General features: G+C 38.8%; 8 protein-coding genes across 13 annotated transcripts in view; 5 read left to right on the top strand and 3 right to left on the bottom strand.

The window, feature by feature from the left end:
• Positions 1-703: 703 nt before the first annotated feature.
• Positions 704-17,435, bottom strand: zgc:110045 (uncharacterized protein LOC664755 homolog). 3 transcript variants are annotated; one of them, XM_057848509.1, is made up of 15 exons: positions 17,375-17,435; positions 16,864-17,198; positions 15,687-15,720; positions 12,556-12,664; positions 12,447-12,470; positions 12,336-12,368; positions 12,133-12,249; positions 11,921-12,052; positions 11,398-11,526; positions 8,689-8,778; positions 7,932-7,970; positions 7,452-7,527; positions 4,805-4,857; positions 2,149-2,318; positions 704-1,853 (listed from the first exon to the last, which is right to left on the bottom strand). In XM_057848509.1, exons 4-15 carry the CDS (start codon positions 12,631-12,633, stop codon positions 1,493-1,495), a joined length of 1,302 nt encoding a protein of 433 aa, XP_057704492.1. In that variant the 5' UTR covers positions 12,634-12,664; positions 15,687-15,720; positions 16,864-17,198; positions 17,375-17,435; the 3' UTR covers positions 704-1,492. The 3 variants fall into 3 exon arrangements, with proteins under 3 accessions (XP_057704492.1, XP_057704491.1, XP_057704494.1); XM_057848508.1 differs by having other exon boundaries at positions 16,864-17,399; XM_057848511.1 differs by lacking the exons at positions 704-1,853; positions 7,452-7,527 and having other exon boundaries at positions 2,158-2,318; positions 16,864-17,391.
• Positions 15,644-33,094, top strand: mocos (molybdenum cofactor sulfurase). Of its 2 annotated transcripts, none has more exons than XM_057848506.1 (15): positions 15,644-15,780; positions 23,001-23,090; positions 23,179-23,245; positions 23,361-24,005; positions 24,113-24,189; positions 24,257-24,456; positions 24,561-24,677; positions 27,647-28,000; positions 28,094-28,256; positions 28,385-28,472; positions 30,773-30,900; positions 31,251-31,347; positions 31,506-31,635; positions 31,728-31,832; positions 31,942-33,094. In XM_057848506.1, the coding sequence occupies exons 1-15, from the start codon at positions 15,645-15,647 to the stop codon at positions 32,044-32,046; spliced, it is 2,502 nt and encodes an 833-aa protein (XP_057704489.1). In that variant the 5' UTR covers position 15,644; the 3' UTR covers positions 32,047-33,094. The 2 variants fall into 2 exon arrangements, with proteins under 2 accessions (XP_057704489.1, XP_057704490.1); XM_057848507.1 differs by lacking the exon at positions 15,644-15,780 and adding an exon at positions 21,995-22,944.
• A 3,981-nt stretch (positions 33,095-37,075) lies between these two features.
• On the top strand, positions 37,076-44,483 carry si:ch211-117n7.7 (Monoacylglycerol lipase ABHD12-like). Its single transcript, XM_057848558.1, has 13 exons — positions 37,076-37,227; positions 40,974-41,086; positions 41,163-41,268; positions 41,340-41,459; positions 41,579-41,609; positions 41,694-41,739; positions 42,049-42,178; positions 42,530-42,567; positions 42,646-42,725; positions 42,841-42,923; positions 43,038-43,113; positions 43,214-43,335; positions 43,446-44,483. Exons 1-13 carry the CDS (start codon positions 37,151-37,153, stop codon positions 43,465-43,467), a joined length of 1,044 nt encoding a protein of 347 aa, XP_057704541.1. The 5' UTR covers positions 37,076-37,150; the 3' UTR covers positions 43,468-44,483.
• A 3,194-nt stretch (positions 44,484-47,677) lies between these two features.
• tm9sf3 (transmembrane 9 superfamily member 3) lies at positions 47,678-64,815 on the top strand. Of its 2 annotated transcripts, XM_057847952.1 has the most exons (17): positions 47,678-47,898; positions 51,633-51,828; positions 52,772-52,894; positions 53,653-53,813; positions 53,931-54,008; positions 54,227-54,358; positions 54,441-54,607; positions 54,824-54,918; positions 55,015-55,145; positions 58,888-59,027; positions 59,226-59,294; positions 59,371-59,517; positions 59,587-59,670; positions 59,744-59,820; positions 59,899-60,626; positions 60,950-64,579; positions 64,749-64,815. In XM_057847952.1, exons 1-15 carry the CDS (start codon positions 47,806-47,808, stop codon positions 59,964-59,966), a joined length of 1,761 nt encoding a protein of 586 aa, XP_057703935.1. In that variant the 5' UTR covers positions 47,678-47,805; the 3' UTR covers positions 59,967-60,626; positions 60,950-64,579; positions 64,749-64,815. The 2 variants fall into 2 exon arrangements, with proteins under 2 accessions (XP_057703935.1, XP_057703934.1); XM_057847951.1 differs by having other exon boundaries at positions 59,899-64,579.
• Positions 61,414-64,252, bottom strand: prdx3 (peroxiredoxin 3). Its single transcript, XM_057847954.1, has 7 exons — positions 64,131-64,252; positions 63,307-63,397; positions 63,050-63,191; positions 62,222-62,357; positions 61,916-62,019; positions 61,640-61,805; positions 61,414-61,553 (listed from the first exon to the last, which is right to left on the bottom strand). Exons 1-7 carry the CDS (start codon positions 64,164-64,166, stop codon positions 61,503-61,505), a joined length of 726 nt encoding a protein of 241 aa, XP_057703937.1. The 5' UTR covers positions 64,167-64,252; the 3' UTR covers positions 61,414-61,502.
• A 9,029-nt stretch (positions 64,816-73,844) lies between the features above and the next one.
• On the bottom strand, positions 73,845-90,201 carry dennd10 (DENN domain containing 10). Its single transcript, XM_057847953.1, has 11 exons — positions 90,136-90,201; positions 88,876-88,938; positions 88,654-88,708; positions 85,531-85,727; positions 85,371-85,450; positions 85,147-85,295; positions 84,949-85,060; positions 84,745-84,845; positions 74,882-74,989; positions 74,712-74,806; positions 73,845-74,637 (listed from the first exon to the last, which is right to left on the bottom strand). Exons 3-11 carry the CDS (start codon positions 88,697-88,699, stop codon positions 74,470-74,472), a joined length of 1,056 nt encoding a protein of 351 aa, XP_057703936.1. The 5' UTR covers positions 88,700-88,708; positions 88,876-88,938; positions 90,136-90,201; the 3' UTR covers positions 73,845-74,469.
• Positions 90,202-90,273: 72 nt separating this feature from the next.
• eif3s10 (eukaryotic translation initiation factor 3, subunit 10 (theta)) lies at positions 90,274-106,856 on the top strand. Its single transcript, XM_057847950.1, has 22 exons — positions 90,274-90,425; positions 90,751-90,941; positions 91,188-91,324; positions 92,065-92,228; positions 94,324-94,523; positions 94,634-94,842; positions 94,932-95,103; positions 97,127-97,231; positions 97,315-97,413; positions 97,497-97,613; positions 97,725-97,910; positions 98,063-98,410; positions 98,503-98,607; positions 98,683-98,796; positions 99,039-99,161; positions 102,895-103,048; positions 103,181-103,362; positions 103,428-103,507; positions 103,575-104,272; positions 104,522-104,648; positions 104,727-104,911; positions 105,923-106,856. The coding sequence occupies exons 1-22, from the start codon at positions 90,377-90,379 to the stop codon at positions 106,102-106,104; spliced, it is 3,927 nt and encodes a 1,308-aa protein (XP_057703933.1). The 5' UTR covers positions 90,274-90,376; the 3' UTR covers positions 106,105-106,856.
• Positions 106,857-108,022: 1,166 nt separating this feature from the next.
• emx2 (empty spiracles homeobox 2) overlaps positions 108,023-111,591 on the top strand; it is a 7,748-nt gene continuing 4,179 nt past the window's right edge. Inside the window, exons 1-3 of one of the 2 annotated variants that reach the window (XM_057847491.1) lie at positions 108,023-108,748; positions 109,360-109,544; positions 110,895-111,591. The exon at positions 110,895-111,591 is cut by the window's right edge and continues 4,179 nt beyond it. In XM_057847491.1, coding sequence (XP_057703474.1) covers positions 108,355-108,748; positions 109,360-109,544; positions 110,895-111,062 — 747 coding nt within the window. In that variant the 5' untranslated portion in view covers positions 108,023-108,354 and the 3' untranslated portion in view covers positions 111,063-111,591. The remainder of the gene's footprint in view (positions 108,749-109,359; positions 109,545-110,894) is intronic. The other variant, XM_057847492.1, reaches the window with a different exon arrangement.

Below are 111,591 nucleotides of genomic sequence, written 5' to 3'. Positions count from 1 at the left end.
TGAAAACAAAGTATATTGGTTAAAAGAAGTCTTATTTCTAAAGACACTTTGTTTCCAGAAAATGTGGAATTTATTGCACCTGTGTAAATGTTATTGTATTGTTGAGAGACATAAGTACTCCCTTTAAAATGGTTAATGTTTTTGCACTTTCTTGCAAAAAAGAAATAAATAAAAAAGCAGCTTAAGGGCAGTTTTTTGTTGTATGGGCGTGTTTCCATCGTTCTTGTTGACTCATTAGGTTATTTTAAATAAATAATGGACATAAATTTGTTTGGCTACTGTATTAAGTAGTAATGTACGATGCATCGATAATCATGATAACCGTGATCATCGCCAGTAGCGCGATCATCGTTTAATAATTGGATCGTAGCACCCTGAATCGTAATCGAATCAAATCGTGGGGTGCCTAAGATGGCACACCCCTAATGTTTACTATCACCTTTTAGCCTCAAAATACTGTACAGATATGCTTGGTCAGTGCTTGTCCTAAACAACACAAAAACAGTTTTATTTCTCCATAGTTTCAACTGTATATACAGTACGTATTTGACATTGATCTGGACATTTAAACAGTATTAGTTAAATCCTAAAATGCCAATTTCACATGAATAAAAACTCAGTTACTAAAGAGAGTCATTTGCATTCAATACAGTAAAATAACACCATTCTGTATTCTCTGATAGATGAAAATCAAACAACCACGTGAAAGCCATAAAAAGTCACATTTATTCCAAATCCGTATCATAAACTTCAAGCATGACAACATTGAAATGTTTCAGTAATGCAAATAATTTATGGGGGAAAAAAGAAGATATAACAATAACTGTTGCATCAGTTTCTGACGTAAATGTTTAATCGGTTGTGATAGAGAATGGACAAAAACAAGCAGAAACAATAAATGAGTTGTTTGGACCAGGCCTGCTCAACGGGATTACTGTGCAGAGTGAAATCCACTAGAATCCAGTGTGGCTTTAGAATAATCCCATCAGAGCTGCAACAGTGCCACGCTACTACAGAACACCCAAGCCTGTTAGCCCTGATGAGAGCCTATAGTGAGGGAATGTAGAAATATGACAGAGAAATGAAACAATCCTTGTTAATTATACTAAACACAACCACTCCTATTGTACATAACCAAACCATTTTCCAGCCTGCTGCCTACAGAAATTAATTCTCTATCAAAAAGAGGTCTAGGTACAAAGTAAGTAAACATTGCATATTAAGAAACAAATCTCTTGGAGAAGTCTTCATATAAAGCTCTGTGACACGAAACCATAAGAAAATGTTTTTTTCTTAGCTTCAAAGCAAGCCTGAGTTTGCATATGCATATTATACAAATTATACTGAGTTAATTTGCACCTCTTCTCTAGGTAGGCTGTCCTGATTAATGGAAAGCAAGTGCTTTACTCGTAAACCCTGCATAATACTTGTGTCCACTGATGACACATTCGCCATCGTTTTGTAAACAGCTGTCCAAATAGGAATAGAGTACTCAATATGGAGCAAATTTTTGTCGCTCAGACTTTTTGACGCTAGAGGTTGGTATTTTTGCAGTGTAAGGGGCTAAACTCTGTGTTAGGCTGCTAGCGGCCGCTGGGTGGACAGCCAGAACGGGAAGCGTTTTCATGCCAAGCAGGCTGGAAACAGGGACGGCGTAGTGGGGATTTTGAATGGCCTGCAAGGTGGAGGGAGAGTGGACATTAATGTTGGTGGGGGCTGGGGTGGTGGCCGCCAGAACGGCTAGAGAGGTAGCAGCATTGGAGGCGGTAGAAGCAGACTGAGGGTAGCTCATGTTGAGGTCAACTGCGGTCGCAGCGGAAGCAGCCTGCATGGTGTATTTAGCCATCTCTAAGCTGCACGACGTGAGGTTAAGAGAAGACAATGGGACGTGAATGGACAAAAAGAGGGCAAGACAAAAAGAAGGGGAGAGAAAGGAGAAAACAAGAGTCAGAGTAGCAATGTGTTAAAAAGCAGAGACAATCTGGATTTTGTTTTTAATCATTCAACAGACTGAAGCAGTTAGCTGCAACAAATCCAACCACACCTTGACCACAATTATTCTGAAATCTCACAACCGCCCGGTTGGCTGTCATGTCAGAGTGCAGTCTGCTGCCCTGCTTTAAATGGCAGCTGTGTATTATGTCTTACCTGGCAGTGATGAGGTACTGGGCCACGCTAATGCTTGCCGGTGAGCCCGTGATTGTGACTTGGCGCATGGCTGAGCCATCAGTGGCACTGGCAATTTTGATGTGAGCTCCCGAGACCTGGCGAATTTCATTGATCTTGCTGCCTTGTCTTCCAATTATGCAGCCAATAAACTAGAAGAGCAGCAGATTGAGAAAATGTAAATAGCAAAGGAACTATCCCCTCTTTTTGCAGAAATATCACTAGGGGAGCAAGAAAATAAGAAAAAAGCACTTCAGTGAATTCTTAAGAGAACTGGATTCCCAGTTGTAAATTCAAGCAGCAAGAAGATGTTTTATCTCACGTTTACTGTAGGGCTGTCAAACGATTAAAATTTTTAATCGAGTTAATCACAGCTTAAAAATTAATTAATCGTAATTAATCGCAATTCAAACCATCTATAAAATAAGCCATATTTTTCTGTAAATAATTGTTGAAATGGAAAGATAAGACACAAGATGGATATACACATTCAACATACTGTACATAAATACTGTATTTGTTTATTATAACAATAACTCAACAAGATGGCATTAAAATTAACATTCTGTTAAAACGATCCATGTATAGAAAGACTTGTAGTTCTTCAAAGATAAATGTTAGTACACGTTATATAAATTTTATATTAAAACCCCTCAATGTTTTCATTTTAATAAAATATGTAAAATTTTCAATCAAAAAAATAAACTAGTAGCTCGCCATTGTTGATGTCAATAATTACACAATGCTCATTGTGCTGAAACTCATAAAATCAGTCGCACCCAAGCGCCAGCAGAGGGCGACAAAACACCAAAAAACACAAGTAACAAGTGGACATGACACTGTGCTGTCATTTTACTCTGTTTGAGCGGGGCAAGTGCGTTAATTGCGTCAAATATTTCAACGTGATTAATTTAAAAAATTAATTACCGCCCGTTACCGCGATAATTTTGACAGCCCTAGTTTATTGATAATGAAAAATTTGAGAGATTTTGCCAAAACAACGTTAAGCGATAGCCTGAGACATTTGATAATTGGACCAAATTATCTTTCACTCTTTCAGTGCCATTGTAAACATCCAAACCAAGGGCGTAGGTTTGGTCTCAACATTGGTAGGGACGATATAACTGCATAACCTGCATGTAAATCTTTTGCTGGGGACAGGACCAAACAGATTGGGTGAACACGGATCAGGGCTACAATTTTCTCAAATGGGGACAGGACCAAACAGATTCGGTGAACACGGATCAGGGCTACAATTCTCTCAAATAGGTACTGTACCTAATTAATTGATAGGCTAAATGATCAATTCAAAATAAATCTGTATTGACTCATACCAACTTTCATCTGTCTTGGTTCATGTGGTATACCGTTCAATTCAAACCTTTGTTTTCAAAAACTACAAAAGAAACATTTTGAAAACTTCCAGAATAAAAGTCTGCATTTAACTTGACCTATACATTTAACTACATGTTAGCCTACATTGTGCTTCACAAGAGTAATACTGTTCATTGCTTTAATTGGTTGTCTCTTTCATCATCTTTTCTTTTATTTTCATCTATGAAGTGCATCAGTGGGTTGAGCAATGATGGAAAATATCTAAATTGGGATTAATACATTTTTTTTTTTTTTACTTCAATTATGATTGATGTATGATTATCTGAAAAATCTGCACATAAAAATATTTTTAATGTGGAAAATGCTCACAGTTTTCTGGTTTTGTAGTTTTCAGCAGAGTTCACTACATTTCTCACAGTTTAATTAACGTTCACAGTAGAAAAATCATTCAGGAGGACTGTTCTCTCTAAGCAGCTTCCTACTCGAGTTTTGCAGGTTCACACAGTTAAATGTTAAGCTAACTCTGCTGCAGGTCGAACTTTCAGTAGCAAAATTAGTCTTGTGTTCCTCACCTCGACAACCTTGACGTCTTTTTACGTTACTTACAGTGGCTGCTGCTGGCCTAAAAAAACAACAACTTCTAATCGTTGTCATGTAATTCTTTCGGGGCTAAGGGGCTGTGTGAGTGTGCGTGTGTGTAATCAGCCAATCAAACATGCGTTTGAGGAAAAAAATGGACCAGCACATTCAGCAAGTGAAAAGGGTTAAATGTAAGTCTGAACATAATGAAAATATTTCATTTAATAACGGTAGGGTCATTTCTATCCTTACAACATATGGAAAGACAATCTAAATTACCTATTTAACTGAAGTAATTATATAATGTAAATAAGGTTGCTTAAAAAATGGTGGGGACAATTTGAGCGTCCTGAAAAGTTGGTAGTGTCATGTCGCTACCATCCCTATGCAAACCTTCACCCTTGATCCAAAACCATTTGGCTCTTTTCATTCTTCCTAATTCGTTCACCTGCTTCCAACCCTCCCGGTTCAAATTGATTGGACGTCTATCGCCGTCAATGGCAGCCAATGAATTAAACATACAAATTAGCAGTAACATTACACAAGAAAGTATGAGAATATAATTGAATGAAATCAATAGAGGATACGGGTCTTGCATCAAATTAATGGTGCCTATGCATTACTAGTCAAAGCTTGCCTCCAAAACAGTGTTAATGAAGTCGCAGCATTCAGATTATTGAGGTGGATTTTTGCACTGGCACAACACAAACAATGAGACACTCACATCATTAGGTATTGCCAGCTCCTGTGAACTTGTGGGGGCAGACGCATCCAATCCTGTAAAGTAGGACACAAAACGCTAACAACTGCATGGCACTAATGGCTTCCACTATTATCATACAAGTTGACCCACTTTTTGTAGTTGTTACTTTTGATGACGTGGGTATAGCAAAAAGAACATTTCTAGGCACGCCATATTAACTATACATTACATACTGTACACATTCAAAACACATTCTAGCCACAGACTCCACACTGCTACAATTCTAATGTTTGTACAGTGGTATGAAAAAGTATCTAAACCTTTTGGAGTTTCTCACATTCCTGCATAAAATCACCATCAAATGTGATCTGTTCTTTGTCAAAATCACACAGATCAAAATACAGTGTCTGCTTTAACTAAAACCACCCAAACATTCAAAGGTTTTCATATTTTAATGAGGATAGCATGCAAAAATGACATAAGGGGGAAAAATAAGTAAATGAACCCTCTGCCTAAGGAGACTGAAAGAGCGATGGAAACCAGATTTTACCAAACATTTTAAGTCAGGTGTGTGCCGAATCACTGATGAGTTGTTTAAAGCTGCTCTGCCCACTTTAAAACACACACCTGATAACAAATGTATTGATGAGAAGCATTGTCTGAAGTGCATCATGGCTTGGTCAAAATTGTTGTCTGAAGACCTTCCATCAAGGATTGTTGATTTGTATAAAGCTGGGAAAGGATACAAAACCATCTCTAAAAGTCTGGATGTTCATCAATCGACACTCAGAGAAGTTGTCTACAAATGAAGAGAGTTTGGTACTGTTGCTTCTCTCCCAAGGAGTGGCGGTCCACCGAAGATGACGCCAAGAGTTCAGCACAGAATACTCAGAGAGGTAAAAAAGAAGCCTAGAGTGTCTTACAGAAATCACTGCCACAGTCCAACATCTCTGTGCACACATCATCTATATGTAAAACTATGGCCAAAAATGGTGCTCATGAGCGGACTACACGGAGGAAGGCACTTCTGTCTATAAAAAACATTGTTGCTCGTTTAATGTTCGCAAAAAGGCACTTGGACACTCCACAGAAGTTTTGGCAAAATATTTTGAGGACTGATGAAATCAAAATTGAATTGTTTGGGAGTAACACACAGCGACATGTGTGAAGGAAAAATGGAACAGGTCACCAACATCAACACCTCATACCCACCTTGAAGCATGGGGGAGGGAGCATCATGATTTGGGGCTGTTTTGCTGCTTCAGGGCCTGGATAAGTCAATCATTAATGGAACAATGAATTCAAAAGTTTATCAGGATGTTTTGCAGGAAAACCTGAGGCCGTCTGTCAGACAGACAGTTGAAGCTAAAAAGAGGATGGACGCTACAACAACACAATGATCCAAAACACAGAAGTAAATCAATTTCAGAATGGTTTCAGAAGAACAAAATACTCGTTCTGGAGTGGCCAAGTCAAAGTCCAGACTTGAACCCCATTGAAATGCTTTGGCATGACCTAAAGATAGCGATTCATGCCAGACATCCCAGGAATCTGACTGAGCTACGACTGTAGAGAAGAATGGGCCAAGATTAGTCCTGATCGATGTGCCAGACTGATCTGGAGTTACAGGAAGTGTCTGGTTGAAGTTATTGCTGACAAGGGGGGGGCACAAAATATTAAATGTGATGGTTCACTTTCTTATATTTCCCCTTCTGTCATTGTTTGATTCATTAAAATATGAAAACCTATAAATATTAGGGTTGTTTTAGTTAAAGCAGACACTGTTTTTACATCTGTGTGATTTTGACAAAGATCAGATCATCATATCACATTTGATGGGGATTTTATGCAGAAATGTGAGAAATTCCAAAAGGTTCAGATACTTTTTCATACCACTGTATGTATACTGTGTGACTTATTTTACATCAGTCCTCCCTATGTGGTGTTGTTCAGTTAGTTGTAGCAGATTGCATGAAAATGTGCGTTGATAATGTCAAGGATAGTCTGGGCCAAGTTAATGTTAGATTTCTGGGGAGATGTTGCTGGATGGGAGGGATGGGGTTAGACAGTGAAAATTGGGCAAATGGATTGGCACTTTCAGAGGATTCAGGAAATAGTGATAAAATATGCAATATTCACAAAGTTGTAAATATTACTGTCATTTTCACATTTCCCTTTTTGATAACTTGTTTAAACTGTATGACAAATGTATTTTGATATGCTTCATTGAATGTGTAAATTTTTCACTTGTTGGGCAGACATCTTACCAAGACGTGTGGAACGAATCTATCATTTTACATTTGTGGGAAGAATATTAAGATTAATGACCTTGGACCTCCTAATGTTTCCTTTTGAATAGTGGAAACAATTAAAACTGCAAAAGAAAGGCCAACTCCCAAATACACCTTTGGATTTTCCCAGTACTTTAGTTAATACTATAGACACACTAATCCACTTTGTGGGTTTCATATTTTGTTTGTATCTCCACTTATGCTTAGTAAGATGGGGCCAAGAATAATTGACCTGACAGAGAGAATGACCTCTGATAGACTAGAGGCATCCCTGATAAGCTACTCTCTGATGTGACAGGGCTGTTTCATGTTGTGATTGGAAGAGGAGTGACGACAGAGGGATAGATGGTATTCCCCGGGGAGCCGTGGGTACGTACCAGGGAAGGTAGGGTTGCTCTGCCCAAGGGAAGGGAGGGGAATATGCTGCATAGCCAACTGGTGAAGCTTGGTCAACTGCAGGGTAGGAAGGAAGTTAGAGCTAACCAATCAAACTGGATTATTTCAGAGGAGTTGACAACTACATTACAAAGACAATCTGAAGTTTCACAAACATCACAGATGTTGTCAGTGACAAGATTCATTTCCTTCAGAAAGCATGCTGGATTCTCATAGAAGTAGTCTGAAAATACAGTTACATCTCTGCCTATAAAACTACAACTTCATCATGAAAGGACTAACTATAAACTTTGATTTCCATCAGAACATGCTGCTAATTCATGTTAGTGTTAGTAATGTTGACAAAAAGACAAATTTAATTGATGCTGAGATGGGTTAAGAGAGGGCTTCGTTGGGATTGGTAGGAATGGGCAGAGTTGGACAGAAATGGGAAGAGTCAGTCTTTAAATGAACACACTTACATCTTGAGCAAAAGCATATTGCCCTGGCAGTGCAAATGCCTGGATGGAATAAGAGAAGAGGTGTGATGATGCCGTCATTTGACATATAAATTCTCATATGAGCATAAAGAGTAAACTCAGGAATTGAGTGCTTCACTGAAAATCCATTCCCTCACTTTTTCCACAGTCAATCGCTGTAATGGGTTTAATGGAATTTCATCTAAATGTCATCGGATGTTTTTACCCCATTTTGACCATGCCAGAAATTCAATAACAGATGTCTGATAAATCAGGGCAGTCTGTGCCAAATTCAGGGAAGTGGCAAGCCAGTTAATGGAAAACATCGTATTATGTCAATATATCGTCACACAGCAGGGTCTTCGTGATGTAAATGGATATCAGTTATATCTCCCATTGGCTACGCTGTTGAATGTATGTTATTACCTTATGTTAATGCTTATGTGTATATTATATAAAGGTGCTATTGCTGTTAAATCACTCTTTATTTTTATAGTGTCATAATAACCACTCAACCCCAGAGACCCCTTTAAACAACCTATAATAAACTTCATTTGAGACCAAAAAAAGGGGTCCAGAACAGTTTTTTATGAGGTCAACAGAGTATGGTATAAATCTGAATGACTCACATAATGATGGAAAACAATATCAAGGTAACTGTTTGTTATTATAAATGTGTTTGATGAAACCCTGTACACCTAAAAAAGTGATTCATTTGTTTTTGCAAAACGGCAAAGGTTACTTATAGATGGTAACTTACTTGTGCAGAGTGCTGTTGTGCTAATACTGCATGGGCTCCAGCAGGTATAACCTTTGGACGGTAGGGAATAGTTGCTCCTTTTGGAGGGGACTAGCGACAAAGTCAGGGAAATCAAAGAAACAGAACATTTCAGAAATAGAACTCTAACTGCTAGATTTTACATCACTTATATCCCTTGCTGAATCTTTTAATAGCCGGCTAATCATTTGAGAAGGTTACATGGACCTTGCATGACACAGTTGAAATAAACTCTTAATTTACAAGACTTTTGATTTTTTAAAAGCATGAGGGTAATTGTGCCCTTGCCGTGGGGTTAGTAAGTGAGATAAATTAATTATCTCAACCCCCTTACTCATAAAATACAAATTATGCGGTGACACGTAGTAAAAAAGGTATTGTGAAAATGCTTCATGATATTATGTGATAATAGCCAAGCTAATTGGTAGCTGCTTCATGAATGCAAAGGTGTATTTATTTAAAGCTTATGAGGTAGCTGATTAATTCAGAATTTTTACTGAAAACATCACTTGAAAAATAATGGCTTCATGTTTGAAAAGTTGTCATCATCAGGGGAAATGAACACACAGTAAAATATAAATTTATTACTATCACTATCGGTACATAGATTACATATCGTATGAGTACCACCAGTGGTACGCGGGCTCTGTCTAGTGGTGCGCGAAATTACGTAAATGCTCAACAGTGCGTTTATCAAGTACCGTACTATTCTGTTGTTTTTACCTTAAACTGCAAAAGATTCACAGTGAATGTTTTAGATTGTTTTCGCTTGTAAAATTTATAACTTTTTTGTGTAATGCTTAAGGGGATACACAGATAGAAAGACTTGTAGTTCTTAAACGATGAACATTATTATGAGTTCAAATAATTTGATATTAAAACCCCTCTTGATGTTTTCGTTTTTATACAATTTGTAAAATGAGTTTAAGTAGTAGTTCGCCATTGTTGTTGACGTCGCAGGGCGGTGACATCACATGGTTACGCTTCTGACTTTAGCAACATAAACATGTCATCTGTTCAACCCTTTCAAATTTGAACCCGAGAGGAACATTAATGAGCATGACAACTCTGTCGATATTTCACAAACGAGCAGCAAAAGGAAAATGAACAGGAAGGATGGGATGAGTCGAGACGAGAGAAGGGGAAAAAAACTGTGTTCTGCCAAAATGTGCTACACCAGGAAAATGTACCGCAAGAGGAGAATTTGACACCCAAACGTGCGCTTTCAGCTTGTTTGTCTATATGCATACGACAGAACATACTAAAGATGCCTTAAGAAAAGACTTCAACGTAGTAATATTAAATAAAAGTGGTTTAAATATGGTACCTGACTAATGTGGTCAACAGATCAACAATCTGCTTTAAAGCTACCACAAGAAAACACAATGCTTAAAAGTATGAGAGGGAAACATATGCAACAAGTATTTTAAGGCAATGAAAAGGCAATAAAAGGCTCAAAAAACACAAATAGAAAGTACTCGCCGCTTTTAACTGATGTGCGCGTGTGTTGGACGACTCGCCGCGTAAAAAGAATTGCAGTAACCCCGCAGTGTTCGTCTAGTGACAGTGAGAAACAACGTCATCACTCGGAGCGTCCATTCCACACATAAAACCATGGCGCCCTCTAGGTCAAAACATATACTAAATATTATAGATTTTTAAATCAATGGCAATATTTTACACCCAGAAGTGCACTTTCAGCTTGTTTTGTCTATATGCATACGGACAGAACATACTAAAGTTGCCTTAAGAAAATACTTCAACATAGTAATATCAAATAAAAGTGGTTTAAATATGCTACCAGACTAATGTGGTCAACAGATGAAAAATCTGCTTTAAAGCTTCCACAAGAAAACACAATGCTTAAAAGTATGAGAGGGAAACACATGCAAGAAGTATTTTGAGGCACTGAAACGGTAATAAAAGGCTCTATAAAAACACAAATAGAAAGCACTCGCCGCTTTTAACTGATGTGCGCGTGTGTTGGACGACTCGCCGCGTAAAAAAATGCATTAAGAATTGCAGTAACCCCGCAGTGTTCGTCTAGTGACAGTGACAAACCACGTCATCACCCCGAGCGTCCATTTAGCGCATAAAACCATGGCGCCCTCTGTAGGTCAAAACATGTACTAAATATTATAGATTTTTAAATCAATGGCAATATTTTATGTGTTTCTAATAACCTATTTTAGTGAAAGAGAACAATTGTGGCTTATTAGAGCCTATAAGTATTTAAGTCATAGGTTCCCTATAACAACATTGCCATTTTTTCCCAAAATTGATTGAAAAAAATAAGTAAAACATCCTTTTTTTCTAAATACTAAGAATTTTAACTCACTGATTGCCATTGACGGTGCTAGACGTTAAATCCATTTTGAATACAAAGTTTGGCAGCAATCATTCGCTGTCAGCCTCTCCCAATAGATTGGAATGGATGGATTGGAGGTCTAGCGTCGTCAATGATGGCCCTGATGGTGGTACTTGAAGAGCCAAGTATTCTTTAAGGTGTTTGAGAACCACTGGCATAATGATAGGGATACTGCTGGTGATTGCGTAGGTCATTGTTAATAACATACAGTTCAGTTCAACTAAGCAAAATTAAAAGTTTTTTTCCACGGCACAGAACAAATCAATTTAACATGGACTTGTGCCTAAACTAATGATCATGAAGAGCTGTTTGACAGTACTTACCTCCAGCATAATGGAGCAGATGTGTCTTACACACTGAGTGATAGCCTGTGGAGTGCCAGAGATTGTGACAGCTCTCTCGGTGGAATCCGGCAGCATGTCTCCAGCCACCTGAACTTGGGCGCCTGTGGTCTTGATAGCCCCAGACAACACAGCAAAATGGCTATTTATTGCCAGAAAGAGCACTCCATCACCCAAAATTGAAATGCAGTCTCAAGCACCTGCAGCTTTAAACTGATAAAATTCAGACAGGCAAAAAACAGCTGCAAGCCAAATAGAAATAACATATGCATGTGAATAACCTCTGGTTAAAATGCATAGTTCTGTACGAGCTTAGTGCCTCAGATATTCATGTGGAGATAATTGTACGGGATGTATGGAAAGGAAACTAATGGAGGCTTGACTGAAGTGTTTGATATTTGTCGACACATGATGCCTTAACATCAGGTAAGAGGTAGTCTCTTCTCATTTGTATGCAGACAAACAACTTCCTTATAGAAAATTGAAGAAAGACAAGACCTCCTACCTCTCGGATCTCTTTGATCTTAGATCCTCCTTTTCCAATTAACGAGCCACACTGGCTCCCTGGGAAAACCAAGCGAAGTGTCACAGGCGGATTGCTTGTCACATTGCTGTTTGTCATTGCCGCCGTTATATCCTGAGGGAAAGATCAACAATGTATTGTTGATGTTAGCTCAAACTTTAATCTGTAAATATAGGGATGTTGGCAATTCTGACCTCTTCAAACTTTTGTGCAATCATGGAGAAAGCTCTGAAGATTCCATCTGTAGGCCCTGTTATGGTTACAATCCTCTCGGGAGATGATCCTTCTGATATGTTGATGCGAGCGCCACTCTGGGAAAATAAAAATATCCAATCTAATTCATATGCTGTTCCAAACCTGTGAGAACACGCCAAGTTACACTCTGTTTTCATCTTACCTCCTCTCTCATTTTCTTCACCGTTTCCCCTTTCTGGAACAAAACATACACGTATTACTTGTAGTGCAAGTGTGAGTCAGACAATGGGGATTGATTTTAAAATTAATTTACCTTTCCAATTATGCTGCCAACTTCCTGCAATGAATAGAAATCTTAAATAACGGCAAAAACATGGAATAATATAATGAATGATTTCCTCTACTACACATTAGTCAATTACCTTTCCGTGCATCAGCAACCTCAGTGTCAGTGTAACATTCAGGCTCCCGTCTGAGGCCATTTCTTCCCTCTCAGACATGCTCTGTTTTCACAACTTTTATCTAAATACTCTGTAAACAAATTAAATCAGTTTAGACAAGTGATATATTCCAGGTGTTTAATTACATCTATAAAATGGATGGATGATGCAGAAATTGTGGACATCACTTCCTGCTAAACTTTCAGTCTGCCACTTTTACGTCTTCGGAGAAAGCCTTGAGACAAAAAAAAAATCTCCTAAAATGAATGTAATTATGTAAACGCAAACACTTTCGTAACAAAATCCTCGGCTGCATTATCCTAGTATGAATCTCAAGCAGAAATAAAAACTGATTAATATCTGTGAAGATGTTCAGAAGCTCATCAGGGGATTGAGTGTGGACCAGTGAGGTTTTTCTCCTGATCATGTAGTTGTGAGTGCAGGGAAGATAAGCCTATCACGAGGTGCAATCTTCACATGGGACCGAGTCTTTGGTTCCGGCTTAACACAAGATGTGTGACTCTCTTGGATATGATAAGACACAAAGGATGCTACTGTGGAAGCCGACAATCAAGTGATATGTGTGTGATGGTCTCCAATGTACTGACACACAATTTCAGCTCAGAAGACACTGAATCCAATCTTTGTTGTCTATGCAGAACAAATGAAGATCGTGTGGAGCCATTTTATTTCGGACGAGTCTTCTTAGCACACAGTGAGACAGAGGACTTTTTTTCACCCAACAAATGGATTAAGTTATTTTGGTACCAGGATAGTTTTACCATTAACTGGTCTCGGAATTTTCTAATCTCTCCTTCAGTTCCAGTGGAACTTTTTGTGCAAAATGTATCTCCTTGGTAGCAGTACTTCAACAAGCAGGAATTTAGTATATGGCGGAAAACACTCGGGTGATTTGAAGTTCCGCTCTGAGACCCCCAATTTGGCCAAATTTCAAAATTGTCCGATATGCATGTGTGATACATCATTTGAAAGCTTAAAATCTCAATTTTCTGGGGGAAGAAAACATCTGAACAGGTGGGCATTTAAAAAAAAAGAAATAATTTTTTTTAAATAGCAAAACCCTATCTGGAGGTGAGAGCAGGCGAGAGCAGAATTACAGACGCCATGACTTTAACGAGATATTATCGCGCACTTACCTTGTTTGGATCCAAAAACTCCATGTAGCATGTATCACTGAGTGTCAAGACACAGCTGGATTTTTGGGGGATTTTACGGGTGCAACATGGTAAAATAACAAGGGTCGAGATGCAGAAATCGCAGACGTCAAGGAGTGGTCTAGATTTTCTTTTTCATATATTTACCCTTTTAAACATTTTTTTTTTTCTTTGTTTGGATCGATTATTTATCATCTAACATATTGGCGAAAATGTGACAGTAACAAAAAATACAATTAAGCGATAGTTATAAAGCAGATATCCGTGACTTTTTTACAGACACCATTTTTTTCATTGTCACATAATTTGTTTAAAAGTTTAAAATATGCGAGTGAATAATTTTTTAAAGTCTTTTTTTTTTTAAACGAAATATTAGACATTAATTAATGATTCTAAGCTAAAAATGAATGAAATGAAGTATAAATAGGGTTGTTCTGATCATGTTTTTTTGCTCCCGATCCGATCCCGATCGTTTTAGTGTGAGTATCTGCCGATCCCGATTTTTCCCGATCCGATTGCTTTTTTTTTGCTCCCGATTCAATTCCAATCATTCCCGATCATATACATTTTGGCAATGCATTAAGAAAAAAATGAATAAAACTCGGACGAATATATACATTCAACATACAGTACATAAGTACTGTATTTGTTTGGAATGACAATAAATCCTCAAGATGGCATTGACATTATTAACATTCTGTGAGAGGGATCCACGGATAGAAAGACTTGTGACTTTGTATATTGTGACTAAATATTGCCATCTAGTGTATTTGTTGAGCTTTCAGTAAATGATACTGTAGCCATGCCCAAATGCATGATGGGAAGTGCAACCATGACTGTGCGTAGTGCTACCAATTGATATATCTTCTCTGCGTCGGGAACTTACATAGGGTGTTAAGAAAAAGATCAATTACTACTTTGCTTCCCCACATTGCTTCCCACGATATTTCTAATCGCAGGGAGAGGGATTGTAAGGTTTTAGCCAATTAAAAAAAGGCTCCAAAGGCTGCCAATATTCACGCTACTCATTTTACGCTGCCTTTTAGCTCTTTGTATAGGTAAAACGGCACCATTACAGATTGAGCACGACAATGCGTGAGTGGGTCGTGCAGCACATGCATTAATTGCGTTAAATTAACGTGATACATTTTTTAAAAAATTAATTTCCACCATTATTGGGATACATTTGATTACCCTACCTTAAGCCTAAACTAAAGACTCTGGATGAGTGTAACATATTATGTCTGTAACGTTAAATACAATTAGAAAACAATTTAATGAAAACATATATATATATATATATACAGTATATTTAAAAAAGGCATGTCCGATATTTTTTTGCCGATTCCGATACTTTGAAAATGACGTGATCGGACCTGATCGGTCGGCATCATCTCTAATAAATTAATTACCTTCGTTTTATGGCTGGGTTGAAAGAAAAGCGGTTGCGCGACGTCTGTAAACTGGGGTTTCCAGGGTAACACGGACAAATTAAAAATAGTTCGGGGGCTTAATGAGCCATGAATCTGCTATGGCAGCATATAGACATATTGTTTTATCAAACACAACAGTTGTTTTGGCACAACATACAGCAGTTTCTTTTAAAGAACAGTGCAAGAGCAGAAACTGCTTTTTCAGTCTCGTCTGTGTTTTCCGCCATATACATTTAAGTGCAATATTTGTGAGGCAGAGCATCCTGTTGCGTGAACCCTCATTTAAATTTTGCTGTCTCAAGCAAATGTAGCATAGATTAATTCCTTAATACCTCTGAGAGGTAAAAAGAGGAAGCGGGAAGGGCAACATGCCATTGGTGCATGCCCATGAGCTGTTATTTGTTAATCCAGATTCATCTGATCCTACCGCAGGATTTTGTATACACAATTACATTTGTAATACATGACCATTGACCTGCCTGTAGATCCTTGTTTGGATACTTACAATGACTGCAAAACTGTTTCCTGCCATTCCAAACCTGAATGGAAACAAAAAAAGAGAGGTGTTTATCTTAACGTAAAGAAAAGTTTATATTTGGGTGAGTATTTCAGTCAAAGGACTCTACCTTTGCTTGTTTACTTTCAAAGTCAACATGTTAGCAGATTCATTCATGTGATATAATGCTGTCTGAAAACTTTCATTCATCTCTTAAAGGAAATTTCAAATCTAGAACTACTTCAAGCATCAAAATCGGTGCAGGAATGAATAGGAAGCGTTTATTGTATTACAGTGCTGATTGCATTGCTGTTTTGGTTTATATCACGTCATGTACTCTTTAAAGTGCTTTCGTACACTTGTGAGAGCCCTGTATAAATCAACTATACCTAATCTTGGTGCTATATCATAATCAAACAAAATGATGGTTTGATAATGAATCATTGTGGGGTTTTTAAGTAATCTGCATGCTAATCCAATTAATACCTTTGAGGTTGTTTTGCTGCAAACAATGAAGCTTTTTTCCTTCTTTCTATATTACTATAACTTTACAGTGACAGCATCAAATAAACAGCAACATCTCTTTTCTAATCCTATAGGCCAGGATTTGTTTAGTTAATGCTAAGACCCTTTTGACCTATTTCTGTCACCTCTAGTATGTCAGCACCTACTCAAGACTTCCGAACAAAACACTGGTACACAATGGCAGCTACAGAGTATAACATCATAATAAACACAAAACAACCACTTTAACATTTAGGCAAGTGAAAACCTAAATGAATTGCTTGTGATTGCTTAAAAAGGTAATGAGGATGTAATTTTAATCTTCATTTTCATTGTATTAAATAAAGATCTTTTTGGTGCAACATGTAAAAAAAAATCTTACCACAAGTAGATGTTCTAATAACGTATGGAGATGTATTCAACTGGTTTATAAAGGCATTGGTGAAATTCAGTTGAAGTAACAAAACCAAAGACAAACAACCAGTTTAAACCAATTCAGCCCGCTAATGGAAATCAGGAGTTGCATATAAGTATAAAGATGCTCATTCTTTCATTGCTAACGTTACAGTTGTCTTCAACTCTCCTGGCTGTCTAAAGAAGACGGTGAACACCCAACCTCTTCTAATTGCAATGTCTGGATAGAGGCCTTATGCAAAAAGGAAAATTAGAAAAATGTACTGACCTTAATTGCTCACCACTGACTTCTCTCCTTTATATCAAGCAGCTCCAAACGGAATAACCTCTTAGTTTGTTGTCCGCGTTCAATGTTTACTTCCTTTGTTGTCAGTTATCCGAAGAGAGGACAGATGGCTCTCTGTGCCCTTAGACCGGCTGGAGCGGAGGCTGGCTTTGCTATTAGTCTCTCAGCTTAGCCCAAGATAAGCCCCTACACAGGGCAAGTGAACCCACATCTCTTGCCTAATTCTCCCTGTCCCTGCCACCAAAGAGGCGTTCCTCCACACGAAGATCCACAGGCTGAGGCCTAAGGGCAGGGCAAAGGGTTTCTTCTACTGGCCACTGTCCAGCCAAAGATAGCGTTGGTTGCAGTTAGGACCACCACAAAAAAAGTGTAAGCATTTTAATTATTATTATTTTTTTTTTAATATTTATAAAATAGTGCTACCAAAAAACCAACAACAACAGGGATACACACAGATACAATTGCTGCTTTGGAATAAATATTCAAGGATTACCATAAAATCTTGTAGGAAATTGGTTCGTTGTACTTGGTGCTCGACTAATTGAAGGCTTGAAAGGACAATGTAGTGTTGAAGGTATTTAGTGATGTTAAGCACAATGTCCTCGTGGGGCGCTTCCCCCCGCTCTCTTCCTTGCCCTCCCCCACACCAAGCCCTTCTGCCCTGGAAATGAGGCCATACTAGATACAATACAGCCCTTCTGCACAAAAAATGTATTCAGCTGAGCTTCAAAATTGTGAGGGAAGTGAATCAGTGGAGCATAAGTGGCATATTTAATTACTATTCACTGTGTTGCACGGAAACAATGATAGCTGCTGTGAGCCTCATAGCTGTCTTTTCGACATCTGAGCACTTCTCAGTTAACAGTTCAATACTACTCCCCAGTAGTTCTTCTGTGAAGAAAACCGTTTAATTTAGTTATGAGAAGAAAGGCGTGTGTGAGGCTGCTGTCTTGTTAAGTGACTTAATCTAAAAAAAAAAAGGTCAATAAAAGTTCATTCTTTAATTCCATAACGATTCATATCGCTATCATTTGAAGATGATGAAACATTTCAATTCCAAATAACTCGTGACTAATCCCACCTCATGTGTTGATGGTTCTATTGAGTTTGGGATTATTTGTAATAAGATTACTGCGGAGGGATTACTTAAAATGTGTTGGTATAGCTAGTTCCAATTAGATATAAAGACCTATGCTACATACCCTAAACAAATGCTAACTCACCTCACTCAGTTGAGGTAAAAATAATAATAATAATAATATATATTTTGTAAATTTTATTTTAGGAGTGTCAACCGTTGCATTTACCATTATTTCGCGATAATCAACTTTACATTTGTTTATTTTAATTTTTGTTCAAGCTCAAAATATCCTCTTTGATATACATAGCAGTACATACAGTGTTTTTCCTATTTTCACTCTTTACAGCAACCGAGGTGTGTCAGAAATGTGCACTGTATTTCATATCCAAACGAGAGGAGCCACCTGAGAGAGCAGACTCCGGCCTAAGCAGCCAAATTCAAAGCAGTGACATATTTGGTAGAGTTGGCACTCCCTTCCCCTCGTGCACCAAATGGCATAACTCTTTCTCATCTCATCATATCACCTGCCGTGGAAAGTTGAGTTAAATAGGCTAATCCGCTATCAAGTTATTGCAAAATTCCTTTTCTGACCTCTCTGACCTAATTCCCTCCAAATTTAATCAACTCTTCCATGTCATATTACAAACATCTTGCAAGGTTGATAATAATGATTATCCTCATTCTTGAGTTATATCTTGTACATGACCATCCAGACATACCTAACCGAATACATAACCACAGCCTTCCATAAATTTCACCGATTGGTGGACGTAAATATAACTACATTTTTTTCATTTTAGGTATCCCTGCTGGATTCTATCATTTGTTTCCCAGTCTTCTCTGCCATACCTTAATGTTCTCTTGGAAGACTTTTTCCAGGCTCCCCTACAATGTAATAAAAATCCCGTATGTTTTACGGAAAAAACCTGGCAGCTGTGGTTGCCAGAGAAATTCCGTAAAAAATACAGTTGAATTGTTAATACCATTACAGGAAAATCTGTATATTTTACAGTTAAAATCTGTAAAAAATAAATAAATAAATAAATAAAAAATCAAAAAACACTTTTAACCAGTATATCCAACAGCTATTTGCTGCAAAATCAGCATGAACGTGCGGCTTTTAAAACAAAATTGATAAATAAATAAATTAAATTAAATTAAAAAAAAAAAAAAGATATTTGCTCAGTTTCAAAATATCATTGCTTTGCTAAATTTATGTATCAAGCGATGTGTTGGAGAATATCACACAATTTTACTTCATTCATACTGCGCTGTGCTTTCCACACTGTTCGACCCCAAGGATTGCCGCACTTGAATGAGACGGAGCACATCATATAACATGGACAGCCACCACTCACAGTCGTGGTTGCCTCAACTTCCCATCATGCATTTCTGTCATAGAATATATATATATATATATATATATATATATATATATATATATATATATATATATATATATACAGTGCCTTGCAAAAGTATTTGGCCCCCTTGAATCTTGCAACCTTTCGCCACATTTCAGGCTTCAAACATAAAGATATGAAATTTAATTTTTTTGTCAAGAATCAACAACAAGTGGGACACAATCGTGAAGTGGAACAACATTTATTAGATAATTTAAACTTTTTTAACAAATAAAAAACTGAAAAGTGGGGCGTGCAATATTATTCGGCCCCTTTACTTTCAGTGCAGCAAACTCACTCCAGAAGTTCAGTGAGGATCTCTGAATGATCCAATGTTGTCCTAAATGACCGATGATGATAAATAGAATCCACCTGTGTGTAATCAAGTCTCCGTATAAATGCACCTGCTCTGTGATAGTCTCAGGGTTCTGTTTAAAGTGCAGAGAGCATTATGAAAACCAAGGAACACACCAGGCAGGTCCGAGATACTGTTGTGGAGAAGTTTAAAGCCGGATTTGGATACAAAAAGATTTCCCAAGCTTTAAACATCTCAAGGAGCACTGTGCAAGCCATCATATTGAAATGGAAGGAGCATCAGACCACTGCAAATCTACCAAGACCCGGCCGTCCTTCCAAACTTTCTTCTCAAACAAGGAGAAAACTGATCAGAGATGCAGCCAAGAGGCCCATGATCGCTCTGGATGAACTGCAGAGATCTACAGCTGAGGTGGGAGAATCTGTCCATAGGACAACAATCAGTCGTACACTGCACAAATCTGGCCTTTATGGAAGAGTGGCAAAAAGAAAGCCATTTCTCAAAGATATCCATAAAAAGTCTCGTTTAAAGTTTGCCACAAGCCACCTGGGAGACACACCAAACATGTGGAAGAAGGTGCTCTGGTCAGATGAAACCAAAATTGAACTTTTTGGCCACAATGCAAAATGATATGTTTGGCGTAAAAGCAACACAGCTCATCACCCTGAACACACCATCCCCAGTGTCAAACATGGTGGTGGCAACATCATGGTTTGGGCCTGCTTTTCTTAAGCAGGGACAGGGAAGATGGTTAAAATTGACGGGATGATGGATGCAGCCAAATACAGGAACATTCTGGAAGAAAACCTGTTGGTATCTGCACAAGACCTGAGACTGGGACGGAGATTTATCTTCCAACAGGACAATGATCCAAAACATAAAGCCAAATCTACAATGGAATGGTTCAAAAATAAACGTATCCAGGTGTTAGAATGGCCAAGTCAAAGTCCAAACCTGAATCCAATCTAGAATCTGTGGAAAGAGCTGAAGACTGCTGTTCACAGACACTCTCCATCCAACCTCACTGAGCTCGAGCTGTTTTGCAAGGAAGAATGGGCAAGAATGTCAGTCTCTCGATGTGCAAAACTGATAGAAACGTACCCCAAGCGACTTGCAGCTGTAATTGGAGCAAAAGGTGGCGCTACAAAGTATTAACGCAAGGGGGCCGAATAATATTGCACGCCCCACTTTTCAGTTTTTTATTTGTTAAAAAAGTTTAAATTATCCAATAAATGTTGTTCCACTTCACGAATGTGTCCCACTTGTTGTTGATTCTTGACAAAAAAATTAAATTTCATATCTTTATGTTTGAAGCCTGAAATGTGGCGAAAGGTTGCAAGATTCAAGGGGGCCGAATACTTTTGCAAGGCACTGTATATATATATATATATATATATATATATATATATATATATATATATATATATATATATAATAAAAGTTATTATATATATTATAGTAACCATTAGATGCTCAAAGCATTCCCCAATAGCAGGCGACTGTGAGCCGGATCCGGCCTCAGCTCGCCAGATCCGCATAGCAATCACACCCGCTTAATGTCAGTCCGCCAGATGTGGCCCGGATTAGCACTATGACAATCCAAATGATAGGTTACGCACTGTTCCGGGGCAGACCTGACATGCTCAAACTCCCACTTAATGTCAGTGTGCCATATGCGGCCCGGATCAGCACTATGACAGTTTTGCCTTAATTGTCACCTTGATTGCACAGATGGGTGAGCCTGGGACCTGGCGCCGCTGATCAGCGGCTTACCTTAAACCGGTCCTTGGCCACACATCATTGCCAGATCAACAACTCACCTACAGGCATGTGACTTTCAGTGAACAAAGAATCATGTAATCCTGATACTGAGCACATTTTTGTGTTTTCCCCCCCTTGATCCTGTACTGCTTGCCTGGCAAAACGCCTGCCTGCCCGTTCACCTGTTCTATCACCAAACTGCCCACCGGATTCTTCGGACACTATCTAACACTCCCTCTCGTCGTCAATGAATTAGGTCTCCAGTTACCCCAGAACCTTAACAAATACAATATGTTGTTTACAGTCTAAAAATGATCTTTAATATTGAGTTGCTTCTTCCACTTAAAATATTTTGTGAAAAAACAATGTTATATTGTTATGTTGTTATATGTTGCTTTAATATGTTAGCATTAATAAATGGCATGAAAAAGAAGCGTCATTATTGCATATAATAGACAAATTTAATTTGCAATATAAACACATTACAGTATAATACATTGAACAAAATGGACTCCAAATTTAATACTGAAAACGGTTTTGATACATATCTGGCCCAGTTTGGGTAACAGATGTCGTGTCTGCTACTTTGGACCGGTTCTGGCCCAAAACTGGTTACTGGTCAGGCAAGTGACTCCTTACTGAGTTTGGGCCATTGTTCAAAAAGACACTGGGGCGGATCCGTTTTACGAAGTTGGGCTCCAGTTATATTTTGCTATATGGGTTGTTAGCAGGTGCGTTGTCAGGGTAACACAGTCACTAGTCCTACTACAGTATTTGCTTGCAAAGGAGCATAACAAATAAATATAACATTGAAACATGTTTTAATTTCAAGAAAAAAGGGGTAATTAATCCAAAGAATATTACAGGACTCTTCATGTTGAACTTTGTCACTGCATGCCGGGCCAGATTGAAGACATGAGTGTGCCATGTGGCCCACAGGCCATATTTTATTAACCCCTGTTCTAAGGTGTTTGTTAGAGCTTGTACATTTGCCAAATTTTTCCATCTGCTGGAAAGGAAATGGACCTCAGAAAAAATTATCTGTGCCAAAAGGAGGGCGTGTCTGTACAATTATTTTCTAACTTTTTACTGTGTCGTCTGAGGAGTGGTCTGCAGTCACTAGAGAAAATATTGCATTTGGGAGAGTAGTTGTTTACTTGTTATAGTTGTGTTGTATGTCTAATTTAAATAGCAATTAGTTAAAGTTAAGATTATGACAAAGCGAGACTTACTACCGTGGTCTTGTGTTTATGTGCGAGTGATTCACTGAACTGTGAAACTGAGCGCATGGTCAGCGGACTTTGAGCGTGGAAATCAATCAATAACCGCCTTCCTTCTGGCTGTGGTCAGTGTCTGCGTCAAATGCAGACACTTCGCCTTATCTCGCTCGATGGACTTCTACAAACTTAACTCTTTAGAATCATTTGAGGAGGTTTGGGGTCGTTATGGTTACGGAGAAAACCTAGAGGACGTGCTTGAGGCGGAGTTCACGCGGATTAAAGGTAATAATTGTGGCCTGCCGGGAAAGTAGGTTTACAGTTCTTGTTATTGTACACAGGAACTGTATATCTGGATCATGCAGCAACTACTTTATACCCGGAATCACTGGTTAGAAGCTACTGTCTGGATATTTCAAGAAACGTATATGGTATGTAAAGCACCATTTGTTTTTATTTGTCAAATAATTTAATTCTATGACGCTGTAAAATTTATGTATAGCATCATCTTCCTAATAGGAAACCCTCACAGCCACAACCCAAGTAGCAGGTTGACACATGAGACCGTGGAGAGGGTCAGATACAGGTGAGTTCTAATCATGCCCTTAGACTCATTTCAAATGAGCCCATGTGCCCTCTTTAAAACTACATTGCATGAAATGAGTTTTTCTTTTTTTAACAAAAAGATCATTTTCTTCCAGGATATTGCAGCATTTCAACACTACCCCTGAGGAGTACGCTGTGATTTTCACTTCTGGCTGTACGGCTGCTATCAAATTAGCGGCAGAGGTCTTCCCCTGGAGGTCACAGACGGAAAGCGAAGAAGGCAGTCACTTTTGCTACTTCACTGACAACCATACATCTGTTGTTGGCATAAGAGGACTAACATCTAACTGGGGAGTAGTTACACTGCCCGTCTTCCCTGAGGAAGTGGAAAATAGGGCAAAAGATAAGGCTCAGGGTGAAGATACGGTTTGTCAGACGCCACATCTGTTCTGCTACCCAGCACAGAGCAACTTCTCAGGGAGGAAGTATCCCCTTAGCCATGTAAAAGGCATTCAGGCAAGACGTCTTTACCCAGCATGTGACCATGGAGGCCAATGGTTTGTGCTGCTGGACGCAGCCTCACTTGTCAGCTGTTCCCCACTAAACCTCCAAGACTGCCCTGCTGATTTTATTCCCATCTCCTTCTACAAGATATTTGGCTTCCCCACAGGTCTGGGGGCTCTCCTTGTACGTAACAATGCAGCAGGCATACTAAAAAAGGCTTATTTTGGAGGAGGCACTGCAGCCGCTTACCTTTCTGGAGAAGATTATTATGTGCAGGCTGCAAACCTTTCTGATAGGTAAAGCTGAGAAAAACATTGCTAAGCATGGACAGTCTCTGAAAACAAGCATGTCTTTGCGGATTCATATCTTGTAACGTTGTCATGTTTGTTTTTTCTTGGATGAGATTCGAAGATGGCACTGTCTCATTTTTGGACATCATTGCCCTCAACCATAGTTTTGAAGCTCTATACAGGATCACCGGTAAGGGACACTGACATGAAAAACAACAAGGTTAACAACAGTCTGATGTTGCATTTCTTTCTTCCAGGGGGAATGCAAAACATACAACAGCACACCTTTGGTTTAGCACGTTATACTTACATGCTTCTGTCAAGTCTTTGCCATGGCAACGGGCGACCAGTGGCACAGATGTACACACAAGGCCAGTTTGACAGTCCAAGCACACAGGGTGCAATACTAAACTTCAACCTTATTGATTCTCATGGAGAAATAATTGGATATTCTCAGGTGCATATACTGAATTGCTCATGCCATATCGAGTAAATTAAAAAAGAACATCTTGTGAGGTACTTGCACTGGCAGAGTTTATTAATATCATAATTTTCTTATAGGTTGCCAGAATGGCAAGTTTGTTCAACATTTATGTACGCACTGGATGCTTTTGCAACACTGGAGCCTGTCAGAGTTTTGTTGGGATCACAAATCAGCAGATGAAGAGAAACCTGCAGGTAGGAAAAAAGAAATTCAATTGACAATTAACATAATGACGTCACAGTGGCATTGTGGTTGTTGGGGATCGGAGAGTTAAGCATTAAGGCGGAAAATATTGTATTTTTCGAAAAGTAGGAGATTCGTGGTGCTACCTTGTGTGACAATACAGTATCTTGAAAAGAACAATAAACATGAGCTGCGAAGGTGGCTAGAATGTAAAGGACTGACAACTGACTTTTCACACAAAATAGCACTGCTAACCTTCCTCTCACAAGAAAATATAATGATCTCGCTTTATTGCTTACACTCCAGTAACTCTCACGACGGAACACCCTACCTTGCTGTTGTCATTATGCCACCGGTTAATATATGTAGCAGTAGCAGTTATTCTCAAAGTGTGGACCAAGAAGTGTTGTTAATAACGGCGTTACAATATAGCGACGTTACTAACGGCGTTATTTTTTTCATTAGTGAGTAATCTAATTAATTACTTTTCTCATCTTGGCAACGCCGTTACCGTTACTGAGGATGGAAAGGCGTGCATTACTATGCGTTACTATATTGGTTAAATGACGCAAGAAAAGTCTGAGGGAGACGGACTCACCGAGATGACAGAGCAGAGCAGGAGTGGGGAGGAGGCAAAAAAGTTGTGACGCCGAGCAATCGCGATGCTTGGTGGCTCCAATAATACCTAACTGTAGCCGATAGCCTACAAACTACGCCCACATGATATGGTAGATATGGTTGACATGGTAGATATCCCATATATATAGAACTAGATGCGAAATGACAGACACGGCAGAGTTAGCAACATGTACAGTATAGGACCTAGATGCGTTAGGAAAGAGCTGCCATCTTAAAGCAGTAGACTTTTTAGGAAAGCTCTGTTGTAGAGAACCTTCCTTGCGAACCTAAGTAACTTTTTATCTAAAATACTCCTAAATCGGCAAAATCTTGACTTGAATCTATCTTTAAATGATGAAACTTTTCAAACTTCCACACGTCAAAAGTAGACAGAAGGGAACAAATGCAATAATGGGAGCAATTTTAACAACTTTTAACGGTTGATTCAGGGTAAAGGGTAAATTAGGGTAAAGAATTGGGCTAGAGCCAACTGTCCCAAAAACCTTTTAAACTTCACATAGTGTGACCAATGTTTTTTTTTTTTTTTTTTTGGGGGGGGGGGGGGGGGCAAAACATGAAAATTATCACCAGTTACTTTGCCAAGTAACTAATTACTCTTACATTCAGGTAACTGAGTTGCTAACGCAATTACTTTTTGGGAGAAGTAATTTGTAACTGTAATTAATTACTTTTTCAAAGTAAGATTAACAACACTATGAGTGACAACATTGGTACACGACAGCCTTCGTGTGGTATGTGAAAGATTGACTGAATTAAATGCTCAAACGACATTCTTAAAACCTACAACAGCGTATTTAACAAGTACAGCAAGTATTACATGCATTTTCCCCCCAAAATGTAAGCACAGTGTGAAATACAGTGATCTATCGTTTTGCTCTGTTAATGGGGACCAGAACCCGCTGCAATATGTGAAAAACCGCGAAGTAGCCCCCCCCCCCAAAAAAAATGTTTTTTGGTTGTGCGTGTGTTGAATGTATTTATTCAGATTTAGCTTTGGAAAGAGATACATATAAGACATGTTTAATTTTAAAAAAAAAATAATAAATTTTTTTTTTTTTAAATGTATATGTATTTTAATAAATGTTTTTAAGCACTTCAAATGTAATAATTGTGATAATTTTTAAAAATGTTACTGTCCCACCGAATTATTTTTAAACAAGAATAAAGTAGAAAAATGATTGTATTTATTAAATTCTTCACTGAGTGAGTCCACTCAAATCAGCTTAATCAACTCTATAACAAGTTAAACGATGATTGACGCATGTGGCGCTTTGATTTTTCGGCTTCCAGGCATCTCTGGCAAGAACAAACCTTAACGTGTGTCAATCATCGTTAACTTTAATAGGCAACTCCAGTGCACTGCCAGACCAAAAAAAGGAGCAGGAGGGAGGATGAGACAACGTGATCTGATCGGGACAGCTCATCTGTATTTATTCATTTATTTTATTTAATTGCAAAAAATCCGCGATGGACTGAAGACGCAAAGTTTGAAGCGCAAAGCTGTGAGGAATCACTGTACTTAAATTTTGGGTTATAGAAATATAGTTGTACTTCCTTTTTCCTGAACATTGTGGCCCACTACGCAAGCATATTATAACTCATTGGCTGCTATTGACGATTCTAGATGTCCAATCCATTTTGACAAGGGGGATTGCTGCCAGCATATTTGAGTCAAAATGGATAAGATGTCTAGCGTTGCCCGTGACTTCGGCCATGTCTACACCTAGCAGGGTTTTTTTTAAAAACCGAGGATCCTGCCCCGATACGTCGAGAAAAAAATAACTCACCACACCAGCACGTTTGTAGAAAAAAAGCTTCCACAGCCAACCGCATTCATTCATTTTTAAGTGCATTCATAACAATGAAAAAAATGTCCAAAGTACTCCCATCCTTCTCATGTGTTTTTCAATAAGAAGCACTGCAAGAGTTTTTAAATAAATGGAAGCGAAAAGCACCTGTTTAATTTACTCCAAATGTAAACATTGTTTATCATGTGTGACATAGGGACAAAGTTTGTCGCAGTCAGTTTCCGTTTCGGTTATTAGTGTCCACATGATGGTGCCACAAACGCAGAATTCGCACATCTTCACTTTGGACAGAGTTTTTAAGATCCATTGTTTAGATGTGCATGTGGATGATAGCCCAAACCGTAGGAAAATTTTTTCTTTTTGTCAAATACCCTGCTACGTGTAGACATGGCCCTAGTTAGCCCTGATAATGGTACTCGGTGAGCCAAGTATATTTTGAGGTGGTATTTTCTATGAAATGTTTAAGAACCACTGCAATATAGTATTTCAAAATCCCTTCCTGTTGAATAAAACTTTATATTTTTCTTTTTGAGGCCGGCCACGTCTGCGGAGACACGGTCGACATAGTGGATGGGCAGCCAACTGGATCTGTACGCGTGTCATTTGGCTACATGTCAATATTTGACGACTGTCAAAAGTTTCTGAATTTTGTTGCTGAGTGCTTTGTGAAGAAACCCGTGACAGTAGACCATGCAAGACTGGAGAGGCTTAAAGCAGCTAGCGCATCAAATGAAGAGACAACTGTCAATATCAACGAAGTAACACGCAAAGTTGAAGAAAAAAAAGTTTTGCAGAAGGGATTTGAGCATGCGTGCGTGAGCCGCGAGGGGCCTTATACATTGACTAACATCTACATATATCCCATCAAATCATGCGGTGCATTTGAGGTGTGAGCATCCACATGATGTTATGCTTTCACTTTTGTTCACTATCTGTGTTTTAACAACTACTAATACACAAAATTTCATCTTCTAATCTAGGTCCACAGCTGGCCGGTAGGACCTCAGGGTTTACTGTATGACAGAGGCTGGATGGTGGTAAATGGAAATGGCGTGTGCTTGAGTCAGAAAAGAGAGCCGCGTTTATGCCTCATTCGCCCACAAGTTCATCTGTCCTCAAACGAATTGCTCCTGCAGGCATCAAGTCAGTCATTCAGTCATCAGCTCTCTGAACATGACACGCTGCTCAAACAAAACAAAAATAACAAAACAACAACTGTCAATCAGTCTGTAAATTTTCTTTCTTCAAGGAGCTTTCCCTCTGTCCTGCAGGGATGAATACCATTTCAGTTCCATTGGAAATCAGAAGTGGAACGCACGCAAGCTCTCCAATCTGTCAGAGTAAAGTTTGTGGTGATAGGTGAGCTGTGGGCAGGAAAAAAAACTTATATTTTTTGTGATATTTATACTTGCAGCTCATAGCAATATTTTCTCCTTTTAAAGCATTCTAGATCATACTTTTTGACTAGAACTGACATTCAAAGGCCTTGCAATTTCAAACAAAACTTTCACTCACCCCAATCTTTCACAAAATGTATTACTTTTTGTTTTGGGATATCTTATGCTCTATCCATGGGGTTCTCCTTGACCAGGGGTCCTCAAATACAAATCTTAAAGGTCCACAATTATTTTTTTCATACAAGCTTGGGTCCATTTATTAATGGCGGTCAAGTACAAGGCAGGTCGAAGGTGGTAAAGGTGGTTTTCTTTTGACCAAACAAAAATACAATGCAAATTCTGGATAAATAAAAATAAATTAACAAAACATTTTCTTGACTTAAAATAAAAAATACAACAACAACAAAAAAATCATGCAAGTACAATGTTGACACTTGTACACTAAATAATTGGCAAGACCTGTCATTATGGTGCAAATTGGCAGTACATTTTGTAACTGTAAAACACTGCTGGACAAAAAAGAAAACATGCAAGTAGTACAGTACATGTTCAGATGTACAGAACATAAATGACAAGCTCTGTCATTAAGGTGCAAATATAATATTTATTGACAGAGAGATGGCATTTGGGGGTCACAAAGCTGTTTACTCACATCATCAGCCAGTATTTCAGTTTGTCATGAGGTTGATGAATCTGGGAGTGAGATTTCATTTTTGTTGTCATTTCCTCATATTTTTTTCCTTCGAACATTGCTGCCATCACTTCAGTCATACACTCTTTTATTATTTCTCCATCAGAGAATGGCTTATGTCTACCAACCAGCACGACACTGAGTGAGCACTCCATTACAATTTGTTGTTGTGTCATAGTAGATTTAACAATAACCTTCCTTGACTCTTGATATGACTGCTTTAACCTGTTAATTTCTTGCCCTCTCAATTCTGATTTAGGAGGAAACTTCTCTTCAAAAGACCTGTGCTCTTTAACATAATGGTGTTTCACATTTTCACTTTTTATCAGAGCAACTGTCTTGAAGCATATTAAGCACATAGGTTTGGTACTTGCAGTTGGTAAAATGGACGCATATTTGTCAGTCCATTCCTCATTGAAAAGGCAATTTTCGTTGTCCACGTTTCTTCTCTTGGTCAACTTTGAGCATGCCATTTTGTTAGAGTCGGACTTCTACTGGTGGCAAAGAGAAAACAAACAGATTGCAAAGTGCCGGGTGCGACTCGTGTTTTACACTGCTGCGGTCCGTCCACTCTAGCTAGCTAGCAGCATGCAGGCTCTCCCAGCCAATCAGCGCATCCATGCAGGTTCTCTCAGCCAATCAGCGCATCCATGCAGCCTCTCTCAGCCAATCAGCACATCGTTGTCTTAGAGAAGAAAACAGAAGTGGGAACATGGAAGATATTTGACTAAAAATGAAACAGAATTTAGCGACAGAATAGTAGCGCATAGAGATAGAACGACGATTAATACAATAATATACGGTATGTCAAAAAAAGTTTTTCTTTTTTTTAGGGCTGTCAAAATTATCGTGTTAACGAGCGGTAATTAATTTTTTTAATTAATCCCGTTAAAATATTTGACGCAGTTAACGCACAAATGCCCCGCTCAAACAGATTAAAATGAGAGCACAGTGAAAGGTGTACTTCTTGTGTTTTTTTGAGTTTTGCCGCCCTCTGCTGGCGCTTGGGTGCGACTGATTTTATAGGCTTCAGCCCCCATGAGCATTGTGTAAGTAATTATTGACATCAACAATGGCGGGCTACTAGTTTATTTTTTGATTGAAAATTTTACAAATTTTATTAAAACGAAAACATGGAAGAGGGGTTTTGATATAAAATTTCTATAACTTGTCTTTTAAGAACTACAAGTCCTTCTATCCATGGATCGCTTTAACAGAATGTTAATAATGGTAATGCCATCTTGTTGATTTATTGTTATAATAAAGAAATACAGTACTTATGTACCGTATGTTGAATGTATATATCCATCTTGTGTCTTATCTTTCCATTCCAACAATAATTTACAGAAAAATATGGCATATTTTATAGATGGTTTGAATTGCGATTAATTACGATTAATTAATTTTTAAGCTGTAATTAACTCGATTAAAAATTTTAATCGTTTGACACCCCTACTACTAAAAGTGCTGTTTGCTCTGGGTCCACAGAGAGGTGTGCTGTGGTCCAGTCGTGGACCGCGGTCCGCTAATTGAGGGCCCAGTCCTAGACACAATCTTTCTGCCTTCCCCAGAGTGGAGACTATTGACTGCGGTGATAAGGCTGCAGCGTGGCTTTCAGTCTTGCTTGGACAGCCATGTCGCCTCATAAGACAAAATCCTGATTTCACTCGACATATGAAAAAGAAGTCTGATACAAGAGGTAATTGTGCCAGAATTTAACTGTGCCCCATATCACAGCACTTCAAGTACTATATTACTTTTGTGGCAGATCAAAGTCCACTCTATCCACCCATCCTGTTTTTTGTGTTCATTTAGAGTTAAAAGGAAGCTTCAGTTACACCAACTGACTTTGGGTTGTTTTATATTTCATACCATTAATACGTTGCCAGTCAATCACAGATTTATTTACTCAACTGATTAAACCATACATGACAACAAATATGCTTTAATTCCTCCAACTTGTGAAGTAGAACCTTAATTTTCTCTCTTTGTGGGTTTTCATCAGAGACAAGTTCCTGAAATAGTTAATAAAAAGTATTTTCCTTGTAGCCGCCATCTCCTCGTCACTCTCCCTGGTGAATGAAGCGCAGTATCTCATGATCAACCGTGCAAGTGTGGAGCTCATTCACAAAGTAATGAGCAGCAGGTTTGAACACATGATGTCTTATTCAAAATACTAAATGTGCACTTTGTGGAGTAAAATACATCAGGATGTGACAACGTCTCTACATTTACAGTATATACAGTTGGATAATTAGGTGAGTGTAATAAAATAGCATGCAATCTCCACAATTCCCTTTTAAGGCAAGACGATCCTGAGATTGACATAGAGAACATCATCGGTCGTTTCCGAGCCAATTTTGTTATCGCAGGGTTTGAACCATTTGAGGAGGACATGTGGTCAAACTTGATTATTGGCAACGTTCCATTCATGGTGAGCTGACAGTTTGGGATTTAAGATGCAATAGAAATTAGAATATAATATTAAAAAGCTAAATCTATGCTCCCTGTGTGATGCATCAAAAGGTAAGAGGGCAATGTGGACGGTGCCAAATGGTTGGAGTCGATCAGAGCACTGGAACCAAAACAAAGGAGCCTCTGATATCTCTTTCTGCATACCGCAATGGAAAGGTGAGTAATTTAATCACATCTGTTCGTACATTTTTCTTTAGAATTCTTTGTTTTGATTTTACTTATTTATTTTGTATTTGGGTCAAATCATACTGATTGTCATTTACAGGTTACATTTGGTGTATACTTGACCCACCAGTTGCCAGACGATTCACCAACAGCTGGTGTTCTCAGTGCTGGTTCCCACATACTGCCAGAGCTCCATGCTTCTTAAAGTGGTTATCATTAACATCTAATTCTTCAGCAAACACTGGGGACTTACTTTAGAGAACTAGGGGATTCATATTATGATTGCAGATACCTGTTGAGTGTTCACAGAGATCTTTTCTAATTTGTTGTGTATTATTTTGGTGACATCAAAGGCAGATTAGAAGCATATCAGTCCCTGAAATCCTGAAAGAACAATCTTATTTTCTCCAATGTCTGAGCTTTTGAGTGTATATACTAATATATGTAGGCCTATAAGTTTTCTTGTGTAGTGGAATGAATTAATTGCAAAGGATTAATTTCAAATCTCTAGTATGAATACGCAATTCCTGGCAGACAGAAAATTTCACAAGTCAAGGCTCGATGCAATCACCGATGCTGAATTTAGGATGCTCAACAATTCTTCCTCTGGTTATCCCCGTTGGGCTTTATATAGTTTTTATTCCAAACACACCACTCATCCTGCTACCAGCAATCCAAAGCAGATTTTTCCCAGTGAAGATGAAAAATAGCAGATAGGCTGTATTAACCCCTATGCTTCCCCTCTCACACAGATAGCACTCCCATCCCTGAATTTGTTATTATTGAGTCACCTACTGCTGGAGTAAACCATTACAATTTTTATTTTTTTTTGCACGCGCCATTGCTCAAAAACACATTTTTATACTCATTTCAATTGTAAAACATTCATGTGTATTGTGTTATTTTCAGTAGACAGTCGACAGTATACAAGGTTTTGGAGCAAGGAAGACAGCAAATTCTGAATTATGGAAACCTCAAATTTTGAAATAGCTGTTGGACTCAATAGTCCGAAGCATATGGTAGAAAACACAGACAAGGCTGAAAAAGCAGTTTCTGCTTTTGTACCCCTCTCTAAAATAAACTGTATTGTAAGCCAAACGAACTGTTGTTTTTGATAGAGCAATATGTCTATATGCGGCCATAGCATTTTCATGGCCATTAACCCCAGAACTATTTTTAATGTGTCTGTTTTACCATGGAGACCCCTGTCTACCGACACTGCGCAACCGCTTTTTTTTCAACCCAGCCATAAAAAGAAGGTAAGTAATTAGGGCCCGAGCACTAAGCGTGCGAAGGCCCTATTGTTTTGCAAAGGATTATTATTATTATTATTATTATTATTATTATTATTATTATTATTATTATTATTATTTTTTCAGGGCAAATGAAAATGGCCAATTTGGAGGCCTGAACATGCACGAAAAGTCACCAAAATTTGCACAAACGTGCGGCTTTGCGTAAATTTCGATAATCTTGTGTCGTTTTGAAAAAATGTCAAAAAATGGCTCAGTGGCGCCCCCTTGAACCTTAAAATTTTCAAAAAGGCCTCTCCTCTCAGGTTTTCAACGTAGAGCAATGAAATTTGGGGAGTAGATACCTTATGCCTAACTGTTCAAAAAAGCCTCTTGCACCCATATTCCAAATCCAACAGGAAATCGGATATTTTGGATCAAATGTGAAATTTTTATCGGTTCACAGTTTGAGTTTACATTTGGAGGCCTGAACATGCACGAAAACTCACCAAAATTTGCACATACATGCAACTTTGCGTAAATTTTGATAATCTACAAAAAAATTTAACAAAATGGCTCAGTGGCGCCCCCTTGAAATTTTCAAAAAGGCCTTTCCTATTAGGTTTTTTCAACGTAGAACGATGAAATTTGGCGAGTCGATACATTGTGCAAAACTGCTCCAAAAAGTCTCTTGCACCCATATTCCAAACCCAACTGGAAGCCAGAAATTTTGGATCAAATGTGAAATTTTATCGATTTACATTTGAGACCTTGTCGCTGAAGAAAATAGTTGGATCGTCTTCAAAATTGGTCAGACTATTCAGGAGACATATGAGATCTTAAGTTTTCAAAATGGTGAGTTTTCACTCAAGGGTCTGACCTGGGCGTGGTCCCAAAGTCGGCCATTTTTGGGCAAAAAACCAAATTCAGAAAATGATTAAAAACTCCGTGATACAACGTTCAATCTTTTTCATTTCTAGCATGTATATGAGATATCCCAGCCTGAACACGACTGCATTGAAATATTACCCATTAGGCCTGGCGCCCCCTAGTGGGAACAGGAAATGGCCTTCTTTACGAGACAGGCTCCTCCTCCAAGGGAAAAAAATCTATTGACCTCAAACCTGTTTCAGGGGAGCCTCAAGACATGTGTTCAGGTCCCTGATGAAAAATATTGAGGTTTCGTTGAAGCGGAGAGGTCCAAACTGGAAGTGAAAATGACCGTCAACAATTTGTCTCGCCAAAAATTTTGAACAGTCATAACTCGGCAGATATGCAACATATCTGCGCCAAACTTTCCGTGTTTGTTGAGAGTCATACCCTGAAGGTTCTTGTAGGGGTCATTTGCATCAACTCTACAGTGCCAACTAGTGGCGACAGAAAGAAGTTTTAAAAAAGGCCTTTCCTATTGGGTTTTTTCAACATAGAGCAAGGAAATTTGGGGAGTAGATACCTTATGCAAAACTGCTCCAAAAAGTCTCTTGCACCCATATTCCAAATCCAACAGGAAATCGGGTATTTTGGGTCGAATGTGAAATTTTCATGGGTTCACAGTAAGAGTCTACATTTGGAGGCTTGAATATGCATAAAAACTCACCAAAATTTGCACATACATGCGGCTTTGGATAACGTTCGATAATCTTGCAACGTTACGAAACAATTTAACAAAATGGCTCAGTGGCGCCCCCTTGAAATTTTCAAAAAGGCCTCTCCATTTAGGTTTTTCTAACATAGAGTGATGAAATTTGGAGAGTCAAAACTTTGTGCAAAACTGCTCCAAAAAGTCTCTTGCACACACATTCCAAATCCTACAGGAAATCGGGTATTTTGGATTGAATGTGAACTTTTTATCGATTTACAGTGTGCACATTTTACACCTTGGCACCTAGGGAATTAGTTTGATCATTCTCAAAATTGGTGAGACTGTTCATGAGGCATATGAAATCTTAAGTTATAAAAATGGTGTGTTTTCATTCACGGGCCTGACCTGGGCGGGGCGCCAAATTCTTCCATTTTTTCGCCAAAACACCGAATTCGGAAAATGACTGATAACTCCCTCATACAACGTTCAATCTATTTTAAATCTGGCATGTGTGTGAGGTATACCAGCCTGAGCAGGACTGGATTGAAAATTTACCATTTGTGCCTGGCGCCTCCTAGTGGGAACAGGAAATGCCCTTTTTTACGGGACACACTCCTCCTCTAAAGGGAAAAAATCAATCTACTTCAAACCTGCATAAGGGAAACCTTAAGACCTGTCTTCAGGTGCCTGATGAAAAATATTGAAGTTTCGTTGAAGCGGAGGGGTCCAAACAGGAAAGTGAAAATGACTGTCAACAATTTTTCTCTCCAAAAACTTTGAACAGTCATAACTCGGCAGATATACAAGATATCTGCGCCAAACTTCCCGTGCTTGTTGAGAGTCATACCCTGAAGGGCCTTGTAGGGGTCATTTGCATCAACCCTACAGCGCCAACTAGTGGCGATAGAAAGTCACTCGTTTTTCCAAAACATGTCCAGTTCTTTTCATGTTGGTCATTGTAGTTTCAAGACCTATTAAAATACTTTTTTTACGGCCCATGTCCACGTGTCTCTGTCTGTTGCCGTGACGACCCTTTGTTCGCCATTTAAAGGAAATATTTTTTTTCAGAGACTCAGGGAGCTTATAGAGCCACAATAGTTGGCACACTTGGTCGAATTGGCCCAGTTAGAAGATTAATTTTGGTTTTGAATAAGGGCTTGGCTGCACAGCTCAGTAGTGGCTCCTTTTTTGTAGTACTCTCTCCAATAGGGGTTTTTATCTCTTGGGTGTGGGAATGTAAATAGGCGACTTTCGAGCATGTTAGGTTCTAATGAGATGATTAGAGAGGAGGATCTGCCACCACCCTGACCTGCACACAGTCCGAGTTGCGTGACGTCCGAGTTGCGCTAGATTGCGAGGGCCCGTTCAGTCCTGCTTGCAGGCCTAGTTATATTTATTATTTGAAATGTCTATCATTTTTAGCTTAGAATCATGAATTGATGTCTAATATTTAGTTTAAAAAAAAAAACAAACTATAACTATAAAATTTTTCACTCGCACAACTTTTAAACAAATTACATCACAATGAAAAAAATAGTGTCTGCAAATAGGTGACAGATATTTACATCATAACTATCACTTAATTGTATTTTCTTTGGTTACTGTCGCATTTCCCCCGATATTTTAGATGTAATCGATTCAAACAAAGAAAAATTGAAAAATAAAAAAACAAAACATTTAAATGGGTAAATATTTGAAAAAGAAAATCTCGACCCCTCCTGGATGTCTGCGATTTCTGCATTACGAACCTTGTTATATTACCGTGTTTCACCCATACAAGCCCCAAAAAGTCCGGCTGTGGCCATTCACAGCTGTGTCTTGACACTCGGCGTTACAGACTACACAGAGTTTTTGGATCGAAATAAGGCAAGTATGCAATAATATCTCGTTAAAGTCATGGTGTCTTTAATTATGCTCCCTCATTCTCACCTCGAGTTAGGGTTTAGGGGTTTAAATTAAAAAAAAAAAAATTTTAATGCCCCCTTGTTCAAAATATTTTCCCCCCAGAAAATTGATACTTTAAGCTTTCTAATGATGTATCACACACCCATGAGGACAATTTTGAAATTTGGCCAAATTGGGGGTCTCAGAGCGGAACTTAAAGTCACCTGAGTGTTTTCCGCCATTTATATTTTTTATTTCTGTGCCTATAAGCAATGTTTTGTATTATGGATTTCTTGTGTGTTATTACAGCTGTTTATTTTATTGTTTTGTCAAGTCAAAAATAAAATATCACTTTATTGAACACTATTCTACATAGTAATAAATAATAATAATACATTAACTACAGCCACCCCTTTCGTTAACCATAAACATTTTGCCACTTCCGTTCCCTCAAAGACTGCATTCATGGATGACAGGTTCCACCTTAAATTATGACTCCTCCTGTGGCAGCCCTTAAACTGAACTTTGAACCTCGTTACAATAATAGAAAGAGCCAGGAAAGAGCGCCCAAGGTAACCAAACTCACTTCAGTTGCTGACTTGCTGTCCGAAATGAGACAAAGGATTAATAAAAAGGATGCATCAACCTCCTCTTGGGCAGGAGCCAAAGTCCAAAAGAACAAGACTGAGTAAGTTAACATATATGAAACGTTCTTTAGTTCAGTCCACAAATACGCATTGTGTAATGTCTTGACTAATATAAGATGGACATTGTCCCTTGTAATTCTCAGTGCAAGAACGAAATATGACACTTTTTGTTTACTGGAACGACAGTTGTAGTAGCTCCACAAGGCTAGCTAGATAAATTGATAGAATAGGCAGGTGATTTCGTCAGATAGAACGCATTTAGACAGCTTCAGTGTAGCTCTAGATGTTAGTGCTAATAAGTCTTGTGAAAGTACTCGATTTTTGGGAGGCTGGTGGAGTAAAGACCTCCTCCTCCGTTTCCCTCGGGTGTGAAGAAATCAGTCATTTCACTCAAAGGGCTCTTCTGTCATATTAGAGTGTTAATGGAGGGGGAGGAATGTATTGTCTATTAGCTGGAAACTGTCTGAAGAACACCCTCTTTTGTGCTGTTGCCCAAAAGCAAGGTCAAACCGATTCCAGTAAGAGTCTTGACATCTTCATCTAATCATTAAACTCATCACCTTATTTTTTACTGCTGCCACAATAGATGTGCTTTATACACATTGTAAATCTGCAATACTATTGTGGATCTTTTCCCACAAATACATCCTTATCCTGGAAAGGTCACATGTTAATCGACTGGATCATGCTTTTATTTGAGCTATATAAGGAAAGGTCACCTGTTAATCGACTGGTTTATGTTTTTAATTGAGCTAGATTACACATTTTTAGACTGGGAGGGTGGTCAATATGGAAATAGATACTACTTGTAAAATGAAAGTTTTATAGAAAAGTTTCCTGAGCAAAACATGGGCAGCAACATCTTTGACATTTTCTGCTACGGACTTGCGGTTTAGACAGAACAACATGAAGTGTGGCTGAAGTAAGCAGTGTTAGACGAATTTAAACTGCAAAATCAAACCTGAGGAACCAACGGAATCTCAAAAAAATGGATTCAGCACGATGTAGATGAGGCTCCGGGACTTTCTGTTCTGTGCATGGTTGTGTGAACTCCTGCAAGTACCTGTACTGGGTTTCCCCTAGGATTTTTTTGAAGCTGTGGTGGTGGTGGTGGGCCGCGTCAGAGTCTGACAACCCCATCATTTGCCTCAGCGATTTTGTTTCATATCATGACCAATAAGATTTTTTTTAACATTTATTTTTCTAAGAACCAAAGATTTGCAAAGTTTGCATCCTGCCTGCGTACACTTGATTTTCCTGGACTAAAAAAAAAAAAAAAAAATAATAATAAAAAGGGAAATCAGCAATAGATGGTCAATTTATAGTCAATGTGGGGCGTGCTGCAAGATGGTCCCCCAGTTTCTCAAGTCTGTCTTCACCTACACAGGAATAAGAAAAAAAAATGAGATTTAGGAAATGAAGACACTCAAGCATCTCTAACTTACATTGTACAGTTCTGTACAATGTACAGTTGACTAAATGTATTATTCTGTTCATTGCAGAGAAATCTCTCTCACAGTTCACTGTTAAGATGGGCACTGTCAACGCAATGTTGAGTTGCTGTCAGCAGCACTTCCCTATTCATCCGTCTGTGATGCCATCTTTGACATCATGACATCCGACCTGGTCCATATTCTGAAACACATTCAATGTTCAACCCATTTAGATTTAAATCAGATATGTCTAATTTACATTAGTCAATCCGACTTCAGTTCAAACTGAAGTGTCTTTTTTGGTGTTACTTTTCTGATTGTTCGTGCAAGTTCATATTTTTTTCAATGAGATGAAAAATACTTCTTTCAATGCAAATACGCCATCTGTTTTGTAATTTTTTGGATAAGAAATGTGCCAGGTTATAGACAGTAATAATAATGTCAATATTAAGGTCGTTTTTACAGTCTGAAGCCAGAAGTAAATTCATTAACTTCAAATGCCTTTCTGTGGATTTTGCTCTCCCTTTCGATCTTCGCGCCGAAGTACTCGAGGCGCAAGCTTTCAGTAGGAGAACTGATGTGCTTTTCAAGATTAAGCTTGCAAAGGAACAATTTGTATTTGTCGTGCTATTTCAGACGACTCATGGCAAATTGCTAAAAATGCTTCTTATATTCATTTAGACGTCATATTAAATAATAGAAATTATAAATTAGAATGGATCTTACAAAAAAAAAAATCTCATTTGCAAGGCGTGGCGGTTTATATTTTGGTGTGGCGCTGCGCCACGATTTTTAATATGTAGGGGAAAGCCTGCTATACATATGAATGTTTGGAAGTGGAATATTTGGATAACCAACCAGCTATAGAGCACCACTGTGGATGTACCCGTCATACACCTTAAAGGATCCAACTAAAAGATTGTACTAGTATGTTTTTTCGTTGATCGTTCATGGACAAAATTCTAACAATCTGTGCAGCCTGTGTTAACATGAGGTGTAGATTGATACGCTGGCCACCTGAGTGACCAAAATGAGGCGAAATTACTAATAATATGACAGTTGCCGAAAGAAGAAGTGCTCCAACGAATTTTGTTGTTACAAGGAAATACTACAAGGTATTTTTCACCTGATTAGATGATAGTTATTGTATCATGAGCTCATCACCCATGTGCATCTCATATAAACACAAATAGTATGTCATTATTTTGTTTTTTATTGCAGATATTGATCACAATAAAACTTTTGGACAACACGATTCCATTTCTTGTTTTATTTATAACAATTGGTGCATGTGCAAAAGAGGTCAATAAATCACAATTTACAAAATTATAAGAAAAATGTCATCCACAACTTTAGGCGGCATGTGTAGAAAGTAGAACGCATGTAGCTTTGATATATGTGTATCAACGTACAGTACGTTGTGAGGCACATCAAATTGTCTTCCCTTGCCTAACAGCGTTTTCCTATAATTTAAAAAAAAAAAAAAAAAGTAACATTTGCATTTATGCATTTACGGTAAGAAGCCCGTGTATGACTTGTAGTAGATGAGTGTTGTTTTCCATTTCTCTACGTTTAGCAAAGCTAATTACAGTGGGGAGAACAAGTATTGTAGTCAAATTGAACATAATTGTAGCATCCTAGGCTAGTCCTACTAGCCTGTGCTTCAGCTACAGCAGTAGTTCCAGTAAATAATATTAAATATCATATTTACAATCATCATAGTAATAATATCAAAGACAACATGTCGTTTCATGCGTAAGATTTTAGTATTTTTGGAGCACTGGACACATAAAATGCAGCGGTAGGAAGAACATACTGTACTATCCATAGCACAGCGGTAGCACTGCTACATTTACAACACCGAGCTTGCAATCTCAACGTCTGCCACCTATGTTAACAGCACCCATGTTATTACTTTGTGGAGGCACTGGCTTCGTTCCACACACACAAAAACACACAAAATTCCAGTGTTCATGTATTAGGACACAATCAACTTTGTTGCTGTTCAGGTACTGGATTCCTCGGAGCTTTTCAGGTTCCTGATTGCGTTTCCTTCCACCGCCGTTAAATCGATAAAACGCAAAAATATTTTGGTTGTTTTGACTCTTAGCTATTTCGTCATGTTGGCATAATGGCAGATGAATGCGGTATTTCCAAATGGTCTTTTCTGAGGGATTTTGTTGAGTGATGCAACTCCAGCTCCAATGTTGTTTTGGTTAGAGAATATGTAAAACGGAAGTTGCTAGCAGACATGCGGAAGTAGCTCGGAAAATTGTCTATAAACAAACTTGTTTATGATGGAGGCACGATCTGGAGAAATCTGGTTACACATGTACTGTATTTCCTCTGCTTAGGTCTCGGTGGAAGAAAAGTAGCTTAATTGCCCTGTGTGTCATCCTCATTTTGGTGCCTTTCACACTAATGGTGGGATGGGAATTATTCCAGCACTTTGTTTACAAGCTTAGAAGTAAGTGAATTCCCAATGCAGATATACCTGTAAATAATTATATTTAAAATGTCTTGTCCTTGTCTTCTGTTTGCAGTCAAGGTTCCATTTTTTGTTGATCTCAGACAACCTGTTGATTTCTCCCAAAATCACACGATTAACATGTACTTAACACCAGAGGAAGGAATCTCTCTTGGTGTATGGTGAGTCTGTTATCTAATTTTAAACAGAAATAAATTTTTAATGATGCAGGTTTTAGCTTGAGTTTTTCTAGGCACACAGTTCCTCAAACTCAATGGAGGGAAGCACAAGGCAAGGACTTGGAATGGTACGAAAGCACATTAAATGATGGAAGTCCAGTATTTATTTATCTACATGGGAACACGGGCACAAGGTATTTTAAATACATTTAATGTATTTGTACATTAGTTTGAAACTATGTGTAAAATCCACCGCCTATAAATTCACCCCCAAATTTCTACGAGTTTTAATTCTCACCCATTGTTTCAACAGGGCAGCCCCTCATCGGGTGGGAGTTGCAAAAGTGAGTGATCACCTACACAAACCTATTAATTATTTAACACTGATATTATATAAGAGGAGCAAATATGACTTAATTTGTCAACAGGTATTGAGTGCCCTCGGGTACCATGTGTTGGTGCCTGACTACAGAGGTTGGTGAAAATGATTATCCTAAATGGTAAATATTAAAAATGATTGAATGATTGATTTAAAAAAAAAAGTTAAACGATCAGATTGACTTTTTGTTTCCAAAATGATTGCAATTGTCATTATTTTAACATTGATCAGTATGATCGCTACAGACAAAACGAACGTTTAGGCAGTAATTAACAGCAGTTAAATTTTCAGTCAGCCCTATCAGGCAGTGGAACTTCTGCTTTGCGTGACGGCCATCTAGTGGTAATCGCGAAAAACTACATATATCTTCGACTAAATGCTAATGTCTGAATGATCCTTGACAGGTTTTGGAGACTCAAGCGGTGAGCCAACGGAAGCTGGACTCACTACGGATGCCATACATTTGTACAAATGGGTCAAAGAACGCAGTGGAAGCAGCCTGGTGGTCTTCTGGGGACATTCCCTTGGCACTGGGTGAGCAGAGCGGTTTCACATTGAAAAGTATGTGCTCGACCTGATTTCCAAGAAAATTGTGGAGGAAAATTACTTTTCACACACCCCACGCTACAAAATAATTACTCATAATATCCAATAATATGAACCCTGCTTTAGAAAAAAAAGGAGGCGTGCTTACAGTAAATTTTACCAGATTATCAATATAGGTTTACCCCACTTGTTGTTCAATTATAATGTAGTATTTTATTAGTCTTAGTAGATTGAAAAAATAGACAAACGGTAAAAAATGTATGTATTTTTCTCTTTTGTATTAAACTTAATTGAACTTATCTACACTAATATCACTATAACTGTATGTCTCTTGTACAGAGTGTCCACTAACACTGCGGTCAAACTAATAGAGCAAGGTGGGTTCAACTACAGTACACTAGTAGCAAATACTAATCACGAACTAAAACGTCATTTCACTATGATCGAATCATTAGGTATTGGTTTGGATGGCGTTATCCTCGAAGGCACCTTTCATATGCCCAAACAGAAACTACCAAGTCATGTGTTTTCTTGGGTAAGCTTTGTCTATATTTGTTACTTATTTTAATTCCTGTTGTTTTGTTTAAATTCTTTTTTTTTTTTTTTTTTTTTTTAAGTTTTTTACTTTTTTGTTGTCCATTTTTTTAAAGTATTACTGGAAATTCCCTGGCTGGGGATACTTTTTTCCACAACCGTGGGCTGAAAATAAAGTAATCTTTCCCACGGAGAACAAGTATGTTTTAACATAGACGATGGCAAATATTTAAAAAAAAATATATATATATATATATATAAATTGATACAACTAATATTCACCTGCTTGTTGTGATTTTGTTTTATTCTACAGTTTAAGAAAAATTAAAAGCCCACTACTTTTCCTTCACGCGGAAGATGATCCCGTTCCAATTCAGAATGTTCGGGAAGTAAGACCATTTTTTAGCTATTTAGCTATTATTAACATTCATGTGAAAATTGGTTATATTAAATACTTGACTGTATATAAATTTAATATCTTCTCTCCAGTTGTACCAGGTAGCGGTGAGAACTCAGAATGCAGAACGAGTCAGGTTTGTGTCCTTTGAAGGTTCTTTAGGGTATTTGCACAATGGAATGTACAAAGACCCCCGTCTGCCAGACATCATAAAGTAAGGAAACAATTCATGCATAATTTGACTAAATATATAAAATAATTGAAGTATTTGGCTACACATATGTGAAGTGGATAGACTTATCCGTGTGATACTTTTCTCCACAGAAATTTCGTGTTGTCTTTGTAGCATGGGAGGACGCCTACAGCAGATGTTACACATATGTATGACATGATGCAAAATATGCTTCAAAGCAGTGATCCCCAACCACCAGGCTGGGTGGCGCATTTGCTACTGGGCCGCAGAGAAATAATTTTTAACGACCACAATCTGGCCTGTGCCTCTTGACACATCAATATGCCTTTCTACTCTTATTGACTAATCTGAGTAGAGATTTGTGTACCTGTATGTCGCCCTTCAGTGGTTGGCCGCCATTATTGGGGTGTTTTCACACCGATAGCAGCTCAGCATCAATCAATGTAAACAGTAATGTTAGCTGCTGTTGGTTGTGTGCTGCGGGTGGTGGCGTCTTTGGACAGCTTTTTTATGGGGAAAGGGCCACCTGTTGAGCCAGAAATGGTGCCTGCAATCAAGTCAATTTTGAATAATATGTGGCTAAAAGCTAGCAATCGAGTCAACACAAGCAAATGCACTGAGATCATCATTTCTCGTGGCGAACCGTATTGCGAACGCCAAGAAACCTTTCACGATTATGGGAAGAACTTTTTCTGCCTGAGACCAAGGATATTTGCTGTCAAGCTTTAGGCGCGGCCGTTGTTAAAAAAAAGGTTGTTTCGGCATATGGTGAGTTACATTTTCCCTGCACGTAATGTTTGTTTTTAGCCCCGTCCTGTTATTTTATATTTACTTTAAATTTCTGTCACAAATTGCCAGGCTGTGAAAAAAAGGCCCATATCACGCTGGTCCGTGGTGCTAAAAAGGTTTCGGACCACTGCTTTAAAGTATACAAATTTTTGCTTTACATCAAACATACCATTAATGTCATGATGATTGCCAACATAAGGAAATATAATTAGGATGAGAAAAAGCTACAGCAAAACCTATTACTTTTTGGTGATGAATAAAAGTAGTGTGGGTGTTTTTTCTAAAAATAAGTTTGTATGATAATCGATCAGAAAAAATTCTGTTGATTATGACTGATTAGTAACTAACCCAATAGTGATTCGTTATTGTCTTGTTGTCTTAATAAAATAACATCCATTACTAAATGTCTCATTTTATTCAGTGTTTCTTTACCTGTCATATAAAAGGTTCCCCTTTTTTCTTTTTTTTTTTTTTGTTCCCCCAAATTATGATAAAAACAGATTCGTAAATTTTGCATTATAAGCCGCCACCCACCAAATTTGACACGAAAACGGCATTTTTTTTTAATAGATAAACTGCACTGGACTATGAGCCGCGGCTGTCCTCACTGTATTCTGGGATGTGTACACCAAAAGATATTAACCGGTAACACTTTATTTGACAACGGCGTCGTAAGACTGTCATAATTGTCCGTTTGTATTGTGTTTTGGAGAAACATATTAGCACTTCAGTTATTGTTAGATAGGAAAGTTGTCTCATTTCTTTTTATGAAGAAACCACAGACATTAACATATCCATATAACAGCTTTTAACACAGACACCCATTCAAACTGTAATCTGTCATACGAGAGTGTGCTTTGTAATTAAATTTGGGTTGTATTTATGTAGAAATGTTTGATAAAGAAAACTGATTCATTACAGTATGACTCCTCCATATTCGAATTTGTTTTTTAGTTTGTTCAAAGAAAATAATTTTAATAAATTTTAATTTAATTGTTCAAAGAAAATAATTTTAATTTTTCCTTTTGCATAGCCCAGTGGTTCTTAACCTGGGTTCGATCGAACCCCATGGGTTCGGTGAGTACGTCTAAGGGGTTCGGCAAAGGACCCGCAGGGCCCTATTGTCATACGCTGACTAAATACAAGCAAAGTAGCTTGTTAGATTAGGTTTTTTACTGGCTTGCCCCCAATTTACATGCTTTAGCCCAGAGGTCACGGAACCGCGGACCTCGGTCCGGTTCCGGATCCCCAAGCCGTCTGGACCGGATCTCAAGCTGTCCGGACTAATACACGTTGCAACAACAAAAATCTTTTTTTTACCTGTGGGTTTGCAGAGCGGAGGTGGGCAACAAACAAAAACCTTAGCGGTGACGCGCGTGAGCCAGCCAATGGGAGTGAAGCATTTGAAAGTTATTTTTAGAACAGCATGTCTCACACTCGCTTTCCAGACTCCGTGGAGTGACAGCCAAAAAACTGAGCCAAATGAAGTTGGAGGAAGAGGCGAAAAGGTACGGCAAATGGCGTGCTCAAAACTACGCAAGATTGATGCAGAAAACAGATTGTTTAAGGAGGAGTAGACCAACACATTTTTGTTCATTTTACCTGGCGGCAGCACAAGACCGCTATGCCTCATCTGTTCAGAGACTGGTGTTCTGCCAAAATCTGCTACATTGGCGAAACGTCCTACATCAGTCGAATTAGACACCCAAAGTACTACCGTGCGCGCTAAACTTGTTTTGTTTGGATGCATACAGGCAGAACGTACTAAAAATGCCTTAAGAAAAATACTTAAATGCAGTTATACCAAATAAGGACGGTTTAAATACGCTACGTGACTAATGTGGTCAACTGCTTCAAAGCTAACACAAAAAAACACAATGGTTAAGAGTATGAGAGGGTAACACATGCAAAAAGTATTTTTGAGGCAATGAAAAGGTTCTAAAAAACTAAATAAAAACAAAAATAGTGAGTACTCACCGCTTCTGACTGATGTGCGGATGCTTGCGCAAGCGCGCTGAGTGTTGTGTAGACGTTTCGCCGCGTAGTAAGGAATGGCCGAACAACGGTAACGCTTGTAAAAAGCAGCAATTTGAAAAGGCACTATGAGACGAAGCACGCACCTTTTTCGCAGTTTCCCTATGGACTCTGCCATCCGTTCTCAAAAAATACCGGAATTAAGGGCTCAATATGATCGCTTTATTATTTATTACTAATTAATTATTATTAAATATTATTTATTAATTACTATAAATTTATTTTTATATTTTATTTACATTTTTGAATGTTGTAATTATCAGCATGGCCACGTAAAGATACGTTTGTATTTTTGGGAAAAAAAGAGGCATTAAAAATATTCCCGGACCCGAGATTGTTGTAATATTTTAATTTCGGACCCAGAGGATTTTTAATTCATGACCCCTGCTTTAGCCCATTTCTTTCAACTGCTTGTCCTCTATCTGATGGGAGGAGAAAATGTTTTGCTCAGTGGAAGGTTGAATCACACATGGTATGAAGAAGTGCAACAGACTGATGGGTAGCGTGGACTCAAATTTTGACCTGTTTAAAAACATGCTGTTCAAAATGAGAAGACAGTTGAACGGGAATCCGCTTAAATATTAGGTGAGATGTATTGGTTTTGAATTAGATTTTTTTTTAATTATCTTACTCCGAAGGGTTCCGTGAATGCATATGTGAAACTCGTGGGGTTAGGTACCTTTAGCAAGGTTAAGAACCACTGGCAAAGCCTAACAAGAATGGTTAGTTGCACCCCCGGACTCCAGCACCCCCGCGACCCTACTGAGGAAGATGAATGAATGAATTATATGGTGATTAAAAGTATCAGGCGTTAATGGTGATGCAATGAAAAATGTGTGTGCACATTTTGTGCTGGTGCACCTTCAGAAAAAAGTTGGGCGCACCAGTGCAACAAATGCAAAAATTAAGTGTGGAGCCTTGGCAGTATACTGTATATCACAATTATTTTTTTTCCAATATCGTTCGGGCCTCTTCCAAACAGTGTTCAAGTTATCCGATGAAAATTCTTCTAGTATTAATATCGAAATATATCACAAACCCCCCAAAAATCGAAATGATAGTTTTTTTCCAAAGACTAAAGCAATAAATTGCCAGTATGCATTGTAAATAAGAACCTTTTTATTGACGGCGATGGACGTCCAAACCGTTTGAACTGAATGTTTATTCGCTGACATCCCTCACAGTTCAAATGGAGTGGACGTCTACTAATATTAAACTCATTTAAAGAGTTTAATTTAGTTTTTAAGAGCCACATGATTGGACGTCTATCATCGTCAACGCCATTGGAAAGTCCAAAGTTGGTTCGATTTTCAACATTTTCTAAGCGTTTACATTGTTATATTTTGCTGGGATTACTGGACTGTCTGTCTAACGTGAAGCTCCGGTTTTGGAAGTCGGATGACGTGGCTGAAGGTTGTGGGTGATGCGCAGCCAGCTTCCTTATTCATCGTTTTATTCACCGCTTTCTTACGTGGTTGGCTAAGACGAGTCACGTGATGCACTTTAGCCAATTGCAAGTGCATCCGATGAGGAATCGTGAAACCCTTACGCCATATGCGTAGAACGAAAGCGTCCCAAAAATCGCCTCAGTCATACAACCAGGAAGAAGGTGGTATAGCCCTGCTAAGCTAACACCCCCGATCTCTCGGCACACTTTCTCCGAAAAGAATGGGATCATCCAGGTGGAGGGTGGCAGCTGCGGTGTTCCTCAGTCTACTAGGCTCCTTGTCACTTGTCGAAGGAGATGAGCACGAACACACAGTAAGGCTGCGCGTTTAAGGCCGAATGAAAAAGGGGTTTCCTTTGATATAATGGACGTTTGTGCTATGTGCAACATGCTAACCTTTTCCTTAGCCTGGAAGGGAAGCTTGTGTCAGTCGTCGTGTTGCATGTCGTTTAATAGCTAAGGGAACGACAGGGAACTTGACTATTAAGCTAGCTAACCTGTCAACGCTCATCGGCCTAAGTGATTCTGGTTGGTTTGGTTAGCATGGCTTCTTAGCAACTCAAGCTATTTCGGAGCACCGGCCGGCGGAAGCGGCGTTCAAGTTTCACTGAAGAATAACTAGTGTTAAGAATAATATCTCTTGGCGAAAATACCGTAGCTAGGTACAAAACATTAGAAGTAATCTTTTTCACAAATGTTGTTTGCATTCTGCAAGGCTGACAGAACCATTGGTGGCCCTTTTTATTTCAATTTCCAAAAGAAATGAAAAAAGGGGGATGTGAAAGTTATTATTATTTTTTATTTTTATTATTGTTTGTAATCAAATGTCCAGTACATAATCTTTATGACATCATGTATTTAGGGGCGCTGGAAGTTACTCACAGCAGGGTGTGCTGAGGATCTTTTTTAGTTTTTCATACAAGGCGTGCAGAATGGTAGTACACACGGATGCTGGATGGTTTACGTACCACTACTATAAGGCTACTACAAAGACAGCGTTCTATTCACATACTGTTTGTATTGGAGTTTTTGTACTGGAAATAAATGTGCCCATGTAATATTTTATGCAAATCCCAGCCGCCAGATGGCGAAATAACACACGAACACATCTGAAAACTAAAAGGTCCAGTAAGCCTCGGTTTGACACCCCTTTTCTCTTTTCACAAAACTAAAACTAAATTGCGCACGAATAACTAGAGGCGTGCGAAATTTCCGATTCTTAGATTAATAGCGATTCGGCCATGGAAGATTCGAGAACGATTCACAAACATCCAAATTCCGATTATTGAATTATACCAGGTAAAGCAGAACTAAAACACAGCGCGGTCTTCGGGAGCAATGAGGAAGGGTAGATAAAAAACAAAAATACCTAACTGCGGCCGACAGCTGGTTCAAACACCCAGTTGCCAGTTGCTACAAACCTACGGCCACATACGGCTATAGTAGATATCACATATATGCAGAACTAGATGCTACATGACAGACGAAGACGGTGTTAGAACATATAAAGAGAACTAGATGTGAAATAACAGACTTGCCGTTTAGTAGTTGCTGCGTTGTAAACAGCCGCGATATTAAAGCAGTAGACTTCTCTAGAAGGCTCTGTTGTAGCGAACCTAATTTACTTTTTATCTAAAATACTCCTAAATCGGCAAAATCTTGACTTGAATCTATCTTTAAATGATGAAACAGTTTTAAAACTTCGACATGTACTTTGACAAGTAGACAGAAAGGAAATTATGGAATAACGGGAGCCATTTTACAAACTTTTAACGGTTGATTCACATCATTAAATTAATTGAATGTAGTTTAAAGCTGTTGATACAGAATAGGGACTTGAGTATTTTATGTAATGTTTTTAACTGTCAACTTGATACTGAAATATTAGTTTGGTTTAGCCTAATAGGATTTCTTAACTATTTTGGAACTAATGTACAAAGCATTAAACGTGGGGGGAAGGGAGGGGGGATTGACATCAATAATCGATTTATAATCAAATCGGAGCCTCTTAACCGTAATCGAATCGTTACGTACCTAAAGATTCCCACCTCTACGAATAACCAATAGTGCGGAAGATCAACAGCAACAATAAATAATATTATGGATACAATGCAAGCATGTCTTACTTATTTGAAGACACCGAAAATGGATTCCCTTTCCGGGCTTAACGGTCTAAATCTAAACTTTTCCTGACTGGGCACTATTGTAGCACTATCATAATCATCTTTATTTTGGACCTTGAATTGAATTTTGGAAAATTTCACTGTTTTTGTGTAGGAAAAAAAATCATTTTTGCACCATGGTAACGCTTCCTCTGTCAACAGTTAACTTTTCTGTTCCAATAGCGCCTTATTCAACATGACACTTGTAGCAAGCAAAGCAAAACACTTTTGATCTCTGATGATTAATGTGACGTTTGACTGCAGGGTCGGTTTTTGGAATCCTTGCCCCATCTGGCCACTGTTGAAGTGCCTTTGGGACACTAAACTCTAAATTGCTTCCAATGGGCCAGGCAGCAACCACCCATTGGTGTTGTAATATGTTTGTGAATGCATAAATGTGAGCACTGTAAATCGTTTTGGGCACTCTGATGTCTTAGATCAAGCGCTACATTAGCACTCTATTTTGCAGTTATCATCAATCAAATTTTTACCCCCACCCCAGGCTGAAGCATTAGCTATTTTCGTAATACAAAATATTTACAAGTTTTATCGTTTTCATCCCTTAATGTGTTAACACATTCATTGAAATTGATGTCAGTTGACGTCAAATTCGTCTTAACTGGGACTGGTGTCAGTTCCTTTCAGTTCAAATGTATTGGACGTCTATTGCTGTCAAAATGACGGCTAGTGAGTTCAGTTGGATTATCGACAAGCATGACATGGCAGTTCTCACAAAACAATCATGAAAGCACATATATGTGTATGTGTGTGTGTGTGTATATATATATATATATATATATACACACATACATACAGTGGTACCTCTACATACAAAGTTAATTCGTTCCAGGACCTTTTTTCTAAGGTGAAATGATCGCATGTCGAGCAGGATTTTCCTATAAGAATACGTTATAATTCCATTAATTTGTTTCACAGCCCGAAAACCTACACTAAATCCTTAATACATACTGCTGGTACCATTACAAATGGCAATTACACATAGCAAAACAATCACTAAAAATCTGAATAATAATATAATAATAACAATTTGTGTAATAATGTAACAAATTGGGTTCTAATGTGGCGAATGTGTTTTACGTACTGTACCTGAACGCACTGTGTGGCTGACGTGACAGATAGGTGCGTGCGGTAGAAATTTTACGTTCACTTTTAATGTCCTGTTGTTGTTAGCGTCAACTGTGGCGGACGGTAGGCGTGTTCTTCTGAAATAAATGATTAAGAACCTGACAAAGTTTGCGATTTCCTTGCCTATGTTAATAATAAATAATAATTGTCACCTTAACTTACAAAGCCTAGCGAACTGAGGTCGGAGTAGGACCGTCGAGATCGTAGACATTCTACGGCCATATTGTCGAGCCAGTTCACGGACACGCACACCACGTTCATATTTTTCTATCATTTTCATATTCATTTCAATGTTAAGCGTCACCTTTCTGATTTTTCACAATCTGCACTTTCTTAGAACCCATGTTTATTTCTCTCACAAGAAAATCCGCCGTGCGTCCACCTTGCGGCAAAACAAAGAAACTGCGGCGCTGTCATAAATTGTCGTATTTCGAGCATGTCGTTGGATGCAGAAACAATTGGCGAGTCAAATTTTACATCAGGTGTCGAGGTACCTCTATACTTTGTTTGCACATGCACTGTTTGTTTGCAGACAGTTTACATTTTAATTCATTTAAACATTTTCGAGGGCTTGACAAACACGCATTTCCAGTACTATATCATCTACCTTGCGCAATTAATATGAAGATCAGGGGGGATAATAACAATTATTCAATAGAATCTCATGGTCATTTTGACTCTTTTTATTTTATTTTTTTATGTCTGGCCTTCACACTAAGAACCCTTATTTTCCCTTTCAGTACACAGATAAGGAGGAGATAGTATTATGGATGAACACAGTAGGGCCTTACCACAACCGACAGGAGACATACAAGTATTTCTCTTTACCCTTCTGTGTGGGTGCAAAGAAAACCATCAGTCACTACCATGAAACACTTGGAGAAGCTTTGCAAGGAGTGGAACTGGAATTTAGTGGCCTTGACATCAAGTTCAAAGGTATTCGACTGTTGCACAGATTTTTAATGCTTGAAAGTCTTATCTGGCGGAAGAATTGCTTCTCTGGTTTTGATTCCTCTCCGACCATGCAATTCAAGGCACCTAAGTACAGCTTAAATTGTACATAATTGACACAGTACAGCCTATAAGACACCAGGCTGTGCTAAGGTTTGATTCTTTATTTATAACAGGTTTGCAAAAAAAAGAATGTTTTAAGTAGTAAACAAATATGAGCAAACATGTACACATGCTTGAAAGGGGCAGAAGGTACGATGCAGTTAGATGCAATGTAGAATTACGTGTAATGACTGTATTGTAAAAGACTCCCGTTTTAAAGGATGGCTAAACCTAGTGGGAATGTACAGGAGTTGGGTAGATATGGAAGTCAAAGACCCCATGAAGGATGTGATGGCAACTTCTGCAATTTAAATTTTTTAATAATAGAAAAATTGCTCTGCTTAAAATTGCTGTGTGCTGCATTGGTACCTGTGGTTTTGACTTCATTAATGCAGAAATGTCACATACTGAATGTACAGGTTTGATACCCAGCAGCACATTGACAATAGTTGTGTAAAAGTAGAATTCTGAAAAGATCAATATAATTGACGGATAAATTGGAACAAATGATTCTTTTGACACTGCGTGGCCCACAACATATATAACATCTTTTAAATGTGTTTCTAAATTTCTGCCACACAAAGGGAGTTGTAATACAAATGTTGCCCCTGCAACATTGTTGGGAAATTTTTGAGCTTTAGTACCCCCCCCCCCATCTAAATCATAGTTGAAAAAATGTCAACACAACACCGAGTTTGAGAAGATAAAATATGTTAACAACAACTGTTAAAACTTTTGGCAATGTTTGCATTACTTAAGCCTCTCAAACTGTATATACTGAATACCTTAAAATGATGTTTTTTTTGTTTTTTTCCAATCCCTCTAGATGAAGTATTACAGAAAACGTATTGCGAAATTGAGCTGGACAAAGTCAAACGGGATGCTTTTGTATATGCCATAAAGAATCACTACTGGTACCAAATGTACATCGATGACCTGCCTATCTGGGGTAAGTGACAAATAGAATTGTGAAACTGCACATCATTATAGTATTTGCCACGCTATATTTTGTCATTTTATTACTTGTGCATTCAGTCGATTGGGGGAAGAAGAAAAAGTAAATACATAAATTGCATATTGTTGGTACATTTTTATATCTTCTGTGTGATGTTACACTGGCATGCTGTCTATATTGTCGCCATGTGCATTAAACTATGAAATATGTCTGAACCCATTTATTAATCATTAGAAACCCTACCACTTCTTGGTTTATTTCCAATACTATGCGGCAGTGTCATCGTTTTTACAATTCAACACATTTAAATTAGTTTAAACAAATTATTTCCCTTAGATGTACCATTGCTTAGTGTCTTTTGAGTTAACAATGAAGCCACTCCTGTATATTTGATGATTTAAGTATCAGTGTCGCACGTTTTAGCTGCTCAAACAAAAGTGCGATTTCAATTTAATAATAGTGTAGTAGGTTATGGGTGGAGTGCATGTACATTGCCCTGTCCTGTGTACATACTGTCATGAAGCAACAATAATTGAATATGGACTTTGTCCTCAATACACTGGTGTGTCTTTTGTACAATTAAATATTGAAATATATCATTCATGGTAAAATAATAATAATAATTCTTATATTTGATTTGTTCCAAGGTAAACAATGCATGTAACATACTACCTTATTTTTTTTCTCCCTGTTAATTCCCTGGTTGGTGTATTTCCGCCAACAAAAATCTATCCATATTTGTTTCTTACCAGGTATTGTTGGAGAGGCAGATGAAAATGGAGAAGATCACTACCTGTGGACTTACAAGAAATTGGAAATTGGCTTTAACGGCAACAGAATTGTTGATGTCAACCTAACTAGTGAGGGCAAAGTTCGACTTGTGCCTAACACAAGGATTGCAATGTCTTACTCTGTGAGTACTGCATGAGCCACTGTAATTTACTTTGGTCAGATTATTGTTGTACCTGGAATAGATTGTGTAAATTGTATTTTTTGGTACACATAAAAGTTATAAATTATGCATGTACAGGTGAAATGGAAGAAGTCAGATGTGAAATTTGAGGACAGATTTGACAAGTACCTCGATCCATCCTTCTTTCAGCACAGGGTGAGTGGGTTGCATGTCTGTTTTTGGTCATGTCACATTATGAGGATGGTGTTAAAATGTGTGTGCACGTTCTCCATTTCTGTTCTCCTTTGGGAGTTTAAGAATCCTAATTAATGTCAAATGTTAAAAGTATAAGGCAACATTGAATCTTTTTATTGTCATCAAAGAAACAGCTTGGAGTTGCAAACCTCTTAATCTGTGTTACGAATTCTTCTTAGATACATTGGTTCTCTATCTTCAACTCCTTTATGATGGTAATCTTCTTGGTGGGTCTGGTGTCCATGATTTTGATGAGAACCCTCAGAAAGGATTATGCCAGGTACAGCAAAGAGGAGGAAATGGATGACATGGTAAGCTTAGTAATGCTTCTTGAGTGACAATAACTTATTCTGACAAATTACTTTATATGCGACTGTGGTTTTCCCCTAATAGGACCGCGACCTGGGAGATGAATACGGCTGGAAACAGGTGCATGGAGACGTCTTCCGGCCCTCGAGCCATCCGCTGATTTTCTCTTCACTCATTGGTTCCGGCTGCCAGATCTTCTCTGTATCTCTCATTGTCATAATTGTAGCAATGGTTGAAGATCTGTATACAGAGTAAGTCCCGAACTCCTTGTAAAAATGCCAGATTTAGCTCAAAATGCCATACAGTGTAGTGATTTTTCAATTGAAAATGCCAATGAATGAAGAAACCTTGTCATCTAGTTCAGTCGTGAACAGTCTTTAGCCCCTTAAAGTGCCTATTAAAGCTAAGTAAACAAAAAAATTAAACCTATTTTCCACATTTTTAAGAGCTTTCACTCTGCCCCGCAGGAGAGGATCAATGTTGAGCACAGCCATTTTTGTATATGCCGCCACATCCCCTGTCAATGGCTACTTTGGTGGAAGCTTATATGCCAAACAAGGAGGTAATGGTCATATTTGAAAAGAAGAATTTGCGTTTGCTGGTCCAGTTTAGTGTGATGCAATCGTATGCTTTTTTGTTTTGTTTTTTACCAATGCAGGAAGAAGGTGGATCAAGCAAATGTTTATCGGGGCCTTCATGATCCCAGCAATGGTGTGCGGAACTGCCTTCTTCATTAACTTCATTGCAATCTATTACCACGCCTCCAGAGCAATCCCATTTGGCACCATGGTGGGTTTACGGATTTTAAAATCACATTGCAGGGAAGTGTACAAGTAACAAATTTTTAAACCAAATACACTGCTTCTACCTGAACTCATTGTTCACAAACAACAGCGATAGACATCAAATCCATTTGAAGTGGAGGGTTTGTTCATTCACTGTCACCCTTCCAGTTCAAATGGATTGGACTTCTGCTAGTTATAAACTTAAATTCACTGGAGAAGGATTAAAATAGCCACATCATTGGCCGTCTGTGGGTGTGTTCATGGTTGAGAACAAGGATGCTTGTCTTCCGCTTGGGATTGTTTATTCAGTTGTGGTCAATAATTATTCAAAGACTCAGCAGTAAAGCAAACTCAATTCATCCAGTATGCACGTAATTATTAAACACAAACTAAAAATTGGAAAATTCATTGAGCCGAGGCACTCATTTTACCTGAAGGAAAATGTCACAATACTTTTTACACATATACTTTGTTTGTAGGGCTGCAGCTAAAGATTATTTTGATAATCGATTAATCGGACGATTAATGGATTAATCCGATGTTATTTTTTATTACCTTCACACTTTAAATTGAAGTTCTTTTAGACTTGTTGTAAGTAACAAAACAAAATGTATGACTATTTCCTTCAAAGATATTTTACTACAGCTTCCTGACTTAACTGTAGTCTACAGCTGTACTGTTTTAAGTACATTAAACTTTCTCATTACACAAATAAGACAAAAGTCTTGTTCATTCAAATAAAAAAAAAAATGTTTCCGATTGATAGTTTTTATCCTGTAGGCAAAGTGCTGATATAAATTGTGTCAATGATTCATTTATTTTCTTTAAACTAAACTACAAAATCAAATAAGGTGGAGGCAGACTGAAATAATAAGTTTTCCTTAGCAAACAGTTGTTCATTAAAAAAAAAAACCAAATCCAATTTCAAAGCACTCTGTCCTATATGGCAATTTACACGTTAAATGGCAGCTTATGTTGAAAGGAGACTCTAAGTGTTAGGCTAAGTTCATACCACAGGTCTTAATTAGAGCTGAAGCGAACACTCGAGCAACTCGAGTACCTCGAGTTTAAAAACTGATCCGAGTAATTTTATTCACCTCTAGTAATCGTCTAAGCATCACGTTTTGCTCGGACTACTTTTAATGCGGGACAACGCGCTGATGTCACGTGCGTAGAGGAAGAAGCAAAGAAAAAAAAAAAAAACTTACTGCAGCCGACAGCCGCTACAAACGATGCCGACGTTGCTAAATACTAGCTCGCACGATGCTACGTTGGTAGCATGGAGCGTCTGATGAGTCTCATAGAAATCACACGTATGTTGAACTAGCTGCGAAATGACACTCAGCCGCGTCTGGGCAGCGTTGGTAAACGGCCGCCATCTTAAAGCAGTAGAGCACTAAGCGCTAATAAATAAGATTAACGTTACTGTCACTAGCTCAATTAACGTTAGCCCTGCGGAGGGCTAGGTTTCTATTAATTATGACCACTTTCGATGCGTGGCTAACGTGTCTTACACACAGGCTTTAACATAACATAGCGTTGTGGAGGGATGAGGGTGTAAAATAAAAACTCAATAATGCTAACTATTAATTTTAGCTCAGTAATCATTGCTGGATAAAACACCAAGTAGCACTGGTCCCTAATGTGCTCCTATACAGCCTGTATCATACATTTATTTTGAACACTGCAAAAACTCAAAATCCTATCAGGACTTATAGTTTAGACTAACTTAAAACTTAACTAGAACTTAAAAACTGCTTGACACAAATAGAAATTCAATTGAAACACGTTGGAAAAAATCCTAACTTTTAAGTGATGTGTGTTATCAAGCGTAACGGCATTTTTAGGATTTTTTTTTTTTTTTAAATAAGATTTAAAGTTTTTTTTGAGTGAAAGCAGTGATTTAGTCTTTTTATATTCTAGTTACATCTGAGATGCAATTGTTGGCTGTTTTCAACAATATACATAGAAAATAAAGACATTGATTGACTGAAAATGGTTCAAGATTAGATGAAATTTCTTGTTTTCTCATGTATATTTATAATTGCTCTTCACCTAAAAATATATCTTTTATCCGATTACTCATTAATCGATAGAATTTTCAGTCGATTACTCGATTACTAAAATATTCGATAGCTGCAGCCCTAGTTTTAATGCACAATTCAGATTTGTTATGTTTTTTTGGCGGAAGCACACTGGATTTAACAACACAAAAGACAATCTAACTTTCGACACTTTGTAATGTTACTGATTCAGCAACCAACCTAATGATGAGTGTGGCAGACGAGCTGTGAACTCTCTCTCTTGCTCTAATCACTGGCGCACGCGTGCAGCCTCACATTACAGAGACCCAAACAGGACTGCGCATAGGTGCCGACAAAAATCGATTATCAAATTCGTTGGCAACTAATTTTTTAATTGGTTAGTAGGGATGGGAATTGATTAGATTTTTACAATTCCGATTCCATTATCGATACTGCTTAACGATTAGATTCTTTATCGATTCCCTTATCGATTCTCATTTTGACTAAAGGACTGTATGACGTTAGAACACAAGGAGCGGAGAGTGGAGTTGGTCTTTGGCACTTTTAATCCAACTTGGCAACAGACACAACTATATACAGGCCATGGCACTTGATATGACAATCACTCAATGAGCAGATGAGAGCATGCGTGGAAAGATGTTGATGTATTTGTATGTTTGTGGAAGAAGACTGGAATGTGTGGGTATGTGTGTGGTTCTGAAAGGAAAGAAAATTACATCATATTAGTGCTGATGCAATAAACAATGCAAATTGACTGTAAAGCAGTCAATAACACACATGACTCGCACATTAAAATGAAAACAGTGGCGAAAACTAAGCACTTTACACTCATGGATGTACAACATCATCTCAAGATGCTAAACTAACACATTCCCTCTTAACACAAATGTCAACACGAATATAATGTAAACAACGCTGTCCTTGACGCAGCGAGAACGAGCGAGAGCAACCAGCCGCCGTAACAGTAAAAACACGAAACGGTCTTGCTGATAACGGCTCTAACTTATCATAAGAACTTTATGGCATGAAGAGGAAATACTTACATTCGTTCATGGACGCACACAAATTAATACTTCCTCGCACATTCGGACACATCTTAACAGGTGGCTGTCCTCTGCTCGAAATGCGCACCTTACCCTTATTCTCTGTTCCAGAATACGCATCGCGCATGACTGAGAACAATAACCGGAAGTAACTTAGTGGTTGCTATGGGAACGAACGCATACCCATGGAATCTTTCTAACAGGAGTATTAAAATTGCTAATAAAATAGTTTAGGATTATTTTAGATGCATATATATTTTTCTTACAGAGTATTCGACAGGAAATACGATAGACGCATTAATAGACTTTTTGGGAAAAATCACCATTTCTGTAGTGTAGTCTCATGACCTGTGAAAATCAATGCAATTTCACACGGCAACAACTCTCTCCAGATTATATTTGATGAGTAGTCTCTCCATGAGTAATCATTTAGCCGTGCTTGACGAAACGAGTGTGTGCAACATTACAATACGTAAATCGTGCTGATTGGAATCGATAAGACAATCATTAGATAAATTGCCAAACAAGTCCATGTAATTGGAACACACGAAACCGTCCACGGAACACACGGAACAGTTTCTCTATAAGAACCGGTTCTTGATTCTCATCTCTGTCGATTAGTTATTGCAGCCTTATTTGACACTGTCTTTGTACGCAGGTGGCAGTTTGTTGTATCTGCTTCTTCGTCATTCTGCCGCTAAACCTGGTGGGAACAATTTTAGGGAGGAATATTTCCGGCCAGCCAAACTTTCCATGCAGGGTGAACGCCGTGCCGAGGCCGATCCCAGAAAAGAAATGGTAGGTGTGCTTTGACTGAAGTAACCTTTGGGGTGTTACCAGTGTAGGCTCCACTCCTAATTAATGTTTACAAAACCTCAGACTTTAACTTTTCAGTTGCCCAAAGGAAATAAGTGACATTATTTTCAAACTGGTATCATCCGTTTCCTCTTTACTTCAAACACAATAAAGAATATGTGGGAATTCCTGTGTCATTAGGTTCATGGAGCCAGCTGTCATCGTCTGTCTAGGTGGAATCCTTCCTTTCGGTTCCATCTTCATTGAAATGTAAGTCGACGTCCTCAGAGAGGTTAGGATATTTTAGTCTTATGATCACACAAGTTTACTTTTTTTCTCTCATCAGGTATTTTATCTTCACATCTTTCTGGGCCTATAAAATCTATTATGTGTATGGCTTCATGATGCTGGTCCTGGTTATCCTTTGCATTGTGACTGTGTGTGTCACCATCGTGTGCACGTACTTCTTGCTCAATGCAGAGGACTACAGATGGTGAGGGTCTCGTCTCAGCAGGCAACTTTGTCAGAAAATATATCTGAACGACACATTTATCCTTTCCAGGCAATGGACAAGCTTCCTGTCTGCTGCATCCACGGCAGTTTATGTTTACATGTATTCATTTTACTACTATTTCTTCAAAACTAAGTGAGTTTTGTTTTTTTGTTTCGAATTAGAAAACAAAAGTCCGCCAAACTGAGTTTTCTTTGGAATATTTCAGGATGTACGGGCTGTTCCAGACATCCTTCTACTTTGGTTACATGGCTGTGTTTAGCACTGCTCTTGGAATCATGTGTGGTCAGTCCTGCTTATTGTTCTTAAGAAACAAAGCGTCAATACAAATTCATAAGACAGTTGTATGTTTGCTTGTTTCAGGTGCAGTTGGATACATGGGAACAAGTGCCTTTGTGAGGAAGATATACACAAATGTGAAAATAGACTAATGTAGCACGGCAAGGTGGATCATGGTCACAGAATGGCCTGCGTGTATCCTGGAAGATGGCCGGCACACAACATCCTTTATTAGTTTTCTTTCTTGCAAAGAGATTGTGAGAATCTCACTTTATACAATGTAGTTTTCCATTTTCTGAATGAATTTCAAAGCTGCAAAACGAGGCGATCAGATGCAAAGCTGCCGATGAGGCATCAAATAAGGTTCTGTTTTTATCAGTTGCTTTCATACAAATATTGGGGGCAAATGTTAAGGCTTATGTGGCTTCTCTTCCTAACCAGTCCCACCTGAGACCAGACTACATACATGTTTATGGATGGAATAGTGCAGCTCTCTTCAGTGAAGAGGCCTAAGTATATTTGAAAGCCTTTATTTGTTCTATTGTGTCAGAATAACGAAGTCTGCTTTGTGCCCATATTCTGACCTGATTTCTATTTTGTATTCTTGAAGTCAATTCACAGTAACGTTAGTGCATAGTGCAGTACTTTGTTCCCATTTCCTTCCACTGCAGAAAAGTTGCTGTCATACGAGTCATTCCCCTATTTTGGCGGCTCTATAATTTCCTGTTACAGTGATCCATCCAGTTGAAATGTTCGAGTCCTGCTGTAGTTCACCGTGGACGTAAAAATTGAAGGCCTGATCAGCAGTTGAGGTACAGAATCAGTCTTTAAATGGATGTGATGCTCTCTCCCAGGTTCAGTCTTGTTTTCTTAATGTTGGGTTTGAAGTATGTCTACATGTAAAGATAATATATGTATGAGGGGAGTGTATATAACCTTAATGTACCTTTAGATGTAGATCCCAAAATGTTATTTTTGTTGTACAGATTTACGATAGGGTGTTTTTGTTTTTAAACGAATCAGCTTAAGACAAAAGGTATATTGTGCTTGGGGTGGGGCTGGTGGTGCTCTTTCATCTTGCCTGAAATTGCATGAGGTTTTCACCAAACCATCGAGTGATCAAATTGTTTCACAGGATCACCGTCACAATGGAAGGATGCATTGTGGAGGCAGGCTGGTCCACTTGGGTTCCCATCTTGATTTTGTATTATTCAAAGCTTTAAAAAGGCTCCACATCTCATTAGCCCTTATTTTGTTACCTAACACAACACGTGTGAATGTCCAAATGAATAAGCTTTGTTTTCACATACTGTACAAAAAGTACCCCTCCATAACCACACGGAGTGCTGCAGTCTTTAAAAATTTAATTTACCCTTACATATTGTGTAAATACAGTATGTGACCTACTTGTACTCCTTTCTCAGTTTCAATTCTTCCACACTGACGTTGATTTTGACACCTCATGTGTATTAATGTCTGATGACATTCTCATCCTGCATATTGTTGTAAAAAGGAAATAAAACATGTTTATGTACAGGGGGTTGTGATCTTAGGCCTTTTATCTTCAAAATTGGAGTAGCACTTGTGCGCCAACATTGGTTGACTACTATTCCTCATGAATTTTTATTAGCATATTTATCCATGTTATTGTACATTAAACGGAAAACAACAGACTAAGTGCTTTACAATCAGTTGACTTTCTCAAAGTACTCTTTAGATCCTTCAGGGGTTGGTTTGATCTGAAATGAGCGAGGAAAAATTATTTTCTAACGCAGAGTTTGTAAACAATAGTAAATGAATAGACTGAAAAATACTATAAACTCACTGTTGGTGACTTGGGGGTCCAACTAGCTGGACACACCTCACCATGGGTCTCCACAAACTGGAACGCTTTTACAAGGCGAAGGGTCTCTTCAACACAACGACCCACAGGCAGGTCGTTTACACTCATATGCTTCACCACACCGCTTGGATCAATGATGAACAGACCCCTAAAATGAACGTTAAAACACAAATGAAAAATGGTGGACACAAACATTGATCCCTCATTTTGTCGATATATATGTTGGGGGTCTGAAGCTTAATATTGATGCTGCAGTACCTCAGAGCAATGCCTGGGTTCTCCAACAGCACACCATAATCTCTGGAAATCTGCTTGTTGAGGTCCGCAAGCAGAGGGATGTGAATGCTGCCCAAACCGCCAGCCTTCAACATGAAAACACTGTAATTAAGATGGACTACAACTTTGAAATGATCAAGATAGTGCCGTTAAAAGGTATTTCCCTGCTTCCTCATTTGTATTTCATTTTAATATCAATTCATTTGTAAAGACTAGTCTTAAAGCAAAAATTTCAGTCATCAATTGTTAACTACTGATTTTGGTGGTGTATGTTGAACTTCAACATACCTTGCGAGGGGTGTTAATCCACGCCAAATGTGTAAAGTGAGAGTCCACAGACACCCCCACTACCTCACAGTTGATGTCATGGAACTCACTAGCCTTGTCGCTGAATGAGATGATTTCCGTCGGGCACACAAAGGTGCTATAATAAAACAAAAGATTTTTTTTGGTACAGAGACATTTGAGATTGTTTGTGGCTCACACAGTTATAAATTGTCTTGTGTTTTTTCTTTTCTTTTTTTAAGCCTTTACATCTATTGGTGAAGATAATCCTTGACTGATCCTCCATAGGGGAAATTTGGGTACTTCAGCAGCACACACTTTGTCAAAAGTATAAAATATAAACTGTTTAAAAAAAAAAAAAAAAAAAGTGATGCAAGGTATATACAACTAAAATAAGTACAAGTGGAACCTAAAGTGACTGAAAATAAATATGACAAAAACATGATGCAGTTCCATCAGAGTGTGTGTGTGTGTGTCAGAGAGCGGAAAAGGGGTTGCGTGAGTGAGAATGTCATTGTCCTAATTCAGGGACAACTGAGTGTGGACAGACAGTCCTCTGCTTATGTACAGTCTGATGGCGCTCAGTTCTATATCTAGGGAAGCCACGCGGTAAAAAGTTTTGAAACATTGAAAGCCTCCTAATGTAGATTCATTTAAATGACGATCACCGTTTTTCAACCACTGTGCTGTATTGTGTGATGTGGCACATGTGAAAGTGGATGATTTTCTACAGCACAGTAGCACAGTGGCATGGCACCATGGCAAAACACAGGACTAGATGATCATCATGGAGATGTTGTGATGTTTTTCAGATGGAGATTTAGCACTTACAAATCTAATGGGTAAAAGAAGAGGACCAAGTATTTGCCCTTGAAGTCAGCAAGGCTCATCTCTTTGAATTCTCCATTATGGACGGCTGTGGCTTTAAAAGCGGGCGCAGGCTGTGTGACAGCAGGGATCAATCTGCAAGCACCTGAATGAACACATTCAGTCATTGCACTGTGAACTACGGTACATTCTACTTGCATCAAAATTGAATTATTCTTCAGAGTGGTCTCATCAGAAATGTGCCTGTGACAAATACATACTAGTGGAGAGAGAGGCCTTCTGAAGAGCAGGAACGGGTACAATTCGTTCTGCCGCACCAATTCCATGCCGACATGGTCTTGCAAGTCTTGCCTGGAAAATGATAGCCACGAATTACCTAAATGAACTGCCACTGCAGCAGGCAAAACGGGCTATTCTTGACTATTCGCAATGGGGAAGGCCTTGTACTATTACCACAGTTGATGAAAACATTATAAACATACCTTTTAGAGCAGGCATTTGCGCAAAAATCAAGGAAATCTTGTCTAAAATACTGCGCTTGATCTCGGCATTGACAAAAACTCAAGGATTCAATAATAAAATGACTCGACAGTAATTTAAAAAAAAAACACATTTAGAATATTATCAAAAAATAATAATAAATAAGGTGATCATAAAATGATCACGAAAGAGGACAGTTTATTAAAAACAATAATACATAATAGGAGGTCAAGTGGTGCGCACTTGTTAATTTTAGTTTCGTAATCTCTTAATATGCGGCAAATCCTGGAGGCAAGTACAGCGACCGACAGACCAGTTATCCTTATAATGTTTGCTGAATGACATGTGCTTGACAGAAAGATGCTGCAAATGTTATATTTTTATGTGATCTTATTGTAATTATTCAATCACACTTCACTTGCGAAAGAGGTCAAGATCAGGTTGCACGCAGGCGAATGTGCGACACACAGTATGTCAATACAGCAATTGTTGAGTCTCCTTTTAAAGCATCTCTGTTTAGGTTTCATCGCGGACATTACATCGTACAGGTAAACTAATTTTAACCCTTTTCGTGACGCAATTTTAAGTAAAGTTGTCAACTCACAGACGTCCTGAAAAGTCTTCCAATGCTGGCTGCCATTTTGGATGGTGTCAGAGGGAGGGCGTTGCAAGGCGTTGGGACTTCACGTTGTCGCCACACAAATATGTACAATTTGGTCGTTTGCTTGTAATTTTTGTTAATGTTTTTTTTTTTTTTTTTTTGGTCCGAAAAATAGACAAAAACAAATAAAAAATTTGTTGCAATAAAATAAACTATATCGTGAACTTGGACCTTCTGCAGATTTCAATTTTCCGAGTGTCCCTGAATGGTTTGGCTGGACATGTGACTGAACACGGAAGTAGTTCCTAATTTGACCTCAAGAACACGTCAGCCTGCTTTTTGACAATATTTGTATTTAAAATAAAAAATTAAACCCTCTTCAGTTGAGTTTGCATTAAGTAACTACTGGTGCGATGGATGTCAACCTGTTGTACTGGAAGAGCCAAGGGGAGGTAATTATTAATTACCTCCAACTGCTTAATTACAAATTAAGCAGTTGGACTTTCTTCATCATCATGTTTGGTCAAATCAAATGACTTTAATATCTGATTATATGATGTCGTTAACGCCCTTTTTAATATTTTGTGTGCATTTTACATTGATTAACGTGTTATTTTTCAGTCTGTGTTTAGTCGTTTAAAAATATGGACGAATCTTTTGGATCCATTACTACTTCTGTCATCAAATGTGAGTATAAGGCGTGTAACAACAATATACAGTGATGGGCCTCTAGTATTTACTTGATTGTCTTGATCCAATCAGGAAGAAATAAAGAAAACTCGTGCACAACTTAGAAGTGGAGAAACAATCAACAAAACGGTCAGAGGTTCTCTGTCTGCTTGTCATTTACGCATCCTAATGTTATGTTTGCTCTTACTGCCTGTGCTTGTAGGATAAACAAGCATGGAAAATCCCCCTTGTAAGTAATGCAGGAGACACATGTCTGTTTTAGCTTCTAAATCGCTGTTTTGACTTGTCTCTTCAGCATTATGTATTTTACTGCTGTCTGTGTCTGCATAAATAACCATCATTTTGATCCCCAATTGTCTTGACAGGCATCTGTCCATGCTGATTCTGGTTCCGTGCTTCCACTTGTTTTTCGCCCTCCGGGTACAGTATATTTCAAAAGGCTATTTAAAATTTCAAAAATATTGTGGAAATATTAGTACTTTGCTTGCATATAGATGGATTTGAAGCAGAAGTATTTATTATTGATTAGACGTATTCAAAATGTGACTGCTGAAAGTGAACTGTAACACCATTCATTTCGATTCGGTCGCATTCAGCAACTGTGGAAGATGTTTCACTGCTAACAACCTTGCTTGTATCATTTTCCCCCTCAGCATTTTTTCCAATAGCAACTCCTTTGGTACGTCTGACATACCAGCATAATGTATGATAGTGGAAGGACTACTTAAAAAACAAATCTATTTGCAGGTGGCTGCCAGCTTTCTTCCACATAGAAATGTCAAACCAGCTTTGTTCTGGCAGGTATGGCATTTTATGGGTATTTCTTCTTTTTTATTTTTTCAAACCTGTACTATATTCCACTTGATATACATGACTTACTATGTCTCCTTGCAGTTTTTACTTCAGAGTTACACTGCCGGCTTCAATTACACAAACAGAAACTCTTCCTCGGAGCAGGTAATGTTGTTTTTGCAATCTAAAATGTGCTCCAATAAACTCAAATGAGACTTAGTCTCAATTGGCAGTTACAACAAGGTCTCTCAAGAATGAGGAGTTGGCTCCTTTATCTGTTTATCTGCAGGGTCAGACAGTGTCTCTGAAGCAGCTCCTCTTGATAACAGGGACGGTCTCATATGTAACATGTGCTGGGGTATGTACAAGAGCTATTGTGCTACATGAATATGATATTTAATGTAGCTATAAAAGTCACAATGTAGTGTTGCAGATTTTTAAAATACAGTGCCTTGCAAAAGTATTCGGCCCCCTTGAACCTTGCAACCTTTCGCCACATTTTAGGCTTCAAACATAAAGATATAAAATTGTAATTTTTTGTCAAGAATCAACAACAAGTGGGACACAATCGTGAAGTGGAACAAAATTTATTGGATAATTTAAACTTTTTTAACAAATAAAAAACTGAAAAGTGGGGCGTGCAATATTATTCGGCCCCCTTGCGTTAATACTTTGTAGCGCCACCTTTTGCTCCAATTACAGCTGCAAGTCGCTTGGGGTATGTTTCTATCAGTTTTGCACATCGAGAGACTGACATTCTTGCCCATTCTTCCTTGCAAAACAGCTCGAGCTCAGTGAGGTTGGATGGAGAGTGTTTGTGAACAGCAGTCTTCAGCTCTTTCCACAGATTCTCGATTGGATTCAGGTCTGGACTTTGACTTGGCCATTCTAACACCTGGATACGTTTATTTTTGAACCATTCCATTGTAGATTTGGCTTTATGTTATGGATCATTGTCCTGTTGGAAGATAAATCTCCGTCCCAGTCTCAGGTCTTGTGCAGATACCAACAGGTTTTCTTCCAGAAAGTTCCTGTATTTGGCTGCATCCATCTTCCCGTCAATTTTAACCATCTTCCCTGTCCCTGCTGAAGAAAAGCAGGTCCAAACCATGATGCTGCCACCACCATGTTTGACAGTGGGGATGGTGTGTTCAGGGTGATGAGCTGTGTTGCTTTTACGGCAAACATATCGTTTTGCATTGTGGCCAAAAAGTTCAATTTTGGTTTCATCTGACCAGAGCACCTTCCTCCACATGTTTGGTGTGTCTCCCAGGTGGCTTGTGGCAAACTTTAAACGAGACTATGGATATTTATGGATATCTTTGAGAAATGGCTTTCTTCTTGCCACTCTTCCATAAAGGCCAGATTTGTGCAGTGTACGACTGATTGTTGTCCTATGGACAGACTCTCCCACCTCAGCTGTAGATCTCTGCAGTTCATCCAGAGTGATCATGGGCCTCTTGGCTGCATCTCTGATCAGTTTTCTCCTTGTTTGAGAAGAAAGTTTGGAAGGACGGCCGGGTCTTGGTAGATTTGCAGTGGTCTGATGCTCCTTCCATTTCAATATGATGGCTTGCACAGTGCTGCTTGAGATGTTTAAAGCTTGGGAAATCTTTTTGTATCCAAATCCGGCTTTAATCTTCTCCACAACAGTATCTCGGACCTGCCTGGTGTGTTCCTTGGTTTTCATAATGCTCTCTGCACTTTAAACAGAACCCTGAGACTATCACAGAGCAGGTGCATTTATACGGAGACTTGATTACACACAGGTGGATTCTATTTATCATCATCGGTCATTTAGGACAACATTGGATCATTCAGAGATCCTCACTGAACTTCTGGAGTGAGTTTGCTGCACTGAAAGTAAATGGGCCGAATAATATTGCACGCCCCACTTTTCAGTTTTTTATTTGTTAAAAAAGTTTAAATTATCCAATAAATGTTGTTCCACTTCACGATTGTGTCCCACTTGTTGTTGATTCTTGACAAAAAATTAAATTTCATATCTTTATGTTTGAAGCCTGAAATGTGGTGAAAGGTTGCAAGATTCAAGGGGGCCGAATACTTTTGCAAGGCACTGTATAGCTTATGGTAAGTGTACCTTTATTGAGTGTTCTGCGTGTGTGTGTTCTTTCTAAATTGTTCGTTGTGGGAGATTGAAGATTGTGATATTATCTTGTTTTGTTTTTGTTTTTTTTCAATTACAGGCCCTTCCTCAAATTATTGTGAACCAACTGAGAATAAGTAGCCTACGTATCCAAAACTTCTTGAGGTTTATTGTTCCAGTCCCACTCTCAGGTTTATCTCTTAAAATAAAAATGATTAGATAAATGTCTTTGCAGTCTGGATGAATCCTCACATTTCCAAAGTCAGTCTTTTTCAGAAGATTAAAAAAAAAACAAACTTTTAATTGCTCTTAAGTATTGTATAGTCATAGAGCAGGCTATTTTTATCACTTAAGATTAGAGATAGACCGATTATCAGCTCCGATATTTGTAAATTTCACATATATCGGTATCTTTTTTTTTTCCCGACAAGCAGATACGAAACAATCAATTTCAAACTGGGTTATACAGTATATTTGTTATTTCTATGATTAGTTTGTTTTTACCTGTCAAGTTGTACGGTTTCCGTGTAATTTGTACAAGTGAGCACTGATTTTTAAATGTGTACGCCGTACATTCAAAAGGGAACTAATAAAAAAACGGGAGCGATTTTAACAACTTTAACAGTTGACTGACAACATTGAATGACTTCCAAACATACCAATGGTTACTTTTTTTTTTTTTTTTTTAATGGATAAAAAAAATATGAAAGGTAACACCAGTTACTTTGCCAAGTAACTAATTACTCTTAGATTCAGGTAACTGAGTTACTAACTCAATTACTTTTTGGGAGAAGTAATTTGTAACTGTAATTTTTTAAAGTAAGATTAACTACACTGGTCATAAAGATGAAGTCTGCAGAATGAAAAGTGACGACAACGGAGATTTTATTCTGCCAATTTGTTGCCGAACACAATTTGCCTGCAACTATTGGCGATCACTTCTCAGAATTAACAAAACAAATGTTCCCTGACTCAAAGATTACATCGGTAAGTTAATTTTATCAATTGACCTTTTTAATTTATAATTGGACACACTAACGAACTACCTTCAAGTCAAACTGAATTGCGAGCAGAAGTGCCATGAAGTGCAGCCATCAAAAGACATGAGACATTGCCAAAAGTGCTACATACAATTATAACAAAAGTCACTGTTAAATTTTAGTAATTATGATGTAGCTGAAGATATTGATTGCACTAGGTTATATGTGACAATATTACCAATAAATTCATAATATTTTAAAAATTGAGTTTTAGTTTTTGTTTCATATTGTACGCTATATAAAATGTAAGATTAGTCACCATTTTGTAAGAATGCCAAGTTGCCAACGGCCTCGGGTTGACACGTATGGTTTGTCCATTAGTCTGAACTAGAGCTGTCCCGACTAGTCGACGTCATCAATGACGTAAATGCGTCGACGAGCACAACATTCTGTCGACAGTTAATGAAGGGTTAAAAAAAATATGCGTGGAAAGTTGAGAATGACGCTCGGTATGCAAGCGGGGAAAATGGCACAAAGCCAAAAAAGCGCACCAGAGTGGCCAAAACATTGACTTATTTCAACGAAACAAAGGATGGTACACTGGTTTGTCCTGTCTCTTCAATGCCAAGCTTGCATACCAGGCTGTACGTTGGCTGTGAATGAACACCTAAAGCGCTGTCACCCAGTTTTAATTTTGGTAGACGACAGGAGACAACAAGCTGGTAGATCGTAAGTCCATCTAACTAAGGACAAATTTTATCGAAGTTTCTAAGCCTGTCGTGATATGAGATTAGTCCATTCATCGCACGGTAAATAAATATGCGGGCGGTAATTTTTACGGCTGCGTTTCATCGCTGTGTGCGTGTGGTCGTGCATACATTTGTGCATGCGTGTTGATGGCATATCAGACTCCAGTTCCTTTCACAGATGTTTATTGGTCATCTACACGCCATAGAATTCAAGTTCAGACATAAAAAATAAGGAAACACATCTACAGTGCCTTGCAAAAGTATTCGGCCCCCTTGAATCTTGCAACCTTTCGCCACATTTCAGGCTTCAAACATAAAGATATGAAATTTTATTTTTTTGTCAAGAATCAACAACAAGTGGGACACAATCGTGAAGTGGAACAACATTTATTGGATAATTTAAACTTTTTTAACAAATAAAAAACTGAAAAGTGGGGCGTGCAATATTATTCGGCCCATTTACTTTCAGTGCAGCAAACTCACTCCAGAAGTTCAGTGAGGATCTCTGAATGATCCAATGTTGTCCTAAATGACCGATGATGATAAATAGAATCCAAATGTGTGTAATCAAGTCTCCGTATAAATGCACCTGCTCTGTGATAGTCTCAGGGTTCTGTTTAAAGTGCAGAGAGCATTATGAAAACCAAGGAACACACCAGGCAGGTCCGAGATACTGTTGTGGAGAAGTTTAAAGCCGGATTTGGATACAAAAAGATTTCCCAAGCTTTAAACATCTCAAGGAGCACTGTGCAAGCCATCATATTGAAATGGAAGGAGCATCAGACCACTGCAAATCTACCAAGACCCGGCCGTCCTTCCAAACTTTCTTCTCAAACAAGGAGAAAACTGATCAGAGATGCAGCCAAGAGGCCCATGATCACTCTGGATGAACTGCAGAGATCTACAGCTGAGGTGGGAGAGTCTGTCCATAGGACAACAATCAGTCGTACACTGCACAAATCTGGCCTTTATGGAAGAGTGGCAAGAAGAAAGCCATTTCTCAAAGATATCCAGAAAAAGTCTCGTTTAAAGTTTGCCACAAGCCACCTGGGAGACACATCAAACATGTGGAAGAAGGTGCTCTGGTCAGATGAAACCAAAATTGAACTTTTTGGCCACAATGCAAAACGATATGTTTGGCGTAAAAGCAACACAGCTCATCACCCTGAACACACCATCCCCACTGTCAAACGTGGTGGCAGCATCATGGTTTGGGCCTGCTTTTCTTCAGCAGGGACAGGGAAGATGGTTAAAATTGATGGGAAGATGGATGCAGCCAAATACAGGAACATTCTGAAAGAAAACCTGTTGGTATCTGCACAAGACCTGAGACTGGGACGGAGATTTATCTTCCAACAGGACAATGATCCAAAACATAAAGCCAAATCTACAATGGAATGAAATAAATAAACAAAAATAAACGTATCCAGGTGTTAGAATGGCCAAGTCAAAGTCCAGACCTGAATCCAATCGAGAATCTGTGGAAAGAGCTGAAGACTGCTGTTCACAAACACTCTCCATCCAACCTCACTGAGCTCGAGCTGTTTTGCAAGGAAGAATGGGCAAGAATGTCAGTCTGCAAAACTGATAGAAACATACCCCAAGCGACTTGCAGCTGTAATTGGAGCAAAAGGTGGCGCTACAAAGTATTAACGCAAGGGGGCCGAATAATATTGCACGCCCCACTTTTCAGTTTTTTATTTGTTAAAAAAGTTTAAATTATCCAATAAATTTTGTTCCACTTCACGATTGTTTCCCACTTGTTGTTGATTCTTGACAAAAAATTAAAATTTTATATCTTTATGTTTGAAGCCTGAAATGTGGCGAAAGGTTGCAAGGTTCAAGGAGGCCGAATACTTTTGCAAGGCACTGTATATTAAACACTGTAAATGTTAGCATTGCTTCATTGAGGCTAATGAGGAAAAAAAGACAACCTACTTTTGCCTACTATAAAACATTGGCAGTCTTCTCCAAAACGTGCTTTTTTTTGCGTAGTGTAAAGCTTGCGGTTAGCGGTTTGGCGACTGTACTTCCGGTGAACATTTCAAAATAAAAGCACGTCATGTTCTCATATAAATAACGATTTCTGGAGTTAATCCCACATACTTCAGAATTCAGATTCTACACTAAGAATAGCTTTAAAACGACACCCTTTATGAAAAATCTGATTGACAATGGATTTTTATAATACTATTATATACTGTATTGTAGTATACCATAATGCTAGATTTTTTTTTTTTAAGAATTGTTTTGAATCATGTTGGAAAGGCAAAGTCAGTGTTCTGAATGTTAACATTCCATTCTTTTGGAGCAGGTAATGCAATCAGCATTCGACCTCATTGTTTGTGATTAATTATTGTTATATATGTGTTTATTTGTTCTTTAATAAATAATTTAAGTGTACCAAAATGTTTTTGTGAATAAGCATCAACAAGAAATTCATTGCTAAATTTGTAAGAAAAAAATTAATGAATAAATTATTAGATTAGTCAACTAATCGTAAACATAGTCTGCTGACTAATCGGGAGAAAATTAGTCGTTTGGGACAGCCCTAGACTAAACCAGTTTTTTTATTTGTGGTAATATATTTTCTGTGGAAAAAAATCAGAACTATTTATTTAACCTTTTATTTAACTTTTTTAAGAGATGTTTCCGAGTCTAGGAACTTATTACTTTCTATTTGTGTGATTTCAATAAACATGCTTTACACATTTCAATAACGATCGGTGTTTGCGTTATTTTATTTTTTATTTTTTTACGCCATTTTTATGCTGTCACTGAAATGAATAACGGCTCCAAAAATTGGTTATCGGCCCCTCTAACTATTAATGATCTGTATTGGTATCGGTCCTCAAAAACCTTATCGGTCGATCTCTACTTAAGTTTTTATTAATACTTTTAAAGAAAAAAAAAATCCTCATTTGGGCATAGGAGGATTCCATCTGACACTGATCATATGGTGTTGATAATGTATATTTCAAAGCCTAACATGTCTTCTCCCACCAGCTACTCTTGCTTTCCTCAACGTGTGTACAATCAGAGGTGAGGAATGTGAAACTGGCATTCAAGTGTTTGACTCCAATGGGAATTTTGTCAGCACATCTAAAGCTGCAGCAGAAAAGGTAAAAGAAAAGTACATTTCCAAGCAACATGTCACATGATGAAATATTGTTTGTTAGGCTGTGAGGGAAACGGCATTTTCAAGAGCAGTATTGTTTGGGACAACTGCTGCAGTTCCTAATCTCCTGGTTTCAGTCTTGAAGAGGTCAGCTGATTCACAATTGAATTATTATTACATTGAAATTGTCAGGGAACTAAACAATTTTTCTCCTCCAGAACAAGAGCTTTCCAGAAGAATACTTTGTTGGTTGCTCCTACCCAGCACATAAGTGTTTTATATGTTTTCGGTTTGATGATCCCACTTTCACTCAGTCTTTTCCCTCAATTAGGGATGGTAAGATACTGGACAGGATGTTGGCTGAATTTACCAACATGAGCTCATCTCAGAATGACCTTGTTTTCCAGATAAGGAAAGAAAATGTTGAGGAAGAAGTACAGGTCAAGATGACCGAAGGAGAGTTGTACTACCATCGAGGGCTTTGAGCAACATTTCAATATAAATGAAGTTAATAGGTTTGGAAAAAAATGTAGACTGAATAGAAAAATACTGCCTTTTTAGGCATTATGTGGTAATACATCAAAGTTGGTCTCTTAACTCATTGGCTGCCATTGACGGCACTAGATGTCAAATCTAGTTCGAGTTAAGCTATGACAGGTCACAAGGAATTTATAAACCAAGGTACAAAATAAATATAATCCATAGAACAAATTACACATGAGCCACACTTCTGTTTTCACCCCCCTCCCCCACCCCCACCCCCACTTCATTACCATTTTTAAAAATTTTATTTAAAACTAGATAAAGCACTTTTTGGGGAAAAAAAAAAAAAAAAGACATTTCTTCATTGCACATCTCAAGATATTAGTGCTGCAAGGATTAATCGATAAACTTGACTAATTCGATTAGAAAAAACATTTGAATTAAAATTTTGCTGCTTCCCATATTCGTTTAATTAAAGGGGCGTTGTAATGGTTTGTTTTGAAAGTGTTTGCATTTAGTTTTATTGATTTGGATGATACACTGCCGTCTAGTGGCAACAGTGAATTTGAAATAACTCATTTCACATGACTGAATCCAGCTGCTCCCTGTTAAGACCAACTTAAGTTTTTGTTTGAGCTAATGGTTTTTAATGCATTCGTAATATAGCTAGTGTATATTTAGCTGTTTTGTGGGAATATGTGTTTGCATTTTACTACAGCATGGGGGGGAATCAATTCATGCATGAAAAGTTTTTTTTTTTTTTCTAAATGAACAAAATGAATAAGAAGAGCATTTTTTTAAACCATTTTATTAGTACAGTTTTGGAGCATTCCTAAAACATACAGTATGTTTGAATACATATACTTCTTAATTTTACAAGGTGAATTCCATGCACTGTACTCAGAAATAAAATACTACGGCACAAAACCACCCTTCTATCCTTACATGGCTAACCGGTTCTGTATTCTTTGTTTGTCTAACATAAATGCCAATAAATTTTATTCTGAAATGTACACCACACTGCAGCTATTTATTAATATCAACCTGAACAGACGGACAATGTATCCGTAGGTATGGATTCATCCCTCAAGTAGATCATTTGAAATCAAACACTTGTTTAAACAAATCTGACTTGGTTTAAAATGGTTGTAAAAGTATTGCCATTACTATATGGCAACCAAACATTGTATATTTAAAAAGGCGACTTTTCAAAAGGTTTATAGATGCCATCCTATGCATCAATGTTAATACCAAGTAAATGTATTCCATGTGTAAATTTGAGGTCAGTAAGAAAACTTTTACAATATTAAAAGCCACATTTGGCATACTTTTGTTAAAATCAACACTTGCTGAAGCAGCAGACATACGTACCCAAAGGCTCAACCTGTTGAGCAAAATCAGAAAACCTGTAAAATCTTCTGACTTATATTCGTAAAATCTGCTCTGCAGCTGCTAGATGAAACAGGAAGTTTTCCGTTGCTGAAGGGAAATGTTGCTGCCTTAAATGTTCCAGAGTAATTTTAGAGCCTTCGCACTGATCGGCCAATGACCCCAAATGAGTAAGAATCTGTTTGGTCTTCAAAGAAATGTCCTGCAATTGAGAATTCCTGCGTCAGATTTGGGGAGGTAAAGGAGTCACATTCCTAATATCTAAAAAATTCTCACCTTAATGACTTGACCATCTGACCGCTCTGTATCTTCTGCAGACTGGACAATTAAATGGCCGACTTCCTTGTGTAACTTCCCCATCATCATACTCTCTGTGTTGGAACATAACATTATTGTTAGTATTTCTCAGTGCTAGTATGATGTCCTTTACTAAAAGTATACAGCACCTTTAGCACTCTGTGACACAGTGATGGCACTTTCTGGAAGGTTCACATTCACATCAAAAAGGTCCGTTCTGTTGTTCACCTCTGGATCAACAAATCCTGCTATATACCCTAAAGGAAAAAAAACTTGCACATAAATAACTGATATCCAATACCACGAGTAAATAAAGATTATCGGGTTGAGACCACTGCAACACTTTTATAATTCCCTGTAGCTAGATTTACTTTTTCTATTTTTTGTTGTTGTTGAATTTACCTTTTTTTAAAAAAATCTGGGGGGAAAGATTACAAAAGGAGAAAGCCGATTTTACGTTTGCCACAAGAAAAACAACCTTTAAAAAATGAACTATCCTGAAGATTACATGTTGTTTTACAGTAGTCTTTGCTGTTTTCTCGGCAACTTTATTTCCAAATATATTTTTAAGACAGTAAAAAAACATAAGAAGAATGATTTTAGGACTTTTTAAGAAAAGAAAAAAAAGATTCGGTTCTATACTGTATGTATAAGTATATATATATAGTAATTTTATAATCCAATGGATTATCTGATGAATTCATCTCCACAAAATTGAGTTTGTATTATCAAATGACTGTTTATTAGCTGGCTATTTATTTGAGGGTACAGTAATCCCACGTTTTTCGTGGTTAATGGGGACCATAACCCCACCCCCACCCCACGAAAAGTGAAAAACTGAAGTAGGATTTGCTCCCCAAGGCCCTCCCCCAATTTTTTTTTTTTTTTTTTAACAAAGATCGAAGTAAACAGTATTTTTACAGATTGTATACTCCACATATACTGTAATGTACGTTATTTAAATCTATTTACAGTAAGTACTGTCCTTATACAGTCACACTGTGATGCGTGGGGGGGAACTTAGCACACCTCCTGGATGTCGTGGCGGTTCACTCACGAGCATGTAGCGGGGAGATGATGCTTCATTTGCAGGTAAAAAAAAAAAAGTTAAAATTCCCCTAGAGATGATAGAGGTTTGTAGCTTTGGGTGCTGTCAAAGTAGGTAAAAATGGAGAAAAGTACCGCTTAATATTAGGGGTGTGACAAAATATTCAAATGGTGATACATCGGGATATTTTGCATCCTAACCCAAAAGGTTCTCGATAAAAATAAATAAAAACCAACTAGGGCTGTCCCAAACGATTATTTTTCTCCTGATTAGTCTGCACTTTTTTTAACAATTAGTCGACTAGTCTAATTTTATTAATTTTAACTAATCTTGCAATTAAATTTTTGTTGATGATTATTCATTCACAAAAACATTTTGGATCACTTAAATTCTTTATTAAAGTACAAATAAACACAATAATAAATGACAAACAATGAGGTCAAATGCTGATGGCATTAACTACTGCAAAAGAATGGAATGTAAACAGATTCAGAACACAGATTTCTTTTCAAACAGGATTCAAAACAATTCTTACTTTCTCTTTTTGTGTTACATCTATATTCTCAGCATCAGAGTGAGCACCAGCAGAGTAGATAAATAAATGTCATGCATCACTGGAGTGAAGTACGTGAAAAAAAACTTGATGCATGTTGATACGACGGTACGACGGAGTATTAGGGCCAAATAAAAAAATAATGACTACGAGATTAAAGTCGTAGTATTGCTATTAAAAAACCATCATAATGTAGGGGTAATGTAGCTGTGAGCCGCTACACACTTTACATATGTACAGTGCCTTGCAAAAGTATTCGGCCCCCTTGAATCTTGCAACCTTTCGCCACATTTCAGGCTTCAAACATAAAGATATGAAATTTAATTTTTTTGTCAAGAATCAACAAGTGGGACACAATCGTGAAGTGGAACAACATTTATTGGATAATTTAAACTTTTTTTTAACAAAAAACTGAAAAGTGAGGCGTGCAATATTATTCGGCCCCTTTACTTTCAGTGCAGCAAACTCACTCCAGAAGTTCAGTGAGGATCTCTGAATGATCCAATGTTGTCCTAAATGACCGATGATGATAAATAGAATCCGCCTGTGTGTAATCAAGTCTCCGTATAAATGCACCTGCTCTGTGATAGTCTCAGGGTTCTGTTTAAAGTGCAGAGAGCATTATGAAAACCAAGGAACACACCAGGCAGGTCCGAGATACTGTTGTGGAGAAGTTTAAAGCCGGATTTGGATACAAAAAGATTTCCCAAGCTTTAAACATCTCAAGGAGCACTGTGCAAGCCATCATGTTGAAATGGAAGGAGCATCAGACCACTGCAAATCTACCAAGATCTGGCCGTCCTTCCAAACTTTCTTCTCAAACAAGGAGAAAACTGATCAGAGATGCAGCCAAGAGGCCCATGATCACTCTGGATGAACTGCAGAGATCTACAGCTGAGGTGGGAGAGTCTGTCCATAGGACAACAATCAGTCGTACACTGCACAAATCTGGCCTTTATGGAAGAGTGGCAAGAAGAAAGCCATTTCTCAAAGATATCCATAAAAAGTCTCGTTTAAAGTTTGCCACAAGCCTTCTGGGAGACACACCAAACATGTGGAAGAAGGTGCTCTGGTCAGATGAAACCAAAATGGAACTTTTTGGCCACAATGCAAAACGATATGTTTGGCGTAAAAGCAACACAGCTCATCACCCTGAACACACCATCCCCACTGTCAAACATGGTGGTGGCAGCGTCATGGTTTGGGCCTGCTTTTCTTCAGCAGGGACAGGGAAGATGGTTAAAATTGACGGAAGATGGATGCAGCCAAATACAGGAACATTCTGGAAGAAAACCTGTTGGTATCTGCACAAGACCTGAGACTGGTACGGAGATTTATCTTCCAACAGGACAATGATCCAAAACATAAAGCCAAATCTACAATGGAATTGTTCAAAAATAAACGTATCCAGGTGTTAGAATGGCCAAGTCAAAGTCCAGACCTGAATCCAATGGAGAATCTGTGGAAAGAGCTGAAGACTGCTGTTCACAAACACTCTCCTTCCAACCTCACTGAGCTCGAGCTGTTTTGCAAGGAAGAATGGGCAAGAATGTCAGTCTCTCGATGTGCAAAACTGATAGAAACATACCCCAAGCAACTTGCAGCTGTAATTGGAGCAAAAGGTGGCGCTACAAAGTATTAACGCAAGGGGGCTGAATAATATTGCACGCCCCACTTTTCAGTTTTTTATTTGTTAAAAAAGTTTAAATTATCCAATAAATGTTGTTCCACTTCACGATTGTGTCCCACTTGTTGTTGATTCTTGACAAAAAAATTAAATTTCATATCTTTATGTTTGAAGCCTGAAATGTGGCAAAAGGTTGCAAGATTCAAGGGGGCCGAATACTTTTGCAAGGCACTGTACATGTACCTTAGCTGGGAGCTACGACAAGAATTAGTTTAAATACTTCTTGATTAAAATTTGATGTCGATGAAGCAAAATAATAAGGATTGCCTTATTTGTAATTTTAACGGAGGCGGCAACACGCTACGTAAAGTACAAAGCTGCTTGTTCAGCTACATCAGCCCCTAATACTCCATTGTCAAACACACATAAAGGCAACTTCACTGAAAAAAATTGTTATATGGATTTATAATCTGCCAGCTTGTTGTCTTCAGAAAATTATACCTGGGTATAATAAAATAATAATAAATAATTATATAATTAAACCTGAGCTTCAGGTTTTCATTCATGGCCGACTTGCTGTCGTGGTATGCAAGCTCAGCATTGTAGAGACTGCACACAACAGTAGCCACGTTTACATGCTGACTTTTATTCATACCGATTCAAATCATTCCGAATGGAAATTTCACATCAGCTGTTAACATGTCACTTCATCTATTCCGATCCAGCGTTTACATGTGTCTGCCTTTAATCCGAAAGGACGTTTGACAACTGCCGTCTGACATGCGCAGATTAATCAAAACAAAGCGTCACGTTGCAAAACATGGAGATCGATCGTCAGATCAGCTGCTGTTTTAACTTTTCGAGTGGAAACAAAACTTCAGAATGACACGCCGTTCATTTAAAAAGTTGTGTGGGTGCGCTGTGCGTGTGCTTGGAAGCCATGTTGCAAGTGACGTTACTTACGTCACCAACTCAGTACGGAGCATGCGCAGAAAGAACGCAACCAGACACCATTCCGCTTCCCTGTTTACATGATATAATTTTACTTCTAATCGGTTTGGGAAAAGGAATATTCCACCCCTGTGAATCGGAATGAAATTCCATTCGGTTTGGGCCTGTTCATTCCGAATGAGGTGTTTATATGGAACACATTTATTCGGTTTGAAAAAATATTCCGATTGTAATTGGAATATTTGTCTCCATGTAAACGTGGCAAGTGACGTATACACATTTTACCTCGCCTTTAACCATTGATCGAATGTTGTGCTCGTTGACGCATTCACGTCATCGACCACATCCACAATGTCGTCTAGTCGGGACGGCTCTAGAACCAACAAGTGGCTACCAAATTCTTCCACCATAATAGTGTCTCAGTTAACCTTATGGCTGCCACTGACGGCACTTGATGCCCAATCCATTAAGACAAGGAAGGGCGAATTAACGTTTGTTCAATCGAAACCAGAGCATTCACAGTTGCGTTCCGATTTTCGGGACATTTACAGGTCAGTTCACTTCCTGTTGAGTTTGAGTCACTCCTAATCATTTGGGAGATTTCAGTTCTGTAACCCAAAATCAATAGGAAGTGACCCATAAAATGCCCCACGATCAGCAGGAAGTGACACTGAAATGCCCCAAAATCAACAGGAAGTGACTGAAAATCAACAGGTGATGACCTGAAATGGGCCAATATTACCTCGTTGCCTGGCATTGGCTGCCACTGACGGAAATAGAAGTGGGATGGGCCCATCTGAAGTAGGAGGGGTTCATCCGCTGCCACCCTCCCAGTTCAAATGGATTGGCAGAAGGATAAAAATAGCTTGTTTTTCTGTTTATTACTTGTTTTGTTGAGTATCCTAGAATGTTTTCCTGACCAATCGTGAGCTTTGGGTCGCAAATCGTAACGTATCGTGAGGTACCATGAGGTTCCCACCCCTATTTAATATCCCCTCGCAGGTCGTGAAGGTGTTTGGTAGTGCTCCATTTGCAGGTAAAAGTTGTTGACATTTCCCTGGGAGGTGTTGGAGGTTTGTATAGCGGGCTTTGGGTGCTCTAAAAGCGGGTAAAAATAGTCCAAGTTGAATTTGGCAAGATAGCGTGCCCCATTTTTGGGTAAAAAAAAAAAAAAAAAAGGTTGAAATTCCCCCGGATGTAGTGGAGGTTTTTTGAGTGCTCTCAAAAGCTTGTACTAATACTGAAAAGTCCTGCTAAAATGAACCTTTAGGTGTTTTTGAAATACTTCTGTAAGACTAGATTTAAAAAAAAAAAAACAATTTTTAAAGGGGGGCGGGGGGGGGGGGGGGGGGGCTGGACGAAGTTAAGATGTGCGCAGCCAATCAGCTCACGGAATAAAGTCACTCTAATTGGCGGTCTCGTCGTGTCTTTCATAGCAGGGGTGGCTTCGATGGTGGTCATTGGTTTTGTATAGGCGTGGGAACCTCGTTACCTCACGATACGATACGATTTGCGATACAAAGCTCAAGATAACGATGAGCTGACGATACAACTACTATTGATACATTGGTCAGGAAATCATTCTAGGATATTCTACAAACTAATAAAACAGAAAAACAAGCTTCTGCTGTGAATTGGAATGAGTTTATCACTAGTAGACGTCCAATCCATTTGAACCGGGAGGGTGGCAGCGAATGAACATTCGTTCATTCGCTGCCATCCCTCCCACTTCATACGGATTGAACGTCTATGGCCGTCAGTGACAGCCAATGCCGGGCAAGGAGGTAATTTTGGGCCATTTAAGGTCATTTACCTATTGATTTTCAGTTACTTCCTGTTGATTTTGGGGTATTTCATGGGTCACTTCCTGTTTATTTTGAATTACAGAACAGGAAGTGAGCTGGGAATCACCCAAATGAATAGGCAGTGACTCAAACTCAACAGGAAATGACCTGTAAATGCCCTAAAATTAACAGCAAGTGACCTGTAAATGCCCAGAAAATCAGACGGAATGACTGTGAATGCTCTGGTTTCGAATGAACAAACATTCCCAGTCTAAATGGATTGGGCGTCGAGCACCGTCAATGCAGCCTTTGAGTTAATTGAGACACTATTATGTTGGAAGATTTTGGTAGCAACTTGTTGCAATGCAGCCTTAGAGTTAATTGAGACACTATTATGGTGGAAGATTTTGGTAGCAACTTGTTGGTTCTTTTTTTTTTGTTTTTTAACACTGACACCTTTTTAAAATGATATCTCGATTCTTGGCAGGAGCATATCGATAACCTTTTGGGATACAAAGTATCACGATATATCAACATTTCGATATTTTGTCACACCCCTAGTTTTGTATGTGTCAATCTAGCACCAGGAACCAATCACGTGCCTCAGATGAATGCCCGTGGGTATGTACAATGCCCCTGAGTCATGTACAGTATGTTTTACTGCGAAACGTTCTCGCTCGCGCTTCATTTCTATTATAATTTTCTTAAACACTTTTTAAAACCCTGCAAATACCTGGAATTAAAAATTTAGAAGCGCGAATTGGCCAGGGATCGATGTACAGTTGTGGTCAAAAGTTTACATACACTTGTGAAGAACATAATGTCATGGCTCTCTTGAGTTTCCAGTTATTTCTACAACTCTGATTTTTCTCTGATAGAGTGATTGGAACGGATACTTCTTTGTCACAAAAAAATATTCATGAAGTTTGGTTCTTTTATGACTGTATTATGGGTGAACAGAAAAAAGTGATCAAATCTGCTGGGTCAAAAATATACATACAGCAGCGCTAATATTTGGTAACATGTCCCTTGGCCATTTTCACTTCAATTAGGCGCTTTTGGTAGCCATCCACAAGCTTCTGGCAAGGTTCTAGTTGAATCTTTGACCACTCCTCTTGACAGAATTGGTGCAGTTCAGTTAAATTTGATGGCTTTCTGACATGGACTTGTTTCTTCAGCATTGTCCACAAGTTCTCAATGGAGTTTAAGTCAGGACTTTGGGAAGGCCATTCGAAAACCTTAATTCCAGCCTGATTTAGCCATTCCATTACCACTTTTGATGTGTGTTTGGGATCATTGTCCTGTTGGAACACCCAACTGCGCCCAAGACCCAATCTTCGGGCTGATGACTTTAGGTTATCTTGAAGAATTTGAAGGTAATCCTCCTTCTTCATTATCCCATTTACTCTCTGTAAAGCACCAGTTCCATTGGCAGCAAAACAGCCCCACAGCATAATACTACCACCACCGTGCTAGACGGTAGGCATGGTGTACCTGGGGTTAAAGGCCTCACCTTTTCTCCTCCAAACATATTGCTGGGCATTGTGGCCAAACAGCTCGATTTTTGTTTCGTCTGACCACAGAACTTTCCTCCAGAAGGTCTTATCTTTGTCCATGTGATCAGCAGCAAACTTCAGTCGAGCCTTAAGGTGCCGCTTTTGGAGCAAGGGCTTCCTTCTTGCACGGCAGCCTCTCAGTCCATGGAGATGCAAAACACGCTTGACTGTGGACACTGACACCTGTGTTCCAGCAGCTTCTAATTCTTGGCAGATCTGCTTTTTGGTGATTCTCGGTTGAATCTTCACCCTCCTGACCAATTTTCTCTCAGCAGCAGGTGATAGCTTGCGTTTTCTTCCTGATCGTGGCAGTGACAAAACAGTGCCATGCACTTTATACTTACAAACAATTGTTTCCACTGTTGCTCTTGGGACCTGCAGCTGCTTTGAAATGGCTCCAAGTGACTTTCCTGACTTGTTCAAGTCAATAATCACTCACAAGAAATTTCTAATTCGTGTTGCTGTATGTATATTTTTGACCCAGCAGATTTGATCACTTTTTCTGTTAACCCATAATAAAATCATAAAAGAACCAAACTTCATGAATGCTTTTTGTCACAAAGAAGTATCAGTTCCAATCACTCTATCGGAGAAAAATCAGAGTTGTAGAAATAACTGGAAACTCAAAAGAGCCATGACATTATGTTCTTCACAAGTGTATAAACTTTTGACCACAACTGTATATCGCTTAATCTACTCACCTGTAAACAAACAAGAAAGTAGTGCTTAAACGATTAATCGATTAACTCGAGTATTCGATTAGAAAAAAATATTGAAATTAAATTTTGTTGCTTCGAGTATTCATTTAATTAAAGTGGCATTGTAAAGGTTTATTTTGAAAAGTGTTTGCATTTAGTTTTATTGATTAGGGTGGATACACTGCCCTCCAGTCTGCCTCATTTCACATGGCTGAATCCAACTGCTCCCTGTTAAGACCAACATAAGCTAAGTTTTTGTTTGGGCTAATGTTTTTTTAATGCATTTGTAATTTAGTTTATAGGCATTAGAGCTGAAAAGAATACTCGAGCAACTCAAATAACTCGAGTTTAAAAACTGATCCGGGTAATTTTATTCACCTCGAGTAATCGTTTATTTTGACAGCTCTAAGCATCACGTTTTGCTCGGACTACTTTTAATGCGGGACAACGCGCTGATGTCACGTGCGGAGAGGAGGAAGGGGGAAAAAAAACAAAATAAAACTTACTGCAGCCGACAGCCGCTACAAATGACGCCGACTTTGCTAAATACTAGCCCGCACGATGCTATGTTGGTAGCAGGTAGCGTCTGATGCGTCTCATAGAGATCACATGTATGTTGAACTAGATGCGCATGACAGACTCGGCCGCGTCTGGGCAGCGTTGGTAAACAGCCGCTATCTTAAGCAGTAGAGCGCTAAGCGCTAATAAAGAGCGCTAAGCGCTAATAAATAAGATTAACGTTACTGTCACTACTAGCTCACGTAACGTTAGCCCTGCGGAGGGCTAGGTTTCTATTAATTATGACCACTGTCGATGCGTGGCTAACGTGTCTTACATACAGGGTTTAACATAACATAGCATTGTGGAGTGATGAGGTTGTAAAATAAAAACTTAATAATGCTAACTATCCATTTTAGCTCAGTAGTCTTTGCAGGATAAAACAACAAGTAGCACTGGTCCCTAATGTGCTCCAATACAGCCTGTATCATACATTTATTTTGAACACTGCAAAAACTCAAAATCCTATCAGGATTTACAGTTTAGACTAACTTAAAACTTAACTAGAACTTAAAAATGGCTTGACACAAATAGAATTTCAATTGAAACACGTGGGAAAAAATCCTAAATTTTAAGTGATGTGTGTTATCAAGCCTAACAGCATTTTTAGGTAAGATATATAAACATAATTTTTTTTTAAATAAGATCTAAAAGTTTTTTGAGTTAAGCAGTGAATTAGTCTTTTTTTTGGTTCTAGTTACATCTGAGATGCAATTGTTGGCTGTTTTCAACAATATACATCGAAAATAAAGACATTGATTGACTGAAAATGGTTCAAGATTAGATGAAATGTATTGTTTTCTCATGTATATTTATAATTGCTCTTCACCTAAAAATGTATTTGTTTTATCCGATTACTCGATTAATCGATAGAATTTCCAGTCGATTACTAAAATATTTGATAGCTGCAGCCCTAATAGGCATATTTAGCCATTTTTGTGGGAATATGAGTCTGAACCATTTGTTAAAAGCATTGTTAAAAAAAAAAGAAAAAAAGTTAGCATATTATAGCATTTAAGCTAGCAAACTTTTGCTACGCAAGTTAGCCAATTGTTCTTTTGTTGTACATAGATCCTCATTTATTTTTTATATCGTTTGAGGCTCAGCTCAGGTATTTCAATTTTTCATGTTCCTTATCCGATTACTCGATTATTCGAACTAACTAGTTCATCGATTAATCGGCTACTAAAATAATCGACAGCTGCGGCCCTACAAGAAAGCAACTTTTTTTTTTTACCTGGGCATTTACTGAGATGCTCTAGTTCACGTTCATTGAGGTGCACGTATGGATGCAGGATAGACCAGTCTTTCCTGTGCCACGCTAGAGTAGGAAGTGCTCTATGAGACAGCGAGGTTAACAGTTAGTAAGCACACCTCAAACTACCAAGGCCATTATTACAAGCAAATACTCAAATGATACAGTAAATATTGTTACGCTTACCTTGTGAATTCCAACAAGGCTTCAATTCGAGGGTGGTAGACAGCAATCCGCTTTTTCAGCATAACAGCAGTGTACAGGATAATCGTTTCCATGCCAAACTGCGATACCACGTCTGATTCAAAACACTATATCACTTACAATTGAAATCACGTGTTGCCCAGATTCTGTAATCAAGCGGAAGTCATATTACATCTTTACCTTTAATGGATCCTGCCAGAAACGCCTTCCGAACATCGTAGTCCTTGATTAAAAATGAGCCATTCTCTTCACTCTGACAAATACCTTTGGTCAGGACAGCAATGTAAACCTCCATCATTTTCACAGGACTGCCATGTTTTATGTACATCCTGAATAATAAACCAAAAATCCTCTCAAATTATGGAATTAGTTCAACTGAATAACATCGGTGTAATGTAATGTACCTGCACAGTATTCGATTGAGTGCAGCATATTTCTCAGGGTTGAAGTCTTTTGCTGTAACCACTACTGACAAATGAGTGACCTAGACATGAGAAAACACAAGTCAAAGTATACATTTGAGAGCAGCAACTTATGTACCATTATTAGGAATGAACTTGGTACCTTGGTTAGAGCTGTAGGCTCTTGTACCTCCAGTGCGCTGATGTAATACCATGTACGACAGAACTGGCCAAACACAAATGTGTGAAACTCTTCGTTGCTCTGTGTCAAACAGCATTTGGTGAGCAGGACTTGTCTAAGTTCTGAGCTCACTGCAGGATAGCACCAAACCCATAGAGTGTCCCCGTTCACATCTTTTTCTGAGGACAAAATTACATTTTGAATAAATCGCTCTTCTTTGCACACTTCCAAAATTAAAAGTTTTACCAAGAATGTGTCTGCTCACAAAAATTAAAGGAACAAAGTGTTCCTTTAATTAATGTGAGCAGTGTATATATTTATGGCGGAAAACACTGACTTAAAGTTCCACTCTGAGACCCCCAATTTGGCCACATTTCAAAACTGTCCTATATGCATGTGTGATACATCATTGGAAAGCTCAAAATTTCAATTTTCCGGGGGAAGAAAATTTTTGAACAGGAGGGCATTCAAAAAAAGTAAATGAAAAAAATTTAAACAGCGAAACCCTAACTGTTGGTGAGAGCATGAGAGAGCAGAATTAAAGGCGCCATGATTTTAACTAGATATTATCGCATACTTACCTTGTTTCGATCCAAAAACTCCATGTAGTATGTATACCGAGGGTCAAGACACAAAGGGTCGCGATGCAGAAATCGCAGACATCAAGGAGTGGTCGAGATTGTCTTTTTCATATATTTACCCTTTTAAACTTTTTTTTTCTTCAATTTTTCTTAGTTTCGATCGATTATCATCTAAAATATCGGGGAAAATGCGACAGTAACAAAAAAAAAAAAACTACAATTAAGCGATAGCTTTCTCCATTACTTAATTAGTGACACTATTTTTTTCATTGTGACGTAATTTGTTTAAAAGTTTAAAATTTGTAAGTGAATAATTTTTTAAAGTCGTTTTTTAAACTAAATATTGGACATCAATTAATGATTCTAAGCTAAAAATGAAAGACATTTCAAATAATACATATAATTACTTAGCTTCTTTTTATGGCTGGGTTAAAACAAAAGCGGTTGCGCGACGTCTGTAAACAGGGGTCTCCAGGGTAAAACGGACAAATTAGAAATAGTTTGGGGGCTTAATGCCCCATGAAACTGCTATGGCAGCATATAACCAGATTGTTCTATCAAACTCAACAGTTCATTTGGCTTAAAATACAGCAGTTTATTTTAAAGAGGGGTGCAAGAGCAGAAACAGCTTTTTCAGCCTTGTCTGTGTTTTCCAACATACCGGTATATATACAGCTCAAAAAAATAAAGGGAACACTAACGTAACGTATTGTAGATATAAATGAATGAAATATTTTTATTAAATACTTTGTTCGTTCCATAGTTGAATGTGCTGACAACAAAATCACACAAAAATTATTAATGAAAATCAAATGTATCAACCCATGGAGGTCTGGATTTAGAGTTATACTCAAAATGAAAGTGGAAAAACACACTACGTACAAGCTGATTCAACTTTCATGTAAACAAGTCAAAATGAGGCACAGTAGTGTGTGTGGCCTCCAAATACCTGGATGACCTCCCTACAACACCTGGGCATGCCAACGGAGGGTGTCCTAAGCAATCTCCTCCCAAATCTGGAACAGGGCATCACTGAGCTCCGGACAGTCTGAGGAGCAACCTGGCTCTGCCAGATGGACCAAAACACAATGTCCCAGAGGTGTACTATTGGATTTAGGTCATGCGAACATGGGGGCCAGTCAATGTTATCAATTCCTTCTTCCTTCAGGAACTGTTGCATATTACAGCCACATGAAGTTGGGCATTGTCGTGGACCAGGAGGAACCCAGGTCCCACTGCACAAGCTTAGCTTATGACAATGAGTCCGAGGATTTCATCCCGATACCTAATAGCAGTCAAGATGCCATCATCTAACCTGTCCTTCCAGGTATATGCCTCTCCTGACCATCACTGACCCACCACCATATCGGTCATGCTGAATGATGTTGCAGGCAGCATAACATTCTCCATGGGCTCTCCGGACCCTTTCACGTCTGTCGCATGTGCTCAGGATGAACCTGCTTTCATCGGTGAATAGCACAGAGCCAGTGGCATAATTGCAAATTCTGGTGGTATACGGCAAATGCCTTTTAAGCTCTACGGTGATTGGCAGTGAGCACAGGGCTCTCTACAGGAAGTCAGGCCCTCAGACCATCCTCATGGAGCCCATTTCTGATTGTTTGGTCAGAAACATTCACACCAGTGGCCTGCAAGAGGTCATTTTGTAGGGTTCTGGCAGTGTTTATCCTATTCCTCCTTGAACAAAAGAGTGGTTACCGATCCTGCTGAAGGTTTAGGGATCTTCTACGGCCCTGCCCAGCTCTCCTGGAGTAACTACCTGTCTCCTGGAATCTCTTACATGACGACAGGTTGGTCCTCCGACTGTCCAGGAACTCAGTGATGTGCTGGTCCAGATCTAGGTGGAAATTCCTCAGGAGAACATCTGCCAACTCATCAGGTGCATGCCCAGGCGTTGTAGGGAAGTCATGCAAGCATGCAGAGGCCAAACACACTACTAAAGATTCATTTTGACTTGTTTAAAGAACATTACAACAAAGTTGGATCAGCCTGTAGTGTGTTTTTCCACTTTCATTTTGAGTATAAATCCAAATCCGGACCTCCATGGGTTGTTACATTTCATTTTCATGGATAATTTTTGTCTGACTTTGTTGTCAGCACGTTCAACTATGGAAAGAACAAAGTATTTAATAAAAAATATTTCATTCATTCAGATCTACAACATGTTAGTGTTTCCTTAAATTTTTTAGCAGTATATAATGTATTATAAATAAATGTATATATATCATACAAGATACAATCCCTAATAACGCAGTAATGTATAATATTGGTAAGATATTAAAGTTGATTGAGAATTTTTACTTGTTCCATTAGCAGTTTGTTTCCTTGTCAAAAGTAAAAAGTAAATTGTGTTTTTTTTTAAACTGTCATTTTTTTCCTCCAGTGTACTAGTTTGCAATTTGCCTCACACTGCAATCATGTGATTCTACTGCACAAACTTTCTGCGTAAATCGCTAATCTTCCATGAAAAAAAACGCGATAAACATTTTGGTTTGAGAATACTTACCAATTAATCCAACGCTTAACATAGACGGCGTTTCAGTCGATGCCATATTCCATACCTGCAGAATCCAAAGTAATCACAAATAAAATAACGGCGACTGGCATAGAAGCCAAATCAGACCAGGATGTAACTATTGAACCAAGAAACCTAAAAGTGATTTAAAAGTTAAACTCGAAATAAGTGCATAAGTAGATGAAATTGGTCACTTATTCCTGTTTCTATTACCTCTGCTGCCCCACTTTTCTTCTCTGTGCGAATTTCTTCCTTCTTCCGGGTCAGGAGACCAGACTGTGTTAGTAGACCAATCAGGTTAAGCGTTAAAGATGCGTTCAATGCTAGATTTATTTATTTATTTACGTTTTTTTAAATTCTTTATTTAAAAGAAATATTTATATTCAGTAATTACAACTAGAACATCAAATACATAACATAAAATAGACAATTTTCATTATCAATAATTGTACTTGAACTAGTCAACACTCACAGTAAATTCATTTTCTTGTCATTTTATCTGCAAAAGGAACTTGAATCGCGGGGTTTTGTTGAAATATATCTGCTACTAGTAACCACAGCAATCATTATATTTGTTTCAAATACTTCAAAGTTGAGGACAACATGTATCTTTTTCAAATGACAAAATTTTCCCTACAATATGAGCCCACGTTATTAACGTGCAGCGAACGCAGCACAGTGGCACATACGGGAATTTTAGCCGGCAATGGTTGCCAGATTTAAAAAAATCTCTTTTACAAGCATGTACAATAGAACGCGTCTTCCTTAGTAGGCTTTGCTATTTAGACCCAATATTATGGTCACACCCATACAGCGTGAACATCCCCATAATTAATATGTAAGTGAAATTGAAATATTTGATAACAATAGCTCACTATAATCAATTACAATCATGAAGATGTGTGTTGCAGAGAGTATATTTATTTCAAACAGAACTCGTTACACCTTTAATTCATATATTTTCGATTTTTAATCACATTATACGAATTAATTCAATGTCCTTAAGGTGAACTGTAATATTAAATGGGGGATGGAGTATGACGTACTTGGCAACCATTGACGTGCTATTCACAAGATTCTTCCCATAGATTTTACATCTATAAGGCTAGATGTCTATTGCGCGCTGTCAGTGTCAGCCAACGGGGACGGCTGTCGTCACTTGCTCGCCATTTTGCGACTGGCCATTCGATTAATTAATATTGCAGTCAACGGCGAATGCACTTTGAAATAGATTTAGATTGTTCCGTTTTCAACTGAGGTAATGCACCTACAAGCTGTTTGCCAGCTGCCAAAAAACAAGACGAAAAGTTTTTTAATACTTAAAAATAATTATAACTATTTCAGTTTTGGATCAACAATTCAACCTGAATCGTAGCCACGCTAATAGTTTTTTTTTTCTTTCAAATAAACCAAACCGCGTGGACGATAGTTAATAATTCACCCAGTTAAGAATATTTTAGTGGCGAAAAGTACCCAATTTACGTCCGCTGCAGCGTTTCCCGCCAGAGAAGTTCTCCGACGCAAGATGGCCGCCGGTTGTTTACGTCGTCGACTCATGCCATAAGACATCTAGCCTTACATATTTAATACCGATGGTTCTTCCTTTCTCAGGCATTGCCGTCTCCGCGCGTCAGCCTGTGGCCTGGATGGACCGGTGAATTCCGACAAAATCCATAGCATTTCGGTGATTTGAGTCGACAAAAGAGCCACCAAAATGCCGGCGTATTTTCAGCGCCCAGAGAATGCTCTGAAACGAGCGAATGGTGAGTCGAAATCGTTTTTCATGATCCATGTAAGAGGAGAGCACGCTATGACCGTTAGCCTTGAGCTGCCTCCTCGCCGAAAGCTGTGCTAATGCTAATGAACGGCACGGAAGTAGTCAGCGGCTAACGTCAAGTAAGGCCGCGCTAGTGGGTTGCAAAGAACAAAAACATCGCTATACTGTTGTTGTCAGTTCCTTTTGTATAACGGTTGACAACGTCTATACTAACGGTCTCCCCATTGGCCTGTTTTGTATTTATAATTAGTGTTGGTTGAAAAGCGATGCCATATGCTAAGTTGATAGAAGTCTTTTCGTGTCATGTTCAGAATTTCTGGAAGTTGGCAAGAAACAACCCGCCTTGGATGTCTTGTACGATGTCATCAAGAGCAAGAAACATCGAACATGGCAGAAGATCCACGAGCCCATCATGCTCAAATACCTGGAGCTGTGTGTAGATCTTCGCAAGAGCCACCTGGCGAAGGAGGGTCTCTACCAGTACAAAAACATCTGCCAGCAGGTTCGATTCACGTTTAACCCATTATTATTAAGGTTCACTTGGCAACTAATCTCGGGGATTAAAAAAATAAAAGAAAACCACATTATTTCCATATGTGTTGTATTTTACTGCCTGAAATTATTCATTTTCCAAAGTTATTAATCTCTCCATATGTTATACACAACAGAGGTAACGAAAACAATTTCACTATCCCCTCCAAAAACTATTGTACTATTAGTGATGCAAGTCTCCTTTGTCTGCCATCAGGTAAACATCAAATCTCTAGAGGATGTGGTCAGGGCTTACTTAAAGCTGGCAGAGGACAAGACCGAATTGGCTAAAGAAGAGTCCCAGCAGATGGTCTTGGACATTGAAGATCTAGACAACATCCAGACTCCAGAAAGGTGAAAAAAGTTTGTGTGTTTATATTGTGAGTGATGGTTTATAAGTTCTAACTAGCCTAACACTATTAATAGCCAAATGAAGCTTCCTGAACCAGGCACGCAAGGACTGGCCATAGAGAGTAGATGGCGAATTCCACCTGCTTTTGTTCTCTTCTTTATTTATTTGTTTTTTTTTTAACTGACCTCCCTACGCTGGTACATTAGGCATGCCAAGCCAATCAGGGGCCACTCAGGTCAGATACATGCAGGGAGGACAAAACACATTTTTTTCCTTCGATTTAACACCTGTCCTAATATTCCGTATCAGTCACACAGACCACATATGGTGTAAGGGAGGGAATGTCAGACCTAACTGGCCACTGGGAGATTCAGGACATTTCCCGATGGCAGCGCCGTTGAAAAAGAAAAAAAAACCGATAAAATAAAATGACGGTAACTGGTGATGTTTTAATTGGAAATTAGACTTGGCGTCGCAAATAACTTTACCAACATGTGCAGGTGTTGTTAACTGTGACAGCCACGGTCAAAGTAATCGCAGGTTCCCTCTCTCAAAAAACAAACAAACAAACAAACCCTATCACTCGCTCACAAATTGAGCGAGACATCTTTCAGGCCATTCTCACGCCCTATGCCAGGGTTATATTAATAATTCCAGTTAATCCAGGATTTCTCAGCACAAGCACCAGAGCTTCGGAGCATTACAACTCATCACTACCTAACACTAGCTTATGTTCCTTCAGTGTGCTTCTGAGTGCTGTGAGTGGAGAGGATACTCAGGATCGTACCGATCGTCTGCTTCTTACTCCGTGGGTGAAGTTTCTGTGGGAGTCTTACCGCCAGTGCCTGGACCTTCTCCGAAACAACTCCAAGGTGGAGCGCCTTTACCACGACATTGCCCAGCAAGGTACTGATCTCATATTTATTATTTGTGTTTTAACTGTTCATTTTGATATGCGTTCAGTCTTAAATTGTTGTAATAGTTTCTGAGGTGTTTTTTTTTTTTTTTTAACTCGTTTGAAATGCGTAAAGCCATAGTTTGTGTTTGACACTCCCATTTCTATTAACTTGATGTTCACACTTGGATGCCAGCAGTGTTGTTTTTGGTAGCCCTTTTAATTTTCGTCTTAGTCTTTTTGATGAAAATATTTATTAGTCTTGGTCATGTTTTAGTCATTTGAAAATTTGTCTCTGTCTAATTTTAGTCAACATGTACTCAAAATGTTTTGGTCTATTAACTTCAAATGTTTTTTAGTCAATGAATAAATAAATACATACAGGTTTACAACATGAACATTGACAATCACATAATTGTAGAGTCTACAAGGACATCGCCATCTTTGTGATATAATACACACTCAGCAGGAAAACAGTACATTATTTTCATTTCATTATACTCACCTGGACGCCACAAACTGTATATAAAAAGTTTTCCAAAGACTTGAAGATGACGCTCACCATGCTAAACGCTAATGCGAACGCTTTGCTAATGCTCCAAGTTACATTTAGTCTCTGCTGATCACTCAGCACAGACCTTTTAAAGGCTAAAGCAACAAGGCATATCTAACCAAGATAAGAAAACAAAACTTACCAAGCAGCACCTGGCATGTGTTTCGCAAAAGTCTGGAGCCTGGAGAGGACACATCCTTATTCACCTGCCGGTGACTAAGTGCATGTGTGGTGCAGAGGGGCACAGCTCGTCACATGAGTGACACGACCAAACACTGCTATGATGCATGCTAAGTACTAGAGATGTACGATAATATCGGTCACCGATAATTATCGGCCGATAATGGCAATTATGACGTCACACAGATAAAGCAGATAAAATGAAATTCAACCGATAATGCAATCCGATAATTATGTACTTGATTTAGCCTCCAAATGTGCACAATCAACAGTTTGTCCAATTCTACTAGTTTTAAGGAGACATTTTTGCAGTGTAGTAATGTGATATTTGTTAGGAATGGCTTACTTTTAAAGGCATTTTTGTGCAACTTCGTTGTTTACTCTCTAAGTAATTGTTGCCAAAAGCTTACCATTACACAATGTCATTGCCATTGTTTAGATGTTGGAATTTACTACTTGTTCACATTTGATGTGGAAAAAATAGCAATAAATTACATTTTTGCACAGTAACATTTGATCTTTGTATACTTTAAAATTTTACATACATATTTGAATAGAATTATCGGCATGATATTATCAGGTGGAAGGGCAGGAAATTATCGGTTATCGATATCAGTTGAAAAATTTATTATCGTGCATCACTACTAAGTACACATACCATAAGAAAATATCACGCATTGTAAACTTATGACTGAAACTATGGCCAGTGTTCATCTTGTTCTCGTCTCGTCAGATGAAAACTGGCGTCCGTCTTATAGTTTAGTCTCCCAACACGTTTTTAGCTCGTCACGTCATCGTCATGAAAAATTGTTCGTTGACTAAGTATTTTTATTATCGTCATCGTTGATGAAAACAACTCTGTATGGCAGTTTTGTTATTTTTACATTCAACATAAAAAATATCCACAGAAATCAAAGAACTGAGCGCTATTTCAAACAACAAAAACATCATCAAAGTACTGAATATAAAAACTGTTAACTAATTAGCAACCCTGTACAGCGCTAGACGTCCAATCCATTGAAAGTAGGAGGGATGGCAGCTTCATTTGTTGCCACCCTCTCTATTCAAACGTTTACTTGTGATCAATTCATTTAAATTCAATAAATAAATCATATTCCTATTCAAATAATTGAATCCTACACTTATTTTGCTATCACAAAGGATTGTTTTGAACTTTTGATCGTCGGCTTATCACAGTTTTTGTATTTAGCGAATAGTCAACCCATCGGATTCAGTATAAAACATGTTATCTTGCAAGCAGCTGCTCTTATTTAACCATTAGCTTCCAGCTTGTTGTTGTTATGTTGCACAGTATGAATACATTTCAGCAACCCTACCCTCTACGCCTTGTCATTGTTTGCTCTCTCTTTCAGCATTCAAGTTTTGCCTTCAATACACCCGAAAGGCAGAGTTTCGCAAGTTGTGTGACAACCTACGAATGCATCTGGGCCAGATTCAGAGACACCACAACCAAAGCACTGCCATCAACCTGAACAACCCTGAAAGTCAGTCCATGCACCTGGAGACCAGACTGGTGCAGCTGGACAGTGCCATAAGCATGGAGCTCTGGCAGGTTTGTCTCTCCGAGAAAAATGGACAACCATAAATGCAGCCTACTCTGTCTGTAAATATTTTCTATGGTTGCAATCGAAAAGAGAATGGTGCTACTTGTCTGTTGTACAGGAAGCATTCAAGGCTGTCGAGGACATCCATGGTCTTTTTGCGCTTTCCAAGAAGCCACCCAAACCCCAGCTAATGGCCAACTATTACAACAAGGTGTCCACTGTGTTTTGGAAGTCTGGAAATGCTCTTTTCCATGCTTGTACCCTCCACCGGCTTTATCACCTCTCAAGAGAGATGCGCAAGAATCTCACACAAGAGGAGATGCAGAGGTATCCTACAGTATTTGTTAGACTGTTAGATTTCGCAAGATATACTTTGGTAAAGATCTTTTAATTATGTCTTCTCACACCGCCTTTAGGATGTCCACCAGAGTCCTCCTGGCTACTCTTTCCATTCCCATCACCCCAGAGCGCACAGATATCGCTCGGCTGTTGGATATGGATGGTATCATTGTGGAGAAACACCGGCGGCTGGCAACCCTCCTGGGTCTGCAGGCTCCACCAACCCGGCAAAGTCTGATCAATGATATGGTATGTAGTGTTGGATGAAAGGGGGGTATCACAGCGTGAGTCATTTTATGTCACGACAGTGATTTGCCACTTCAGACTTTTGTTTTTAATTAGATGAAAAATTTTACAATGATTATAACAGCTTTTTTTTCTCCTCACTTTTTCAAATTGACATCAGGGGGTTTGGTTCTCCCAGAAAACCTGCAAATCACGGAGAGAAGCCCATTTGGGTGCTAACCATGTTTAAAAAATTATAAGAAATAAAAATGGTAATACAGTTTTAACTAGGGATGTCCCAGTCGCATATTTTCTCACCCGAATCAGAGTCACCTGACTTTGAGAATCTGCTGATACCGAGTCCTGATCAGATACCGGGAAAAAGTCTATTTAACAAAAGTTCCAAACATGTTACAGTACTTCCTCTTCCGCTTTTTCCAGGAGTGTTGCGGATTATAATACGTATATATTTTTTTCTTTTGGCAATGCAATTGTATATTTGGATTATTCTGTTCATTTTTAGTCCTTAAAAAATATATATGGCGGAAAACACAGGCAAGACTGAAAAAGCAGTTTCTGCTCTTGCCCCCCCCCCCCCCTTTTTTTTTTTAAAGAAACTGCTGCATTTTAAGCCAAAACAACTGTTGTGTTTGATAGAACAATAGGTGTATATGCTGCCATAGCAGATTCATGACGCATTAAGCCCCCGAACTGTTTTTAATTTGCCCATTTTACCCTGAAAACCCCCGTTTACAGACGTTGCGCAACCGCTTTTGTTTCAACCCAGCCATAAAACGAAGGTAACTAATTATATTCAAAATGTGTCTCATTTTTAGCTTAGAATCATGAATTGATGTCTAATATTTTGTTTTAAAATAAGAACGACTTTAAAAAATTATTCACTCGCATATTTTTAACTTTTAAACAAATTACGTCACAATGAAAAAAATGGCGTCTGTAAAAAAGTCACGGATATTTACCTCATAACTATCGCATAGTTGTATTTTAGTTGTTTCTGTCGCATTTTTTCCCGATATCTTAGATGATAAATAATTGATCCAAACAAAGAAAAATTGGGAAAAAAAAGTTTAAAAAGGTAAATAAATGAAAAAGAAAATCTCGACCACTCCTTGATGTCTGCGATTTCTGCATCGCGACCCTTGTTATATTACCATGTTTCACCCATAAAATCCCCCAAAAATCCAGCTGTGGCCATTCACAGCTGTGTCTTGACACTCAGTGATACATGCTACATGGAGGTTTTGGAGGTTTTTGGATCGAAACGATACAATGGGGAGAACAGTTATTTGATACACTGCCAATGAGTTTTCCCATTGGCAGTGTATCAAATACTTGTTCTGCCCACTGTATCCCCACTGTAAGTACGTGACAATATATCGTTAAAGTCGTGGCGTCTGTAATTCTGCTCTCGCGTGCTCTCGCCTCCAGATAGGGTTTTGCTGTTTAAATTTTATTTATTTATTTTTTTTAAATGCCCTCCTGTTCAAAATTTTTCTTCCCCCAGAAAATGGTGATTTTATGCTTTCCAGTGATGTATCACACGCGCTTATCGGACAATTTTGAAAGTTGGCTAAATTGGGGGTCTCAGAATAGAACTTCAATTCACCTGAGTGTTTTCCGCCATATCTATTTAAAAATTAAAAACCCGATCCTTTCCACCTAATTCCGATCCCTGAAAAATGGCCTGTTCAGTCCGATTTCCAATCACATGATCGGGGACATCCTAAGGTTTAACCAAGCAAAATTCAATCAAATACAAAATGTTTTTCACTTCACTTAAATCCAAGTAAATCTTAAAGCTATCCATTGCTGGTAACTTTTAAAAGTAAAATAATGTGACTTTTAACTTTTTTTTTTTTAGCACATTCTGAGCCTGGCTGTCCACCAGGCTTATAAAGCACTGGGGGAAACCCTGAAGCAGCCACCTCCCATATTTGAAAATGAATACCTGGAAGTGTTTTATAACCCTTCAGTATGGTTTTAAAACTTGTGAAATACAGGTTTGTTTGATTTTTGTGCCTTCCAGGTGAGATTTAACTTGTTGCAGTATGTCGTACCTGAGGTGAAAGATCTTCACAACTGGCTTGAAGTAGACTTTCATCCTTTGAAACTTAGTGGAAGAGTAACCAAGGTAAAGACTTTGGGACTTCACAAGGTAGTGGTTTGTCCCTAAAGTAGGTATTTTAATGAACGTATTTCTTTTATTTTTCCCAGGTGCTTAATTGGGTGAGAGACCAAGGTGAGAAGGAGGCTGAGCTTCAGCACTATGTCCCTCATCTGCAAAGTAACACCATCTTGCGTCTCCTACAGCAAGTAATTTGAACCAAAAATCCCTTGAAATGCTTTAATATTACCAATTGGTGTTGGTAGTTTAATTTATTTTTTCCAAACATTAGGTTGCACAAATTTACCAGAGCATTGAATTCAGCCGTCTGGCCTCGCTGGTTCCATTTGTGGATGCTTTCCAGCTGGAGCGCTCCATTGTTGATGCAGCCAGGCACTGTGATCTGCAGGTAAGATCAAGATCCCTTCACAAAGTCGACGGATTGTTATAATGATCAATTCTAAAAATATTCAGTAGCAACAATTCTGAGCATTATCGAAATCTGTGGTTCATTATAAAGGTTCGAATTGACCACACCTCTCGGACATTGAGTTTTGGATCTGACCTGAACTACTCAACAAAGGAAGATGCCCCAGTCGGTCCTTTCTTGCAAAACATGCCGTCAGAGCAAATCAGGAACCAGCTCACTGCTATGTCTGCCTCTTTGGCCAAGGCCCTGCAGGTCATCAAACCAACATCCACTCTGGTGAGCTTAGTTTATTCTTGGTATCTTTCAATAATTGCTGTTGATCTCACATGATTAAATTGTATAATCAATGTAAAGCATTAAAACAAGCATTGTTCCTCTTAACTCATGTTACAACAATCCTTCATTGCAAGCTTACTTGTATTTTTTAGCAAGAGCGTGAGGAGCAGAGCCAGCAGGCCATAGCAGCTTATTTGAAAAATGCCCGCAAAGATCATCAGCGCATCCTAGCTCGTAGACAGACCATCGAAGAGCGTAAGGAGCGCCTGGAGAGCTTGAACATACAACGTGAGAAGGAGGAACTAGAGCAGCGGGAGGCTGAAATGCAGAAGGTCCGCAAGGCCGAGGAGGAGCGCCTGCGCCAGGAGGCTAAAGAGAGGGAGAAAGAGCGCATCATGCAAGAGCATGAGCAGATCAAGAAAAAGACTGTGCGAGAACGGCTGGAGCAGATCAAGAAGACTGAACTGGGAGCCAAGGCCTTCAAGGATATTGATATTGAGGTAATGTCGCAAAATTACAGCTTACATTGGCTCTGTTTTGCAGCATTATGTCATAGTTGTCCCCATGTTTTTGACATTCATTTGTCATGCAGGATTTGGAGGAACTGGACCCAGACTTCATCATGGCTAAGCAGGTGGAGCAGCTGGAGAAGGAGAAGAAAGAACTTCAAGAGCGTCTGAAGAACCAGGAAAAAAAGGTAACGCTGAGATGTTTTGGCAAAAGCCATCGTTTTAATGTCAATGCACTAGATGCTCATAGTCTGTTTCTGCAGATTGACTACTTTGAGAGGGCCAAACGGCTGGAGGAAATTCCTCTCATTAAAAAGGCATATGAGGAGCAACGGGTTAAGGACATGGAACTGTGGGAGCTCCAGGAGGAGGAGAGGGTTTGTTTGACATTTTCATTTTAAACTGAAGTTGACGTAAACTTATTGATAAACTCATTCAAATTCACAGTAGAATAGTCTATCACCGGTAAACGGCCAATCCGTTTGAACTAGGAAGGCTGACTGCAAATTAACATTCCTTCACTCTCTCCCAGTTCAAATGGATTGGACGTCGATCAACGTCAATGGCAACCAATGAGTTACGTGTTTTCCATATTCACCAACTTATTTTGTTGTTGCAGATCAGTAATATGAAAGTGGAGCGGGAAAAGGCCTTGGAACACAAGAAGCGCATGTTCCGAATGATAGAGGACAAAGAAAACTTTTTATCCAAAATCACTGCTGCTCGTAGCTTCATTTATGAGGTGAGATAAAGTAACACTCATATGGGATTAGTGATTACTAGACGTGGAACTCGATTTAAATAATTGCTGACTTTGGGGGGGAAAAAATTTGATTGGATCGATAAATACACGCACTATGCTATTTGTCCCCAGAAATATATATGGCGGAAAACACTGAGGTGACTTGAAGTTCGGTTCTGGGACCCCCAATTAGGCCAAATTTCAAAATTGTCCTATATGCATGTGTGATACATCATTGGAAAGCTTAAAACTTAAATTTTCTGGGGGAAGAAAAATTTTGGAAATTAAACCCTAACTCGAGGTGAGAGCACGAGAGAGCATAATTAAAGACGCCATGATTTTAATGAGATATTATCGTGCACTTACTTCTTTTCGATCCAAAAACTGTGGCATGTATCACCGGGTGTCAAGACACAGCTATGGATGGCCACAGCCGGATTTTTGGAGGATTTTATGGGTGAAACATGTTAATATAACAAGGGTCACGATGCAGAAATCGCAGACATCAAGGAGTGGTCGAGATTTTCTTTGTCATATATTTACCCTTTTATACAATTTTTTTCAATTGTTTTGGATCGATTATTATTGAAAATATCAGGGAAAATGCGACGGTAACAAAAAAATACAATAAAGCGATATTTATGAGGTAGATGTCCGTGACTTATTTACAGACACTATTTTTTTCATTGTGACGTAATTTGTTTAAAAGTTAAAAAAATATGCGCGTGAATAATTTTTTTGGCGTTTTTTTTTTTTTCCCCCAAACTAAATATTAGACATCAATTAATGATTCTAAGCTAAAAATGACAGACATTTCAAATAATATAATTCTTTCTATGACTGGGTTGAAACAAAAGCGGTTGCGCAACGTCTGTAAAACGGACAAATGGAAAATAGTTTGGGGGCTTAATGCGCCATTAATCTGCTATGGCAGCATATTGACATTGTTCTATCAAACACGTTATTTTGGCTTAAATAAGTTTGTTCTATCAAACACGTTATTTTGGCTTAAAATAAAACTTATTTTAAAGAGGGGTGCAAGAGCAGAAACTGCTTTTTCAGCCTTGTCTTTGTTTTCAGCGATATATAGTGCCTTGCAAAAGTATTCGGCCCCCTTGAATCTTGCAACCTTTCGCCACATTTCAGGCTTCAAACATAAAGATATGAAATTTAATTTTTTTGTCAAGAATCAACAACAAGTGGGACACAATCGTGAAGTGGAACAACATTTATTGTATAATTTAAACTTTTTTAACAAATAAAAAACTGAAAAGTGGGGCGTGCAATATTATTCGGCCCCTTTACTTTCAGTGCAGCAAACTCACTCCAGAAGTTCAGTGAAGATCTCTGAATGATCCAATGTTGTCCTAAATGACCGATGATGATAAATAGAATCCACCTGTGTGTAATCAAGTCTCCGTATAAATGCACCTGCTCTGTGATAGTCTCAGGGTTCTGTTTAAAGTTCAGAGAGCATTATGAAAACCAAGGAACACGCCAGGCAGGTCCGAGATACTGTTGTGGAGAAGTTTAAAGCCGGATTTGGATACAAAAAGATTTCCCAAGCTTTAAACATCTCAAGGAGCACTGTGCAAGCCATCATATTGAAATGGAAGGAGCATCAGACCACTGCAAATCTACCAAGACCCGGCCGTCCTTCCAAACTTTCTTCTCAAACAAGGAGAAAACTGATCAGAGATGCAGCCAAGAGGCCCATGATCACTCTGGATGAACTGCAGAGATCTACAGCTGAGGTGGGAGAGTCTGTCCATAGGACAACAATCAGTCGTACACTGCACAAATCTGGCCTTTATGGAAGAGTGGCAAGAAGAAAGCCATTTCTCAAAGATATCCATAAAAAGTCTCGTTTAAAGTTTGCCACAAGCCACCTGGGAGACACACCAAACATGTGGAAGAAGGTGCTCTGGTCAGATGAAACCAAAATTGAACTTTTTGGCCACAATGCAAAACGATATGTTTGGCGTAAAAGCAACACAGCTCATCACCCTGAACACACCATCCCCACTGTCAAACATGGTGGTGGCAGCATCATGGTTTGGGCCTGCTTTTCTTCAGCAGGGACAAGGAAGATGGTTAAAATTGACGGGAAGATGGATGCAGCCAAATACAGGAACATTCTGGAAGAAAACCTGTTGGTATCTGCACAAGACCTGAGACTGGGACGGAGATTTATCTTCCAACAGGACAATGATCCAAAACATAAAGCCAAATCTACAATGGAATGGTTAAAAAATAAACGTATCCAGGTGTTAGAATGGCCAAGTCAAAGTCCAGACCTGAATCCAATCGAGAATCTGTGGAAAGAGCTGAAGACTGCTGTTCACAAACACTCTCCATCCAACCTCACTGAGCTCGAGCTGTTTTGCAAGGAAGAATGGGCAAGAATGTCAGTCTCTCGATGTGCAAAACTGATAGAAACATACCCCAAGCGACTTGCAGCTGTAATTGGAGCAAAAGGTGGCGCTACAAAGTATTAACGCAAAGGGGCCGAATAATGTTGCACGCCCCACTTTTCAGTTTTTTATTTGTTAAAAAAGTTTAAATTATCCAATAAATTTTGTTCCACTTCACGATTGTGTCCCACTTGTTGTTGATTCTTGACAAAAAAATAAAATTTTATATCTTTGTTTGAAGCCTGAAATGTGGCGAAAGGTTGCAAGGTTCAAGGGGGCCGAATACTTTTGCAAGGCACTGTACATGTGGTTTTAGTTTAGATCTTACTGAATGACTGAATCAAATATACACACCTGAATATTGTTAACACTTAAATGAGTTTTATCAGATTGACAGACGAGACAATAAAAATCAGAAAATATCCCTGGCCAAATTTGAGAAAACAGCTACAGAACGTTAAGTGTCATTGCAGGATCTCTTTTCAACCACAACAATATTGCTAAGTGGCTAAAAAAAAACATAATATTGTTCAACAATAAAAAAATATATAAAAATAACTATGCAGCACAATTTTGGGTCTTTTTAGGAGGAATCTATAATTTTGAAAAAAAAGTAAAAGTAAATTCCCCTAATATTGCAGTTAATTATTAATTTAAAAAAAAAAAACAGCCTTGAGTGGTTGTGCATCATGGCCACTAGGTGGCAGAAATTCTCAGAGAAGTGCCTGCATTGTTATACTAGTGGAAGAGCACTTCCTTGATTTTTTTTTTTTTTTTTTTAATAAATGTAGACAGTGGTTAATATAACTTGTTTTTGGGCGCGTATAAAGAAGATATGCCTGTGAATGTTCTAAGGCAAATCCATCATAATTTGTTTGTTATGTTTGCACTGAATGGTGTATTGCATTGTATATTAGCATTAAGCTAGCTGGTGCATTCTCAAATCAAATGTAGTACTTTTAATCCCCCTTGTATTTAATGTTGCAATTGACCTCAACTGGAGTTTAATATAAATCTTAACTCTCGTTTTGTTTATTATAAACTTGCCTCCAGGTTTAGATGTCCGACAGTACAATTGGTGAATTAGACACTGCAAACAAGATTGTGTTGCTTAGAACGCAAACTACAAATAAAAATGTGTTTTGACACATTTTTTTTTTTTTTTTTGTATTTAATCAGAATGCAAGCGTTGATTAAAAATGTGTTTTTTTTTTAACTCATCTTTTCTTAATTAATGTTAACAAATGCGCTAAAGTCCCACCTTAGTAATAACATTTAAAGGGCGCACACTTAAGTGTTTTTATTTTTATATTTTTTAGGAGAAACTGAAGGCTTTTGAGGAGCGCTTAGTGGAAGAAAGGAAGAACCGTCTGGAGGAAAGGAAGAGGCAGCGTAAAGAAGATCGACGTAAGGCTTTTTACCTCCAAAAAGAGGAAGAAGAACAGCGGATCCACGAGGAACAACTCAAGAAAGGTCTGTAACATTTCTGCAATAAGAGAAATGTCCAATGTGCAGGCTGTCCACTCACCCTCTAGTCAAAGATGCATTTCTACAGGGTGTGACAATGTGAATAATTCTTATTTTTATGCACTTTTGCTGTCTCAGAACGTGAGGAGCGTGAACGTATTGAACAAGAACAGCGTGAGGAGGAGGAGAGGGAATATCAGGAGCGCCTGCGCAAACTTGAAGAGCAGGAACGAAAGCAACGCGCTCGTCAGCAGGAGATCGAAGAGCGTGAGCGCCGTCGTGAAGAAGAGCGACGCAATATCCCAGAGGATAAATCAAAGGTTTGTCTCAACTCGTCTGCACTTATTTGTCAGATATTCTGTAACATTTTCGTCACGCCGAACAGGACTGGGGTGACAAAGACGAAGGAGGATGGCGGAAGCGCACTGAAGGAGAATCAGAGTGGCGTCGTTCTGTGCCTGATAGGTTGGTTTACTGCATCCTTATTATTGTCTGGGTTTTTGCTCGTCTAAGACTTGGGCCGTCCCTGTAGGGAATGGAGGCAAGAGGGCAGGGACGACGATAAGGAGGAGCGAGAGCCTTTTAGACGTGGAGAAGGTCCACGCAGAGGCGGAGATGACCGAGGTCCTCGTAGAGGCTTCGATGATGATCGAGGTCCACGTCGGGGTGGAGATGATGACCGTCCATCTCGCAGAGGAATGGATGACGATCGCGGGCCTCGCCGCGGGTTAGACGATGATCGCGGACCTCGCCGTGGGTTTGACGACGATCGCGGACCTCGCCGTGGGTTTGATGACGATCGCGGACCCCGGCGCGGGTTTGATGACGACCGCGGACCCCGCCGCGGCTACGACGACGACCGCGGACCCCGACGCGGCTATGACGATGACCGCGGACCCCGCCGGGGCTATGACGATGACCGCGGACCCCGCCGGGGCTATGACGATGACCGCGGACCCCGCCGGGGCTACGACGACGAGCGCGGACCCCGCCGCGGCTTTGATGACGAGCGCGGACCCCGCCGCGGTTTTGATGACGATCGTGGTCCCAGGCGTGGATTTGATGACGACAGAGGTCCTCGTAGGGGCATGGATGACTCAAGGGGTCCCAGGCGAGATGATGACTGGGGACCCAGAAGAGATGACGATAGAGGCGGAAGAAGAGACGATGGTCCACGTCGTGAACGGGATCGTGACGATCCCACACCCTGGAAGCCACTCGGTAGACCTGGTAAGCATTTTGCCATTTTAAAAATGCTTTCAGACATGAATGTAGTCATTGGCTGCCATTGTGGCGCTGGACGTCTCATTGCGCAGAGGCATAAGCGTTAGCAGCAGGTCCTCCAAGTTTAAATGAATTGGATGTCTGTCACTGTCAATGGCAGGCGATAATTTACTGTAAAAGAAAAAAAAAACTGTTATTGGGAGCTATAACCAAAGTGTGTTTGATGAAATGAAGAGCTAGATGCTTATATCGTAGGTGGTTGGCGTGAGCGTGAAAAGGCAAGGGAGGAAAGCTGGGGACCTCCACGCGGTGGTAACAATGAGGACCGCCAAGATGACGATGGAGACGAACGATCCAGCGACCGCTTCAACGACCGCCAAAGGTGCGTCTGAAACCACGTACAAAGTATTGTGCTTGAGTGTAGATTTGAGTTTTTTTCAATCTAATGAATATTTTTCAGAGAGGACAGTGGCTGGAGGAAACCTGACGACGGAAGAAGTAGTTGGAGGGATTCTCGGCGGGAAGACTCCGACCGGCGCAGTGAGCGGGATGATCGTCGCGGTGAACGTCGTGAACGTGATGATCGCCCACGTGACAGAGAGAGACGTGATGATAACAGAGCCCCACATAGAGAGCAAAACGATGGTAATTATGTTCGCCCTCCAAACTGCATCCTTGGGATTTGTAGTTCTTATCGTACCAGAAAAACAGCGACTTTAAAATCTATGAGCCACACTTAAAATATGAGCCAGTAGGTGGCGTCATGTACCTACCAAAGTATGATTCCTCATGGCTGAGTGAATATCCCTAGTACAGGTAGTCACCATGTTGAGACGTACCGACTTACGTGATTTCGATTTTACGACTCGTGTCTCGTCCGCTGTGTTTTTTTTTAAGTCTCATCCGCCACCTCTTAGAATTGATGGTAAGTACAGTATATTAATTTTCCATTTAATTTATTTATTAGGTCTAATCTAGAAGGTTGATCTGTACAATTGCTATGCTTCTCTGGTATTTCATTATACTCCGGTATATGTGCAGTCTCCTTTCCTTTGTTGCAGTCGGACTTGTTTGACGTCATTCTGTTGGTTTTGAGCATTGCTTTCAAGTTTGGAAGCAGGGGTGAACAACAGTTGACATTTCAAGAAGGCAGAGAAACTAAACGGCGCGGGCTCGGCAATGCCTCACCCCCTTTTGGCTTGTTATTAGCCCACTAGCTTATTGAGCAGCGTTCGTTTTCACCGCTGGACCGGTGCCACTAATACCTGCCGTTTTCCTTGTTTTGTCGCTATTGATTTACTTTATAGCATTATTGTACCCTCTTTGCCGTTATTGTATTTTATTTTCTAATTGTGTGTTCATAGTTTGATGGTGACAAATTAATAAATGTTAGTTGTAGGAAGAACTTGTGTGATTGGTGTTACCGGAGGGGAGTAATGTCCATCTTGTTTTTTTACTTTATTAATATGACATATAATTCATCTTTTTGGATAGTTAGTTTGGTATTTAGGACTACTTAAAGGGTTATTTCACTAGTAGTGGGTAGTGGAAATTCGGGTTACGTCGCCAACGTAGGAACAGAACTCATTCTTAACCCGGGGACTACTTGTCTTGCCTTATAGAGCTCATTTCTAAAGAGCAATCTTGCTTGTGCAGGAGGTACATGGCGTCGCGGCGGCGAAGAGAAACGGGAGGAGCGAGAGAGGCCCAGGGAACGAGAGCGGGAGCGTGACCAAGACAAAGATGCCGAGGGAGAGAAGAACTGGCGTTCCGACAAAGACGCGCGTCGCACCAAGAACGAGACGGATGATGACGGTTGGACAACTGTCCGCCGCTGAGCCCCAACATCCCTGTAGTGGCTCCATAAATGATGGAAGGACAGCCTTCAGTATCTCATGTTGCGGAATTAAAGATTATCATACTCTGCTTATTGGTATAATTTAGTTTTCATCTCAAAACGCTTTTTTTCCTAGGCGTGCATATTCACTTTAATACTAGTTGACTTTGCGCTGTAGTTCTGGAATCCTTAGGCCTCAAGAAAAACTTTCCATGTAGAAATGAAGAATACAGTATATTGGGACAACGTAGCAAGCTAAACTCTCATGCAAATTCACCGACTGCCTCTTTTAAATTGTCAAATTGATATTACTTGACGGCACTCTTGCACCAATTCCAACGGCGTGATTCGTGTTTCTCATTACAATTGAAGTATCCATTTTGAAGTGCATGCTTCAAGTATTCCGCAGGTGTCATTCAATAGTTTGTGCTTCTTTCTGCAGTGACATGTTCACACCAGGTTGTATGAATACAGATATAAGCCTTTATTAAAAATGTTGACTTCCACTTGTTTTGTTGTATTTTTCCCCACAACGGGTATTGTTCAATATTGACACTTGTCTAAAATGAGCAGTGAGGTTTTTGTTAGCATCGCATAAAATTTGTTACCCAAGTCATATTTGCACACTTTCGAAGAAACTTCAAAATAATGTGCCCAAACCATTACGGTATATTTAAGAAAATGATGAATAGCCGGATACATGTATTGTATATTCAAGTTTTTATTTCATGCTTCACTGGTGCTCAATGTGTCCACCACCAGCGCCATGGACAACATCAAGCTGAAATGACTTTTGTTAAAAAGACTTTTAATTCTTATTAAATAATTGATTAATAATTAATCGGTCTATTTCAATGATTTTTGAATGAACGCGTGAATTTGGTACATTCTTATTAAATCACCATGTACTTTAGGATTTTGAACTTTTGTCTGTGTGGCTCGCAGCCACTAGAGGTCACTAAAGCTCCATGTAGCTTAACAACTCGACACGCCAACAGCAGGCCAAACCAAAGAAAAATAATCACTAACCTTGAAATACAGTACTAATATGATTACAAATCAAGCAGATGAAAGTACGTTTGATTTTATTTTGGATGCACGAATGATAGTTTGATAATATTGAGTCGCGGAGTGAAAATTCATGTGTTATAGAATTACAAATAGTTATGAATAAATGATAATACCATACTAATATTAAAACTAGAATTAAATTGAGAAACTGGACCACAATCATATGTTTGGATTTTTTTTTTTTTAAGCGTGCTGTAATGTTTGGACAGAATGATCAAACTGATGCTATATTTTTTTCAGACGGTGAGATTTTCAAGGGAATCGTAAATACATATATTGACAATGGGTTTGTGTAAAGCTCATCGCTGCTGTACATGAATTTTGAACAATCTACGATTTTTAAAAAGTTGAATTGCGTGTTGAACGATTGATGCCTACGCAACTGCAAAATGACAATTTCTCACAAATTGGTGCACCCGATGCAAGTTTATTTACATCATATTGAACGATTATAACTAACATTTCTAGCTTCTCTTTTCAGCAAACAGGCCCACTCTAATTTAACGCACAATTGCCCGATGAATGAACTCATAGACTACCATTGACGGCGCTAGACGACCAATCTAATTTGACTGGGAGGGTTCAATCTAGCGCCGTCAATGGTGCTGAAAAATAAACATGCTGAATTGGACGTCTATCGCTGTCAATGGCATGCATCATCTCAATGATCGGCCTCTAATAAGCCTCGTTTGGAGTGCGGACGTGTCAGAGGCCTTCCCAATGAGCTGCCGAGCTTGCCTGGCGTGCACGCGCACGGCGGGGGGGAGCTGCTGTTGAGTGGACGAATAGTGTCCGCGTCGCGCTCGAGTCCGCCTCTCCGATCTCAGGCCGCTGCGCCATTGACGCACTTTAAAGCGCCTCGCTCCTCGCGCACCTCAAGGCGAGCGGCAGAGTCAGAGGCAGCGGCCAATCAGCATGCCATTAGAGGCTTCAGAGGAAGCTGTTTATGGGAGCGCGGCGCTAATTAGCCTCATGAACTAACACATCTGCCCGCACCGAGTCACCGAGGAAAACGATCACATCCATGGATTAGTCTGGGAGCGAGAGGACACTTTTCCATTTGACGGTGTTGCGTACGCGCTGATCTTTTTCCCCCCTCTCTTCCAACTTCTTTTCACCAACTCTGGAGTATTTTCCGCGCTAACTTGCACTTAAACTGGGGAACCTGGACCATTGCGCCATGTTTCAACCCGCACCCAAGAGGTGTTTCACCATCGAGTCGTTGGTGGCCAAGGATAATCCGGTGGTCCCGGCGTCGCGTGCGGAGGAGCCCATCAGGCCGGCGGCTCTGAGCTACGCCAACTCGGGGCAGATGAACCCCTTCCTCAACGGCTTCCACTCCGGTGGCAGGGGCGTTTACTCCAACCCGGACTTGGTGTTCGCAGAGTCGGTCGCGCATCCGCCCAACTCGGCGGTGCCGGTGCATCCGGTGCCCCCGCCGCACGCGCTGGCAGCTCATCCGCTTTCGTCCCCCCACAGTCCGCACCCTCTTTTTGGCAGCCAGCAAAGGGACCCTTCTACCTTCTACCCTTGGTTATTACACAGATATAGATACTTGGGACACAGATTTCAAGGTAGGTTTTGCTCACTTGGAAAACTTTTTTTTTTTTTTTTTTTTTGCACTTAAAGAACACTTTAAAGCAATATTTTTTTTTTTTATCAATATAAGAAAGAATTCTCAATATATCGCACACTGTTTCATGTAAATAAAAAACGACAAATCGATTTGTTTAAATATTTTATTGAATTGCTTTATATGCAAAAAACGTGAGTGATAATTTGTGTGATTTCGCGCAAGTGTGAAGAATGTTCGATCTGCACAAAATAACTCGTTTTTATTACAATTGCATTACATTTTTTTTGCATTTGGCATGAACCCTAATTTTTCCGCAACCATTCTTTCGTGTTATATTTTCTACTGTTTTGCAAGTATTTGTTAAAATGTTGATAACAATTTCAAATTAACCTTCATATTTTTATTTTAAAATCTGCTTTACTCTTTTTTTTTTCTTCCATGCAAAATGAATTAAAGTAACTCCCTGCTCTTTAATTCTGTTATTTATATTTTGGCTTGTATCACAAATGTCATTATAATTAAACCATTTTGGCCACTAAATCCACGCAGCACAGGCCTTTTTATAGCTTGCCTTTCCTAATTATTTCCCCTCATTTTGTCGGACTCCAGGTAACGAAACGAGTCCAGAGAGCTTCCTTTTGCACAACGCCCTGGCCAGAAAACCCAAACGAATTCGCACGGCTTTCTCGCCGTCGCAGCTGCTGCGGCTCGAGCACGCCTTTGAGAAAAATCATTATGTGGTGGGTGCAGAAAGGAAACAGCTCGCGCACAGCCTTAGCCTCACGGAAACTCAGGTAAGATCGTTACTTTCTATTCATTTTTGGGAAATTGCGCAATATTTTATGAGCCTGCGCCAAAATTATTTTTGATAATTTTCCTCACTGGGCATGTTTTAATCATTTTATATTGTCATTCACTTTTAGAAACGCAAATTATTATTGTAGTTAAAAATATATTTATATATAGTTCTTTAAATTGTGAAAAAAATAATGTTTTGTATACAAGATAATAATAATAACGACAATTATAATAATAGTTAAACCCCCTCCTTCATTATATTGGCCTATAACCTCATTTCAGGGGGTCTTGAATTGAATGACTTTATTTCCAACGCCTTTGAAAATGGAGGGCAAATGAAGGAGTTAACCATTTTGTAGGCGCGGGCGGCCTCGTCGGCTCGCGCTGCCGTATTTGACACATTGTTCGAACCCTTTGAAGAGCTGAAGGGAGAAATGAAGCATCACGTCGTTCAATTAGCGCACTGAGGGGCTTCTTGAAGAGACGGACAAAGCGGGCTCGGACAATTGATCGAATGAATGTTGTTAATTCCCCACCTGCACTGATCAGATGAGTGGATTTAGGTCAAAGCGCTTTTTCAAAAAAAGAAATACTAGCGGTCTTAACATTTTGTAGAGCATTTAACTCATTGGCTGCCATTGACAGCGCTAGACGTCAAATCAATTTCGATTTGAAGAGGCAGACGAGTTTTTTTGTGTGTGTTTTGTGTGTGTTTAAATCAACTTCATGGGGGCATAAATAGTGTATTTCGTTTTTTATTCATTTTAATTTGATTCTTTTTTATGCATTGGACGTTCTTTATCGTCTATTTGCGCATTTAATTTACATTTTCCTAATTTTACTAATTATTCATACTCTGTGAATACTTTACAATTATGGTAATCCACTCTATGTTTTTTCTAGAGAAGTGATTGGGCTGCGTTACAGTTATTATTTACTTGTTGGCTGCCATTGACGGCGTTTGGCGTCCAATCCATTTTGACTGGGAGGGGCGAACGATCGAACGTATATTTGCCAGTCAAAATGGATTGGACGTCTATAGCGCCATCAATGACATGCCAATGAGTTAAATACTATGAAAACTTTATTTGGTCTATGGTATTTCTGTTTTTATTCAGTGTAATTTTCTTAATATATTTTTAAAATCAATTCATTTAAAAAAAAATGCAATAAAAAATATAATGCATATTGACGATCGATCAGAGTAATGTGTTTTTTTCCCCCATGACCAAAAAAATAGTCATTTGTTTTAGAAGGTTTAGATTATTGTCGTTGTGTCACACAATGTAATCATATATTTTTATGTTTTGCCTTGTACTCATTCAAATTCCTGCCTCACTTTACAGGTAAAAGTGTGGTTTCAGAACCGAAGGACAAAGTTCAAGAGACAGAAGCTAGAAGAGGAAGGTTCGGAGTCCCAGCAGAAGAAGAAGGGCTCGCATCACATAAACCGCTGGAGGCTGGCCACCAAGCAGTCCAGTCCGGAGGAGATCGATGTGACTTCGGACGATTAAAACGAGTTTCAAACGTGCTTCAGAGCGGAGGAGGACACGAATATCGGATACTGTCGGCTCAGAAAATAAGCCCAATGTGACAATTCCCATCTCTGATGGGCAGCTGAGGGCGATGGAAGGCCGGCTGTGTTGCTGCTGCTGCTGCTGCTGCTGTGGCCTGTCAGTCCAACACAACAAGCAGGAACATGGTACTGACACTTTGGGTCTCACCATCACACCACCTAAAATATTCTATTTTCCCCCCACCCCTTCCAATTCATATTGGACGTTTGCACTTGTATTTTTTTCACTCAAGATACCAAAACTGCTTTTTCAACAACAACAACAAAAAACTTGAATTGCATGCTCGTTGTTTTAATTTGACACATTCAAGAGGAAGACAAAATCTTTTTTTATTTAACTCTATTTTCTAACACAGAGAGATGTTGTACTTTTTTCCCCCAAACAGTGTGCAGTTAATTCCTAAATCTCGTGTAAAAGTGATTGTGAAAACATTTGAAGTAGCAGTGCTTTATCGTGTTTTTCTTTT

The sequence above is a fragment of the Corythoichthys intestinalis genome, chromosome 10, assembly GCF_030265065.1.
Source record: "Corythoichthys intestinalis isolate RoL2023-P3 chromosome 10, ASM3026506v1, whole genome shotgun sequence".
Taxonomy (NCBI): Eukaryota; Metazoa; Chordata; class Actinopteri; order Syngnathiformes; family Syngnathidae; genus Corythoichthys; species Corythoichthys intestinalis.
This window is presented reverse-complemented; position numbering and strand designations above follow the sequence as displayed.

Excerpts from the sequence above, each read along its gene's own strand:
- prdx3 (XM_057847954.1), bottom strand. The coding sequence starts at position 64,166 with ATGGCAGCCAGCATTGGAAGACTTTTCAGGACGTCT. Across the intron at positions 63,192-63,306 it reads GAAGGCCTCTCTCTCCACTA|GTGCTTGCAGATTGATCCCT; the intron begins GTATGTATTTGT and ends GTGTTCATTCAG. Across the intron at positions 61,806-61,915 it reads AACCCAGGCATTGCTCTGAG|GGGTCTGTTCATCATTGATC; the intron begins GTACTGCAGCAT and ends CGTTCATTTTAG.
- zgc:110045 (XM_057848509.1), bottom strand. The coding sequence starts at position 12,633 with ATGTCTGAGAGGGAAGAAATGGCCTCAGACGGGAGCCTGAATGTTACA. Across the intron at positions 12,369-12,446 it reads TTGGCAGCATAATTGGAAAG|AAAGGGGAAACGGTGAAGAA; the intron begins GTAAATTAATTT and ends GTTTTGTTCCAG. Across the intron at positions 11,527-11,920 it reads AGATCAAAGAGATCCGAGAG|ACCACAGGCGCCCAAGTTCA; the intron begins GTAGGAGGTCTT and ends GGGGCTATCAAG.
- tm9sf3 (XM_057847952.1), top strand. The coding sequence starts at position 47,806 with ATGGGATCATCCAGGTGGAGGGTGGCAGCTGCGGTGTTCCTCAGTCTA. Across the intron at positions 54,009-54,226 it reads CATCCTTCTTTCAGCACAGG|ATACATTGGTTCTCTATCTT; the intron begins GTGAGTGGGTTG and ends AATTCTTCTTAG. Across the intron at positions 54,919-55,014 it reads CTTATATGCCAAACAAGGAG|GAAGAAGGTGGATCAAGCAA; the intron begins GTAATGGTCATA and ends TTACCAATGCAG.
- dennd10 (XM_057847953.1), bottom strand. The coding sequence starts at position 88,699 with ATGGCATCGACTGAAACGCCGTCTATGTTAAGCGTTGGATTAATTG. Across the intron at positions 85,296-85,370 it reads CTCAATCGAATACTGTGCAG|GATGTACATAAAACATGGCA; the intron begins GTACATTACATT and ends TTTATTATTCAG. Across the intron at positions 74,990-84,744 it reads GCATCTCAGTAAATGCCCAG|GGTATATAGCAGGATTTGTT; the intron begins GTAAAAAAAAAA and ends TTTTTCCTTTAG.
- si:ch211-117n7.7 (XM_057848558.1), top strand. The coding sequence starts at position 37,151 with ATGAGACAAAGGATTAATAAAAAGGATGCATCAACCTCCTCTTGGGCA. Across the intron at positions 42,568-42,645 it reads GGTCAAACTAATAGAGCAAG|GTATTGGTTTGGATGGCGTT; the intron begins GTGGGTTCAACT and ends TCGAATCATTAG. Across the intron at positions 43,114-43,213 it reads CAATTCAGAATGTTCGGGAA|TTGTACCAGGTAGCGGTGAG; the intron begins GTAAGACCATTT and ends TCTTCTCTCCAG.
- mocos (XM_057848506.1), top strand. The coding sequence starts at position 15,645 with ATGACCATTGACCTGCCTGTAGATCCTTGTTTGGATACTTACAATGAC. Across the intron at positions 23,091-23,178 it reads TATTTCAAGAAACGTATATG|GAAACCCTCACAGCCACAAC; the intron begins GTATGTAAAGCA and ends TCTTCCTAATAG. Across the intron at positions 23,246-23,360 it reads GTGGAGAGGGTCAGATACAG|GATATTGCAGCATTTCAACA; the intron begins GTGAGTTCTAAT and ends ATTTTCTTCCAG.
- eif3s10 (XM_057847950.1), top strand. The coding sequence starts at position 90,377 with ATGCCGGCGTATTTTCAGCGCCCAGAGAATGCTCTGAAACGAGCGAAT. Across the intron at positions 91,325-92,064 it reads AACATCCAGACTCCAGAAAG|TGTGCTTCTGAGTGCTGTGA; the intron begins GTGAAAAAAGTT and ends ATGTTCCTTCAG. Across the intron at positions 94,524-94,633 it reads TAAGCATGGAGCTCTGGCAG|GAAGCATTCAAGGCTGTCGA; the intron begins GTTTGTCTCTCC and ends TCTGTTGTACAG.